Source organism: Myotis myotis, unplaced genomic scaffold (assembly GCF_014108235.1).
Source record: "Myotis myotis isolate mMyoMyo1 unplaced genomic scaffold, mMyoMyo1.p scaffold_m19_p_4, whole genome shotgun sequence".
In the NCBI taxonomy this organism is placed as follows: domain Eukaryota; kingdom Metazoa; phylum Chordata; class Mammalia; order Chiroptera; family Vespertilionidae; genus Myotis; species Myotis myotis.
The window spans coordinates 30640012-30762555 of record NW_023416346.1 but is presented as its reverse complement, the minus strand read 5'-3'; the positions used below and the strand labels follow the sequence as shown (position 1 = coordinate 30762555).

General features: G+C 39.7%; 1 protein-coding gene and 1 long non-coding RNA gene across 2 annotated transcripts; one reads left to right on the top strand and one right to left on the bottom strand.

Annotated features, from left to right (window-relative positions):
• Positions 1-68740: 68740 nt before the first annotated feature.
• On the bottom strand, positions 68741-83106 carry RAP2C (RAP2C, member of RAS oncogene family). The gene is made up of 4 exons (XM_036304856.1): positions 82916-83106; positions 81977-82786; positions 79249-79561; positions 68741-71254 (listed from the first exon to the last, which is right to left on the bottom strand). The coding sequence occupies exons 2-3, from the start codon at positions 82247-82249 to the stop codon at positions 79283-79285; spliced, it is 552 nt and encodes a 183-aa protein (XP_036160749.1). The 5' UTR covers positions 82250-82786; positions 82916-83106; the 3' UTR covers positions 68741-71254; positions 79249-79282.
• A 106-nt stretch (positions 83107-83212) lies between these two features.
• On the top strand, positions 83213-117926 carry LOC118653907. The gene is made up of 4 exons (XR_004966918.1): positions 83213-83574; positions 83774-83867; positions 117239-117336; positions 117834-117926. It is a non-coding gene; the product is annotated as an uncharacterized LOC118653907 (long non-coding RNA).
• The last annotated feature ends 4618 nt before the right edge of the window (positions 117927-122544 follow it).

Genomic DNA, 122544 nt, shown 5'->3' with positions numbered 1-122544 from the left:
CTCTCCTTCTGCTTATTACTTCAATGTCTCTTTTTCTTTAGCCTCCCTTTCCTCACTTGCTCTCCATTCCTGTCTTTTCTTTCCTAGAATAAGTTTTATTCCATTTATAGAGAATGCTCACTATGAAGCCCAGCAGAAGTGTGAACAGGTTGGAAGCCACTCTATTCTGACAGGTTGTGAATTTCAAAGAAGCTATTAAAGAATAATGCCTTTTAAAACATTTACTTAATAAGAGGCCATGAAACCCAATGTATTAATGTTACTGTGGAGAATCTATGTTGACTAAACAGACATTCTTTTAAAAAATATATTCAGGAAACTACTCCAAACTAAACGGAATAGGGAGGCACATGTGGAGTTTAGGAATCCATAAGAAAGTAGTATTTCATTGTATAAATATACACCAAAATGTTGAAATCTGAATGATGGGATTATACTTGAATTTTTATTTCTTTTTATTTACCAGAATTATCTAATCTTTTTTATTATTGTTGTCTAAAGTTTTACATTGACCACCCCCCCCCCAGCCATTCCCACCCCAGGCAAGCCCCTACCCCCTCAATGCCTGTGTCCATTGGATATGCTAATATGCATGCATACAAGTTCATTGGTTGCTCTCTAACCACCCACCACCACCATTTGTCTCTGGATCTCTTCTTGTTCATCAAATTATGTTGATCATTATATCCTACATATGAGTGAGATCATGTGATATTTATCTTTCTCTGACTGGCTTACTTCTCTTAGCATAATGCTCTCCATGTCCATCCATGCTGTTGCAAATGGTAAAAGTTCCTTCTTTTTATAGTGGCATAGTATTCCATTGTGTAGATGTACCACTGTGTTTTAATCCATTCATCTGCTGATGGGCACTTAGGCTGTTTCCAAATCTTAGCTATTGTAAATTGTGCTGCTATGAATATAGGGGTGCATATATCCTTTCTGACTGGTGTTTCTGGTTTCTTGGGATATATTCCTAGAAGTGGGATTACTGGGTCAAATGGGATTTCCATTTTTAGTTTTTTGAGGAAACTCCATACTGTTCTCCACAGTGGCTGCACCAGTCTGCATTCCCACCAGCAGTGCAGGAGGGTTCCTTTTTCTCCACATTCTCACCAGCACTTGTCATTTGTTGATTTGTTGATGATAGCCATTCTGACAGGTGTGAGATGGTACCTCATTGTTGTTTTGGTTTGCATCTCTCAGATGATTAGTGACTTTAACATGTTTTCATATGTCTCTGGGCCTTCTGTATATCCTCTTTTGAAATATTTAGATCTTTTGACCATTTTTTGATTGGATCATTTATCTTCCTTTTTTAAAAACTGTATGAGTTCTCTGTAAATTTTGGAGATTAAACCCTTATCGGAAATATCACTGGCAAATATGTTATCCCATACAGTGGGCTTTCTTGTTGGTTTGTTGATGGTTTCTTTTGCTGTGTGGAAGATTTTTATTTTGATGTAGTCCCATTTTTGAATTTTCTCCTTAGTATCCATTGCCCTAGGAGCTGTGTTTGTAAAGATATTGCTAAGACATATGTCTGCTATTTTGCTGCCTATGGAGTCTTGTAGGATTTTTATGGTTTCCTGTCTTACACTTAAGTCTTTTAGCCATTTTGAGTTTGTTTTGTGTATGGTGTAAGTTGGTGGCCTAGTTTCATTTTTTTGCATGTATCTCACCAAATTTCCCAGCACCATTTATTGAAGAGAGTGTCTTGACTCCATTGTATGCTCTTGCCTCCTTTGTCAAATATTAATTGAGCATAATGGCTTGGGTTGATTTCTGGGTTCTCTGTTCTGTTCCATTGGTCTATATGTCTGTTCTTGTGCCAGTACCATGCAGTTTTGAGAACCGTGGCTTGGTAATATAGCTTGATATCTGGTATTGTGATCCCTCCAACTTTGTTCTTCTTTCTCGGGATTGCTGTGGCTATTTGGGGTCTTTTTTTTTTTAATTCCAGATGAATTTTTAGAGAGTTTGTTCTAAATCTTTGAAATATGCTGCTGGTATTTTAATGGGGATTGCATTGAATCTATAGATTGCTTTAGGTAGTATGGACATTTTAATGATGTTGATTCTGCCAATCCATGAACATGGTATGTTCTTCCATTTGTTTATGTCTTCCTCTATCTCTTTTTTCAATGTCCTGTGGTTTTCTCAATACAGGTTTTTTACCTCCTTAGTTAAGTTTATTCCTAGGTATCTTAATTTTTTTGGTACAATGGTACATGGGATTGTTTTGGTTTTTCACTTCTCTTTCTGTGAGTTCATTATTAGTGTATAAAAAGGCCATAGATTTTTGGGTGTTAATTTTGTATCCTGCTACATTGCCAAATTCCTTTATTAGGTCCAGTAGTTTTTTGATGGAGTCTTTGGGGTTTTCTATGTATAAAATCATGTCATCTGCAAATAAGGACAGTTTTACTTCTTTTCCAATTTGGATGCCTTTTATTTGTTCATCTTGTCTGATCGTTATGGCTAACACTTCCAGTACTATATCGAACAGGAGTAGTGAAAGTGGGCATCCCTGTCTTGTTCCCGTTCTTAGGGGAAATGAGTTTAGTTTTTTCCCATTGAGTATGATGTTGGCTGTAGGTTTGTCATATAAGGCTTTGATAATGTTGAGGTATGATCCTTCTATTCCCACTTTCCTGATAGTTTTTATCAAGAAAGGGTGTTGGATTTTGTCAAATGCTTTTTCTGCATCGATTGATATGATTATATGATTTTTGTCTCTCAGTTTGTTTATGTGATGTATCACATTTATTGATTTGCGGATATTGTACCATCCTTGCATCCCCAGAATAAATCCCACTTGGTCATGGTGTATGATCTTTCTAATGTAATGCTGAATCTGATTTGCTAGAATTTTGTTGATAATTTTAGCATCTATGTTCATCCAGTATATTCGCCTGTAGTTCTCTTTTTTGTGTGGTGTCTTTATCTGGTTTTGGAATTAGGGTAATACTGGCTTCATAGAAAGAGCTTGGAAGTGTGCCTTCCTCTTGAATTTTTTGGAATAGTCTGAGGAGGATAGGTTTTAGTTCTTCTTTGAATGCTTGGTAGAACTCCCCTGTAAAGCCATCCGGGCCAGGGCTTTTGTTTGCTGGAAGATTTTTGATTGCTGCTTCAATTTCTTTGGTAGTTATCAGTCTATTCAGGTTTTTTTATTCTTTTTGATTGAGTTTTGGGAGTTTGCATTTTTCTAAGAATATGTCTATTTCATCTAGGTTGTCCATTTTGTTGGAATAGAGATGTTCATAGTATTTTTTCATAATCATTTGTATTTCTGTGGGATTGGTTGTTACTTAGCCTCTTTCATTTCTGATTTTGGGTCCTCTCTCTTTGCTTCTTGGTGAGCCTGGCTAGAGGTTCATCAATCTTTTTATACTTTCAAAGAACCAGCTCTTGGTTTTGTTGATCTTTTGTATTGTTGTTGTTTTTTTGTTTTTTTGTTTGTTTTTGTCTCTATGTCATTTATCTCCTCTCTGATCTTTATTATTTCCTTCCTTCTGCTTACACTGGGCTTTTCTTGTTGTTCTCTTTCTAACTCTTTGACTTGTAGGGTTTGATAATTTATTGCCATCTTTTCTTGTTTTTTGAGATAGACCTGCAGAGCTGTGAACTTCCCTCTCAAGACTGCTTTTGCTGTGTCCCATAGATTTTGGATTGTTGTGTTTTCATTGTCATTTGTTGCCATGATGCTTTTTATTTCTTCTTTGATCTCTTTGGTAGAATTTTCTAATCTTTCAATAATGAATTTATGTTCTATCATATATTGAAGCTACATTTGAAAGTTTCAAAAAATAAGAACGATGATGAACTTCTAAGGGCTTCTAATTGATTCACAAAATGAAAGGTTTTGTGAGCTTATCACTCTGTCACAAAGTGTCCCCTTCCCCAGCCAAGTGTGTTTGCTTGTGGACTAACACTAAGGGACCAGCTCTGCCATGCAGCAAGAATCCTATAAGGGACTCCTCTCTTAGTCTTCGTACCCTTGCAGAAGTCACTTGGCACCTGTTCTTTCATTCCTCTTTTCTTTTTTTAAAAAAAATATATTTTATTGATTTTTTTTACAGAGAGGAAGGGAGGGGGATAGAGAGTTAGAAACATCAATGAGAGAGAAACATCAATCAGTTGCCTCCTGCACACTCCCTACTGGGTATGTGCCTGCAACTAAGGTACATGCCCTTGACTGGAATCGAACCTGGGACCCTTGAGTCCACAGGCTGATGCTCTATCCATTGAGCCAAACCAGTCAGGGCTCATTCCTCTTTTCTTACCCAGACTTCTACCTGACTTTCTGAACCTTATTCACTTAGTCTTTTCACTTGGGTTCCGGCTGTTTGGTACTGACTTAGACTATAACGCAGCCAGCTGGGCTCCACTAAGCTCTGCTCTCCCCTTGGTGGATCTCTACCTAAGTTGTATACACAGTAGGGGCTTCATGAAGATTTGCTTAACCTGTGGCTTACTATAACTTAATTCCCAGGCCTGTTTGCAACTTTCCACCCCTTTCCCTCTAGTTTACCCTGGCATATAGCAATCAACGTTCTGAATGATAACTCACACAATTGGGCCTGGAGGTTGCCTGGGCCCTCTCTACAACCCAATGTCTAGAAGTCACACAGTCTTCTCTGGCCTAGTCTGGGTTGATCCCAGGTTTTCAGACCTCTGTCATCATCCTCCACAGGGATATTTCAATATCCCAGATCTATTGTTAGGGTCTACAACATAACTCAAAATAGTTTTCTGGTATTTTCTAACTGTACCCAATGATAAGGACAGCCAAACCCAGAAAAAATTATTTCACATATTTTTAGAATACTGCACATCTAAAATTCTAATGTACAAGAAAGAAAACGAAATCATGGTTTAACTTGAAAAAATGTAGATTTGTGGACACTTGAGAAGAGAATAGTAGCAAGAATTGTTACTTATTAGCAACCTTTAGTGGGATATTGGGTCCCAAGAGATATTAACCTTTGTGTCTTAAAGTTGTGCCAACTCTCAATTCAAGCTTTTCTAATATCTTTCTCCCTTAATAGCTTAGATGGAATTATTTGTGCATAAAGATTTGGTTAGGCTGACTCACTGCCATTTAGAAATCAAAATCAAATATATTTCTCCCTTCTGAATGTTGAATTTGACATTTGTTTGTCCCAGTTTAGGAGGGTCTAATGCACAGTCCTCCGAATGCAGAAACAAACAAACAACATGTTCTTGGTGGTATCACAGACACACTTGGGGAGCCTTTGTAAGCTAGTAGGAGTAGAGACAACCTCTCCTTTGTCGAACTTTGGGGGAACCTGAGTCAGCGCATTTCTCATCTCTGGTAATACTATTTCAAACAGTTAGTGATGGCTTACTGTGACCACACAGTTTTACATGGATGCAGGGCTCATCTAGGGTAAGTTTACATCCCATCTGACTCAATATTTGACTTCCTAGAATGTTTTATTAGCTAACTGGCATTTTTTTCAGCTAACTTGGAGCAGAGATTAGCTGCCTGGCAGCTGAGAACAAGAAGAGAATTCATTCTTTCATTGCTTCAACAGATAGTTATTGAGCATCTACTATGTTTCAAGTAAAACGCTGACTATATTATAGACAGTCACTGACTTTGCTGAATGAAGAGAATCCATTGTGTCCTTTTGGCTCTATAATCACTCCCTGATATTGAGCCCATGCAATTCTCAGACGTACTGTATCTTATCTTTCTAATCCTACTCATTCCTCTGAACTGTTTCCATTGTCCAACTGTCCCATGAAAGCTCCCTAACAGCTCTTATAGGTCCTGTTTACCCCAAGTCAGTTCTTCCCTGAAACTGCTGACCTTGTTTTCTATATCACTACTCCCAGCACACACAAGAGCTAACTGCTTAAGATGTGAAATGATGCCAAGGTAACTCCAACACAGAGGTTCTTAAAAGACAAGACTTAAAGAACAAATATAGTAGTTAAGTGCATGGCCTCTTAACTCAGACTGCCTGATTGAAATTCTATTTCTATCACTCATGATTCTGTGACTTTGGGCAAATTGCTTCACATCTCTATCCAATTTATTGCACACTCAAATGGGGATATTGATAGCCCCTACTTCACCGAGGATTTCAATAAGTTAATACATGTAAAATATTTATAATAGTGCCTACAACATAATAAACTTTCTTTTGATATATTAGCTATTATCGTTACTATTTACCTTGGAAATGAATTGAATAGTAATTGTGGGCTAGTGGACAATGGGGTTGATATTTTGGGGTAGATGCCTGGAGCCCTCACAGATCATATGATGTGGCTATGAGCAGATTGAAATGTCTGGCTCTGCCATTTTGTGAGGAGTTCCCTATTTTGATTGCTTATGTAGAAAATAAAACTTATATAGCAACCATTTTTTTAAATGAAGGTTTTTTTCATTGTTTTGTTTTTGAGGGTTTTTTTTTTTTTTTCTCATTCAGAAAGCAAAATATGCTCATTTAAAAATCAGGGTAAAAAAGAAACAGAAAAGCAAGCAGAAAAAAATAAAGTGCTTGTAATCCCATCCATCAAGAGACAAGACACTATTAGAACCTTAGGATAAAGCTTTTTGGATAATTCATAATACATGTGATGCAACACTTTTTGGTGACCAAATTTTTAAAAAGCGTAGTATTGTATTATTTTTTTTTATTATTTATTTATTTTTATTTTTTTATTTTTTTATTGCTTAAAGTATTACAAAAAGTATTACAAAAAGTATTACATATGTCTCCTTTTTTTTCCCCCACCCATGACAATCCCCTGGTCTCCCCTACCCCCTAGTGTCTTATGTCCATTGGTTATGCTTATATGCATGCATACAAGTCCTTTGGTTGATCTCTTACCCACCCCGCTCCTGCCCTCCCACCCTCCCCGGCCTTCCTGCTATAGTTTGACAGCCTGTTCGAGGCAGCTCTGCCTCTGTATCTATTTTTGTTCATAAGTTTATAATGGTCTTTATTATCCAGAAATGAGTGACATCATGTGGTATTTTTCCTTCATTGACTGGCTTATTTCACTTAGCATAATGCTCTCCAGTTCCATCCATGCTGTTGCAAATGGTAAGAGTTCCTTCTTTTTTATAGCAGCATAGTATTCCATCGTGTAGATGTACCACAGTTGTCTAATCCATTCATCTACAGATGGGCACTTAGGCTGTTTCCAGATCTTAGCTATGGTGAATTGTGCTGCTATGAACATAGGGGTGCATATATCCTTTCTGATTGGTGTTTCTGGTTTCCTGGGATATATTCCTAGAAGTGGGATCACAGGGTCAAATGGGAGTTCCATTTGTAGTTTTTTGAGGAAACTCCACACTGTCTTCCATAGTGGCTGCACCAGTCTGCATTCCCACCAGCAGTGCACAAGTGTTCCTTTTTCTCCACATCCTCTCCAGCACTTGTCGTTTGTTGATTTGTTGATGATAGCCAGTCTGACAGGTGTGAGATGGTACTTCATTGTTATTTTGATTTGCATCTCTCGGATGATTAGTGACTTTGAGCATGTTTTCATATGTCTCTTGGCTTTCTGAATGTCCTCTTTTGAAAGGTGTCTATTTAGGTCCTTTGCCCATTTTTTGATTGGATTGTTTATCTTCCTTTTGTTAAGTTGTATGAGTTCCCTATAAATTTTGGAGATTAGGCCCTTATCAGATATGACATTGGCAAATATGTTTTCCCACACAGTGGGTTTTCTTGTTGTTTTGTTGATGGTTTCTTTTGCTGTGCAGAAGCTTTTTATTTTGATGTAGTCCCATTTGTTTATTTTCTCTTTAGTTTCCAATGCCCTAGGAGCTGTATCGGTAAAGGAATTGCTTCGGCATATGTCTGAGATTTTGTTGCCTTTGGATTCTTCTAGAATTTTTATGGTTTCCTGTTGTACATTTAAGTCCTTTATCCATTTTGAGTTTATTTTTGTGTATGGTGTAAGTTGGTGGTCTAGTTTCATTTTCTTGCATGTATCTGTCCAATTTTCCCAACACCATTTATTGAAGAGACTATCTTGACTCCATTGTATGTTCTTGCCTCCGTTGTCAAATATTAATTGAGCGTATTGGATGGGGCTGATTTCTGGGCTCTCTATTCTATTCCATTGATCTATATGTCTGTTCTTGTGCCCGTACCAGGCAGTTTTGAGAACAGTGGCTTTGTAATACATCTTGATATCTGGTATTGAGATCCCACCTACTTTGTTCTTTCTCAGGATCGCTGCAGCTATTCGGGGTCGTTTTTTATTCCAGATGAATTTTTGGAGAGTACGTTCTAGGTCTGTGAAATATGCCATTGGCATTTTAATGGGAAGTGCGTTGAATTTATAGATTGCTTTGGGCAGTATGGACATTTTAATGATGTTGATTCTACCAATCCAAGAACATGGTATGTTTAGTATTGTATTATTAATATAACCATTAGTTATTGTATAGGAGACCACCTTGTTAAATATGAAAATTATATTCTCCTTTTAGTTATTGCAAAAAAAAAACACTAAGGTAGACAACACACAAAGATGTATATCCATCTTTATACACAATCTTAATCATTTCCTTAAACAATGTTTTTCCAGAAATTGAATTCCCCATCTCATTTAGGTTGCATTGTTGGTTGTTTGTCCTATTTTTGTTTAAGACTTTCAATTAAATACTAAAATATTTTTGTGTAAAATTTTATTTAAATACTGAAATACAAATGCAAATTCTGGACAAGATTCATGACAGTGGTTGCCCTTGTTTGGTGAAGCTGTGAAAGGATTTTATGAACCCAAACTTCCTACTGGGTATCAGAAATTTAAAGGTAGTAGACTGTATGAGGAAATAGTTTGGGCTCTGGAGTCAATACATGTAGTTTTAATTCCTGGCAGTTGTATGACTGTGGGTTCATATTTAACCTTTCTTATGATGAACCTTGACTTCATCATAAGAAAAATTCCTTTTATGACTTGGCACATGTTTGTATCTTCTAGTTCATCTCACATTGTCTCACCACTCTCACAGCATTCTCTCCCCTCAATTTTAACTTCCAAAAGGAGACAGCCAATTGATGTTCCAATCTCACATCAATGTTTCTCTCTCCCCCTCCCTTCCTCTTTCTCTCTAAATATCAATAAAAAATATTTAAAAACATAAGTAATTAGTACTGGTCATTAGGATTCAGGTTAGACATTATCCCCCTCAAGAAAATCTGTCTGACCATTCCCTCCACAGGCACACTTCAATCTAGGTTAGGTGCTCCTCCTTTGTTTTTCTATTAAAAAAACTGTTCTTGTCACTGTCATTTGTATAAATCACACTTTAGTGTACATACCTGTTTCAGTTTTTAATTCTTCTACTAGACTAGGAGGTCTTTGAGATCAGATACTATTTCTTATTTTTCTCTGCATCCTCAGTAGCTACCACTGTGCATGGAAGCAGTGAGGGCTCATAAGAATTTGTTAAATGAGTGATGAATGAATGAAATAGAATAATTATGCCTATTTTAAAAACTTATCAACTAATTATATGAAATAATGCAAGTGGAAATTCCTAGAACAATGTTTGTTCAGAAAATATCTCGTAGCATAAAAGGTAAATGATAGTAAATTTGTGACAGATCTCTTGCAATCACTTAGAATATTCTGAGTATAAAATTCTGGAGAACCTTTGCCTTTGTTTAAGTTTGTTGAAAGTAAATTCCACCACTGTAGATGGAATCTCAGAGAACAAAGTACCTTTTGTTTAAGACAGCACAGACCAGCTATTAGTGGTGAGGTGCCATGCCTAAGTGTTTCCAGGGCCTGAGGTCATCTCACCCAGACAGACCACCCCTCTCTAGCCTCACACCTTGGACCCAGAAAGGAATGAGGAAGTGAGTAAAGAGGAAGAGGGAATATAGGAAAGAGGGCTGGAATAAGATTCTTTGGGGTTAACAGTTGGAGGTTTTGCATAACAGCCATGTTGTGAACAGACCAGCTATACAATAGAGAGTTCTAAAACCCCCAGGGAAGTGGCCCCTCTGTCACCTTCCATTTTTTCCTGAGCTTTGCAGCCTTCAGCAGATCTCCCTAGTGGTGCCTTTCTCTGGCACCTCATTGGCCAGTTCCCCACTACCTCCTGTGGGGCAAACAGTCTATTAAGGGTGAATCTTTCAGAGTAAAACTGATCTAACCAAACGTTTTTTCAGTTCTGAGAGTCTGGCACAAAACTGCTTAGTGGCACCTACTATCACAAAGGCCAGCACTGCTCTCTCTGCTGCTGGAATGGTAGGCTCCTGGTTCTTTTAGGAAATTGCTGAGGCATTCTGGCCACCTCCCAAGTGGTTCTTCCCTTCAGGCCATACCCTTTTGAACTCAAGGGATTGGACTCAGTTCATTCAATTTGAAGAATTTCTCAGTCTCTCAGTTGCAATTGACAACCTCGTGCCTTAAAGCACCAGTTAAAACTAACAGGTCAAACAATGATGCGAATACAGGGTAAATGGCATTTACTAGTAAAGGAAAGAGAGAAACTATTATAGAATTCAGAAGAATGTTGACCTTTAGCAAGTTTCACTCAGAACTTCTGTTGAGAGCTCTTGCTTCAGCTAGTCCTTCCCAGTGTCCAGGCAGCAGATGGAGCTCTGCACTGTGATGAAAAAAGGAGTGTCAAGGCCCCAACTAACGGAAACTCTTCATAGAGATTCCCACCAGTGGATTCTTGAACAAACACCCAACTACCAACCACCCAACTCCAAAGACAGTTTCCCAATCCCCACCCCAGTGCCTTAAATGTTGGGTTCAGGTTCTCTCCTCCTTTCAGCTGTGGGAATGGGAAGGGCCAAGGGAACGGTGTGGGTGGGAAAGCTTGAGTCCAGGCCTTTCCTTTGAGCTCTAATATCAGGAGGGAAGCCTGGCAGCCAGGTGATAGCAGAGGATACGGGGGCCCTAGAGGAGTGGGAGAGAGGGCACCTAAACCACCCTTGGCCACTGCTCAGCCTGGCCTTGGGCCTATAAAGCACAAGCACTTTCTTTTTCAATTCAATTTATTCTCTGAATCAACAAACCTTAGGCTACAAGGAGCAAAGCAAACTCAGTAGTTTAAACAAAGACATTCATCATAGCAGCTGGCAAATAAATCCCTGGCAATGACAAATAAATCCCTGGCAAAGAAATAGCCTACATTGGCTAGGGTGGGACATTATGATTCCAGGATGATTTTCCTAACATGGTTTAGAAGTTTCATCAATTGAGTTTTTTTGTACAGGCACGGGGGTGGTGATGAGTTGTTATGGTCAGCCTGTTGGTCAGCCTGTCATCAGAAGTTGATTGAGCACCTTTTGATGGGACCAGGTGCTTGCAACTAGAACATACATCAAAAAGTCCTGGAAAACCAGGAAGCTTTACAACAAACACATACAGCAATCCCACTTGAGTCATAAGTCTATTACCTAACCAATAACCAGCCAGGGTTTTGAAGCTCAAATGGGGCTTGAATCCCAGATCGCCCATTAACTTAAATAGCAATGCTACCTTGGATAAGTCAACCTCTCTGTACCTCAGTTTACATGCCTGTAAAATAAAGATAGCAATAACATTCCTGGTCTTATTCACTTGGATATTGCTGTGTAGACAAGAGTATTAGGACATATTTACCATATAAATTTGGAGCCAATTTTTTAAAAATATATTTTATTGATTTTTTTACAGAGAGGAAGGGAGAGGGATAGAGAGTTAGAAACATCGATGAGAGAAAAACATCGATCAGCTGCCTCCTGCACACCCCCCCACTGGGGATGTGCCCGCAACCCAGGTACATGACCTTGACCAGAATCGAACCTGGGACTCTTCAGTCCACAGGCCAATGCTCTACCACTGAGCCAAACCGGTTAGAGCTGGAGCCAAATTTTATGGGGTATTCATGTAGAAAATATTTTTATGCTACTGTTCTGTTTTAGATATATTAATTCATTCAACCTTTGTAACGATTCTATGTAGTGGGCATTAACATTATCCTCATTTTACAAATGACAAAACCCAAGGCACAGAGAGGTTATATAAATAACCTAGATAGTGACAATCATATTTTTGTGTGTGAACATTACATGAGATAGTGTATGCAAAATATATCTGGAACATAGGCTATTGATATTATTAGTCAGTAGTATTGTTGTTACCATTGTTATGAACTGTGTTAGCATTACTAAGAGTAGTTACCACAGAGCAATTTTCTTAAGCTTTTTGTTTTTAATTTTTTAAAATTAATTTTATAATTACAGTTGACATATAATATTATATTAGTTTCAGGTATGCAATATAATTATTAGACATTTATATACCTTATGAATTAATCACCCGACAAGGCTACTATGTATCTGACATCATACATAATTATTATAATATTATTGATTATATTCCCTATGCTGTACTTTATATCCCAGGTAAGTGGGGGGGGGGGGTGGATGAAAAAGGTGAAAGGGATTAAGAAACTAACCACAGATTAATTTAAAATGTAGTTAAATCACAAAGGGTTTGGCTATTTCCATCAGCTTCCTTAAGGAAGCCCAACATTATTTTAGGTAACTCTAGACAGCTTTTATGAACCCTCCCAAGATTAATGACTCCAGGAGAAGAACAAATCCCCTGGGACTATTGACTAAGCAAAGGCAAACCACTCAGAAAGGCAGGATAAATTAACCTTGGGAAACCCAAGAGGAAGTGGAGACCTGGGGAAACAAAGTTCTATTGCCTGGAGGTGGGTGGCAAAATTAAGCTTATCTAAAGAAACTCCAGGTTGAGGGTGAAAGGTCATTCTATATTGATTTGCAAACCAGAGAAATAAAGAGGTCTATAAGCAAGGAAGGGAGGAATTAACATGGTTTGAGCACTTATTTTGCATCAGAAACTTTACCTCTGGAATTTCATTTATATTCACAATGACTTCGTGAGGTAGGTGCTGTGATTATCCTTATCCTATATAATAAAAGCCTAGGTGGCATCTCATGACGTCGTCACAAGATGGCCACCACAAGATGATCACCACAAGATGGCTGGCAGAGGAGGGCAGTTGTGGGTGATCAGGTCGGCAGGGGAGGGCAGTTGGGGGGGACCAGGCCTGTAGAGGAGGGCAGTTGGGGTGATCAGGCTGGCAGGGGGGGGCAGTTCGGGACAAGATCATGCCAGCAGGGGAGGCAGATGGGGGCGAGATCAGGCCAGGAGGGAGGGCAGTTGGGGGTGACCAGGCCGGGGGGGGGGTAGTTGAGGGCAACCAGGCCTGCAGGGGAGGGCAGTTGGGGGCCATCAGGCTGGCGGGGGAGGGGGGCAGTTGGCACGAGATCAGGCCAGCAGGGTAGGACATTTGTGGGAAACTAGGCCGGCAGGGGAGGGCAGTTGGCGGTGACCAGGCCTGCAGGGGAGGGCAGTTGGGGGCCAGCAGGCCACCAGGGGGGGCAGTTGGGGGTGATCAGGCTGGCAGGAGAGGGCAGTTGAGGACCATTGGGCCAGCAGGGGATGGCAGTTGGGGGTGATCAGGTTGGCAGGGTAGGGCTGTTGGGGGCGATTGGGCCAGCAGAAAGCAGTTAGGTATCAATCAGGCCTGCAGGATAGCAGTTAGGGGGCGATCCACCTGCAGGCAGAAGTGGTTAGGGGCTATCCAGCAAGTAGACAGGTGAGCAGTTAGGAGTCAGCAGTCCCAGATTGTGAGAGGGATATCTGAACTTCATGCACCAGGCCTCTAGTTTTAGTGATAAGGGCACTGGCTCAGAGAGGTGAAGTGACTCACCTGAGGTTTCACAACTTAAAATTGTTAGAGCTTGGAATAGAACTCAGGTCTGCCCAATCTAGACATGTTTCTTTTTTGATAATCTATAAGTCCAATACAAAACTCATATTGCCCATCTTAAACTTACTATTTTTATTCTGTTCTCTGTCTTGGTGAAAGGGAGCCACCATCCAGTCACCTAAGCCAGAAATTCGAAGGTCATCTAGATTCCTCTCACTCATCTTCCATATGTAGACCAGGATCAAATGCATGTAGAAATTCTACTTTTTATTATCATCTGTTGCATAAAGCCTGTCTGTCTCCACCATTCACTTTCAGGTTGGAATATTGATGTTTGAGCATTTTTTCCTATGTCCTTCTTAGGACATAGGTTGAGTATCTAAAATTGGAGCCTCTGAACTTGAGGCTATTATTCAGTTTCTACCTGGCATCTCCAACACTTAGAACACATTTTATTAAATATTGGCTAAGCAAATGAATGCATAAATTAATTAGTAAGCACATGCTAATATCCACAATTTTAGCTTCTTAAATTCTCAAGTGATTCTCTATCACTTTCAGAATATAAACCACATGGCTAGCTGTGCTTCATCTTAAAAAAAAATCTTTATTGTTGAAAGTATTACATATGTCCCCTTTCCCTCATTGACCCCTTCTAGCCCATCCCCGCTCCCCACCCCAGGCCTTTACCACCCTATTGTCTGTGTATATGGGTTATGCATATATGCATACAAGTTCTTTAGTTGATCTCTTCACACCCACCCATCCACCCATCCCTTTCTTCCCTCTGAGATTCGACAGTCTGTTCCATGCTTCTATGTCTCTGGATCTATTTTGTTCATTAGATTCCACATATGAGTGAGATCATGTGATACTTGTCTTTCTCTGGGCTTATTTCACTTAGCATCATACTCTTTAGGTCCTTCCATCCTGTCTCAAAGGGTAAGAGATCCTTCTTTTTTACTATTGCATAGTATTCCATGGTGTAAATGTACCACAGCTTTCTTATCCACTCATCTACTGATGGGCACTTGGGCTGTTTCCAGATCTTAGCTATTATAAATTGCACTGCTATGAACATAGGGGTGTATATATTCTTTCTGATCGGTGTTTTGGGTCTCTTAGGATATATTCCTAAAAGTGGGATCACTGGGTCAAATGGCAGTTCCATATTTAATTTTTTGAGGAAACTCCACTGTTTTCCATAATGACTGCACCAGTCTGCATTCCCACCAGCAGTGCACTAGGGGTCCCTTTTCTTCATCTCATCACCACTTGTCATTTATTGATTTGTTGATGGTAGAAATTCTGACAGATGTGAAGTGATACCTCATACTGTCATTTTAATTTGTATCTCTCTGATGATCAGTGACTTTGAGCATTTTTTCATATGTCTCTTGGCCTTCTGTCTGTCCACTTTGGAGAACTGTCTATTTAGGTCCTTTGCCCATTTTTTAATTGAATTGTTTGTCTTCCCTTTGTTAAGTTGTATGAGTTCCTTATATATTTCGGATATTAACCTTTTATCAGATGTATCATTGCCAAATATGTTCCCCCATATAGTGAGCTTCCTTTTCATTTTGTTGATGCTTTCTTTTGCTGTATAGAAGCTTTTTATTTTGATGTGGTCCCATTTGTTTATTTTCTCCTTAGTTTCCCTTGGCCTAGGAGATGTATCCACAAACATATTGCTATGAGAAATGTCTGAGATTTTGCTGCCTATGTTTACTTTAAGAATTTTTCTGGTTTCACAACTTACATTTAAGTCTTTTATCCATTTTAAGTTTATTCTTGTGTATGGTATAAGTTGGCGGTCGTTTCATTTTTTTTGCATGTATCTGTCCAATTTTCCCATATCTGTGCTTCATCTTAATTTCTAGCTACTCTCCATCTTCTTTTCAACACTCCACTATTCACTCAGATTGACCTTTTTTTTCCTTGAAAGGACATGTTCTCTTTTTCATATTGGCCTTTAATTTTTCCTTTGTGTAGACCACCATAAATCCCTCAACACTCTCTAGTTCTCACTCTTTATCTCCTTAGTTCTTACTCAGGAACTTAAATTGTTTATTATTTGGAAAATTTTTCCTGACACTTCAAGTCCAAGTTTGTATTTATTTATTTATTTGTTTGTTTGTTTGTTTGTTTGTTTAAATTTATTGGGATAACATTGGTCAACATGATCAGATAAAGTTCAGGTGTGGATTTCTATGTTACAAGATCTGTATATTGCACAGTGTGCCCACCATCCATAAGGTCCAAGTTTTTAGAGTTGACAAAACTAAGTCTCAGATATGCTAAATGACTTGCCCAAGGCCACACAGCTTGTAAGTGGTACAGTCAAATTTATCCTACATTATCAGACTCTAAATATACATTATATCATTTATATTTCCCCTCACAACAACTCAGGGAGCTAAGAAAGTAAGTGACTGGCTCAAGGTTACAACACTAAAATGGCTCAGTATTTGTAGCCCCAAGTCCAGGAACATTCCACTACACAAAAATATTCCATCTCATAGGAATTGGGACAGCTTTTCCTTATGAAGGGGAGAGGTAGCTTTTCATCACTGACAAAATTACAAAAGATCCCTTATCATCCGAGGGCAAATACCACACTACCAATTAAAAATAATCACTAGGCATTCTTTGCTTTGTTATTTATCTTGAATAGTTCTCTGTCCTGGTACTGCCTGCCCTCTGCCTCGTTCAGAAAATGCTGCCTGGTGGCCTTTATGATGGGCTTGCTCTTAAAAAAATGAGGTAAGCTGACTCACTATATTCTCCCTGTGTAAGACACCAGGTACCTGTTGTGATTAACAATACAGTCACTTAGCAATCAGGTAAAGGTAAGATTTGAGATATTTCGAACCTCTTATTTTGACTTTAGGCTCCATAAACCATCAAAGTGAATTACGTTTGGGGAAAATTCACAAACAAAGCTGTTCTTCACCTCCACTATGCTTCTCCAAATACAGCACTGCCACAGGCAGGGGGGAATAGCAGACATAACTGTGTCAAATATATTGATGGGATTATTGGTTTTGAAAACTCTCCGTATACTCGAGATAAGCAAACAGTCCAGTCTTTAGAAAAAAGGGTCATCCTTCAAGGACATTCATTACTGTTACTGTATGTGTGCATATTAGGAAGAACCATAGTCAAGCTAGAAACCTGACCTCTACTATTTCTAAGAGCTGAGAAAGCCTTAGATTTGATCTTTCCTTTTTTTTAGTCAAGAAAATTCCAATCTCCATAATAGACAAAACTGAATTTACATTTAAATCTACAATTATTTTTAAAATATATTTTATTGATTTTTTTAGGGAGAGAAATATTGATGAGAGAGAAACATCAAGAATCATCACACCTCCTGCATGACCCGTACTGGGGATCAAGCCACGGCCTGGGGATGCACCCTAACAGGAAAATGAACTGGTGACCTCTCAGTGCATGGGACTATGCCCAAGCAACTGAGCCACACCAGCCAGGGCTAAAATCTGCAATTATTATTTAAAGCATTACCTTATTCCATTTCTCCTTCTGCTTACCCACTCCCATCATCATTCTAGAGAGCCCACCTTGATTATCTAAGTATATGAAGTCCATGATTAGTGCCATACTAGATATGATGTTGATATTTAACAAAAATCAAGTTTCTTCAATATGAGAGCTTGAAAAATAAAATGAGGTTTTTTACTAAATACAATTTTTCATTGGATTACAGTCTAGTAGGCACATTTCAGCAATTTTGAAGTTCCATATCTACCCTGCATTTCCCAAATACTTTTGGAAATTCAGAAAAGAAAAGGTTGAAAAATATTCTCAGAGTTCATCTGTAAAATTAGCACACCGTGCCTCTGTACATAGATACTCAAAGAAACTTCAAAAAACCAGGATGTGTCTGTGGCCAACCACTCTTCCAAGTAATCTAATTTAAGGCATTGACAAGTTAAAATAGGTCAATAACAAAGGGAGATTTTCAATCATGCAATGAGGGGAAAATGAATTACTGAAGCCATAGTTGGTAGCAAAAAGCCAGCACTGCCCAGTCGAGAGTGTGCCCTTGCTCTAGAACTTTACCTACTTATATGGTAGAGTATAATGTGCCCAGAACAGGGCCTGGAACATATTATGATCTCGATAATAATTTGTTAACAAAATAATGAAATGAATGAATGACTAAAAGGTCTGAATGATAGGGCCTTTATGGAGATGGATGATTATTAGGCCATCAAATATTAGAATCAGATGTTTAATTCCTTTAAATCTGACTTTTCTGACACTTGGTATTTGATGTAACTGATGAGAGGACCTTAGTGTCCCCATTCCCACTGTAAGTAGTGACACTGACATCCTGATTTTAAATAACAGTCTCAGACTTCAGTTCTTGTGGAGTGCTGACAAATCAGGCTTCTGATTCTGTAGGCCCGAGCCAGATCTTGGACACCATCAAATTCACCAAGAAATTGCTTGTGGGGGTAGAATAAAGCATTCTGGATGCCAATTAGCCTTACCCAAGAGACATCATTCTATCTGATCATGTGTTCTTTTCATATTTCTACTATAGTAAATTCTGTAAAATCAACACCAATGCCCGAGACACCATTTCTCCCTATGCAGCCAATTGTGTTTTTTAAATCTTATCTTGAAGAATAATTCTCTCTGAGACTGATCCATGCCCCTTGAGATATCAATCAATTTTGGTATAAAAAGCCCCTCCACGTGACTTTCCTTAGTTGCTAATGATTCTCTCCATTATGGTTCCAAGCATTTCTTCATCCTGGTTAAGAGATGAGTACTAATAAAAGAGTAAATGTTTAGGTTGTTTTTTAAGCTTTTGAATCAGTGAAAAGATTCATACCATGTTCTCCCTAACCTCCTTAAGAACCACTTTCTCACATAGCTCCTCAGAACACACCAGTCACCAAAGGCTGTATGCCAAATTATTTGCCTTCTGAGAGCAACAGAAAATAAATAATGTGCATGAGCAACATTATAGGACTAAAAGGCTATTGACAGATGAGTCTTCTGGATAAAACTGTGTATTGAATAGTGGGGTGAGTACTGGTTTGCTTTGCATTTATAGGATTACACAGCCACTTAAGTTCCCTGAGTACCTATCTCTTTATTTGCAAAATGGGAAAAGATTAATTTTTTCCTACCTTTACTCACAGGGTAGAATGAAGGATCAAACGAACTAATGGATATGAGATTACTTTGTAAATGTTAAAGTGTTATTCATTTGTTACTCACTAATACTGCTGACATCATCATCATCAGTCTATTGTTGAGAAGAGAAGATACTTCCCTTACCGGCTTGGCTCAGTGGATAGAGCGTCGGCCTGCAGACCGAAAGGTCTCAGGTTCAATTCCGGTCAAGGTCATGTACCTTGGTTGCGGGCACATCCCCAGTAGGGGGTGTGCAGGAGGCAGCTGATTGATGTTTCTCTCTCATTGATGTTTCTAACTCTCTATCCCTCTCCCCTCTTCTCTGTAAAAAATCAATAAAAACATCTTTTTAAAAAAAAAAGAAGAAGAGAAGATACTGCTGTATAATTGGCTGCTAACTTAAGGTTCCTTTCCTCTCAGGAGAAAGCTTCTCATGGGACTACAGTTAATGCTATTGCCACTCTCAGTAACACCATGATTGCTACTTACAGAAGTAGCCTTCTATAGAGCAAAAGGAATCAGATGCTGTGACACCCGAATTGCTGGGTAAACTCTCCCATTATCTTCCCAAGGAACACAATGTGCTGCAGCTGGAAAGAAACAATCTGACTTGAAGCCAAATCATGCTGGATTCAAGTTGCTGGAATCAGCTCCTCAGAAGGAAAATTTTGTGAAGCTATGGTACTATGCTCACCCCCTCCCACATTTAATTGGATCTGAATTTGAACTCCACATTCAGAAAGCCCTTCTGTCACTTGTTGTCAAAGATTCCTTTTTGAGTTGCTTGAAATGTCTATTAAAAGTGTAGCCTAAAGCAGTGTCTTTTGAATACCCAGCTCACTAACTCAGGTACTGGAGCACTATGAATATACACCACCAGCCTGCAAATGGATAAACTACTCAAAAGACATTTTCCACTCCTTAAATATAGTTCCAAGAAAAAAAAATAGGAAATGCTTCATACCTCTAATGGAAGCTATTTGCTACAAAAACAAATCATTCAGGTTTGTGGAACTGAACTGCCTTTTGCAAATAAAAATGAAAGGAAGAGACAGCAAAACAGCATCTGAAGCCATGAAGTCATCACCCGCAAAGCACATTATTCAAATCAAAATGAAACACTCATTTGAAAAAGAGGTTACCCGCACACCCAACAGCAGTTGTTAGTTTATGTATAAAAGAAAACAACCAGCATTTTGTATGAATTTAAAAGAAAATGTGCTATTTGTTCTTTGTTAGTAGCTAATGTAAATATCAGAGCAAATTGCATTCTTCTTCCAATAAAATTATAGATTTCAAAATGCTCATACATAAAACCCGACATCAAAATGTACATATCATACTATAGTGAAAGATGAGTCCCAAATGATACGTTTAATACATTTGTTCTTTCTTGAAGAGATGAGGTATAATTGTATGCAATCATCTTGCAGCTAGGAATGATATTAAGAACCCTGAACTACAAGCACTAAATCAAACTAAGTAGTCTCTTATCTTATTTTTCTCTTTCATACTTGTCATTAGTTCCCAAGGTCTCATTACGACTGCATACTTCTACCCTGACCCCAAAGCCCATAGATTTTCTTCAAAAAAGGAGGATAGCTTTCCCCTTCTCCTTCCCCTCAGAACCACAGTTTTCTCCCCATAAATGTCCATGGGGTGAGACTCATAGGCAAATTATTTCAATGAGCAATACTACCTCTTTGGGCAGGACTACTAAGTTATTGCTTCTTTGTCTTTTTACAACTATTTAGCATATCTTTAAAACTTGCTTTTGTCATCCCCTGAGAAAAGAGAACCTGTTCTAGAAGAAAAGTTAATGGGAAAACATGAGCTACATTGTAATATTGAATACAGATTTCTTTTTCCAAAGCTAAAAACCACAGACCTCCGTCATTCAGTCCTAACGAAGACATAACATTGCTGGCAAATGGGCTGTCCACAAATGACCATTATTGAATGAATAATAAAGGAATAATAGCAATGTAATTTCCACTTACATCAACCACAAAAATCTTCTGGGAATCATCCAAAAATTGCACTTTTAAATGTAGCATTCTCGGAGAGGCTGTTGGGCTGCAAGCAGGCTCAGAGTGCTGTGGGTGCTGTGACAGGAAGGGGCTTTCTCAAGGAATCTCACTCTCAGCTGGGTTCAGTGTGCTCGGGTTCCCCAACCCCACCCACACCCCTACTCAGGCACCCCATCGTCAGCAGGGTACACTTCTGTTTGCTTGAAGTGATGCACACCCAAGGGCATTTGTGCTGCTGAGTGCTGGTGATTAATAGCATCTGGGTAATCTCCTATTTGGTCAACAACAAATCCAACTGGACTCTCTCTAGTCCTCTTAAACTCAGTTCCCTTTTTTCAAAGAAAAATTAAAAAAAAATGAAAGAGAGAAAGCATTTGCAACCCCTGGGGGTTTCCTTTATTTCACAAGAGCACAATTTCAAAACCCTAGGTAAAGCTTCAATAAAGGGAGAATAGTCATTCTCAAAAGTAAAAGGACCAGAGTTAGTCTCATTGTACTAGAAATTTCATGGCTGAACTAGGAAGCTTTATATATAATAGTTGTACTTGTTTTCGAATTTACATAATTTAGAATGAAAACATTATAAAAAGGAATATATAGAAAAGCCTCATTTCCACTTCTGCCCCCCATTGAACCTCATCAGTAATCAATTTTATCACTTTTTTGTCATTGTTATTTAGCCTTCAGTGTTTCTTTATGCTGGTACTGTACAAGCAAATGTGAATATATTTCTCAGATGTAAGTAGCATGCTATTACACTGTTTTTTGCCTTTTCTTACTTCACATGTCATTGTGATCTCTCTTGAGCTATGCATGGAGAGCTTATTTCTTTTTACAACTGCATAATTTTGCACTGTGTTAGTGATACATAGTTTACTCAAATAGTCCCCTATTGGTGGCCATGGGTTGTTTCCAAACTTTTGCTATTATAAACAAGGTTGAAATAAATATCCTTGGCTATATGTCATTTTATATTTGTACAAGTATAGCTGCAGGATAGATTTCCAGAAGCAAAATCTGATCAAGGGTATATATTGGCAATTTTGATAGCTCTTTCTAAATTTCACTCCATAATGGCTATTGTGGGTTGAATTTTGTCCCCAAAAACTCATGTGTTGAAGTGCTAACCCCTAGATACTCAGAATGTGACTGTATTTAGAGATATGGTCTATAAAGAGGTAATTTAGTTGAAATTAAGTTATTAGGGTAGGCTCTAATTCAACCTAACTGGTTTCCTTATAAGTACAGGAGATTAGAACACAGACATGCATAGAGGGAAGACCACTTGAAGATACAGGGAAGAGAAGATGGCCACTGACAAGTCAAGAAGAGAGGCCTCACCAGAAACCAATCCCGTTGGCTTCTTGATCTGAGACTTCTAGTCTCTATAATTGTGAGAAAATAAATTTCTGTTGTTTAAGCTACCCAATCTGTGGTACTTTATTATGGCTAACCTATCAAACTAATAACAAGGGTTGTATCAATATGCAGTTCCATCAACAATGTATCAGAGTGCCTATTTTCTCTAGGTTCATCAACAGAGTGTGTTATCAAATTTTTGGATTTTTGCCAATTGATAAGTGAGGAAAATAATCTCAGGGTACCTTTAGCCAATGTGGCTCAGTTGTCTCCTACACTAAAATTTGGGGTTGATACATGGTCGGGGCACATACCCAGGTTGAACATCTTTTCATATGTGTATAGGCCATCTGTAAATCCTCTTTGGATAAGTGTCTAATTAGGTCCTTTGCCCATTTTTAGACTATATTGTTTGTTTTAGTGTTGAGTTGTATAAGTTATTTTTATAACTTTTGGATATTAACCCCTTATCATATGCATCATTGATGAATATGTTCTTCCATTCAGTAGGTTATCTTTTCATTTTCTTGATGATTTCCTTTGCTGTGCAGAAACTTTTTAATTTTAAGTAGTCCCATTTGTTTATTTTTTATTTTGTTTCCCTTGCCCCAGAAAATATATTAGAAAAAATATTACTAAGAGAAATGTCCAAGATTTTATTGCTTATATTTTCTTCTAGGATTTTTATGGTATCAAGTCTTATATTTAAGTCTTTAATTAGTTTGAGTTTATTCTTGTTTATGGTGTAAGAATTTAGTCTAACTTTTTGCAAGCATCTGTCCAATTTTACTAACACCATTTATTGAATAGATTGTCATTACCCCATTGTATAATCCTGCCCCATTTGTCAAAATTAATTGGCCAATAGAAATGGGTTTATTTCTGGGCTTTTTATACAGTTCAATTGATCTATATATCGGTTTTTATGCTATTTTGATTACTATGGCCTTGTAGTATAGTTTGATATCAGGTAGCATGATACCTCCAATTTTGTTCTTCTTTCTTAAGATTGCTGTGGTTATTAGGGTGGTTTTTATTTTGTGGTTTCATATAAATTTTTGGATTATTTGTTTTAGATCTGTAAAATACACCATTGGTATTTTCATAGGAATAGCATTTAATCTATAGATTGCTTTGGGCAGTATGGACTTTTAACAATTTTAATTCTTCCTATCCATGAGCATGGTATATACTTACATTTATTTGCATCTTCTTCAATTTCTTTCTTCAGTACTTTATAATTTTCAAGTACAGATATTTTGCATCCTTGGTTCAATTTATTCATAGGTACTTTTTTTGATGCAATTGTAAATAATATTTTTTCTTAATTTCCCTTTCTGAAAGTCACTATTGGTGTATAAAAATACATCTGATTGCACAGCTGGTGTGGCTCAGGGGTTGAGCATTGACCCATGCACCAAGAGGTTGCCGGTTTGATTCCCAGTCAGGGCACATGTCTGGATTGGGGCTCAATCCCCATGCAGAAGGCAGCTGATTGAGGATTCCCCTCTCATTGATTTTTTATTTCTCTCTCCCTTCCTTTCTCTGTAAACTCAATAAAAAATATTTCCAAAAATATAGTTGATTTGTGGATATTTGCTTTGTACCATGCTACTTTACTGAATTTATTTATCTTGATAACTAACTGAAATTTCTTAAATGTTTGTTGTATTTCTTCATTTGATTCTTGGTTTACAGGTATAAAACAATTATATTGTTTGTGAATAAAAATGGTTTTATCTCTTTATTTCCAACTTTTATAATGCTAAATTCTTTCTTTTGCTTAATTGGCTTAGCTAATAACTTAAATGAAATGTTAGCGTAAGAGCCATAGCAACCTCCAAAGAGCTGTCCCAGTTCTGAAAGAATATTGTGGGAAGAATATTATGAGTGTGGGAAGAATCTACACAGTCCACCCCAAAGAGGTGGAGAGCACAGTGCCAATCAGGCCTGTCCTCTTCCTGAAGCCATCCACCACCTACGCCCCAAGTGGTGGCTATCCTCATGCCTGCCTATAATCAAAACTGGCAACAAGAGCTAAAACAGTACAGTGATGGGCAAGAATGGCTGCACTGTCCTGGAGGCTCTGTCCATGGACTACATAGCCAGCTATGACCTGTGCCAGAGACATGTAGGACAGTACAAGAAAAAGGGCTGAAGGGCTGCCCAGGACTCTGGCTAAGTACTTTCTTCTTTAAAATATATTTTATTGATTTTTTACAGAGAGGAAGGGGGAGAGAGTTAGAAACATCAATCAGCTGCCTCCTGCACACCCCCTACTGGGGATGTGCCCACAACCAAGGTACATGCCCTTGACCAGAATTGAACCTGGGACCCCTAAGTCCACAGGCTGATGCTCTATCCACTGAGCCAAACTGGTCAGGGCTCTGGCTTAGTACTTTATGCCCAAAAGAAGATCCCTGACCCTTACAACCTGAAGCTCTGGTTTAAGGCAATGCGGAACTCAGACAGGAGGTGAGACATCCTCTGTGATTTTTTCCATATCCTTTATCATCAGCTACATTTCTAAATAATGACCTTGGAGAATGAGATATCTCCAAAACACTAAAAGGAGTTGGACCCATTAAAGAAAATCATATCTAGGCTGGCATACCCAGAGCCATCAATATGAGATTTAAGGTGAAAAACTCCCTACCATCTGAAGAGTTTCAAGAACAAAGGGAACAAGACAGAACAAAGGTATTTTAATGGGACCATCTTTTAATAAGAAACCAATTTTTTAAATGATTTACTTGGTTTGCTATGCCTCAACTCAAGGAAGATGGACCTTCCAAGGAAAACATAATAGAAATGCTGGGCCAGAAATGGAAACAAGAAACAGTGTCTTCTAGGAAACAACCAGAATAAAGTATTTGTGATGCTTCCAAAGAGGAAATTGTATCAAACTAAATGTTCAGAAAACTTACTTTACTTTCCCAAAACTGGACTGGTAAAGAGTTTTCAGTGGGTTATTCTGGGATCAATAGTTCAAGACTTAAAATCTGCAAGTAGATTTGAAAAGCATGTTTCAAATTAGTATTTCCCAAATTTTCTTGATCATGACACTCACCTGAAGATATTTGTAAAAATAAAAATTTTAAAATCATTGACCCATAAAATAAGTTAAATAATAGTAGCAATAGTGGGCATCCTTTACTTTCTCCTGACTTTAGCAGGAATGCTTCCAGTGTTTTCCCATTAAGTACAACACTGGTTTTTGAAGGAGGAATTTTTAAACATACATTTAAACCTGATTAGGCAAGAAGCCTAACACACCACTTTTTGTCTATACTGAACCAACATATTCTATGACATTAGGTAAATAGGCTGGCAAAATTAGACCAATAAAATGCTGTTATCTGATGGACAAGAGTGCATACCTTTGCTAATATTTTAATAGTTCACAGCACAGCCTCCACAACAACTCCAAATGGAGGGGCAGCTGTGAGGATGGGTGGAAGAAACAGTAGCTCTGATGACCAAAAAATCTATTTTAAAACTTATCATCAATGTGATCTGAGGAAGGTCACTGTGCCTCAGTTTTCTAACCTATAAAGGAAAGTGACAATTCTAATTCATAGAGTTGTGTGAGAAATAAAATATTTGGACATGTGGCCATGTGGCATTTGGTTAGAGTGTCATCCTGATACACCAAGGATGCAGGTTTAATCTCCAGTCAGGGCATATACAAGAAGCAACCAATGAATACATAAATAAGTGAAACAACAAATCAATGTTTCTCTCTCTCTTTCTCTCTCACAAATCAATCAATATTTTTTTACCTGTACATGTTCTTTCTTTTTCTTAAAATTTCTTTATTGATTAAGTTATTACATGTGTGTCCTTATCCCCACATTACCCCCACGTTACCCCCCATCTTCCCCCCACTCATGCCCTCACCCCCCTGGTGTCTGTGTCCATTGGTTAGGCCTATATGCATGCACATAAGTCCTTTGGTTGATTTCTCCTCCTTACCCCCACCCTCTCCTACCTTCCCCCTGAGATTTGACGGTCTGATCAATGTTTCTGCCTCTGGATCTGTTTTTGTTCATCAGTTTATGTTGTTCATTATATTCCATAAATGAGTGAGATCATGTGATATTTATCTTCCTCTTGCTGGCTTATTTCACTTAGCATAATGCTCTCCAGTCCCATCCATGCTGTTGCAAATGGTAAGAAGTCCTTCTTTTTTACCGAATCATAGTATTCCATTGTGTAGATGTACCACAGTTTTTAATCCACTTATCTACTGATGGGCACTAAAGCTGTTTCCAAATCTTAGCTATAGTAAATTGTGCTACTGTGAACATGGGGGTGCATATATCCTTTTTGATTGGTGTTTCTAGTTCCTTGGGATATATTCCTAGAAGTGGGATGACTGGGTCAAATGGGAGTTCCATTTTTAGTTTTTTGAGGAAACTCCATGCTGTTCTCCACAGTGGCTGCACCAGTCTGCATTCCTACCAGCAGTGCAGGAGCGTTCCTTTTTCTCCACATCCTCTCCAGTATTTGTCATTTGTTGATTTATTGATGATAGCCATTCTGACAGGTGTGCAATGGTACCGCATTGGCATTTTGATTTGCATCTCTCGGATGATTAGTTACTTTGAGCTTGTTTTCATATGTCTTTTGGCCTTTCATCTGTCTTCTTTCGAAAAGTATCTATTTAGGTCCATTGCCCCCCCTTTTTTTTATTGTGTTGTTTATCTTACTTTTGTTAAGTTGTATGAGTTCCCTGTAAAGGTTGGAGATTAAACCCTTATGAATGATAATATTGGCAAATATATTCTCCCATGCAGTGGGCTTTCTTGTTGTTTTGTTGATGGTTTCTTTTGCAATGCAAAAACTTTTTATTTTGATGTAGTCCCATTTGTTTATTTTTCTCTTTAGCATGCTATTGAACAATGACTGGGTTACCAAAGAGATCAAAGAAGAAATTAAAAACATCCTGGAAACTCATGACAATAAAAACACAACAATCTAAAATCTATGGGACACAATGAAAGCAGTTCTGAGAGGGAAGTTTATAGCTCTACAGGCCTACCTCAAGAAACAAGAAAAAATGGTAATACGTCATCTAACTCTACAACTCAAAGAATTAGAAAGAGAGCAACAAGAAAAGAGCCCAGAGTGATCAGAAGGAAGGATATAATAAAGATCAGAGCAGAAATGAATGATATAGAGACCAAAAAAACAATACAAAAGATCAACAAAACCAAGAGCTGGTTCTTTGAAAGGATAAACAAGATTGACAAACCTCTAGCCAGGCTCACCAAGAAGCAAAGAGAGAGGACCCAAATAAACAAAATCAGAAATGAAAGAGGAGAAATAACAACAGACCCCACAGAGATACAAAGGATTGTTAAAAAATACTATGAACAACTCTACTTCAACAAACTAGACAACCTGGAGGAAATGGACATATTCCTAGAAAAATACAACCTTCCAAAACTTAATCAGGAAGAACCTAAAAATCTCAATAGGCCAATAACTATGGAAGAAATTGAAGCAGTCATCAAAAAGCTCCCAGCAAACAAAAGCCCAGGGCCAGACGGCTTCACAGGGGAGTTTTACCAAACATTCAAAGAAGAACTAAAACTTATCCTCCTCAGACTATTCCAAAAAATTCAAGAGGAAGGAACACTTCTAAGCTCTTCTATGAAGCCAGCATCACCCTCATACCAAAACCAGAAAAAGACAACACAATGAAAGAGAATTACAGGCCAATATCCCTCATGAACATAGATACCAAAATCCTCAACAAAATCTTAGCAAATCGGATCCAGCAGTACATCAGAAAGATCATACACCATGATCAATTAATATATTTAAATTGACATGTGAAATCATATATTTCAGTGCCTGGTACACAGTAGACACTCAATAAGTATTTATTCAGTAGATGAATATTAAGGAGAGAAATATTAATAAATTACTTTTTGCTGAAGTTTAAAATGGTAAATGAAGAATGAGTTCTCTCTTTTCCTCTCTTTTTCCACCTAGGCTTTATTCCTTCAGCTATTACTGGCAAAATGTTACTAATAGACTATGATCCAAAACAGGAAACTGTCCTAAAGGAAAATTTCACTTTCTACTTTAAAGCAAAAAAATCCAAATTTGAGGTCACCCTTGGAAAAATTAGCCTGGCCAGTATAGTCCCTCCACACATTGGGAGTTGGAGAGGGAGAGCTTGCCAGCTGGATTCCAGGATTTGTGAGCTAGGATAGAAATAGAAGAGTATATACTACATAGTTTTACCATTATCATTTAAAAATAAATAGAATAAACCTGAACCAAAAAATAAAAAGCACCACGCAATTGTTTTTTTCCCAAGAATCAAAAAGTATCTATCTATGGCATGACTTGAAGGATAGAATTTAAGAATTCTAACCAAAATTATGGCTCTGTTTCTTGGCATTTTATCATTAGTGCTTTATTTCTTTAGAGTTAAAAACTGTTGTTGTTTTTTTTTCAGGGGTCCTTTGTTTTTTTTACCCAGCTTTATTGAGATACTAGAGGCCCGGTGCACAAAATTTGTGCATGGGGGGCGTCCCTCAGCCCGGCCTGCACCCTCTCCAATCTGGGACTCCTCGGGGGATGTCTGACTGCCGGCAGTCAGACATCCTTCTCACAATTCGGGACTGCTGGCTCCTAACCGCTCACCTGCCTGCCTGCCTGATCACCCTTAACCCCTCTGCCTGCCTGCCTGATCATCCCTAACTGCCTCCGCCTGCCAGCCTGATCGCCCCTACCTTGTCCCCCTGCTGGCCTGATCACCCCTACCTTGCCCCCCTGCCAGCCTGATCACTCCTACCTTGCCCCCTTGCTAGCCTGGTCGACCCTAACTTGCTCCCCTGCTGGCCTGATCGCCCCTAACTTACTCTCCTGATGGCCTGATTGCCCCTAACCACCTCTGCCTTGGCCTTCGACCTAAGCTGCAGTCTGGCCTCCCTCTATGGGAGGTGACCTGGCAGATCAGGGGAAGGCACCACCCCCATTAACCCACTGCTGCTGCCACTGCCAGCCTGAGCCTAGGCCCTTTGCACCTGCACCTCGGCCCTTTGCAGCCGCCCACAACTGCCTGAGCCTTGGCCCTAGCAGCCACTGTGGCTGTGTCCGGAAGGTCGTCCAGAAGACATCTGTCCTAATTAGCATATTACCCTTTTATTAGTATAGATAATTTATATATATCTTTATTAAATTTAAAGTATACAACATGATAATTTGACACACTTATATATTATTAAATACTTACCTCAGTAGGATTAGTTAACAACTCCATTACCTCACATAGTTTCCTTTTTTGTGTGATAAGAACATTAAAATCTACTCTTAGCAATTTTCAAGCATATAATACAGTGTTAACTATAAACACCATGCTGTACACTAGCTCCTCAGAACTTATTAATCTTATAACTGGAAGTTTGCACAATTTGAGCAACATTTCTTCATTTGCCCTCAACCCCCCAGCCTCTCACTACACCATTCTACTCTGGTTTTGTGATTTTGGCTTTTTAAATATTCTATATATAAGTGATATCATACATTATTTGTCTTTCTCTGTCTGACTTATTTCACTTAGCCTAATGCCCTCAAGGTCCATCCATGTTGTCAAATAGAAGTATTTCTTTTTTTCTCATGGCTTAATAATAGTCCCTTGTGTATATGCCATTCATCTATAAACTGACATTTAGGTTGTTTCCATATCTTGAATATTGTGAATAATGCTACAATGAACATGTGAGTACAGTATCTCTTTGAGATCTTAATTTCATTTCCTTTGGATATATACCCCAAAGTGAAATAGTTAGATCATATGTTAGTTCTATTTTTCTTTCTTTCTTTTTTTTTGCTGGGGGGGGGGGGTCCTTACACAACAGAAATTTATTTTCTCACAAGTTCTGGAGAAGTCTCAGATCAAGGTGTTAACAGGGTTGATTTCTACTAAGGCCTCTCTCCTTGGCTTGCAGATGAATGTCTCATCTCTCTGTCTTCTCATGGTCTTTCCTCTGTCTATGCCTGTCCTAATCTTTCCTTCTTTTTTATTCCTGTGAGTTTGATAATTTTTTAAATTTTTATTGTTGACATTATTACAGATTTCCCCTCACTTTGCCCCCCACTTTGCCCCTCTTCACTCAGACCCCACCCTCCACTCCTTCTGGCCCTAATCACACTGTTGTTTGTGATCATACTGTTTTCCAAAGTGCTGTACTGATTTCTATTTCTACCAATAGTTCACTAGGGTTCCATTTTCTCCACATCCTCCCCAATACTTGTTATCTCTTATCTTTTATAATACCCATTCTAACATGTGTGAGGTAATATCTCATCCTGGTTTTGATTTGCATTTCCCTAATGATTAGCAATATTGAGCATCTTTTCAAAACCTTGTTGGTCTTTTGTATATCTTCTTTGGAAAATGTCTACTCAGTTCCTCTGTACTGTTTTTAATCAGATTGTATCTGTGGTTTTTTGCTATTGAATTGTATGAGTTCCTTATATATTTTGGATATTAACTCCTTATTAGATATATGATTTGTAAATATTTTCTTTGATTCCATAGGTTGCCTTTTCATTTTGTTAATTGTATATTTTGTTGTGCAGATGCTTTTTAGTTTGATGTAGTACCACTTACTTATTTTTACTTTTGTTGTTTGTGCTTTTGGTGTTATGTCCAAAAAAAATTAATTGTAAAGACTAATGTCAAGAATAATTTTTCCACCAAAACCGGTTTGGCTCAGTGGATAGAGCGTCGGCCTGCGGACTGAAGGGTCCCAGGTTCGATTCCGGTCAAGGGCATGTACTTGGGTTGCGGGCACATCCCCGGTGGGAGATGTGCAGGAGGCAGCTGATCGATGTTTCTCTCTCATCGATGTTTCTAACTCTCTATCTCTCTCCCTTCCTCTCTGTAAAAAATCAATAAAATATATTAAAAAAAAAAAAAAGAATAATTTTTCCTATGTTTTCTTCTAGGAGTCTTATTGTTTCAGGTCTTATGTTTAATTATTTCATCCATTTTGAGTTAATTCTGTGAGTGGAGTAAGATAAGAGTTAATTACATTCTTCTATTTTTGATTATCCAATTTTCCAAACACCATTTATTTAAGTTTTTTTCTTTATTGGTTAAGGTATTACATATAGGTCCTTAGTTCCCCCATTGACCCCCTCACCCCCCTCTCATGCCCTCACCTCTCTGTTGTCTGTGTCCATTGGTTAGGCTTATATGCATGCTACAAGTCCTTTGGTTGATCTCTCCCCCTTATCCCCACCTTCCCCTACCTTCCCTCTGAGGTTTGATTGTCTGATCAATGCCTCTCTGTCTCTGGATCTGTTTTTGTTCACCAGTTCATGTTGTTTATTTTATTCCATAAATGAGTGAGATCATGTGATATTTATCTTTCTCTGACTGGCTTATTTCACTAAGCATAATGCTCTCCAGTTCCATTCATGCCCTAACAACATTTATTGAAGAGACTAGAGGCCCAGTGCATGAAATTTGTGCACTGGGGAGGGGGCGGCCCCTCAGTATGGCCTGTGCCCTCTCACAGTCCAGGAGCCCTTAGGGAACAGGCCTAAGCCATCAGTCAGACATCCTTAGCACTGCCGCAGAGGCAGGAGAGGCTCCCACCTCCGCCACTGAACTTACCAGCCGTGAGACTGCTTTCTGGCTGAGCAGCACTCCCCTTTGGTAGCACACTGACCAACAGGGGACAGCTCCTGCATTGAATGGGATCAGGCTGAAACTGGCTCTCCAACATCCCCCAAGCGGTTCCAGATTGTGAGATGGTACAGGCCAGGCCGAAGGACCCTACCAGTACATGTTTGGGGCCAGGGAGGGACATAGGAGGTTGGCCAGCTGGGGAGGGATGTGGGAGGGCTCCAGGGTGTGTCCAGCCTATCTGGCTCAGTCCCAATCAGCCAAACCCCAGCAGCAAGCTAACCTACTGGTCGACTGTCTGCCTCATGGTGGTCAGTGCAAATCATAGTGAGCAGTTGAGAGGCCTTAGCATATCATTAGCATATTATGTTTTGATTGGCTGAATGGATGACAGGACACTTAGCATATTAGGCTTTTATTATATAGGATTACTAACCTTTCTCCACTGAGTATTTTGAGTCCCCTGTCTAACACTAGTTGGCCATATAAGCAAAGGGTTATCTCTGAGCTCTTGATTCTGTTCTATTGTTATATTTGTCCATTTTGATGCCAGTACCACACTGTTTTTATTACTATAGCTTTGTAACATAGTTTTAAATAAAGAAGTGTAACACCTCTTACTTTGTACTCTTTCTCAGGATTATTTGCTTAATTGTGGCTCATATTTGTGTTTCACTGGGTGCTCAGTGTGATTTTTGCAAGCTATGTCATTTGCCCAGAGGTTATTGAGAAGGTGAGAAAGTAGTGATGATGCCAAAGTCACTGTCTGGTTTCTTTATGCCCCCTTCACAGGCAGTATCTCATTTCACACCTAACTGATTTATGAGAAAAACAGAAAGAGGAATGACAAGGTAGGTGTGTGACAGGGGAGGACATGAATTTTCTCCCAGGTGGAAATTCTTATTCTCACACCAACAACATATCACTCAGTTTCCTGCAAGATTTTAGTTAGGTAAGAGATATTAAGATATTCTTGGGTGACTATTATATGCCAGCTTTCTTCATATGCTATTCATCCATTACGCATTCAAAAATATATATTGAGCCCCATTAATATGAGGTATTTTTATAGACATTGGAGATGCAGCAGTGAAGAAAACAGGCAAAATACATGATGTTCTAGAGATTACACTCAAGTGCAAACCAAATAGAATCCTACTTTTTTCCCCTTCAGTTTCAGCTCTAGCTCTAACCCCTGCATCTTTGCTTTTATTTAACATACTGGGGTTCCAAGTGAGAATTTATTTGAAAAATGGATCCTGCTGCCTAGGAAAAAATGAAATTTGAGAAAGACTATTCTAAATAAATCAGATCATTATATCTCAAGTAGATTCTGAATTTAAACATGATTCTTTGAGTCTTAAAAAAAAAAACTTTTGTTGGAAACTAAATAAATGCTTTATTCAGAGAACATCATTCTAAATATGAATATGTTCTGAGTAATGGCTTTTGGCTTAGACCGCAAGAAAGAGATTTAAACTCTTTTATTGTCAAAACTATAACAAAACCCCAAATAAATTAAAATATTATATTTTTAAATTATAAGGTGGGTGAATTACAGCACCATTTCTCTCTTATTTAAATTTCATTGCAACTGCATAAAGTAGCTGCTGTGTTCATCCCATTTTGCAGATTAAGAAACTAATGCTCAGAGAGATTGAGTTACTTGCTGCTAGGGAACAGAAGTATCCAGGCTTACATGAAGATGTGTCTTTATTTCATTCACACAGGCTTTATGTGAAAGAGGTGAGATTTGAATACAAGTCTGTTTAACTATAAAGCCCAAACAGTTTTTTACTTGAGCAGATACTCTTTCGGGACTGAACATGGCTGTGTTTCTGCTTCTTACACTGACAGTAATGAAAGACAGTGTTCAAGATACTTCATTAATGCTTTGGCTAGGAAGAGGAAGAGCAGTGTGGTTCCCACAGCATGTGTCTCCACTGGGCTTCCCAGTAGGTCATTTGACCCAAGGCCCTTGTGATTGACCATACCAAGGAGACCCTGTATTTGAAAGAAGGCAGTCTTGCCTCCTAGCAGATTCCAGGGATTGAATTTCAATCAGCTATGAAGGAAAGGACACAACTTATTTATTCCACTCCTGGAAGGTTTTCTATGATCCTTGCAAAGGTAATCCAGGTTTGTGGAGGTAGAATGAAACTCTTTTAAGAGAAGGGGTATGGGGTGTGCACATTGTGCTTCTGAGAAAAGCCAACCAAGCAGTATGTATCCAGCAGACTGTGTGCCAAGATTTCAGCTTCAAAGCATGAAGCATAGTACATTCTTCCTTATTTGCCCCTCAACCCTGGCTTTCTCAAATACCAATCCCAGAGTGGTGTGCAGCTGAAATATTCAGCAAGTCACGGATGCCCTCAATTGGCAGAATATAGCCAGATCTTTGAGAGCAGAAACAGTGAAATCCACCAGATGGTGATGTTTCCAAACAAGGTGATGTGGAGCATGACTTGGAGCTGCCTGGGAGGTCTGAAGTGTTTACTGATGCAAAACTAAAAGAACGCTTCACATGTTGCTCCAAAGTCAAAGGGCATGAAGATAATGGGTCTATGAAGAGGGAAAACACAATTTGGGGCAGATTGCTTGGGCTCAGGAATCAATCATTCATTCTCTAAACAAGGAACTATTTAGCCTCCTGGAGATACAGCCTGTCCTCCTGGAGGGCCCTCAGTACTTTGTGTCTTAGAGAAAGAGATACAATGACTAAAAATTAGGGCTGATGTCAGACATTTCAGCAAGAAAGCAAGTTCCAATGTCTGTCCTAAAATCAACCTAGATGAGGCCCCATGTCCCACATGATCTATATCAGTGGTTGGCAAACTTTCAGAAAGGGCAGGCCACAGCTTTATTTAGACCCTCTAATTTAAGGCTGTACATGCCAGGAATACATTTGAGCAATTGAGGTCTCCTTATTCAACCATTCATATATGTACAGCAAATATGATTTCTTAAGTGTTCAAGGCCATCTTAAAATTCAGCTGTAAAGGCAATTTGGCCACTTTTGTGTGATTCCCTGACTTTTCCTTGAAAAATATCTTCCTGAATGCTTTAATCTATGTTGATAAAATGTAGCCCTCAGCAGTCACCTTCTCCCTGGCCTGTGCCATTTCACTTCACATTTCCCAAGGGATAAGATTTGTTTCCAAAAGGCAAATGACTAGTATTCTCTTTCCCTGGCCCTCAAGGACCTTCTCTCTTAACTGTGGAGCACATATAGTCCTTCCCTGTAGGCAGCCTCAATTCCTGCTAAGAATGTTGTCCTGCAGGCTGAGCACCATACACACCTATTATAGATTATCAAATTATCCTGGATCCACTCATTCTCCTCCTCTTTGCCCTCCTTCTCTTAGCCCTCTTCCCTAGGCTAATTTACTCATTCTCCATACCACTGCTTAAATATCAATGCTGCAGCTGAGATGTCTTTCCTGATTACCTGGATAGAGTAGATTTCCCTCTTAAACATGCTCATAAGCACCCTTGTAGCACTAATCACAACTCTAACTTTAAAAAGTATTTAAATGTTGTTTAATGTCTATCCTCTCTACAAGACTGTAAGGTCTACAAGGACAGGGGAATTGTCTATTTTGTTCACCATTATATCCGTAGTAAGCAATAAAGTTAATCAGTCCTAACCGGTTTGATTCGGTGGGTAAAGCATCGGCCTGCGGATTGAAAGGTCACAGGTTCAATTCCAGTCAAGGGCATGTACCTTGGTTGCGGGCACATCCCCAGTAGGAGGTGTGCAGGAGGCAGCTGATCGATGTTCCTCTCTCATTGATGTTTCTAACTCTCTATCCCTCTCCCTTCCGCTCTTTGAAAAATCAATAAAATATATTTTTTGAAAAAAATAAAATAAAGTTAATCATATAATATTCACTAATAACAAGCACTTATATGTGCCAGACATTTTTCTATGTGCTTACGTGTGTGCTATGTGTATAGTAATTTATTTAATTTTCACACCAATCCTATAAGGTGTGCACTGTTATTATCACAATTTGAGAGATATAGAAATTGAAGTATGTAGAGCTTAAGTAACTTGCCTAGGGTCACATAGCTAAAGAATGATAGAGCTGAGATTTAAACTCAAGTAATTATAAGGATTCAGAGTCCATGTTTGTGACTATTCCATCCTAGTGACTCTGATACTAAAGCATGAATGGAAATGAAAGAAATTTAATGATGCACAGCTAACATATTCCCCAGTTATGATCAAAAGTGATGTTCTGCCCTAACCGGTTTGGCTCAATGGATAGAGCGCCAGCCTGCAGACTGAAAGGTCCCAGGTTCGATTCCGGTCAAGGGCATGTACCTTGGTTGCGGGCACATCACCAGTGGGAGGTGTGCAGGAAGCACCTGATCGATGCATCTCTCTCATCGATGTTTCTAACTCTCTATCCCTCTCTCTTCCTCTCTGTAAAAAAATCAATCAAATATATTTTTTAAAAAAAGTGTTGTTCTTCTTAGACTTCAGAAATGGCTTTTTTGTGTTTAAAATTAGAAGCCATAGGGAAGTAAGCACACATTTATCAGCACTCTCAGTTTAGAGGGGTCAGGCCAAGTACAATTGTCCTCTACCAGGCTAGCAAGAAAATACCTTAGGCTCAAATCAACTTATATCACACATGGAAAATTCATTCCTAAAAGTCAAAAAGAGATTTAAGACCTTATCTTTAAGATGAGACAGAGAAGGCTGACGAATACTATTATTGGGATTAGTTTCAGTTATGAGCAATGTAATTGTTTTTAATTCAAAAGTTTCCATTCACCTGAATTTTTTAATTTAGAAGAGTAAACATAAAACCTCTATTCAATAAGTTCAAAAATAATAAAAAAAAATACTTCAAGTGACTCCAAACAGAAACTCTGTACCATTAAGCAATAACGTTCCATCTCCCATCACCTCAGCTCCCAGTAACCTCAAATCTACTTTCCAACTCTGTGAATTTGCCCATACTAGATAATTCATATAAATGATATCACATAATATATGACCTTTTGAGTCTGGTTTCTTTCACTTAGCATAGTGTTTTCAAGGTTCAGATGAGGGGAAGGAAGTTAAATGCCACATGAGAGTGGGGGATGCCAGAGTAAGGCAAAGGAGATGCAAGACCCTAGGGAACATGGAAGCAAAGAGATGGAGACAGAAATTTTACAAAATGAATGAAACAGGAAAAGAAGAATCAGGAAGGAATTCTATCTTAGAGTTGTGGGAGGGTGTAGGTCTGTGGAGAGGGAGGCTAAAGATAAAATGCTAGTCCCAGACTTACCAAAGAGGTATAAGAGTAATCACTTGATTTCTGAAATGCTCACAAGTTCCATAACAATTCAGGAACCATTTTTTTCCCACTGGGAATATACTTCTGCAATTATTTTCAAACAGAAGGTTTATTTCTAAAATAAAGCCTCACTTACCCATGGAATTCTGAAGATTTTCCATATTTATGAAGAAATCATTTAGACTGTATAAATCTCCTTTAGAATCTTAGAAGGTCAATTTTGTAGCTTTAATTTTAAGTTCTTTATTCTTGGAAAGTTTATTTCCAAAAACAACAATATGCCCCTATATATCCATTATAATGGCTAAAATCCAAAAAAACTGATACACAAATGCTGACAAGAATGTGGAGCAACAGGAGTTTTCAAACTGGTGGGAATTCAAATGGTACAGCCACTTTGGATGACAGTTTTCAATTTCTTACATTAAAGCAAGAGGCTAATAATAGGGGAAATTATGTGTGGGGGAATCTGTTCTATAAGCAAAGTATATTCATAAAAAAGAAAGGCATGAATATAAGCATAACCAATGGATACAAGACACTGGGGTGTAGGGGAGGCCAGGGGAAGGTCAAGGGGAGAAAAAAAAAGGAAACATATGTAATACTCTTTGTAATACTTAAAACAATAAAACAAAATTTAAAAAAAAAGAAAATAATGGTTAAACACTTTTGCCTGCCATTAGAAAAAAAAAGCCATGCAAACTGCCTAAAATTTTATTTCCCCTTACATATTTTGTGGTTGTTTCTATTTATTATCCTTACCAGGATGGCACCCTGACTAAAAATCTGGATTTAATTTAGATAAAAAACACCCAAAACAAAGACATACATTTTGATTGCCAGTTCAAACTTTGGGAATTATGAACCAAGGTAACTTAAATCTACAAAGATTATCTAAAATTCTTGGAATGGTACCAAGATGTTCACTACTCAATTCTATGACGTAACCAGAAGTTACAGTCTGAATGGAATATTTACAGTAATCCCTCCTTTAAGGGTTTATTATTTTGACTGGAAGTTTATCTCTGGAGCAATGATATTCTTCCATATTTACTAACTGTATTTGTTCAGTCTTAGTCTTGAATGTCCTATCTAGCCATTCTTCCCCACTTATTTCTGGGTAGTTTAAAACAACAGAAATTGCCTTAGCTGGTTTGGTCAGCCTGCAGACCAAAGGGTCCCAGGTTTGATTCCAGTCAAGGGCATGTACCTTGGCTGCAGGCTCCTCCCTGGCCTAGGGCTCTGGTCAGGGCTCCTGCAGGAGGCAACCAATTGATATGTTTATCTCTCATATCAATGGTTCTCTCTGTTTTTCCCTCTCTCTTCCACTCTTCCACTCTCCCTAAAAATCAATGGAAAAATATCCTTGGGTGAGGATTAACCAACAACAAAACCCACAGAAATTTATTCTCTTTAGTTCTGAAGACCAGACGTGTAAAATCAAAGCATCAGCAGAGCCATAATCCCTCTAAGACTCTAGGTAGGATCCTTCCTTGATTCTTCCTACCTTCTGGTGGCAGCCACCAATCCCTGGTGTTCCTTGGATTAAAGCTACATCACTTAATCTCTGCCTCTGTTATCAGATGGCATTGTCCCTATGTATCTCTCTGGTCTCTTCTCTTTTTATAAGGACACCAGTCATATTGTATTAAGGGTCCACCCTTCCTCACTATGACCTCATCTTAACTTGATTACATTTGCAACAATCCTATTTCTAAATGAGGTCATATTCTGAAATATGGGGGTTAGGATTGTAACATCTTTTGGGGAGAACATAATTCAATCCATACACTAACAGCAAAATGAGGTCAAGTTGTGGGCAAGTTTTGGCCTCTGGCCTATAGCAGACCTTTTCAGAAACAATACCTCCTACTTGCAATAGCCTTGGGAGTCTAGGTGGACCAAAACTCCAACAGTCCCTACCATGTTCAGCATGCTTCCTCAGACACCAGTCTGAACATTCATTCAGGGATTCTACCTAGGTCAGAAGCTCTGCAGAAGCTTTTCTTTTCACTCTCACTGGGAAGGATTGCATAGTTTCTTGAAGCCATGAAGCCTGCCAGTTCATATCACATAGGGAAAACCACCCCAAAACAGGCCTCTAGCCCCCCAAATTGTTCATAGTCTTAATTTTGAATGTCCCACCCTAGTCATTCTTCCTCACTTATTCCTGATTCTTTCAGCTTCTGATCTCATGATTCTTCCTTCTGATCACATAATCCTCATGATTGTGGTTTTGCTTGTTCTTTGGACCTGATGCTCAACACCATTTCTCTGGCTTTGACCAATATCTTTCTCCCTGGGCCTCTATTTGAACTTACCAAAGATCATATTGTAATCATGCATTGTAGAAAATATTCTACAATATCTATCTATATACTAACTAGCACAGTCATTCACAGATAGCACCCTCATTGGATAATACCATCTTCATGAATCAGAGCCAGACATCAAGCTATAACCTCTAAGGTTCTAGGCCATTCCTTGTTTTGCCAGGAAAAAATTGACCTTCTTTGATACAGACAGAACCATTCTTTATCCTACTGGGAACATCTTTCTGCATTTATTTTCAAAACTGAAAGTATAATTTCTAAATAAACTTATATTTTCCCATATAATTCTGAAGGTTTTACATGGTTATGAAAAAATGTCTTGGGGTGTAGAAATCTTCAGAATCTTAACAGTGTCAGTCTTCTGCCCTCACAGCTTCTCATGAAATTCATGCACTGGGGGGTGTCTCTCAGCCCAGCCTGCACTCTCTCTAAGTAAAGGTGCCCAATAGCCTTCTAATTACTGCATTTCATAATTTTTTTCAGCTCTCACTCTGCTTGGCTTTATATTAACTTTTGACACTATTGACCACACTCCATATCTCAAAAATCTGTTCTCTCTTATCAATCTGCCTCTGTTAATCTGCTCTCTCTTATCAATCTGCCTCTGTTATCAGACTTAAGAGATATCATCTCTGCCATTTTCTACAATTTCAATAATCACTTCTTCACAGGCCCCTTTGCTCTCTCTTCTTCCTCTGAACATTCTTTAATCATTGGTAATTTCCCAGTCTTTCTCTTTGGCTTTCTGTTCTCATGCTGCACCTTCTGTGGGTGATCCCATTTACTATCATGGTTTCAGTTATATGTTAATGATTTCCAAATCTGTATCCCCAGCCTCGGCTTCTTTTATGAGCTTCAGACCTGTGTATCAGGTTATTGAATGAACATCTCTACTAAGATAATCTATAGGAACCTCAAATTTAACATGTCCAAACAAATCTCATTTACTGCCCATATTGCTTATCTCAATGAAAGTACCATCATTTTAGATGTTTCCACCCATCGCACCACTCACATCTGATCTACAAGCTCTGCTTCACTTAATTGACCCTTTCTCTTTGTATTTCCTACCTTTACCCTATTTTGAGCCTTCATTATACTTTGCCTAAACTATTTTAAAACCCTATTGAGTGGTTTGTCTCTCCAAACGATTCTCCACCTGGCATTCAGAGTGAAAATGTCACAGCATGAAACTCTTCAGCTACTGCCCATTGCTTACAGGATAAAGTTCAGTTTCCTAAGTGAAGCATTCAAGAAGAGGACTTTTGCACTTTGAACCTCATCTTTTGACTTGCTACACCTCCTCCCCAAAGCTCCAGTCCTATCAAAATACTTATAGGATCCCAATGTGCATTATTGTTTTATGCCTTTACATAACTTATCTCTCTGCCTGGAAAGCTCTCCCTTCTTCACCCCAGATTGCTTAGAAAAGGCTCAGGGCCAGACCTCCTGTCTGAAGATCAGATAAGAAAGGTGGACCTATGTGAGAGCTTATCCCTGTGAGAAGTCCTAGAACACATTCTGTTGAACAATTGCTCCCTTTGCATCTGGGCCCTGGAGCACTATAGCACAGGGATCTTGGAACACTGCCAGAAGCTTCAGGGTAAAGACAACTTCTGTGGTGGGCTCTTCCGGATGTGTTCCGGATGAGGCTTAGAAGCTGCCAAGTTCTCAGACTGAATCTCCTTTTGGTAGTCTGACAACTTCCCCTTGCCCTAGGTGCCAACATTGTGAGGGATTCTGCTGGGGGGTGTCTGTGGGGGGGGGGGCGAGGGGTCAGTTTTCCACAGTTCCACAGACAGCTAGAGTTACACTTGCCTTGGGATCTGATCTGGCTCAGTGGATAGAGCATCAGCCTGAGGACTGAAGGGTCCGGGACAAGGGCACATGCCTGGGTTGCAGGCTCAATCCCCAGTAGGGAGTGTGCAGGAGGCAGCCATAGATGATTCTCTCTCATCATTGATGTTTGTGTCTCTCCCTCTCCCTTCCTCTCTGAAATCAATAAAAATATATTTTTAAAAAATCATGCCCTAACTGGTTTGGCTCAGTGGATAGAGCATCAGCCTGCGGACTGAAGGGTCCCAGGTTCGATTCCGGTCAAGGACATATACCTTGGTTGTGGGCACATCCCCAGTAGGGGGTGTGCAGGAGGCAGCTGATTGAGGTTTCTCTCTCTTTGATGTTTCTAATTCTCTATCCCTCTTCCTTCTACTCTGTAAAAAAATTAATAAAATATATTTTTTTAAAAAATCAGATTGGTGACAGAATTGTTTACATCCCCATTGGCTCCCAGACTGTCTTGTGGCTTGCCTACAGTATTCAACATGCAAAGGGCTTCTTCTTCTAAATAACTTAAAGATTGGGCTCTCTCAACACACCCAATATTTATTCCAACAGCCCATATTTATTGACAGAGAACTATACACCAGACACTTTACTAAGTACTGAGGACAGAGAAATGTACAAAAAACAGACATACACAAACTCACACAAAAATCACAGCCTATTTAGAAGCTTACAATCCTGTGTGGAAGAAAGATATTAAATATAAAGGTGTATATATACATATATATATATTTCAGTTAATAACAGTTGTGAAGGAAAAAGTGCAATGAAGGAAAAGTATAGGGTTGTATGAAGGAACTGGGCCTTTATTAGCCTTACTAGAGGTCCAGTGCATGAAATTCATGCACTGGGGGGTGTCCCTCAGCCCAGCCTGAACCCTCTCCAATCTGGGACCCTTCAGGGGATGTCCAACTGCCAGTTTTGGCCCAATCCCCCCTCACAATCCGGGACTGCTGGCTCCCAACCACTCGTCTGCCTGCCTGCCTGATTGCCCCGAACCGCTTCTGCCTGCCAACCTGATCATTCCCTAACCACCACCCTGCCATCCTGATTGATACCTAACTGCTCCCCTGCCAGCCCGATCGCCCCCAACTGCCCTCCCCTTCTGGCCTGGTCCCCCCAAATTCCCTCCCCTGCCAGCCTGGTCAACCCCTACTGCCCTCCCTTGCAGACCTGGTTGCCCCCAACTGCCCTCCTCTGCTGGCCTGGTCCCCCAAAAATGCCCTCCCCTGCCAGCCTGGTCACCCCCTACTGCCCTCCCTTGCAGGCCTGGTTCCCCCCCCCAACTGCCCTCCCCTGCAGACCTGGTTGCCCCCAACTACCCTCCCCTGCAGGCCTGGTCACCCCCAACTGCCCTTCCCTGCCAGCCTGGTCACCTCCAACTGCCTCCCCTGCAGGCTTGGTCCCACCCAATTGTCCTCCCCTGCTGGCCCGGTCACCCCTAACTGCCCTCCCCTGCTGGCCTGGTTCCCCTCAACTGCCCTCCCTCCCCTGCAGGCCTGGTCACCCACAACTGCCCTCCCCTGCTGGCCTGATCGCTCACAACTTCCCTCCCCTGCTGACCATCTTTTGTGGACATCTTGTAACCATATGGGGGTAGTCATCTTTTGACCACATGGGTTGGTCATCTTGGAAGTCACAGCAGGTAAGCAAGAAAAATAAATAAAATGCATCCAAATTGAAAAGAGAAAAATAAAATTGTCACTATTTGCAGATAACATGATACTACATTTTACATATAGGAAAACCTTAAAGACTCTACAGAAAATGTTAGAACTAATAAATAAATTTAGTAAAGTTGCAGGATACAAAATCAATATACAGAAACTGTGGCATTTCTATACACTAATAAGAAACTATCAAAAAGGGAAATTAAGAAAACAATTCTATTTATAATTACATCAAAAATACCTAATAATAAATTTAAACAAGGGGGTGAAAGACCTGTACACTAAAAACTATATGGTATTGATAAAGAAACTGATGAAAACAAATAAATGTAAAGATATTCCATGTTCATTAATTGGAAGAAGTAATATTGTTAAAATGTCTATACTACCTAGAGCAGTTTACATATTCAATGCAATCCCTATCAAAATTCCAAAGGCATTTTTCACAGATATAGAACAAATAATTCTAAAATTTTTATGGAACCACAAAAAATCCTGGATAGCCAAAGCAATCATGTGAAAGAAGAACAAAGCTGGAGGTATCACATGCCCTGATTTCAAACTATACTATAAAGCTATAGTAATTAAAACAGTATGGTATTGGCACAAAAAAAAAAAACAGACATAGAGATCAATGGAACAAAAAGAGATGCCAGAAATAAAGCCAGACATAGATGGACAATTACTTTACAACAAAGTCAAGAGCATACAGTGGGGAATCAATAAATGATATTGGCAAGACTGGACAGCCTGATGCAAAAGAATGAAACTAGACTATCATAAAACATACTTTAAAATTAACTTCATATGAATTAAAGACTTTAATGTAAGAACTAAAACCATAAAATTCCTAGGAGATAACTTAAGCAGTACACTCCTTGACATTGCTCTTAAAGACTATTTTTGTGGATATGACTTCAAAGGCAAAGGAAACAAAAGCAAAAATAAACAAATAGAACTACACCAAACTGAAAACCAAAGGAAACCATCAACAAATGAAAAGCTATCCCAATGAATGGGAGGAGATATTTGCAAATGTTACTTCCAATAAGAGGTTAATATCTAATATATATAAAGAACTCATACAATACAACATAAAAAAAAGATTAAAAATGGGTAGAAGTTATAAATAGACATTTTCCCAAAAAAGACATACAGCTGGCCAACAGGCACATGAAAGAATGTTTAATATAAATAATTAAAAATGCAAATCAAAACTACAATGAGATATCACCTTACCCCTCTTAGAATAGTTATTATAAAAAAGACAAGAAACAACAAGTGTTGGTGAAGATATGGAGAAAAGGGAACCCTCATACCAGTACACTATTGGTGGTAATGTAGTCTTGTGGAGCCACTAGGAAAACAGTATGGAAATTCCTCCATCCTATATAATAAAGAGGTAATATGCAAATTAACCCTCACACCATCACACTGTCACAAGATGGCTGCACCTACAGAAGAGGTGGGGTTCCCATAACACAAGATGGCTGCACCCACAGTGGAGGTGCGTTTCCCATAACAAGCCATAACGAGCAATCAGCAGGGACCTGAGGCTGCATGGTGTCGTGCCGGGGCGGGGGACCTGAGGCTGCACCCCCCACCCAGCTGGACTTGATGGGGGACCTCAGGACGCAACCCCCATTCAGTGGGGTTTGACATGGAACCTCAGGCCATGCCCCCCCCATCTGGCAGGGCTTAATGGAGGACCTCAAAGAATGCCCTCTGCCCTGGCCCAGGCCAGGGAACCTCAGGCCATGTCTCCCACCCCAGACCAGGCTGGAGGACCTCAGGTAGCACCCCATGCCTGGCGGGGCTTGACGGGGGACCTTTTTTTTTTTTTTTTTTTAAATATATTTTATTGATTTTTTACAGAGAGGAAGGGAGAGAGATAGAGAGTTAGAAACATCGATGAGAGAGAAACATCGATCAGCTGCCTCCTGCACATCCCCCGCTGGGGATATGCCCGCAACCCAGGTACATGCCCTTGACCGGAATCGAACCTGGGACCTTTCAGTCTGCAGGCCGACGCTCTATCCACTGAGCCAAACCGGTTTCGGCAACGGGGGACCTTAAAGCATGCCCCCCACCACAGCCCAGGCCGGGTGACCTCAAGCTGTGCCCCCTACCTAGCGGGGCTTGAAGGGGGACTTCAGGCCATGCCCCCACCCTAGTGGTGGGCCAGGGGACCTGAGGCTGTGCCCCCACCCTGGGCTGGGGAACCTGAGGCCACGCCCCCTGCCTGGCATGCACTGGGGGACCTGAGCCTGCGCCCCCTGCTCAGTGTGTACCTGGGGACCTGAGGCTGCACCCCCCACCTGGAGGGACTTGACAGGGAACCTAAGGCTGTGCCCCCGCTCCCAGCACCAAGCCAGGGACCTAAGGCTGTGACCCCGCCTGGAAGGACTTGACCAGGGTGGGGCCAGCCGGGTCTGGATCTCACACAATGGGGGTGGGGCCAGCCAAGTCTTGGTCTCGTGTGATTTTGAGGCACATGCGGGTGGGCGAGGACTTGACTCTTCGTCCCATGGCACACCCCAACTCTGACAGGAGGAAGACTTTCATATACATTTTACTAATTTTCTTTCATCTCTTACATTTCTATTATAGAGAAAGGGCAAATAGCAACATTAAAATATTTCCTCTAATTAATTCCCTATTAATGTGCATGAATTTTGTGCACTGGGCCACTAGTAAGTTTAATAAGAGAACTAGCATATGAGACCCAGTTATCTACTTGTGAATATTTATTCAAAAAAATATAAGAACATTAATTTGAGCTCTGGCCAGTGTTGCTAAGTGGTTAGAGAGTCAGCCAGAACACTGAAGGATCATGGGTTTGATCCCAGTCAAGGGCATGTACCTGGGTTGCAGGTTCATTCTCTGGCCCCAGTCAGGTCATGTGTAGAAGACAACCGATCAATGTTTCCTCTCACATCATTGTTTCTCTCTCTCTCTCTTTCCTCTTTCTCTCTCTCTCTTCCCACTGCCTTCCATCCACTCTATCTAAAAGCAATGGAAAAATATCCTCAGGAGAGGATTAAAAAACCCCACATTAATTTGAAAAGATATATGCACCCCAATGTTCATTGCAGTATCATTTATAATAGCCAAGATATGGAAACAAAGTAAGTGTTTACCAACGGGTCACACACACACACACACACACACACACACACACACACAATCAAATACTATTCAACAATGACAAAGAATGAAATTTTGCTATTTGTGACAACATGGATGGACCTAGAGTGTATTATGGTGGTTGAAATAAGTCAGACCAAGAAAGACAAATACCATATTATTGTACTTACATGTGAAATATAATTTTTAAAAAAAACATGAAAAACAAAAACAAAAACCAACCCATAGATACAGAGAACTAATTGGTTACCAAAGGGTAAGGGGTGTGGAGAAAGGCATAATTGGTGAAGGGAATCAATTGTATGGTGAAGGACTGTAAACCAGAATTACAGGGTTATCATTATATAGTGCATGCAAATATCAAATTATTTTTAATTGAATTTATTGGGGTCATACCGGTTAACAAAATAATACAGGTTTCAAATGCACATCATTTGTAAAATGTATTATGTGTTCACCACCTCAAGTCAAGTCTCCATCCATCATCATTTACACCTTCCTCCACCTCCCCCACCTCCCCTCCCACCCACACCACACTGTTGTTAATGTCCATGAGTTTTCTCTATCTCTTTTTGTCTATCCCTCCACTTTTCCCCCAACTCCTCACCTCTGGACAGCTTTCTACTTGCTCTCTATCTATAAGTCAGTCAATAATCCTTTTAAATGTAAATGGTTTAAATGCTTCAATCAAAAGACAGAGGATAGCTAAATGAATAAAAATAAAGACCTGCAGATATGCTGTCTACAAGAGACCCAACTCAGAATGAAAGGTACACACAAACTAAAAGTAAAGGGATGGAAAAATATATTTTACACAAATGAAAATGAAAAGAAGCTAGGCTAGCAACACTTATATCAGATGATATAGACTTCAAAACACAGGCTATAAAAAGAAACAAAGAAGAACACTATATAATAATAAAGGGAACAACCCAACAAGAGAATATGACCCTTGTAAACATTTATGCATCCAACATAGGAACACTTATATATAAAGCAAATCTTGATGGACATAAAGGGAGAGATTAACAGCAATACAATCATAGTAGAAGACTAATGCTCCATTGACATCAATGAATAGATCTTCCAGACAGAAAATCAATAAGAAAACTGAAGCCTTAAATGACACAGATGGATGTTATGGATTTAAGTGATATTTTCAGAACATTTCACCCACAAGCAGCAGAATATATTCTTTTCAAGCACACATGGAACATTTGTCAAGATAGACCACATGTATGAACACAAAATAAATCTCAATAAATTTAAGAAGATTGAAATCATATCAAACATCTTCTTCAACAAAAGTAGTATGAAGCTAGAAACTAAGTAAAAACAAACAAACTGAAAAATGCAAACATATGGAGGCTAAATACAATATTACTATACACTGAGTGAACTAACAATGAGATCAAGAGAAAATATTAAAAGGTATCTTGAGACAAATGAAAAAAAAAGCACAACAAAAATGTATGGGACACAGTGAAATCAGTCCTAAGAGGGAAATTCATAGCATTATAGGACTACCTAAAGAAATAAAAAATATTCTCAAATAAAGTCTAACCGTACACATAAAAGAACTAGAAAATCAACAACAAAGCAAAGTCCAAAGTGAGTATTAGGAAGGAAATAAAAATCAGCATGGAAATTAAAAAAAATAGTCTCAAAAAACTATACAATAAATCAATGAAACCAAGAGCTAGTTCTTTGAAAAATAAACAAGATTGATAAACGATTAACCAGATTCATCAAAGAAAAAGGGAGAGGACACTAATAAACAAAATCAGAAATGAATGGGGAGAAGTAAAAACTGACAGCACAGAAATACAAAGTATTATAAGAAAAATATTATGCCCGCAGCATTGCCCCAGCACCGCTCATCCTGCAGGCAAGCTTCTGACTGAGTTCCCTGTCCTCCAAAAATATGGAGTTGGCCCCAGACCCGTGTATCTCACAGGCAAGCTTCTGACTGCACTACCTGCCCGCCAAGCCTGTGGCATGGACCCTGGCCCCAGTGTGTCCTGCCAGCAAGCCTGGAACTGTGCTTCCTGCCAGTCAAGACAACGAAGTTGGCCCACACCCCATGTATTCTACAGACAGGCCTCTGTCTGCATTCCCTGCCTGCCAAGCCCATGGCATGGGCCCGGGACTACGCGCATCCCGCTGGCAAGCCTGGGACTGTGCTCCCTGTCAGTCAAGACAGTAGTATTGGCCTGGCCCTGTGCTTCATGCAGGCAAGCCTCTGACTGTGTTTCCTGCCTGCCAAAAACAGTGTCAGCCCCAGCCCTTCACAACCCACTGGAGGGCCTCATACTGGTGATAGCAAAAATGGGGAGACAAAAAAATAACCCCAAAGGAAAGAAAAGGAGATCACCAGAAAAGAAACTAAATGAAACATAGGCATGCAATATGTCAGAAAAAGAATTCAGAGTAATGGTCATACAGGTCATAAACTAGATGGATGAGAAAATCAACAACTTATGTAGGAATCAGGAGGAAGTAAAAAATGACATAGCTAAAATAAAACACACTATAGAAGGTTTCAACAGTAGATGAGAATACGCAGAGGACTGAATTAGTGAGTTGGAAGATAGGGCTGCAAAATACACCCAATCTGAACAGCTCTTGGAGAAAAAAATTAGAAAGCAGGAGAGCCTAAGGCAGCTTTGGGACAACATGAAACAAAGTAACATATGTATAATAGGGGTGCCAGAAAGACAAGAAGAGGAGCAAGGAATAGAAAACTTATTTGAAGAAATAATGACAGAAAAATTCCCTGATTTGGGGGGGAAAAAAGCACAGAGAGCACCACACAAGATGAATCCAAAAAGACCCACACCAAGACATGTTGTAATTATAATGGCAAATGCTAATGACAAAGACAGAATCTTAAGGCTTGCAAGAGAGAGATAGAAAGTTACCTACAAAGGAACTCCCATTAGACTATCAAATGATTTTTAAACAGAAACACATCAGGTCAGAAGGGAATGGAATGAAGTATACAAAGCATTGCAAAGCAAGGGACTGAATCCAAGACTACTCTATCCAGCAAAAATGTCATCCAAAATTGAAGAGGAAATCAGGAGCATCACAGACAATAAAAGGCTAAGGGAGTTTATCACTACCAAACCAGAATGTAAGAAATGTTAAAGGGACAGTAGTAAAAAGAAGAAATAAAAAGGAAACAAGGAACACAGGCACAAAGAATAAAAATGGCTACAAAAAAGTACCTATCAATAATGAGCATAAATGTAAATGCATTAAATACTCCAATCAAAAGACATCAAGTGGCTGAATGGATAAGAAAACATGACTCATACATACGCTATCTACAAGAAACTCATCTCAGAACAAGAGACTCATGCAGACTGAAAGTGAAGGAGTGGAAAAATATCTTTCAGGCAAATGGAAATGAAACAAAATCTGGGGTAGCAATATGTACTAGTATATCTGACAAAATAGACCTCAAAGTGAAGGCCATAACAAGAGATAAGGAGGGCCACTTCATAATACTAAAGGAATTGATACAACAAGAGGATATAACTCTGGTAAATATATATGCACCCAATGCAGGAGCATCCAAATACATAAAAAAAAACCTTATGGAAGATATTAAGGGAGATATAGACAGCAATACAATCACAATAGGGGGCTTTCATACCCCATTGACAAAATTGGATAAATCCTCTAGACCAGCTGTGGGCAAACTACAGCCCACCGGCCGGATTCGGCCCGTTCGGCTGTTCTATCTGGCCCAGGGAGCCGAAAGAGCAGAGGGTTCTCTTGCTCTCCCCTCCGCTCCTTCGCCAGCAGCAGTGTTAACATGGCAACATCGGGAGACATGGCCGCAGCTCCTTCTTCTGAGTCCAGTTTAAGAACCCATTGTGACCCTCGAGTCAAAAAGTTTGCCCACCCCTGCTCTAGACAATAAATAAATAAATAAATAAATAAATAAATAAATAAATAAATAAATCAGCAAAGAAAGAGCAATCCTAAATAACTCACTAGATCAGATGGACTTAATTGACATCTTCAGAACATTTCACCAAGCTATGGAATATATATTCTTCTCAAGTGCACATGGGATATTCTCAAAGAGAGACCACATATTGGGACACAAACAAAATCTCTCCAAATCCAAGAAGACTGAAATCATATCAAGCATCTTCACAGATCACAATGGCATAATATTAGAAATGATCTACAATAAAAACAATAAATATATTCAAACACTGGGAGGCCAAATAGCTTGCTATTAAAGAATGATAAGGTTACCAAAGATATAAAAGAATAAATAAAAAGCATTCTGGTAACAAATGTCAATGAAAACACAACAATCCAAAATCTATGGGACTCATTAAAAGCAGTCCTGAGAGAGAAGTTCATAGCACTACAGGCCTACCTCAAAAGAGAGAGAGAGAGAAAGAGAGAGAGAGAGAAACTGGTAATAAATTATTTAAGATAACAACTTAATAAATTAGAAAGAGAGCAGCAAGAAAAACCCAGAGTAAGCAGAAGGAAGGAAATAATACAGATCAGAGCAGAAAAAAATTGACATAGAGACCAAATAAACAATACAACAGATCAACAAAACCAAGAGATGGTTCTTGGAAAGGATAAACAAGATTGATGAACCTCTAGCCACGCTCACCAAGAAACAAAGGGAGAGGATACAAATAAACAAAATCAGAAATTAAAGAGGTGAAATAACAACAGACCCCACAGAAATACAAATAATTATAAAAAAAATACTATTAACAACTCTATGCCAACAAACTGGTCAACCTAGAAGAAATGGACATATTCCTAGAAAAATATGACCTTCCAAAACTCCATCAGGAAGAATAAAAAATTTCGAATAGGCCAATAACTGGAGGAAATTGAAGCAGTCATCAAAAAACTTCAAGCAAGAAACACCAAGAAGAAAAAATATATGCCCCCCTATGTTCATAGCAGCACAATTTACAATAGTTAAGATTTAGAAACAGCCTAAAGTGCCCATTAGCAGATGCGTGGATTAGCAAAACTGTGGTACATCTACACAATGGAATACTATGATGCTCAAAAAAAAGAAGGAATTCTTACCATTTACAACAGCATGGATGGAACTGGAGAGCATTATGCTAAGCGAAATAAGCCAGTCAGAGAAAGATAAATATGACATGATCTCACTCATTTGTGGAATATAATGAAAAACATAAAATTATGAACAAAAATAGAACTAGAGACATAGAGCATTGAACAGACTGTCCAACCTATAAGGGAAGGCAGGGTTGAGGGGGTAAGAGATCAACCAAAGGACTTATATGAATGCATATGAGCATAACCAATGGACACAGACAGTAGGGGGGTGAGGGCATGTGCTAGGGGATGGGAGCAGCCGAGGTGAGGTCAATGGGAGAAAAATAAGACCCATGTAATACCTTCAACAATAAAGAATTCATCTTGTGCAAGGGTGTGGTGGTCAATTTGCATATTGCCTCTTTATTATCTAGGATAAGCTAGGGTCCAAAGATGGGCTTCATGAACACTCTGACTTACATACATGTATATGCTTTTATCTGAATAGATCACCCATTGTATTTACATTTCCAAAAGTATTCAGGACCTTAATAGAGTTTAAGAACTATTTCATAAAATGATAATGGAAAATATTAAAAATAAACAACACTAATTATTCCCGTTGTAAACTTGTGTTAATGGGAGTGCAGCTGGTTCTTTAATGTCAGTGATCCTTGTTACTCTTTACTCCCATTAAAAGTTCAGGGGCTGGAGAAATTTGAGGGTAAAAATATTCACAAAGTTATATTTGGTATTGATTCTTTACTTATAGATATTGTCAAGGCATATTGGATGTTCATCTAAGCTGGGTGGAGCAGAAAGAGCATGGAATCAGGAGGCCCAAGTTTTAGTTCCATTTCTGCCTAAAACTTGTAGTGTGTCTTTGAGTAAATCACCTATCCATCTCTAAGCCTCAGTTTCTTCATCTGTAAATAGAGGTAATAATATCTCATAGAATTTTTAAGGGTCAAAATCATAACTAACATTTGTTAAAACATTTTGCATATATCTAAACTACAAACCACATGTTGAAAATGAGAAATGGTGGAACTTTCAAAAGTTTAGCATTTCTCTTTTGAAACATTGAGATGAAGGGTCACCCGGGCAAAGGCCTGGAAGTACTATGAAGTGAGAAGAGAATTCATAATTAGCAATTGATTCAGTGTGTTATGCTGTAAACATATTCCTGGATATATTTTGAAAATCTTCAGCTATAAATCTCTAGGCACTGAGCTGAGCCAAACAGGGAGATATTTTCCTTGGGTAGAATAATGACATCCAGGATATATCTTTTTACCCTCTCACTCCACAGAAATGTGGGGACATGGAACAGCCTAAAGGCAGAAAGAGGCTGAGAGAAGGCAAGCAATAATTCCTGCCAATTTTCCATCTTTTCCTCTTGCCAAAAAGAAGTCATGTCTTCACCTGGCTCTCTCCCTCTTTGTCAACTTCCTTCCTACCAGGGAGCTATTCAGTTTCTTAAGGAACTCTTGAAGACCCATTTTTTCCCCAGACCCCAGTGAAATAACTTTTTCTGGTATCATTCTAGGCACCGTGACAAGCAGTGTGTGAAATCAATACCTCCTCAATACATTGATAATTCAGCCCAATCCTCCTGCACTAAAGATCATCCTTGGTGACAGAAAAGAACTATGTCTTGAAAGTTCTAGTCAAAGCTTCTCTTTCCAGAATCATGAGTCACCAGGGTGGTTGGCTTAGCTAATGAATAAATATTGAAGTACCACTGGCTTCTTGTTGAATCCTTATGGTTAATGATTCTTCAAAAGTAGATAATTCTAAGTAGTGCCATATATCAATATCATTGAGATCATGAAGTAGTGCAGTGGTGCTCAATGCAGTGTGTACTCTGGAACCTACTGATGGAGGTTATTGGAATCAACTGGACCCAACCCCAGAGAGTATGATTCATTTGGTCAGAGGATAAGGGATGGGTGGGGTGGGCAGGGCATTAGTATATTCTAAAAACTCCCCAGGTAAAACAGCCTAGAAATTCCTTAAATGATTAAATATAGAGTTATCACATGACCACATAATTACACTCTTAGGCATATACCTAAGAGAAGTGAAAACATATATCTACACAAACAGCTGTACTTGAATGGTTTATAGCACCATTATTCATAATAGCCAAAAGGTGAAACAAAATCAAATTTTCTATCAATGGATGAACAGATAAACAAATGTGGTATATTCATACAGTAGAATATTATTAAACCATTAAAAGGAATGGAAAACTTACACATAGTACAATTTGGATGAACCTTGAATACATTATGTTAAGTGAAGGAAGCCAGTCAGGAAAGTCCAAATATTATGATTCCATCAATATTAAAGTCCAAAAAAAGGAAATCTATAAAGACAGAAGGCTAATTAGTACTTGTTTAAGGAAGAGGGTGGAGGATGGGGAGAGCAGGGTGACAGCAAATGGGTATAGGATTTCTTTTCAAGATGATGAAAGTGTTCAAAAACTGACTCTGTGGTGATGAATTGCATGGGATAAGTTATATCTTCGTAAAGCTGTGTGTGTGTGTGTGAGAGAGAGAGAGAATGAGAGAGAGAGAGAGAGAGAGAGAGAGAGAGAGAGAGAGAGAGAGTGAGAGAGAGAGAGAGAGAGAGGGAGAGAGAGAGAGAGAGAGAGAGAGAGAGAGAGAGAGAGAGAGAGAGAGGAAAAAGTACTCCCCAGGTGATGTTAATGTGTAATTGAGGTTGAGAACCACTAATGTAGTTGAAGGAGCATGCACATGAAGTTAGACAGAGTGGAACAAAATGACTATATCTTTAGGTGACCTAGCTGTGGCTTTCTGAGCCTCATTTTCCTCATCTGAAAAATGAAGATAATAATTTCTGTCTTGTAGGCTTGGAAGGAGGATTTAGTGTGGAAAACAAATGAAAGTATGTGTAGAGTCTGACACTTAGTAAGCTGACACTCTATTAGAGGAAGCTATTGTCATTATTGTTTTTCTTTTCTGCCTGAAGGCTCCGAAGGCCAGCATTAGAAATATCAGTTCTCATTACACAAGCTGAAAGAAAGCGATCTGAAGAATGGAGGGGACCAAGCCAAATATATTATCTGAATGTAGACTCAATAAATGTCCTCTGTGCTGGTAATATTTGGGGGTGGGGGCATCACAAAGCCCACATTCCTCCCATGATTGAGACTGCAGAGTCATTGTTCACTAAGGAGATGTGTACTCCTTTTTTGTCTTTAACGCTTATGGAAGGCACACAGTGGGATCTATTGATATTCCCTTGCCTTTCATAATATATTTGTCATCAAATTCTGTTGAATCTACCACCGTAATATGTATCTCAAGTCCACTTGCTTATATCTATTTTCACTGCCACTAGCCTAGACCAGGCTTCTAACACTTCTCACCTAATGATTGCAGCATCCTCCTTAACCACCTTCATACTTTTCCCCTCCAATTCCTCCATATGGAAGCCACATTGATCATTGCAACATGCCATTCTGATGGAACCTTCTTTGTTTAAATACTTTTCAATGTCTTAAAACCTTTCAATAGTTTTGTATAGCTCTTAAAATACAACCTCTAACTCTTAAGCCTTATCTCTTGCTACTCCCTGCCTCCTAAACATCTTTTACAATTATCCATTTCTCTACAGCTCCACTCACTGCCATCATATTTAATCTGGACTCTTGCACAGCCTGCTAACAGGTCTCCTTGGCTCCAGCTATGCTACCTTTCAAGTAACCTTTCACATAGCAGCCAGTGTGATTCCATTTCTTATATCCCTTCTTTGCCTAACAGTTTTTCTACAGATAAAGCTCAAGCTTCTTAACAGAGCTCAAGATCTTCCATGATTTTATCCTGCCAATTTTCCCGTCATGTTTCCTCACTGCAGATGCCTGAAGTCCTACAGTTTTCCATATACATCACTTTTTCCTATTCCTGGACCTTTGTGAACATTCTTGCATTATCCTGGAATTTCCTGCCTCTGTTTCTGTATGTCTGAATCCCATAGAGCCTTCAAGACCCAGTTTAAATGATCCCTCTTTCATAACCTCTTCCAAAATTCCCCCAAAGACCATTGCTTTCTGTTTTATTTTTGAGAATCCTCATTATACATTGTCTCTGTCTATTCCCACCAATTTCTTATTTAATTTATCATTATGTCTAGGGTGGATCTCTCTATCTCAGAGGTAAGATTGTTGATGTTTAACCATGCGATCCTAACTAAGGCTCAAACAAGAAAGTAGAGGACCTGGAGAATCCCTGAAGGTGCTTTGATAGGGATGGTTCTGCAAGTGTTAGGCATAGTGAGTTTAGTAGTGATAGAAGCTCATTGGCTTTCTTAGTTGGATTAGCGTTATCCCTGCTAGGTAGGCCTCTGTATAAATTAGAATAGAGGGGTTAAGTAAAAAGTAGAGGAATTGTTATAGAGTTAAAAAATGGGATCAAGATCCTTGGCAGGAGCCTAGCTCTAACTAGAAGTGTGTTAAAAAGGTGTGTTGGTGTATACTTCTGTATGTGCATGTATGTATGTAAATGTGTGCATGAGTGCTTATTTTCTACAGGTATGAGTGATTACATAGATGTGTGAGTTCAAGTATGTGAATGTGTAGACCTGCATGAATCAATATGTATGCACCTGAGTATGATTACAAATTCATTAAATGTGGTTATATATGTGTGTATAGTTGGGGAAGACTAGGGAGGGTCTTAACTTGAGTCCAAGCTGTGTCAATTGCTGGCATTCACACATGCCTGGGCATGGCTGGGAAACTGGTGGGACAGGCCTGTCAGAAATGTATTTGAAGGAGCCTCTTGGGAAATAATTTAGTCTAAGGAAAGAGTCATGTATACAAAGTTGGATGAGTAAGAAAATGTTGGACATGAGAGGGGAAGGACAATTCTGATTAGAGCTAGGTGGCTGGCACTTGAATTTGTCTCCAGGCCTACTCTCATGGATTCAAAGTCAGAGATTTATGGGAAGGCAAGAAGGTGGAATCAAAAATTAAAATTACTATTTTTACAAAAGCATTTTGTAATTAGGGCACAAATATGACATTAGGACTTCAGTACTTTATGTATTTAGTCAACAAACTTTACCAAACCAGATCTGTGCTAGGTATTGGGGATTTAGTTGTGAACAAAGCAGACAGAACTTAAATTAGACAATGACAACTGCTCTAGGCAACCCTATAGCTTTGTGAGGAGCCATTGCCCTCTCTAAGTAGGTGAATTTAAAATAGACATCCACCCCCTTCCCTGAGACAGATTCAAAAACTCAGGCATAATGTATGGCAGGGGAACACAGGTTGGATTTCAGACCCCTCTTAATTCTCTCTGCTAGGCGCCTCTCTTGTGGTCTGCAACCTGCACAACTGTTCATGGTGGCCTTGCTACAAGGCTCCAAGGTGTCAAAAGTTGCTCTGGGCACAAGATAGTGGTACCCAGCACTAACTTTGGTGGTATCTAGGAAAAGCCACTACTAGGAGAAACTATTACCCCATAGAATAAACAGCAGTCCCCAGTGTGAGTTGTAGAAGCCAATGGAGGCAGCTGGTACACAGTGGATGTGGTACAGTAATTTCCAAATGCAGCATTATACAACCTAAGTGTTAGCTTTGCCTGGAAAATATAGTGATGCTTAAATCACATAAGAGCATATAAGTTGAAAGAGAAAAAATAGGAAAAAGAAAACACAACAGCATGTGGACACTGACAGTACTTACTCATGGGCACATATGAAGAGGAGGCAGGAGCTAGAAAAATATGTGAGCATGTGGGGTTTTGACTGCATATGCATACCAGGGGCTCTTCTCTACATCTCATATAAAGGATAGAGCTCAAGATGTGTAGCCATAGTTTTTCTGCCTAAGAGGCAAGGTGGTTTTCCCTTAAGTAAAAGAAAATCCATTTCTTCAGCTAGGCAGAAAGAGATCTCTTCAATGTTGGTTAGAGCATTGAATTTAGGGTCACAGGACTCAAAGTACTATTGAGAAGCAACATACGAATATCTTTATATGTAGAGTTTTAGGGCTATTCTTGGATTTATGTAAGTTCTTTGTATAATAAGAATATTAACCCCTAAAATAATTACTGTAAATGGTCACAGTTAATCCTAATATGTTCCTTTTAAAAAAAACTTTTTTCTGATTATAAAAAATATATATAGTAGTCTAAAGAATACTTAAAATACAAAAATTCATAAAGAAGGAAATAAAAATTATTTAACATAAATTAATATGTATAGTAAAAAGTATATATTTCCATTAACATTTTGATGTATTTCCATGTGTATATACACATACATGTATATTAGGATTATGCTGGTATATACAATTTAGTGGTCTGATTTTAATCACTTAATCTTATATGAAGAACATTTACCCATGTCAATACATATTCTGTTTAAATATACTATTAATAAATGACTGCATAGTATTTAAATGTATGGATATAGCATGAGTTTTTGGCTGTTATAATTAACATTACAATAAACATCCTCAACTATACATTTTTGTGCCATTTTGCTTATTTACAATTACATATTATTGAAGGTGGAATTATTAAATCAAGCATGTACTAATAAACATTAAAAAACAGTCTTAGATATATACTTCTAAACTGCCCTTTATTTAATGTTGAGCTAATTTACACTCAATGTACAGCACTACCATTATTGTGTGAGTACTCTTTTCACCAAATGTTTGCTAACAGTGAAAATTACCTTTTTATAAAATCTTTGTTAATTTCATTCATAATAAAATATATGTTTTAGTTTCTAGGTATTTAGACAGATTCTGCAAATAGGAAACAATGAAAAGTTCTGGATAAAGTAAAAAATGTCTACCTTCTTTAAAACATCAAAAACCTAATAAGATAGTATAAGGAATCATCAAACCCAAATCTAATTTAAGGCAGTAACCCAAAGAAGCAAGCTGAACACTGAAGCTAATTTTTCTCTAAGCACATTTGCCAAACAAGTCCAACTTAAGCTTTCATTTTTGTGTATGTGGAATTTCTCTACAAGGATAGAATATAAGGCTCGGGCCCTACCAAGATGGAGAGTTTAACTAGGAGTTCCTGTTCCCATATATTTAGTATCCTCAGTGTAAGGGTCAACTATAAATAAACACCCATTCTCAGGAAAATGTATGAAAATTTGCTTTATCACCTATCACAACTGGTTGAGGAGAAAAGGGGGGACCATCTCCGAAAAGTTGTAACCACAATCCAGCTCTTGCATAGATTTATGCCCCAAATTCACATTGACCGCATAAAAAAAAAACAAACAAAACAAATTCCGGATGTAAATTTAGCCCAATGTGGTCCTAGGAAAAAAGTGCCCCTGCCTCCTGAATCAGGAAGAAGTGAACACACATCCTCCCTGGGGAAACACATCTTTATCCAAGGCCATGAGCAGCTAAGAGCCAAAAGTAACTACACACACCATGAGTAACAAGATACCATGAATAAGGAACAACAGATAAGAGGGACAGATCCATTAAAACCTCAGATATTGGGATTATCAGATACAAATGATAAATTATTATGCTTAAAGAAATAAAAGTCAAACTCTAGCCCTAGCTAATGTGGCTAAATGGTTAGAGTGTCAACCTGCACACCAAAGGGTTGTGGGTCAATTCCTGATCAAGGACATGTAGCTGGGTTGCAGGTTTGATCCCCAGCCCTGCTGGGGTGCGTGCAGAAGGCAACGGATCAATGTGTCTCTTTCACATTGATATTTCTCTCTCTCTCTCTCTCTCTCTCTCTCTCTCTCTCTCTCTCTCTCTCTCTCCATTGCTCCCTCTCTTCCACTCTTTCTAGAAGTCAATGGAAAAAAGAACCAAATAAAATATTTAGAAATTAAAAAGAATAATTTAAATTTAAAAATCAATATATGAGTTTAACAATAGGTTAAAATCATATTATCTTTGTAAGAGAAATAAATTTATAGCTGACTTTTTAATAGCAACAAGAAAACCCAAAGACCCAGGGATGATATCACCAATGTGGTAAGAGAAAATAACTGCCAACCTAGAATTATATACCCAACAAAAAAACTTTGAATAAAGAGAAGGAAATACAGTCTTCAAAATTTCAGAGACTTTGCCACCAACAGACTTCTGATAAAGGAAATGCCAAAGTATGTGTATTCTAGGCCAAAGATCATATTCAATTTGAGATGGAAGGCTTGAATTCCAAGAAGTTGATGAGCAAAGAAAATGATAAATATCTGGGATAAAGAATCATTAATCTAATCTAATAAAAGAGAAACATGCAAATTGACCACACCTCCACTACACCCCAAGCTACACCCACCAGCCAATCAGAGCGGCTATATGGAAATTAACCCAACCAAGATGGCAGCTGGCTGCCATGGAGCTGGAGCAAGCAGGAGGCTTGGTTGCCTGACGATGGAGGAAGCCAAGCTTCCCACCTGCCCTGGCCGGCTATGGCCTCCCCTCAAGGCAACAAAGTTTCAATTACAGAAGATAAATAAATCCCAGATACCTGCTTCCAGCCAGCCTCCATTGGGAGCTTGGGTGGCTGGGGGCCGTGGCCAGCCTGAAAACAACCATCAGCCCCTCACCCAGGCTGGCCACACCCTCTTGGGGTGAGGGTCCCCACCGGGGGCTTGGCCAGCCTGCAAACAGCTATCAGCCCCTCACCCAGACTGCCAGGCACCCCAGTAGGACCCCCCACCCTGAACAGGGTGTGGCCAGCCTGAAAATGGGCCTCAGCCCCTCACCTCGGCTTGCCAGGCACCCCAGTGGGGACCCCCACACTGAAGGGGCTGTGGCCAGCCTGCAAACAGCCATCAGCCCCTCACCCAGGCTGGCCGGGCACCCCAGTGGGACCCCCACCCTGATTCCAGACACCCTTCAGGGAAAACCAGCCAGCCCCCACCCATGCACCAGGCCTCTATCTATACTAATAAAAGGGTAATATGCTAATTAGACTGGGAGACCTTCCAGGAGACCTTCCAGACGTTCTTCTGGACAAAGCCATGGTGGTGGGGCCAAGGTAGAGTCAGTTAGAGGCTAAGAGGGGAGGGCAGTTGTGGGTGATCAGGCCAGAATGGTATGGCAGTTGTGGGTGATCAGGCTCATGGGGGGCGGGGCTGTTGGGGGTAAGCAGACCAGCAGGGGGGTCAGTTGGGGGTGAGCAGGCCAGCAGGGGGGCAGTTGGTGGTGAGCAGGCCAGTGGGGAGGGAAGGTGGGGGCGAGCAGGCCAGCAGGGGGGGCAGTTGGGGGCAAGCACACTGGCATGGGGGGGCGTTGGGGGTGATCAGGCTGGCGGGGGGGGGGGAATTTGGGGGCAAGCAGGCTGGTGGCGGGGGGCAGTTGGGGGCGAGCAGGCCAGCAGGCAAAGTGGTTAGGGGCAATCAGGCAGGTGGGTGGTTAGAAGCCAGCAGTCCCAGATTTGTGAGAGGGATGTCTGACTGCTGGTTTAGGCCCAATCCCTGTAAACCAGCAGTAGGACATTCTTTGAGGGATCCCAGATTGGCGAGGGTGCAGGCTGGGCTGAGGGACACCCCATCCTCATGCACAAATTTCGTGCACTGGGCCACTAGTCTATAATAATAAAAGTGTAATATGCAAATCAACTCAACGACCAAACAGTAGAACGACTATCCGGACGACCTTCCGGACGACCTTCCGGATGACCATGCTATGACACCCAATGGTACCAGGCCAGCCAAGGCAGGTGCGATGTGATTGATTGGGGGCCCGGCCATCGCCCCATGATTCCCCTGCAGAGGGAGGCCCATGCCACTGGCCAGCGGGGCGATCGATCAGTCAAGGGGCTCCACGATTGCCCTAAAGAGGGAGGCCCAGGCCACCGGCTGGCAGGGTGATCAATCAGGGGCTCCACAATCACCCTGAAGAGGGAGGCCCAGGCCACTGACCAATGAGCTGCAGCAGGTGGGCAGGGCCTCCCTCTAGAGGGGGGGATCCATCGCAGAGCCCCAGCTGGGTGGGCAGGACTTACCTCTTTGGGGTGATTGATCTCAGGACTCCCGGACTGTGAGAGGGCACAGGTCAGGCTGAGGGACCCTCCCCCGAGTGTACGCATTTTGTGCACTGGGCCTCTAGTAGTAAATAAATAAACATACCAGAATCCAAATTTATTGCCAAAGATTATGGGTATATTTTTTTTCTAACACATCCATGGAAACCTTAATAAGAAGCTGAAGCCTGTAAGTATCTGCTTACATCAAAGAAAGATATTTAGGTGCTGATGTACATATCCACATAAAATATGGGAAAAGACCTATTCATTAAGAGTAAGAAGCATCCTGATTTGGAAGAGAAGGGCAGGAATTTACACATACAGTGGGGCCTTGACTTACGAGTGTCCCGACTAACGAGTTTTTTGAGATACCAGCTGTCTCTCGGCCGATTTTTTGCATTGAGTTGACAGAGTAATTTGAGTTAAGAGCTCCTTAACGAGCTCGGTCTCGGAACGAATTAAACTCGTAAGTCAAGGCCCCACTGTATAGTTTGCAAGGGTTTAAAGCAGTGGTTCTCAACTTTGGCTGCACATTAGAATCACCTGGGAATCTTCTTAAAATCCTGATTTCTGGGCCTCATCCGCCAGAAATTCTGTTTCTTTGTTATGGGGTGGGGCCACAACATTAGTAATAAAGAAACAATTTCTGGAGGATGAGGCCCAGAAATCAGGATTTTAAAGATTCCCAGGTGATTCTAATGTGCAGCCAAGGTTGAGAACCACTGGTTTAAAGGCTTTTGGAAGCCTGATATTAGCTTTGTTTTACTTTGGCTAAAACCCCAATTGAGGCTGATGGAAGAAAACAAGTCCTTACCCTCTACTAGTATATCCAATCCCCACCTTCAGGCACAGAGCAAGAGGCAGAGAGAACCAGAAATTTGACTCGGCTGACTTGGGTGTGGATTTGCATTGGGTGTGGATTTGGTATTGATGTATGTTGGAGGCTGACATCACCCTGCTTAAATAGAAACAGTGATTGGAGCTGCTTTTACTGTCACTCCATGAATGGGCACAGACAGAGGCTTGTCCTTAGAGATATCATGGAAATTTCCCACTGTACCTTCCCAACTGTATGTCCTTACACATGAGCAATTCACATACTAAAATCACACCACCTACCATATTCCCAACTACTCCGACCACTTCCTTCTGCTGTATGACAGTTCTAGTAATAGTATCATTATCTACCCAGTTTAGTTCAGTTCAACAAATCTTTATTGAACATCTGCTTTGTGATAAGTACTGAGGTAACTATTAAATGAGAAATAATCTTTTCCCTTTAGAGCTTAGCTTCTAGAAAAAGGAGAGAAATAAGCAATTTTAATGCATGAGTGCGAAATAGGCAAAGAAAAATAGGAAAAGACTTTCAGATTGAAGAAAGATAATGAGTAAAATCATGAGAGTGTATGCAAAAAACTACAAAGCCATATGATATTAAAGCAAAGGTGTGACAGGCAAAACAGGAATCTGGGATAGACAAGTAGGCAAGGGTCAGATCATGCTAAGAAGTTGAGATTAAATCTGATAATGATAAGGAGCCACTGGGGAGCTTTATGCTGGGGGAGAATTGGGAATATATTTATATTTGTATGTGACCACTGTCTACTTTATGAAGGAAGGATTAGAGTGGTTGAGGAGTAGAGGCACGGGAGCCTATGAGGACACCAGATTATCTAGGACTTTCCATTTACCCAAACTAGAAACTACATAGGTTCTAATCCTCTTCATTATAACCAATCATCACATGTAGTCTTGTCAATTCAACTATCAAAATTAATTTCATCACTCAGCATTCATTGAACCCCTCTATGCATCTAATGATGTGCTTGGTGCAAAAGAATCCATTTCTCTAAGATTAGTTGATTGCCTTGTTCGGGAGACAGTCATGTAAATAGATTAGTTTGAAATAACATGATAAGTATTCACTGGATGCTATACAAGTTAGAGGGAGAGGGAGAGGAGGAAAAGGGAGGGAGGGAGGGAGGGAAGGAGGGAGGGAGGGAGGGAGGGAAGGAGGGAAGGAGGGAGGGAGGGAAGGAGATCAGGGATCCACAGAAACTGTATGTCTTGAAGGATGAGTACGAATTCCCTATGGGGAGGAGATTGGGGAGAAGATATTTTGATGGAAATAGTTCCTGCAAAGGCATGGAAATCTGAATGAATACAGCTTGTTGGGAACCAGCCACGGAAACCTGCGACAAGTTTGGGGTCATTGGGACTAGAGCTTAGGTTCTGAAAGGAGACATAGGAAACAATGAGGTTAGAGAGATAGGCTAAGTTAGAATCTGAAAGTGCTTGTTTTATGCCATAGATCCTGGAGAGTCAAGAGAAAATTTTGAGCACAATAATTTGATATATCATATTTGTGACTTGAGTCCATATTTTGAGGCCAATTTAGCACCATGACTTGTTTCTCCCTAATTTTGCCCTATTAAGGCTCTTTCTCATTTATATAATTGTTGTGGTCTAATAGGTCTCCTAGCCTCAGGCAAATCCCCTCCAATTTATCCTCCACTTTGGTATTTTTCTAAATCATCTGTCTATTTCTGCCATTCTTCTGCTGCAGCCTGCTAGCAGCTCCCCATCCCTGCCAGGAAAAATCCTCTAATGTTCAGTATGGCATGCAAAACCCTCACATTGCAGCCTGTGCTGCTCTCCAGCCTCATGCCCCATCTCTTCTTTCTACTGTGTCCAGCCTACCTGGTTTGCTATGCTTGCTAATTCAAGGTCTTCCAAGCCTTCCAAGCACATTCAGGGTCCATACCTCTTCTTAGTCTCCTTCCCCAAAGTCTATCTAAAATGCCCTGAGTGCAAATTCCTTCTTAGCTGTCAAGAATCAACTCACAAGGTAACTTCCTTTGACCTTCTCTTGAACTCTATAGAGAACAAATCTCTTTCCTTCCATGGGCTCCCTGGCATCTGGTACATGCTGATATTAGAGCATACATCACATTGCTTCATAATTATTGCTTGCAAGGTTGTCTCCCAGACAAGAATGTAAGCTCCCCCAGAAGATAAGGCCATATCACATTCCTCTTATAAACTTAATTCATAGTACAGTGCCTGGCACACACTTAGGAGTTCAGTTAAATGAAGGCACTGATCGTCTTGTCCCTTTTTTTGTTTAGACTAGTTATCTTCCTCACCAACCAACTATTTACTGATAAAGGGAAGTCACTCTTTTCTGGGCCAGATTTCCATTCTGAGGTCATTGCAACTATTCTTTTTAGCCAACTGGAGAGTGAAAGGCTTATAGCTCAGACTTCTCTTGGGTTAGAGAGCAAGGGCTTTAATCTCAAGGGCATAGTGAGCAGGACTCACGCACTTGCTGTGGACTCAGCTTGCAACCAAGCAGTGTAATAAAAGCCTTGTGTTTACCTTTTAAATATTCACTCCTCCCATTCTGTATATTTTGGGGCCTGAGCAAAAGACCAAAAACACTTGTAGAGGTATCTTGAGGGGTGGCATATTGTCTCCACCTCATCTGGGGATTTTTCTAAGGCTAGGCATAGAAATGTCCAAAAGAGGAACTCTAGGAAACCACAAAAACTGTGTCCACTGGTATTAGGGCTTCCTGGGGCTATCTCTTAAACAGAGGAACAATGACCCCCAAACTGGAATTCATTGAAGGGTCAGAACCCTCAGGTATCTTGATATTTCTCAATTGTAGATTTAACACCTGTCCACTTTCAAGCTCCAAGAAAAGTTCAACATAGCTTAAGTCTTTCCTGCATCACACCCATCCCATGCCTCACCCCTGCCTATACTTTAGGGTAGCTGGAAGGAGCTTCAAACTACTAATTTCAGGGCATTTCCTGGAGCTTACAACATGAGTATAAGTATATAGACTGTAGAGCCTCAGGAGCCAATTCCTGGAGGACTTTCTGGGGCATCAGGAAGTCTACAGTTATATGGCAGACTGCACAGATCACAGATATTGAAGCACATACATAGGGCTGATATTTTGGAAATAACCTCACATTGGCTTAAGGCCAACCTAAAAACGTCTCCAACTATTGGTGTCAAAGGACTTGGATATTAAGTCTTGAGGCTGGTGGAACCTAAGTAAGAAATCTTACCTCTATTAGTTTTACTACTCATAAAACTATCTTAAGCTTCATACAGAAAAAAAGGAGGGGAAGGATAGAAGTTTGGTTACATTGGGGTACAAGTTAGTTGGTACATACACTAAGGGAATGGAGACAAGGATTAAAGGAAAGATGGAAAGGATGACTACAGGGATACAGATGGGAAATCACCTGAGGTTTTGCAGGGAAAATAGGAATTATTGCCTCATTAAAGGGGAAATATTTGAGAGGCTTTTGGGAGCCAATATGAACATTCCTCTGACTTTCCTAAGAATGAGGCTGGGATAGGTCTGGGCCAGCTTTGGAATCTACTGGAAAGGAAATTCAGACATGGACAGTAAATACTCTTTCTTGATTGCATTCTTCTTCCAAGAGTCTTGGAGGATTTAATCTCAGACTCAAGGCCCTTCAATCCATACTTACATTATGTCCTCATGGACCAACTCTCTATAGTATACATTTCCCTTGGAAGTGAGTCTAGAAACAAGTACTTCTATTATAAACAAACAGAAAGCCAAGAAAACAAGCCCCCCTGCAACCCACCCCCTCAAAAAACCCCAACAAACTTAATGCTGCAGAGGATGAAGCAAGATGGGTGAGAAGAGGTCTTTCCCATGTTACCTAACTACTAGAAATGAAAAAGAACAGTAGAAAATGTTTGATTTAGAACTCTCTGGAGAGTGAATACCCATCTGCCACACTGATTCTGTGACTATAATTTTAAAAAATATTTTTGAACACCTATAATGCACTAAAGGTAAGCACTGTGTATGAATAGAGGACTTAGGCAAAGCCTTGCATTCAAGGAGCTCACCATATATGGAGGGAAACTCATGAATTATAATAGCAGGACCACTGGGTTTGGGAATACGGAAGTCTGGGCCTGTATAGAGAGTAATGCTTATAAGCACAGAAGTAGGTCGCTGCTGACAAAGGATGTCTCTGGGATCAGCTGCACTTCCAGATCTCCATTCCAATATGATACGTTAAGGTAGCAAAAGGGTGCAGCTGAGCTCTGCAATAGATTCAGGATACAGCTGCTAAATCTAGCTACAGTTTTTTTGGCACTAACTGGGCTGGATTCTGCCTAGTGGCCAAAGGCTGCCAAATCCTGATTTAAGACAATTGCCTTTCCAAAGAAAAATAGTTATAATGAAAATAGCTTATGTCTTATACAAACTCTTAGCAATATAACAAATATATTACTTTTAAATAGGACCCAGAGTATTCTGTTACATATGGACTATCATAGTGATTTAAAAGTTATTCCTTCTTGTTTCCATGAGTTTTAGAATTTTAATAGCACTTATTTGACTCTACCCAATTTTGAATTGTTTTACAGCTTGTCTGAAAGAACTTTTGACAACATTCTAATTGTTTGACCTTGCCTTTATGATCTGAAGTCATAACTTTCCTGAGCCTTGGTTTCATCAACAACAAAATGGGGACAATAAAGTCCAAACTGTCAGATAGCAGCAAGGTTTAAATGATAGATATATTTGGAAGCAGGAGCCTTTCTGGAAAATGGTCCCTTTTCTCAGCAAAAAGTCTTACAACCTTGGATCTTGAACTCAAGCTGCTATATCCTGGAGGAGTGTGAAGACAAGATGAATCTTCTCCCTGGATAAGAAAAACATGAAGAGGGTAGAGAAGGGAAAGAAATAAAGGTCACCTGGCTGTGACAGAGTACCCTACTGATATCCAACAATGATTTGGCTCATCATGGTAGTATCCCCTAGCTCTTACCCTACTCCATCCTCTCACCCCCTCTCTCTGTTATTCACTTGGCTAAAAATGTTAACTTTACTCAGGGACCATCGAGAAAGAGGGGAGCACATGACATTGTAAGAGCCTGATAAGAGGGGCACAACGGGCATACAAGTCTGACTCCATCTTAAAGCTAACCCTCCCTATTAATTGAACCTGGACCCAGTTGTCCTATTTCCCTCAAGATTAAGGACTGAACAACAAAAAGGGGGTAATTATAACAGAGTGAAATGCTCTTCAAGTCTGAGTTGTTCCAATGGCCTTCAGGCTTCTGCTCAGTCTTGCATATAAATATGCTAATCATTAGAGGAATTCTGCTTGCTTCAGTTTTACAAAACCAGCCCCTTAATCAGAGGTGCCTCTCCTGAGAAGATAAGTACAAAAATGATGATTATTTATCAAAGATTTACAGAAACCCTGTGTCAAATCTTTCTTGGACTCTGATGGCAGCCAGATGTCTATTGTCAATCACCTCTTGCCCCTCCCATTTCCCCTTCCCTGGACATAAAAGAAGTGTGAACACTGTACCTTCTTAAGATTGATTTGAGGCACCACAAGTTCTCCTGTCTTCTCAGTTGGCACCTTCTCAATCAATAAATCTCTCCTTACTCCCCATCCCCCCCAAAATGTTAACCTTACTAAATGAAGGTATACTACTCCTTCAGTGGAAAAGGGAGAGGGCCCTGAAATCATGAGTGCCTTCATTGTAGAAAAGGGTTTTTGGACTTCAAGGACAGCATCTAGTAAAGTATACATGGGGTAATGGACATAGACAGTAGGAGGCTGAGGGCATGTGTTGGGGGGTGGGAGTGTCCTGGGAGTGGTCAGTGGGGAAAAAAAGGAAACATATGTAATACTTTAAACAATAAAGATTTTAAATTAAAAAAAGTACACATGGGGTGTTGGTGCCCAACTAAGGACCAGTAATCAATGGTAATATAATAAGATATTTTCTATATATTATGACAGATATATAAGCATGAACATTTTTACAAAAAAAGTAATCCATTTCATACACATTTGGATAGACAGAACTGTCCAACTTTTTAAAAAAGATTAGGAGTTTAAAAAACCTACAGGTTAAAAAAATCTATTCAATTCAGCAATTTATTGAGTTATGGCAGTACATTATTAAACTTCTCACTAGATAAAACAAAATAAGTTAATTATGTTGAATTTTCTTAATTCATTAAGTATTTCAAAATTTGATAATATTGTTTAATACCATCTGAAATTACCTATACTTGGACAATTCCCAGCCAACAGATTTATGGGGCCACTTTCTCTATATGTATTTTTGTTTTACCCATTTTTTATAATTTCTAATTTATTTGTGATTCAATTGATTAAATACACATTTCAAGATATATAACAATTTCCCCCACATATGCCAGAATGGAGACTAAGGACACAAGTGAACATTTAACTTGTTTAAACATGTACTGTAATACCCATTATCATTTTCATAAAAAGTAATGACTTTCAGTTATGAGAAAGAGATTTATAAGCTAGCAAATCTAGAACAAGTAGCAATACAACAAATAATTCAAGAAATCAACCTCAGTAATACATATGTCTATTTTATTAAAAAAGTTACAAACAGGTGGACTGCAGGGTCGTCTTACAAAATGACAAGAATGAAATCTATTGGAAAAATTTTACTTTTACAAATCTTTATAGGTCATTGTTCAATGTTTGTACTTGTTATTTGATATTTTTAGCTTTCATTGATAAAGTTACAGTACATTAGATCCATGATAATAGGCTACATGATTTTATTTGCAGAGCCCTACTGCAGTGATTTGAACAACTCCTAAACAGATGCCATAGTAAAGACAAGACATATATTGCATTTAATATTAATTTATTTTCCTAATAAGCAACTTGACATGCAATCTATTAAGGAAGCTAAAATAACTTTTGGTCCCTTTTCTTAAAATGTGCTGGAGAAACCACCTTTAAATCACTTTCCCCTGATTCCTGTGATCCTAAGTGAATTCAAGTTAAATTTGCTGCTGAGGTTAGTGACAGAGAGAGATAGGGAAGAAGGGAGAAAGGGAGGGAGTCAGAGGGAGAAAGAAGGGAAATGAATGAGAAAAACTACCCATAGGAAAGAAACTGTATAAAAAATCCATCTGCAGAAATTTAAATCATCATGAATTATTTGATTCCTTTAGATTTCACACAGCTAATAAAGATGAACCACAATCACTTAATCAACTTTGAGTGTTTGGTTTTAAGTTTGGTATTAAAGTGCAAACTTAAATTAGGTATCCATTTCAAGCAGTTAATAAATAAGAAACAATGTTTTGCCTCCACCCTTATAATCTCAGGATAGATAAAATTCAAAACTTAAGATCAAGGGTTCACTTTGAGGGAATTTGATCAGGAATCAAATGCAACACGATTTAAAAAAAGGAAATCAAAGTTTAATCAATTTCTATGCAATAATTAATGGTCATGCTGACCAATAAATCACATGAATGTAGATATCACTTTATTTGAACATCACACACAATATAAATTTAAAATTGCCACACCCTTCCATAAACCATCACTGCATATATTAGACCTTTCCTTGACAAAGTTATTGAGCTATTATTATAGATGAAAAGTATAGTTTTGGTTTTTTAAATTTTGTTTTATTTAGAAGCATGTTCAAATGACTAAAGCTGGGCTCCTAATATCGAGAACTTTGGTGCAGTAGGTGAGCTGCAGTTATTAACTTCTGCAAATTAAATGCACACAACTACATCAAATAAAAACCCAAAACCAAAATACTGTCAAACTTACAAAATGTTAAAATCATTGCTAGAAAAAGCATTTGTCATGATGTTAAAAGTGAACCAAAAGATTATTCTTTATAAATTTCCTTTCTGTTTCTATATCTGTGTTATTGATAAAATGTTCAAGTATTCAGACAAAATGTGCTGATTAGGTAAACAACATGGAAGGCAATGGCTATTAGAAGCACATTTGGAAAAAAAAAAAAAAGCCCAGAGACTTGGCGCTATCCTCCCGTTACACAGATTTTCGTCTCTACTACGAACATGCTTCTTTAAAATAACTAAAAAGCAATTGTGATAGTGCAAGAAAACTTTAACAATATTGCTTTAAACTATTATTTGGAAAGACAAATATTAAGAACTAGAAAGTGTATATGATTTTACTTGAATTCAATTTTACATGTGCAGAAGTCTATTAGATGTCAATTATAAGCCTGATAGGCAAAGCTGAGCTATCTCTGTTTAGATATACAATTAATTTACCATGGATACAATATCCCTTTTCAAAGGCATTGCTATGTAGGTCATAACTAAATTTAGAACTTAACAGAAAGGAAAATGTTACTGCTGCAATTTGATGCTGTAAATGAGATTAACACATGTGAAAACCTAATGGAATCAAATATTTAACTCTTCAGCTAAATGCTCTACAGTCAATTTCAAATATCAATTGTGACTTTCAGAACATGTTAACTACAAAAATACATTACAAACTGCACTTGAAGAAAAGGGATATTCCATCCATTCAGGTGAAAATGTGATATTTAGTTTCTTTTTACAACACTGCCACACGTAAACAAAGTCTCAAAGTATTAACCAACCATTTAAAGGAGAAAGATTTTACAAATAGGATGAAGCACTGGTACGAGGTAATATACAGAAGTAACCATTTGTTTAAGGCTCAATTTTTTTTCTCCATTATAACTTTCTTTTAAAAGGCATTGAGTAGGTAATACTGAGTTTGAGTATTTAATAAATACAAGTTGAGAAACTGATTAAAGAAATGAATTAAAATATTAAAAATTAATTCTTGCATAATAGCCATCAATAAGAACTTAGAAAGCTACAAAAGGACTGATTGGTAAAGAATAGATTTTAAACATATGGTAAACGTGCTAAGCATTTCTATTTAAGGTCAATGGATCTTGAAGGCCAAAGACCTTATGCACTTAATTAGATGTATGGCAACATGCTGTAATAGAGACAGGTTTACCAAGGCTCAGTTCTGCAACCCAGGTTGTAAAGTTCTCCAAAGCAGCATCTGTGCAAATTTCCTCTGAGTTTTATCTGCAATTAAGATAAAAATGTCATAAAAATATAGTAACATAGATTACCGTTTAAAATGAGAATACTGACAACATCTATAAACACATGGAAGTGGGATCAGAATAACTATCTTAAGGTCAAATTGTACTGTGTTCACCATCAGTTTAAGTAAAAAAGTAATTTTCCATGGTCCATAAAAGTCACTAAAAAGTAGAAACACTCTAATGATGCATTGGATATAATAAACTGCACATATGTAACTACCCTAGTTTATTTTTTAAATAGTATTATATGTCATGCTTGTATTATACATCATACAATATAAAAAAATGCTCTTACTGGTTTAAAAAATGATCTTACAGTATAAAAGTAGCACATGTTATTTCTACTTTGAATTTGATTTGTTTATTTTTTAATGGAAAACGGTATTAGAATTAAATGTATACTACTTATATGCTAATATAAGTATGCGAACAAAACTTTCCCAAAATTTAGGGGTTTTGTTTTTTGAGAATTTAAAATATGAAAATGTAATATCATCAGGGTCTAGCTATTGAACACCTACTAGGTGCTCTGACTTGAGATATGCTGGTGACTGGAGTTTATACGTTCCACTCTGATCTGCCCTTTTTAGGACATTCTCCCAACCATAGGAACGTCTATGATTGGGATGTCTCAGTCTCTGCTCTTACAATGGTTAGACTTCTGCCCTTCTAATTACTCTTGGAGAGAGGGGGTGTCCATTATTCAAACATAATGTCCTATAACTGTGCTGGGTCACTAAATAGCTTCAGAGAGTGGAATTACATTTATATCTGATGTAAAAAAAATAAAAAATGTTAAATAAAGCCAAAAAACAAATGGTAGAATAGCAACAATGAAAGACTGTCAAGTGAAACCAATTTAAGATAATCTAAGGACTCTACCAATGTTTATATATGCATAATTTCAATGTGATTTGACAGCTACACTTTTATTTGTATTCAAAGAGCCTGAGAGAATTCTTTATTGGAAGCTATATCGTAAAATAATTACTTTTAAACAATGTCTCTCTGCTCATTATTGTTGCAATTCTGTCACCCAAATACATTAGGAAAAATAGGCAAAAGTTTATCTCTTTAGAAATTATTATAAAAACATTTTTTCCAATTAAATTTAAAACATTTTGTATTAAAGGAAATTGTTAATTGGGACACTGGTTATTTAAGTTTGGGCAAGTTCAGTTTCCTCATTATTAAAATAAGGGTAAAAATTCTTTCACCAGATATTTGGTAAATATCATAAAATATGTGAAAGCACTTTATCTGTGAAATATAAGGTAGTTTTTCATTTCTCAACTATGTTACAAATTTCTACAAGGTCAGGATTAAATCTTTGATACCCAGACTAAAGACCATTTCATTTTTCTACCCTCATTTGAATTTTCATACCTATTTGAACACAATATGTCATACATGCAATTCTCTGGGAAGTTGTTTCTATAATCCACTGTAAATTTTCCTCAATTAATGTGAATTAGTAAATTTGCTATAAATTTTAATCCACATTTTTCAAATTAAACAATTATAAAGATTTTTGATTTTCAAATTTGATTATGTCTCTAAAACAGTGAAAACTTGTATTATGTGATGATTTAATTCAGGCATTCTCTGAAATTAGATTGAGGAAATAGTGATTATTTATTTCTAGCCAAAATAAACCCTAAGAATACAAACCAGCTTATTAACCATGATCTACATTAATAAAAGGCGATATATGCATTATTTACCACCCTCTATAAACCTGGTTAACATTTCCTCCATCAATATTCCACAGGATGACAATACTCCAGTGAACTTAAAGAGACATAGATAAATTCTGGGTCATACTTGACAATTTTAATAGGAAGCATTCCTTTAAATAAACAAAGTATTAATACCAGCTACTTTCGAGAGAGTAATAAATTTTAATTCTCTGGAGTAATAAATCTTGAAGCAAAAATGTATATTAAGCAAAAACTTATATTAAGCAAAAAGGACAGTCTCAGATTAGAATTTCATAAGATGTAAAATATAAATGTTATTGCTTCTCACTGTGACAGCAAAATTTTCACTGTACTAACAACTCTCATTCATTTAAAAAACATTCTAGAAGCTTTATAGGCAGCTGGTCAAACTCATATTTTTTAATTCCCAGGATATTGCAGCCACACTGCAAAAGTATAACTTGCTTCTTGTAAGATAGAACACAAGTGATCCTTGTCCTCACTCTCAAGTTTCCAGCAAGACACCCAACAAATCTTAACTCTGGAAGCCTCTGTTTAAACTCTTTTGTAACTGTTTTCACTTTTTCAAATTAGATTTTGTTATGGAAGAGCCAAAGAAAAATCCCAAATAACAGGCCAAACTTTTTGCTCAGGAAATTATGAAATAGGGTCTCCTAAGTGGGATAAATTGGTACATGAGAGTACCAAACACAGAACTGAAAGAACAAAGACCATTATTTATGTCAGCATGAAGAAAAAGGGAGATTCTTGATTCAAGACTAGCACATCATTTCACGTGGCAGCAGAATGCTTGGGATTTTAACAAGGGCTCCTGAAAGGCTTAACAGTTTATGAGTGACTTTGTAGGTTAGCTGCACTTACGATTTCTAAATATAATGGTATTTGTTGGCATTATTTTTAGCAAATATAAATATGCAATCATGATTGATTTTAAGTTTTTTTTTCATTTTAGACATATGATATTCTGGAAATTTATCAAAAAAAAAATTAAAAACTAGATTTCCCTTCACATTTTTTACTCTGCATTTTCATATCCAAGTAAATATTGGTTATATTGGCAAAACGCTCGGCTGGAATTCCGTTGATAGAAACTATGTTTTTGTTAAATATCTTGTTTGTTTCTCTATCCTAATTCGCATAATAATATTAAAGCTTATTGGGGGCGGAGTGGGAGGACTGGGGTAGTTAAAAGTGCTCACCTGTCACCCATTAAACACAGAGAGCAAAAGCTGAACTATAGAAGAATCCTTGAATGAATGTGGAACATTGCTTTACAGAGAACACGCACCCCAATAATTTATGGTGAACCCAGGGTAGGAGAGAAGAGATAAGCAAGTTTTCTTATGTCCTGACCTAAAATAAAATCTCGTTAAGTTTAAATTAATATGACGAATTCGATTCTGAGATCTTAGATAGTATAACCATGTCCACTGATAATAAGCAGTTAGCAGTGTGAGCCCAATGATTTGATCCTAGCTGCTAACTTTGAATTAGACCAGGTAGGGAGGGCACTGCTCCCCTCAACTCTAAATTGCTTTTACTGTATCCAATATTCCTAAGACTGTGGTTAATCAAAAGAATTTGGGGGTATGTTTTTGATAGGATAAGTTTTTCTTAATGATACTATCTTCTGGATTTTAGAATTCTACTGAGAAATAATCCCACTAGGGGAATCTTTCCTGTAGTATGGCTAGAATACTTCCTCGGTGGCAATTCTCCAACTCCATGATGCAATTTTTGTTAATTCTACTGATGGTTCATTCTAAGCCACAGAGGTAATGAAGTAAAACTAAATGGCTCCCATGCATTTTATTCTGCAATAAAAGCCTAATCTGGAGGTTAAAGGAAGCAATTAAAGAGGGGACAGATATAAAAAAAAGAATCATTCTAATCACCAGACACTTCCACACCCAGAGCAGGTCTAACCAGGCACCTATTCACTCTGAAGAGTCACAAACCATGAACCTTGTAGGGGCTAGTAAAGGTCTGAGAGAATGAGCAGGGCAGAAAGGACAAGGCAACTCTGTTCTCCCTTTCTACCCTAGGGCCATTGCAGGTCTTTATGGTACACACTACCACTAAAGCATGCTTTCTCCTCCACTCAGAACCACCATGCCACAGGCTCATTTTGAACTGGATGACAAATGAGCATTTAAAATAAGCTACTTTCCCCACTCAAAGTGATGTGCAAAATAGGACTGGGGGTGGGGAGAAGTATCTATCTAAACTGTAACTTCTGCAACAGAATTCCACCCCAGTGTTTTACTGGTATGATTAATATTTAACTTGGATATGAAAATGCCAGCACATTAAAGTATACAATGTGATTTAATTTTCATGTTTTCTCCTCACAATTGCTAACTCCCCAGAATATCATGTCTAATTAAAAGATGGGAAAATAATAGAAACAATTGATTCCACACATTTTTAAAAATTAAAATACTAATCAATTCCACTGTGTTTAGAAATAGTAAGGCCAGCTAGACTAAAATGACATTAATAAATTGTTCAGCCTTTCAGGAGCCTTTGTTAACATCCCAGGCATTCTGCTGCCATGTGAAATGATGTGCTAGTCTTGAATTAAGAATCTCCCTTTTTCTTCGGGATGACATATATAATGAACTGAGGCTGACATAAATAATGATCTTTGTTCTTTCAGCTTGATTCCTGGCGTTTGGTACTCTTATGTACCATTTATCTCTTTGGGAGAACCCTTTCCATAATACATGAAGAAAATAAGATCAAATTTTGCAGATCTTCAAACCATAGCGAAGAGCACATTTTTTATTCCTGTTTATTTTTTTAATAACTTTTGTCAGTATTGGACTGGGATATAGGAATCCTTGAAAACTAATCTTTTAAAAATGTCTATTTGCCAAAAGGGTATTTACCAAATTATCACATTTAAGGGATAACTTTACTGCACTTCCCATCTTCCTTTCAGGAAATCAACACAATATTTTAGGATATTATTTTACTCCTTTTTGGCATTCCCTCTGTTTGGAATCACCTCTATCCATTGCCCACCCACTCATATCCTACCTATTCTTTTAAAAAATATTTATTGTTGAGAGTATTACAGATGTCCCCCCCATTTTCCCTTCATTGCCCCCCTATTCTTTAAGGCCTGACTCAAATGCTACTGCTCCCCAATTCATCTAAATCAGTGGTTCTTAGCCAGTGGGAATTTTGCCCCCTAGGAGACATATGTCCATGTCTGGAGATATTTCTGCTTATTACAACTTGGGGGCGGGGGGATGCTGCTAAACATCCTACACTCACTGCAACAAAAATCCCAGAATGTTGAGAAACCAGCTTGAACTGAATGTGATCTCTCCTTTTCCTGACCACCCTCCAGCACTGTGATTTAATTCTTTTATATCATTATGAGATTAACAAAACAGCCATCATTCTCAACAACAGTATATATACACCAAAATAGCCATCTATCAATTATTCACACCAACACAGAGGAGCTAGTAAAAGCTTCTCTGATGTAGTTAGTAAAAGTGAAACAGGCTGCAACACTGACCTGGGTTTCTATTACAATGCTGCTGCACAGTAAAAGAAGTCCTTCAGTGCACTTGATGGCAAGGCTCCTCGGGTCAGTAAGGAAACCAGCCTTGAAAGCAGTACATAAAGAATCTGGCTCTGAATCCAAACCTACACTAAGATTACTGCCAGTGGGGTGTTGAAAGGTGAGGAAATAATCTTGGGAGCCATGCAAATAAACAGGTGTTGGGCAAGAGAGTGATGACCCAAATTGAAAGGTGGTAAGAAATAAATATGAGGAATTATTAGAAGCAATTCTTGGAGCATTAATTTTTCTCTTTCAGCCATCACAGTACTTCTGACTTACACAAGTCTTACTATTTCTAACTTGGACAAGGTACGCTTCATAATATTAAGGACAGCATTTCTCAAATCACATTTACTTGTCAAAATTTGATATTCAATCTAGATTTGGGACTGACAGACTTCAGAATTTCATGACTCAAGCTACAGGATTCAGAATTTTTTTAGATAAATAGTGAGCAAGAGGTACAACCACAAATTTTCTCGACCTCAGATTACAGATTTCAATACACATCAGTTCAATCTTATTTGATGGAATATAAAAAATTACATATAATGTGCTTTGTTCTAAAAGACCTTGATCAGGGATTCCGTTTAATATTTTCAGAAACTCAGCTGATTAGATATTTTATTTCGTGGTCACTCTTTCAATAGTGTATTCTGCTTGCAAAGATGAAAACCAAACAAAAAACTACACAGGCAACTTGAGCCATTATTATAAAAAATGAGCACTCATTGGTATTAATATCTTCTGATTTTTAGTGTGTTAACAAAATATGTAAACAGACTTGGCTTGAAATATAAAAAAAATATTTAATCATTTCTGTAGGTAACCAAATGGATTAAAAGTAATTTGGTCACAAAAGTTACAAAATAAAATAAACTCAGGAAACCTACTTGGGTCCACCCCCTGCAAAAGGGAGTCTGTTTATCTCTCAATAAACTTTGCTTTCGCTTAAAAACTAATAATAAAATAAAATAAATTCAGAAATAATCCACAATAAGACTTAAAAATCGCTTTAGAAATTGCCCATTTGCTGATTTGACTGAGACCAATTTTATTCTGTTTACTTTCTATAGCTGTCTATAACAATGGTAGAAAGAAAATTGGGAACATTTTTGAGAACTGGTTGATTTTTTTTAAATGATAAAATTAAAACATGTACGCTTTTGTCATTTGTCCAGTTAAAAGTGTCAGGAAGAGAAATAGAGCATAATGGTGAAGATATAATCACTATACAGAACTTGTTCAAACTTGAAGTTGGCTTACAGTTTAAGACGAGAGATTATAGAAACAAGAACATGAGTCTTGATCACCTATATACGCTTCAAAAGACTATAGTGTAAGTGCAACACTATCAGTAAAACATGTTGGACTATAGTCTGAATGGTGATTTTATAAGGTTTCAGATGTGGCTAGGTATAAGAAAATAAATGAGTTTCCATCAAATTCTGGTATGCTGAAAAGCTGATGAGTGAAAGCACTTTGAATAAAACACTGTTGCCATCTTTCCTTTTTAAAGATGATACTACCTGACAGGAACTCGTCCGAAAAGACGAGTTAGGGGCCGTTAGTCTTTTGTCCAGGAAGTACATATGAAGCCAGACCTTTGATTAGAAATCATCACTGCGATCTGAAATGCCTGTTGCCATTTGTAGCATTGCCTTCTAGACTTGAGGTCAGTCTTGGCTCAAAATAATCAATTCCATTCCTAATGTTGTCGGGCTAGTCTGGCATTTGCTATGATTTCTCAGTCATCCAGACTATTGGTTGTTTTATCTCATTATCTAAATGTTACTAAGTGAAGTTATTTGCCCAATTTTCATGTCTAGATTTAAAAATCATGATATGAATAAATAATCTAATTTTAAATGCTCAATAAGTATTATATATATATCAACTTTTCCAAAAACTCATTCAGTTGAAAAAATTTTAATAAGTCATTATTTAACTCAATGAAAAGTTTCAAGGTTTTGTTATTATTTTATTAAGTTTTTTATTTATTAAAATGAACAAAAACATTTCCTGGGCTTAGAACTGTTTCTTCTAACACATCACAGATGATTTTGCCAGATTCTCATTTGAACCATATATTCATGATGAAGTCTAGGTACACTGTGGCACTATAATTTGTTATTATCAGAAGTGACTTAAGTCCCTCAAGTGCCAGGTACAGAAGATGAACTTGATTAAATAATCATTCTGTTAAATCAAGCATTTGGGTGATTAGTAAATTGATGACTTCAATTATAGCAGGTCTCTAGTCAAGGATAGAAAAGTGTAGAGAATAAAACTAATCATCTTTTGAAATTATTAACGGATGCTCTCTTGTGCGTTCTGGATGCTAAATCACCAAAACACTGAAAAGGTGTACTATCCTTTAACTCACCCCACCCCATAGGAATGTTATCAATCAAGCAGAAAGAGAGCAGTAACTCACTTAAAAAAATACATCTTCTGATGGAAATGCAAGCAATTTCTTACCTTTGTTTCCCTTATCTGTATTTTTCAGGCATTTGGCATTGAATGTGGACTATTTTGTGCAAAGGGAAATGTTACTTTAAAAATAAAGACATTTAAGGTAGCACAATGTGTTTTAATATTAACCAGCTTTGTTATATATGATCAAAAACAAAACACTCTCTGGTTCATAAGATTCCATCAACGACTAACCTGCTCGGTATGGCCATGATTGAGGTTATCTTTTTTACTGGACAACACAAGTTGTACAACACTGATCTTGCTTCTCGGGCAGGGATGAATAGTTCATTTGCCTGACGATCTCAGCAAAAAGGTCATCCACCATTGATTTACTTTTTGCCGATGTCTCCATGAAAGGACAGCCCCATTCTTGAGCCAGAGCTCTGCCTTCTGAAGACATAACCTCTCTTTCTGGTTCCAGATCCACTTTATTTCCTACTAGGATTAGTGGGACTTTTTCATATCTCTTCACTCTGACAATCTGATCTCTCATTGGCTTGATATCCTATTCAAACAATCACAAAAAGAAAAAAAAATTATGCTGTTTGCATAACCATAACAGAAGTATTACAATCTCATAAGAGCTCACACCTCGGTGAGTAAAGCTGAATCCAAAATAAAACCACACACCCAAATAGAGAAAATGCCATTTTCTCCATTAAAGTTGGCACTAGATTATTTCCACAGACTCTACCTGCTGGATTTCTGTCAAGAATATAAAATGTAGGTTGCACACTAACTTTAGGATTCATTTAATCACTTCTTTCCCACAGTCTATACTGATTTAAAGAGTAAGTTCCCAAATATGATGAATCCATTCATATATAAAGGTGTTTGCCCATCTCCTTAAACCTGCGAACCTGTCATCACTCCTCCTAACACTTGATATCCTAGCACAGGATTGTAGCATCTATGCATTCCTAGCCATTTAGTAAGAGCACTTGAGAGAAAAGTGTTTAAGGTGGAAACAAAAACACTGTGTCAGGCCTAGAACAAAGTTAAAAATAGATTCCTGCACTTATATGTTTCATTTTAAATTTAATGGTATATTTTTATCTCAGTAAAATTAAATACCTCAAAATATGTTAAATATAGTGGAAACTATTGTAACAATGAGCAGCTCCTGGGATGGACAGGCAGGTGAAAATCTGGGTGGGAAAAAGTCATACTTTTCTTTACCTACATTCGGGTTTACAACTTGAATTTTACCCCAAGTGTATTGTTTTTTGTAAGTAGTTACAACTAATCACGAAAGATAAGAGCCTTAGCAATTCTCCAGTAGCATCAACTTGGGGGGAGGAGGTATTGATTAAAGACAGTATCATAGATTTTATACTAACATTATACTTTTTTGATTTTTCATAACTTAAAAGTTTTAACTTAAATATAAATATGTGATTAATTTAGTTACAGTAAACAGAATATTCACAGGTAGGATGAAGAAAAAAGAGGGGGCTGTGAAAATTAACAAAAAACATAGTTATGTGATATTTGCAACAATTTTATATGATCATGTATCAATTCAATGGTTAAGTTTCTTTTTCCCTGCCTCTTCATGGAAACCCAAGTTCAGCTGAGAATCCAAACTTATGGCATTTAAGTTTAAAAGAGTTTAAGGCTCTGTTGAAATAATTGCAGAATTTTCACTCCGTATTTATGGCTATAACAGAAGTAGATATAATTGAAATCCTATGAAAAACCCTTCAAAAAACTTCCAACCTCAAGAGAGTCAGCTAATAGAATAACAAATTTCCCAAGATCCTTCAGAAAGAAAATGCCTGCCAAATAGCACCTTTACTACTTTTTGGGGGAAAACGCTGTTATGATATTCTTGCTTTGGAATTTAAGCCTACATAAGATGGACTTGAGTTTGGTCAATATAACTTTTATTCATTCGTCTGGAATTATTACCTTTAAAAGAAAAAAATCCTGCAGTGCTATATCTGGTTACTGAAAAAGTTCACTATAGTACTTTAAAATACTAAGAAAAGTGGAATTAGCACATTGCCTTGACTTAATGTACTTAATGTCTCTTAAGTAAGCAGCATTAACTGAATACCTTTAAATGTAGAAAAATATCCATTTCCTAAATCAATGGAGGTCAATATAATGGGTCAATATGAGGTATTTTCAAGGAATAAATAGCAACATTTATTGCATCTCTTAAAATAATGTTAAACCTTCAGCCTGTCTCTTAATGGAGGACAGGACAGATTTTCCGAGGAAACTGGACCATCTCCAGTTTGGCCACTCAGCCAGGATTATAAATCTGCATTTGTTCAGTGTTCCCAGATCCCCGTACTTTTGATAGTGTTATCAGAAACAATTTGGATAACTGGAGAAAAGGAGGGGCATTCTACATTTTTAATTAGTAACTTTTCCTCACATGCCCCAAGTAAAATGCCTAGAAGGCAGTTCTCAAGTTCGTCTTGCAGCACTAAGATTTATGAATCTGGTTGAGAAACTTGGGTGAGCACAGAGAAGGGGTGGGGGAAAGCAACCACAAAGCAATTATATATGCAACAGATATTAGGCTCCAAATAATTTTCCTTCCATAATGTTGTATTTACCCGAGATTATTTGTCAATGTTTTGATGAGTATATTAATCAATACTTGTTGAATTGAACAAGCAACTTCAGAAAGTTATATTCCAAACTAAATATACGCGGCATAACCTATTTCTTTTTCACTTTTCTTTGGCTTAAAAAAAAGTTTAAAATATTTTTTGACAGTTGTTATTTTACTACTCTCTATAGAAACAACCCAATACTTTTTCATGCCAGGGGTAACCTCAAAAATGCGCCATGTCTAACTTTCAAAAGCAAAACATAGTCATTAACGCACGGCTCAAGCAAACCAGAAGTAAAAGTAGGATTACCACACCCCCTTTTAACAAATTACAAGACTTGGTTTGGTTACCTGAAAAGACTGTTGATTGACGAGACTATAAACCAGGATGAAACCTTGACCGTTTTTGATGTAGAGATCTCTCATGGAGGCAAACTGCTCAGTTCCTGCGGTGTCCAGAATTTCCAGCACGGACGGGGAAGAGTCCACTTCGATCTCTTTGCGGTAGAAATCTTCAATGGTGGGGTCATATTTCTCAATGAAAGTCCCAGTGACAAACTGCACAGTCAGGGCAGATTTGCCAACCCCTCCACTCCCTAACACCACCACCTTGTATTCCCTCATGAGTCTCCCCTTCACCCACTCCTGCACGAGGGAGGAAAAATAACGCCCCGCTAGCTGCGGTGCGGCTGGGGAGGCGGAAGGTGGGCGGAAATCTGCGAACTGGGGAGGAGAGTGCAGAGAAGCGGAGGGCCCAACGGGGAAAGAAGAGGAAGTTAAAGGCGGGGGGAGGGGAGAGAGCGAAGTGTCGGGGTGGGTGGGGATGAGATGGTAAATGCCCCTCCTATAGGAACTAAAGCCCAGGCAGGGGGCGTGGGGAGGAGGGCGCTCCAGGAGAAGCCCGGCGAGGTTGGGGAGAAGAAACGCGCCCCTCGAGGCGAGGGCTGGAAGCCACAGATCTGGGGCCCTGGCGGGCAGGCGAGTGACGGAGGAGCCCGCAGCCAGGGGCTGCCCCCACCTCTCCCCCGCCCTTCACACAAAGGGGCCCAGGGACCCCGCTTCCTGCTCTCGCTGCTAAGCTGGCCCAGGCCTGTGGGCTCCGCTCCCTCCACTGCCGCCGGGCGGGTCTCAGGGCCGCGGCTCCCGCGGGCGTTGTCCAGCCTGGGATGGGAGAAAGGGGCCCACGTTACCCGCCTGACCCCTCTCTCCCCCCGCCCCAAACCAACAGCCTCCCCCAACACCCCCCACCCCCGACCGGCTGTCTCCGCCAACGCAGCCTTCGCCGCTTACCCTACTGTCTGCACCCGCCCGGCCGCCCGGGAGGCTCAGTCAAGCCAAGGCCATGGCTACGGGCCGGCTCCTCAGTCTCACCGCCGCCCCAGCGCTGCTATTCGCAGAGGGGAGAGGGGCGGGTGCCGTCCTGGAGGCGGCGGCCCGCAGAGACTCCAGGCAAACCCACCTCTTTTTTTTCCTCACCCACCCCCCACCCCCCACCCCCAGCACACACCCGGAAGGGTTTCCCTGACACACTAGCTTGAGGTGCCCCAGTTCCCCGAGACTGGACCGGATCACTTCCGGTGGGGAAAGTCCCACCTCTTCGGAGCGAGGCCCTTGCGCTCGGGCCGCGCCCTGCTGAGCTAGACGGCTGGGGACTGTTTCTGGTCGGGGCTGTGGCCTTGGCAAAGGGCCTCTCGGAGGACCTCCAGCGCCCTTCCTTTCCGCGCCAGCCCGCAGCTGCTGCTGATTCTGCTGCTGCTGACAGTCCCACCCCAAAGCCATTGAAGCCCCTCCTTGTCTCAGCTGCCCTCAGCTCCGCCTGAGTACTTGATGAGCTCGTTGGCTTGTGCAGGACGGCCAATAATTATCTAACGACCGGAGAACGCCAAACATCCCTGGACTAGAAGTCGCGAGGAACATAAAACGGCCAAGAAAGTTTATTCTCTTTGCTGGTATTTTTTTCAAATGATAGTTTTTTCTAAGAAATGCATGCAAATTACCCCCAGACTTCACTATTGCTCTGATTTCCTATGTTTTGTGTTTTACTTAGCTGTGCCTGACAAATAATTAAATACACAGTACTTTTATCCTCTGACAAATTTGCCTTGACTCTACCAGCTAATGCCAAAAGTCACTCTTTCTTGTCACCAGGTTCAGAAAACAAAAGGATTGCAAATAGACTTCACAGGTGCTCCAACTCAGCTTTGCCTCCCTTTGATTCCAACAAAGCTACCCAGCAGGAAAGGTAAACAATATTCAGGGAAGATTTGATTGGAAATTGTTTATTCCAGCAGATTAACCTCTTTTATTCTTTCATTATCTGCATGCACAGCAATTTATAAGCTGGCTTTTCCTCAAAGTTTTTAACGGCCATCCTTCATAGTCATTGAAATTCCAAAGGGAAGGACTCTGGTGTTAAACACTAACTTTCTATTTTTAGATAAAATTGGTACTTCTTACATATCTTTCCCTCTGCCAACTTTCTATTTGTAAACTTTGTGTCAGATCCACAGGCCCAGAAAGCTAGGTTATATTTTAGGAATGTCACTCCCTCTTTGATTCAGGCACGCACCCAGAAACCTGTGAGACTCAATTGCCAGACCAGTTAAATTGACTTCAAACTCCTTGCCTGCAAGCTCTAACGGCCAAAATGTATAAAAATATTACCAAACTCAAATTGTTAGATAATAGAAAACAGGCAAATCACAGTAGTGTAAAGAAGTCCTACTGTGTCTCTCCCTGAGTATTCCCCAAAGTCACTTACAGTATCCAAAGGACAGTTTAGTTCAAGTTCTCTTCGGCCTAGGGCTGGTGCAATCAGTCCAGTGAAGTCCTCAGCTCTGGCTCCAGATGGTCCGGTTCTCGCCTGATATCTGAGACACTGCCCTCTGCTGGAAGAGGTTTGGTCTATGAGTTACGGGTTTCCCCATAGGTCACTGCTCCTTCCACATGTGCTGTTGCCTGATTTGGAGCTCTGCTGCCCATCTCCTTGTCTAGCTGTCTCCAGACTGTCTGGTGGAATCCACAGTGCTGCACCAGCCCTGCTTGTAACCGAGTCTAGAAATTCCTCTTCTGATCTAGCAATCAGCGTTGAGCGGTCTGGCAACTTTCTGCACTGTCACTAAACTGCCAGAACACGCTGCTCTTCTTTTTGAGGTCATCCCACCTGTTGGCAACTCTAATAGCTCTGAATGTGTTGGTCAAAGTGTTTTGGAGAGAGTTCTTTGTTTCTCCACGCAGTAAAACATACTCCTCCCCTCAGGACAGAGTCCCACTGGGTTGCTCTCAGCAACTACAGGGTTGATAAATGTCATGCTCAGTCTGAAGATCCTTCTAAACCAGTGGTTCTCAACCTTGGCTGCACATTAGAATCACCTGGGAATCTTTTTAAAATCCTGATTTCTGGGCCTCATCCTCCGGAAATTCTGTTTTTTTTTTTGTTTGTTTGTTTGTTTGTTTTTTTTTTTTTGTTATGGCTTGAGGCCACAACATTAGTGACAAAGACACAGAATTTCCGGAGGATGAGGCCCAGAAATCAGGATTTTAAAAAGATTCCCAGGTGATTCTAATGTGCAGCCAAGGTTGAGAACCACTGCTCTAAACTTTCTTACGAGGGGGATTCATTACAGCAGCATCTAGGAAAGCAAACAACTGGAAGTCATTTAAATGTCCTCCAATAGATGATCAAAAGTGATGTGTGTGTGTGTGTGTGTGTGTACATTCACAAATTGGGATACCATGCAGCTATTAAACAAGAGAAGTGCCAATATGAAAAAATGGCCAAGATATATATTGTAAGGCTGAAAAACAAGATACTGATAACTCTCTCTCTTTCTCTCTCTCTCTCTCTCCCCCCCCTCTCTCCTTCCCTCCCCCCCTTCTCCCTCCCTCCCTCCCTCCCTCCCTCCCTCTCTTTCCCTTTCTTCCTTTCCTCTCTCTAAGCATGTCCTGGGCTGATAATTTTTTTAAAAAACCCAAATATCTCCAAATGACACAAAAATAATAAATCAGTTAATCTTTCCAAGGGTATTTATTGTTAAAAAGCTTCTTGTATTTCCTTTCAGGGAGTAAACATTATTTATATGCTAGTATATCTATCAAACCAATTTCTATATGTAGTTTTTAAATTACTACAAAAGTAATCTCACTATATACAGCATTCTGTACCATGCTTTTTAAACACTTACTGTATCTTGGTGATTTTTCCATTTCAGAACATATAGATTTACCTCATGTATTGTTAATGGCAGAACCATGATTTAGTTAACCAGTTCCCTATTAAGGATACTGGTTGCTCCTAGTTCTTTTTACTGAATATCTTCCACACACCTATATCTTTCCAGCTAATACTTCAGGTGAATTTCCGTTACTGCTATAACTGAAAAAACTGATACAGTGGGGCCTTGACTTACGAGTTTCATTTGTTCTGAGACCGAGCTCGTTAAGGAACTCATTAAGGAGCTCATTAACTCAAATTACTCTATCAACTCAATGCAAAAAATCAGCTGAGAGACAGCTGGTATCTCAAAAAACTCGTTAGTTGGGACACTCGTAAGTCAAAGCCCCACTGTACTTGCATTCCAAATTCTTCTGGTAAATACTGCCAAATTGTCCTTCAGCAAGGTCAAACTAATTTACATCTCTAAAAACAGAGTATGACGGTTTCTTTATAACCTCACCCTAGGCATTATTAATTTTAGTATTTTAGAGCTATTGTTACTTGCTTTAGGACATTTTCAAGACGAACAAATGCAGGGTAGTGTTATAGAAGAATTTGGGCTTCAGAGGCAGATAATCCTAACATTGCCCTTTGCCAGCTAGATCTCCATTCTCTGATTTGTAAAGTTGAGTATAATAGCTGTATCTAGCTTATAGGGCCTCTGTGAAGAATAAGCGCTTAGCCTTCCAAACACTATCTGCTTAATAAATGTAAACTGCTCAAATAATAACTTTCCACTCACAAGGCTCAAAAATAGGGGGAGGGTAACCTCTCCAGAGAGTATGCCCTTGAGATTCAGAACTTTTGCTTTAATTCTGTATCAACCTCCACTCCAAAGTAACTATTGCTTGGACAATCATTTTCAAGAACTCAGACAATTTTTACCCTAGCGTGAAAAAAATCTTAGGGTACAAAACTATATTCAGAACACAGACGTTTCAGGCACATAATTCTTGTTTTAGGCAATTAGCTTGGTGCAAGTTTAAATTTGCTTCAGGCACCAGTTGTTCACTTCTTTTATCCCTCCTTTCCAGTTTAGACGTCCTTCAGTTGTGAGCCCTGGAGCCATTAAATGTTCTGGATAATTTTCCCTCCCTTTCACCTTCCAAGTGAGCCCTCTGACCTTTCACAGTCCTGGGGGAGGGATGAGGGGGAGCCCTGTTCTTTCCATGTCCCAGGGCTTTCCTTCTCTTTTGCTTGAAGTTGCCTTCAAGTTAGCAGAAAACTAGCAGGACATCTCCTCTTCTTATTTCAGTGTTTTAGGAGGCCCCTTGTTAGCGATTGTCCTGAATTCTTTCCAGCTCCTTCCAGCCTCTAAGATCCCAATCGTCCCTTTCAAATCCCTCCTCCAGCTATGCCAGCTGTTGGCTCTGCATGTAGGTCTCCCCAGGTACACAGAACCAATTTTTATATCTTTTTTATCTTTTTGTCATTATAAAAATTGTTCTTTGCAAAAAAAAAAAAAAGTAAGGTGTGATCCTACTAACCAAAGAAAATCACCATTATATTTTAGTGCCTTTCACAAAATTTTACTGAGAGTGAAAATATGTTTTTTAAATGAGAATGGGATCATATAGTTTTGCAAGCTGCAGCTTTCACTTACAGAGACGTCATGCCTGCACAAAGTATTAAAAATACTTAAAGCCTGAGTATGCCTTGTTCCCCATAGCTTTAGCTTTCCTACAACTCCAATTAGCATTCATTCACATTCAACCTTGCTTACCTGGAATCTTCATTCAACCAAAGAGATTTCATGGCAAGGTCTGCTAACCACAGAGGCCACTGCTACCCAAGCCTGGTCAAGAAAACATTCCTATAGAGCAGTGATGGCAAACCTATGACACGCGTGTCAGAGGTGACACGCAAACTCATTTTTTTGGTTGATTTTTCTTTATTAAATGGCATTTAAATATATAAAATAAATATCAAAAATATAAGTCTTTGTTTTACTATGGTTGCAAATATCAAAAAATTTCTACATGTGACACGGCACCAGAGTTAAGTTAGGGTTTTTCAAAATGCTGACACATGGAGCTCAAAAGGTTCACCATCACTGCTATAGAGACACAAGACTCTTATTTTCCAGATGTGTCAGCTGAAAGAGTTAGTTCTTTGGAACTCAGTGAGCTACTAAATAGAGTGTATCTAAAACAGGTCTGAACTCCTTAATCATTTTCTCTCTCCATTTCATCTGTAATTTCAGAGATAGTAGATAGGAAAGCATTTTATAATCTATTAAGTACCACTAAATTTAAGGGATTAGTATTAATAACTATATTTTGTTGTTTATTTCTGCATGTTTATTGCCAATTTTAATCTGTTGTATAACCATACTCTTAATTTATGTGCATCTGAATCACCTGGAAATGTTGTTAAAATACAGATGGCTAGGCCCTGCCCCCCAGAATTCCTGATTCTGGGGCAGGGCCAATAATTTACATTTCTAAGTTCCCAGATAACACTGCTGTTGGTCCAGGGACCCCACTGTAAGCACCACTGTTATAAAAAGTGGTAGGGCTTTATATTTGGATCTTCCCTGCTTAATATTCATTAATTTATCAACTCGCTCAATCATTCATTCAATACCCATTGACTGACTTTCTACTCTAGGCCAAGCACTTTGCTAGATAGTGGTAATGTAAAGATGGATGAGACACAGTGCCCGAAGAAGTTCATGGCCTTTTGAGGAACACAGACAATTAAATCAATATTTACATTACAGTGTGGCAAGTTTCATGATAGAAATATGGCAAGGGTGCTCTGGGAGACTCAGAAAGGGCACCAGAGAAGGTTTTTTGGAAGAGGTGACTGAGCTGTAGGCGAGGAGGCCAGGGGGGTTAGTAGAGGCACAGGGGTGGGCAAACTTTTTGACTCGAGGGCCACAATGGGTTCTTAAACTGGACCGGAGGGCCGGAACAAAAGCATGGATGGAGTGTTTGTGTGAACTAATATAAATTCAAAGTAAACATCATTACATAAAAGGGTACGGTCTTTTTTTTTCAATAGTTTTATTCATTTCAAACCCGCGGGCCATAGTTTGCCCACAGCTGCAGGTAAAGAAAAGCCTGGAGTAGTAAACTGAGGGGCTTCACCTTTTCCCTGAAGGCTGTGGGAAGTCAGAGAAGGTGGTTTTACAAAGGTGGAACACTACTCTACTGAGAAAAAGTAGATTTGGCATCCAAACCCAGGTTCGAATATTGGCTGTGCTGCTTGCATAACCTGGGCAAGTTACTTAACCTTCTCTGAGCCTCCTGTTCCTCATGTGTAAAGGGAAAAATAATATCTACCTTATTTAGATGTTTTGAAGATTAAGTAAGAGAAAGTACCTAAATGCCTGGAATATGGTAGGTATATAACAAATGGTGATTATTATCAGTTTTGAACTTTAGAAAGCTAAAGACATGGATTATTTCAGATTGAAATTATCAGGCTAGTTCAAATATCAAGGCCGTATTTGATATGGCAAGTTGAATGATTTAATGGTATAATGATAATTATTTATTGGTACAGACTATATGCCAGGAATTTGCAAAGTGATTTATACTCATCATATCACTGTATTCTTGCAATAACCTTAGACTTAAGTGCTATTATTATTCCCAAGTTTGCAACGATGGGATTAAGACTCCAAGAAGTTAAATGACATATACAACGTCACACAGTTTGTCAGTGGCAGAGCTTGAATTCCAACTCAGGTCAGTCTAACCCTAGAGTCTACATTGTATTACCTCCTTGTTCCTCAGAAAGCAATTTTTTTTCTTTGGACTGTAGAACAGTGAGTGGGTGTTAAGGCAATGTTAAAGAATGTGAGCTTTATTCTCCTGTTTCTCTAACCTTGAGCAAAGCTGGTTGTTCCTACTGATTTCATACTCCCTCTGAAAACATGCCTCCATCACCTGCCAGGAGCTATCGACCTTGGGTCTGTGGAACCTGCTACTGATGCTGAGGTTGTCACAATTACCTTCTAAAATATCCTGGAGCATTTACCACAGAGAATCTCCTTCTCTTGATACACGGACCATATTAAACTCCAAGGGAGGAGGAGGCAGAGGGTAAGCCTAATTATTTTTTAATACCATTTTGCAAATAGCAGCTATTACTTATTGGGCACTTGCTATGCATCTGGAATCGTATATACACTTTAATTCTCACAGCGACCCCATAGCAAGTACTATTGTCACCATCCCTAGTGTAGATATCAGGAAACTGAGACTCTGGGAGGTTAAACAATATGTCTAAGATTACACAGCTAGCAGAGGCAGATTAAAAGTAGAGAACTGGTACATTCAATTTTATAAACCTTACATTTTAATTTTTTGCTTTGCTTCTGTAGCTATAACATTTCCAAACTCAAATCTCTTAGATGCTTCTACTGCCTATGTGATTTAGTTACCACAAAATAGTTCAAACCCTGTTTTAAATTACAGTGGGGCCTTGACTTACGAGTTTAATTCGTTCCATGATGGAGCTCATAACTCAAATTACTCCTATGTCAAATCAAAAAGTGAACGAGTGAGACACGTGATGCTGGGCTGATGTTGTGGTGTTCACTGTGACGTTCACTGCGCCAATTAGTGGTGGGATATCTGAAGCTGGCTCATAACCCGAATTTTAGCTCGCAACTCAAAGCAAAAAATCGGCCAAGAGACAGCTCGTATCTCGAAAAACTCATTAGTCAGGACACTTGTAAGTCAAGGCCCCACTGTATAAAAGGACACTGTGCAAATAATGCCTGTTTCCTCAAAATCATTGCATACTGTAAGGAGTCATTCTTTGGCTACTGTAAAAAAGACAAGAAATAAATGTTGCTGAGGTTGTGGAGAAAAGGGAACCTTTGTGCACTGTTGGTGGGAATGTGAGTTGTTATAGCCACTACGGGGAAAACAGTATGGAGATTCCTCAGGAAATTAAAAATAGAACTACCACCTAATTCAGCAATCTAACTTCTGGGTATATACCCAAAGGAAATGGAATCACTATTCTAAAAAGATATCTGCACTCCCATCTTTACTGCAGCATTAGTCACAAAACCCAAGGTGTGGAAACAGATGAATGGATGAAGAAGATATATATATATATATATATATATATATATATATATATATATAATTGATCCATGGAAAGTAAAATTCTAACCTACTGGGGCCTCCATATGCTCTATAAAGAAATCACATTAAAATTGAATTCTTAGTACTTTAAAAGGACTACGGTCTGAATGCCTTTAAAAAGGCTGAGATGGTGTGAAAATTAATGTAAAGATCGATATTGTTGTTTGCTATAATAAATTGTTGTCTGTTTCAAACTCATGGCAATGTATAAATCCTTTTGTTTTTAATTTGGAGCAGCTAGCTGAATATGCAGAGTTCTGGCACTAGGTGTCAGCAAAATATTAAATTAGAATCATCTACCTCTGCTCTTCCTTTATTTTCAAAGTTTTTATAGCAATAAAAATAAAATATATTTTCTGGATTTTAAGGTAAAGAAGACAACACACTTCCTTGTTGCTGTGACAATGTCAGTGGGAGAGAGACTATTGTTGCTGCTCAAAGTGGACTCCTTAAGGAGATCACCATGGCTCAAGAAATTGTCTTGGTTTGACCTTCAGCTTTGAATGGTCTAGAATTCAATTTTGTGTTACCCAGAAAGCTAAGGGATTAGCAGTTTGCAGGTGCGCGTGGAGGAGTGAGTCCACTGTAGTGAACCAGTTCCTAAAATTCTACATGCAAAATTATTTTACACAGAGAAATCTAATTTTGAAGCTGATCACAGCACTTGTGTTAATCAACTCAGTGAATGGTCTTCCCATGTGGACAAGATTAACAAAATTACTTTAAAGGATCACTTTGAGAGCCTAAGGAGTTGACCGGTCCTAACTTACTATTTTCTATATTTAGCGTATCATTGCTTTTTCTTTTAATCTCCAGAACTTTACCCCCTTCTTGTGATTTCTATCACAGTAAATGGTACCACCATTCACCGTTTACAGAAAACAGAACTTTGGATGTTATCCTCACCTCTTCCTTCATCCTAGCTTCCCATAACCAAACAACTACCAAGTCCTGCCAAATTTACCTCCTTAATATTTCTTACATCTGTCTCATCCTATGCCTGCTTCTGTTGCAGTCTTAAAAATCTCAATAAATGGCAATTCCAGCTTTCACGTGGCTCAGGCCAAACCCTTGCAGTTATCCATGAGTCTTCTGTTTCTCTCATGCCCTATCTGATCCATGTGGAGAAACAGAAGGTCTACCTTCATAATTCAGTTGACCCTTGGATTTGAACTGTATGGGTCTACTTATATGCAGGGGTTTTTCTCTTTTTTCAATAAATACCTGTGCTGCTCTCAATCTTTGGTGTGGAGCCCGTGGATGCTAAAGGCTAGCTGTATGCATTGATCTATGCCAATTTACATAGGGGACTTGAACATATGCGGATTTGGGAATCTGAGGAGTGGTCCTGAAACCAATCCCCAATAGATACTGAGGGACAACAAAAATTTGGGGGGAGGCAAAACTTATGCTTGCTTTTCAACTGTCCGGGTGTTGGCTCCCCCTAACTTCCATGTTGCTAAAGGGTCAACTGTGTATCCAAAATTTGATCACTTCTTAGCACCTCCACTGCAATGAATCTGGTTCAAGCAACCATTTTCACTTTCTTGGACTATAGCTATAATATCCCAACTGCACTTGCTTACTGCTACAATACTCCTTATTTAGTGTCTTTTCAACACAGTAGCCAGGGTAATCCTTTTATAGCCACAGAACCCTCCAGTGATTTGCTCAAAGTAAAGTCAAAGTCCTTACAGTTGTAGAAGAACTATGGTTAAATACTAGAGAAGCTTTTTAAAAGTGTAAATATCAAATAGGGAACCCCTGTGTATTAAATGCTACTTTAAAAAACCTGTGCATACATTTAAATTATAACCAATAGCTTGTCAGAGTTAACTCCAAATATATGAGAAATAGTATTCTCTTGCCTTGTGGTTTTAGGTCTGGACCTTGCTGTGTAAATAGACATACAATGATATGATACAAAATATCTTTAATTGGAAGTAATCTCTGTTACTGACAACTGTGGTCCTTCTGTCCCAAAGTTGAGCAGAGCTCCATCTTGTCTGGGTCTGTAGTTGTCCCATCTACTTATATAAACAAAACAAGAGCTTGATGGAAGATCAAGTTTTATACACATTTTTTTTTAAAATGGTGGGGCTGGGACTCTGGCTGCTGAGAGGGAGATATACGTTGGGAAGCCAGAGTCTAGTCCAGGAACCTTTAAAAAAAGTTCTATATACATTTTAAAAATTATTAAAGGCTAAAACACTTCCATTTCAACTTGTAAAAAAATTTGTCTAGAAGGCCCTACATGATCTGGCTCCTCCAAGATGAGACCAGCCTTCGCCCTTACTGTGCCATCTGTCTGGAAAGTTCTTTCCTCACATGCACATTGCTTCCTTCCTTTCCTTAGGTCTTGTCCTCCTGTAGTGACACTACTCAATATAAAATTGCATCCCCCGTCCTAACTGGTTTGGCTCAGTGAATAGAGCGTCAGCCTGCGGAATGAAAGGTCCCGGGTTCGATTCCGGCCAAGGGCATGTACGTTGGTTGCAGGCACATCCCCAGTGGGAGGTGTGTAAGAGGCAGCTGATTGGTGTTTCTAACTCTCTATCCCTCTCTCTTCCTCTCTGTAAAAAATCAATTAAAAAATAAATATAATTGCATCCCCTTAATACAGTGCCTTCGATCCCTCTTGTTTCATTTTTTTTTTGTTCTCAATAGCACTTGTCCAGTTCTAATATACTATATGCTTTCAATGGGAATTTTATTTAATATATTTCCTTATGAGGACAGAGGTTATTGTCAGTTTTGTTCACTGCATATCCCAGTGCCTAGAACAGTGCCAGCAATATACTGTTAAAAAGTGATGAATTGATTAAACTGCTTACGCTAGTCTATACATATGATATTTCTTTCCCATGTGTCTCTTGTTATGTTATTACTTCTGCCCAGAAGGCTTTTCACTTCCTATTTTTTCCTATGGATTTCTTGTCAGCATTATTTTTAGAAAAGATTTATTGAGATGTAATTCACATCACCCATTTAAAGTGTACAATTCAATGTTATTTACTACTAGAAGCCCAGTGCATGAATTTGTGCGCAGGTGGAGTCTGGCTGGCCTGGCCCCTATAGGAGCAGATTGGGGCCAGGCCTGTCAGGAGGAGGAGATGGCGGTAGGTTGGCCAGCTGGCCCACCCCAATCCGGGCCTGATAAGGGCAAGACCAGCTGTGGGGAGGGACTGTGGGTGATTGGCCAGTTGGCCCCTCCCCCAAATGGGGTGGGGGGGCCAATTGGGGGTCAGCGGCCATGGGAGGGACTGTGGGAAGTTGGCCGGTTAGCTCCACCCCTGATCAGTGTGTGTGGGGGGCCAATTGAGGTGGAGCTGGCTGGGGGTAGGGGCCGTGGGCAATCGGGGTGGTGGGGGCTGATTGGGGGTGGGGCTGGCCATGGGGAGGGGCTGTGGGCGGTGGCTGGCTGGCCCTGCCCCCAAATGGGGGGCCGATTGGGGGCCAGCGGCCTGGGGGAGGGGCCATGGGTGGTTGGCCTACTGGCCCTGCCCCTGATCGGAGTGGAGGGGCTGATCTGGGGTGGGTTTGGGTGGAGGAGGGGCTGCAGGAGGTTGGCCGGCTGGCCCTGCCCCCTATTGGGTAGGGTGGGCTATCAGGGACAGGGACAGTGGGGGGAGGGGCTACGGGCTGATTGGGGTCCATCGGGGGTGGGGCCGGCCACGGGGAGGGGCTGCAGGAGGTTGGCCAGCTGACCCCGCCCCCTATTGGGGTGGGGGAGGCGAACAGGGGCAGGGCTGGTTGTGGGGAGGGGCCGTGGGAGGTTGGCCAGTCAGCCCCATCCCCTGATCAGGCCGGTTCGCTGTCTGCAGTGGGCATCATAGCGACTGGTCATTCCGGCATTCTGGTCTCTGGCTTTTTATATATATATAGACTAGAGGCCTGTTGCATAAAGAGATTCGTGCAATAGGCTTTCCCTTCCCCTGGCTGCTGGCACCGGTTTTCCTCCGGCACCCGGGACCCAGGCCTTCGCTCCAGCCGGAGCCGCCTTCAATCTTCGCTCTGCTGCTTCTGCTTCGTGCCTACTTATGCAAATTAACCGCCATCTTTGTTGGGTTAATTTGCATACTCTCCTGATTGGCTGGTTAGCATAGCAAAGGTACGGTCAATTTACATGTTTATTATTTTTTTATATATATTCACAGAGTTGTACAGCTATCACCATAGTTGAATTTAGAACATTTTTATCACCTCAAAAAGAAACCCTTTAGCTGCTGCCCTACTATCCCCCTATTTTCCGCATCCCTAGGCAATCACTAATCTGCTTTATGTCTCTATAGATTTGCCTATTCTGGGCATTTCATATAAATAGACTCATATAATAAGTGGTCTTTTGTGACTGGCTTTTTTCACTTAACATAATCTTTTCAAGGCTCATCCATGTGGTAACATTTAAATCAGTACTTCTTTCCTTTTCATGGCCAAATAATATTCTTGTGTTGACATACTACATTTTGTTTATACATTCATAAATTAATGGACATTTGGATTATTTCCACATTTCCACCTTTTTGGTATTATAAATAATGCTGCTATAAACATTTGTGTTCATGTTTTTGTGTGGACATATATTTTCATTTTCATTTCTCTTGAGTATATATAGGAGTAGAATTGTTGTGTCATATGATCACTCTAGATGTAACTATTTAAAAAACTACTAGACTCTTTTCCAAGTGTCTGTGCCATTTTACATTCTCATGAGCAGTGCATAAGTGTTCTAGTTTCTCCTCATCCCCTCCAACATTTGTCACTGTCTGACATTTTTAAAAAATATATATTTTATTGATTTTTTACAGAGAGGAAGGGAGAGGGATAGAGAGTTAGAAACATCGATGAGAGAGAAGCATCGATCAGCTGCCTCCTGCACACCCCCTACTGGGGATGTGCCTGCAACCAAGGTACATGCCCTTGACCGGAATCAAACCCGGGACTCTTCAGTCCCCAGGCCGACGCTCTATCCAGTGAGCCAAACCGGCTAGGGCACTGTCTGACATTTTTATTCCAGCCATCCTAGTAGGCATGATATGGTATCTTGTCACTTTGATTTGTATTTCTCTGGTGGCTAATGATGTTGAGCATCTTTTCATGTGCTTATCGGTCATTTGTAAATCTTCTTTGTAGAAATGTTTATTGAGATACTTTTTTTCATTTTCAAATTGCATTATTGGTCTTTTTATTATTGAGTTGTTAGTAGTTCCTTATATATTCCAGATACAAGTTTCTTCACAGACATATGATTTGCAAATATGATATCTTATTCTATAAGTTATCTTTCTACTTTCTTTATTTTTCCTTTTTATTGACTTTATTGGGTGACATGGGTTAACAAAATTATACAGGTTTCAGTTGCAGAATTTCACAATACATCATCTACACACTGTGTTGTGTGTTCACCACCCCAAGTGAAGCCTCCTTCCATCACCATTCATCCTCCCTATACCCTCCCCCACCTTCCCTTGCCCCTCCTCCCTCTGGAAATCACCACACTGTTTTCCACGTCCATGAGTTATTTTTCTTTTTTTCTCTTTTTTGCTCAATCCCTCTACTCCCACAGCACAGCCCCCTAACCTATACAACGTTCAGCTTTATTTCTATTTATGAGACTGTCTCTATTTTCTTATTCACCAAGATTTGGAAACAACCCAAGTGTCCATAAGTAAATGAATTGATAAAAAAGCCATGGTACATTTACACAATGGAATACTACTCAGCCATAAAAAGAATTTACCCTTTGTGACAGGATGGATGGACCTGGAGAGAGTTATGCCAAGTGAAATGAGCCAATCAGAGAAAGACAAGTATCATATGATTTCACTGAAATGTGGAATATAATGAACAAAATTATCTACTCTTTTGATAGTTTCTTTTGAAGTGCAAAAGTTTTTTATTTTGATTAAATTCAATTTATCTGTATTTTCTTTGGTTGCTTGTACTTCTGGTATCATACCAGAATGCTCTGTCAAATCCAAGGTCATGAAGATTTAACCTATGTTTTCCTCTAAGAGTTTTATAGTTTTATCTCTTCCAATTAGGGCTTTGACCCATTTTGAGTAAATTTTTATATAGTGTGTGTCAAAAGTCTAATTTCATTCTTCTGCCTGTGGCGAACGAGTTATTCCAGTACAATTTGTTGAAAAGACTAACATGATCATAATGGCCGGTATACTGAAAAAGATATGATAAGATAACCCAATGGTTCTCAAAGTGATATCACCATAGCAGTGGCATTACTTGTTAGAAATGCAAAGTCTCAGATCCCAACGCAGACTTACTGAATCAGAAACTCAATGGGTGGGCGCAGCAATCTATGTGGTAATAAGCTCACCAGGGGATTCTGATGCAAGATCACGTTTGAGAACCATGGCAAGTCAAATCAACTGATGAAGCACATGTACTTAATGAGTATCTATTTTATGGCTCATCTCCATTTCTCCCTTACACTGATAAGGCCATGAAGTCCTAATGATTCAACTTCTTGAACATTTCCTGCATCCATTTGCCTTCACCTCTTCTGATTTTCACTATCTTAGTTAAGGTTCTCATCACCTCACACTGCAAGAGCCTCATTATTCTTCTCTCCACCTCTAGCACTGTCTCTTCCAGGTCAACCCAAGATTCCTGGAATATTGTTCTGAAAAACTACTTTGTACACGTCAGTCAGTGTCCTACTGAAAAATAAGTGATAATGGCTTCATGCTTCCATGAAACATACATTCTTCAATTGGGCATTTGAAGATCTCCTTAATTTGGTTCAAAACTGACTTTAAAACTTTTTTCATTTATAAATCCTCTACAGCAGCAGTTCTCAACCTGTGGGTCACGACCCCTTTGGGCGTCGAACGACCCTTTCACAGGGGGCGCCTAAGACAATTGGAAAACATATATAATTACATATTGTTTTCGTGATTAATCACTATGCTTTAATTATGTTCAATTTATAGCAATGAAATTGGGAGTCACCACAACATGAGGAACTGTATTAAAGGGTCGCGGCATTAGGAAGGTTGAGAACCACTGCTCTACAGGAACACCCCATATATCTAAATTATTCCTTACATATACCATGAGTAGTTTTGCTTCTGTACTCTTCACTTTTCCAACTCCTCCTATCCTGTACTCACCACCTCTCCCACTTAACTCCTCTTTATCCCCTGGGGTTTAGCTTAGATGACTTTTCATTCAAAATGCCTTCCTGGGTGCTTCAGAAAAGGTTAGGTGTCCCACCTCTGTGATCCCATACAACACTGTACTTCCACACTGTATTTTAATTGTGTGTTTGTCTGTCTCCTCCACTGATGTGTAAAGTCCCCCTTGGCAGGAACCTTGTTCATTAACTCAAATATTTATTGAACATTGCTCTGTGCCAGGCCTGTATCCCCAGCACCTGGGAGGCACTAAAATAAATTAATGGGTTAAAATGAGGTTCATCCCTTTTTCATCCTTGCCCCTCCAGCCTTGCTCTATAAACCATGAGGTAGGATGGGAATGAATTTTTGAACATTTAAGATGACATCCAAGGGCAAGTAAGTGGTGTAAAAGATGCAAGAGCCATGGATCTAATAACAAAAGGAAGGAAACTTGTACTCATCTCGTACAGTGTGCCAGGTACCTTATTGGAAAGAAGCCCTTTATTTCCCCCCTCTCTATTATGTTACTTTGCAAACTAAAATTAAAAATATGCAAATAAAGAGAATTTAGCTTGAAAAAGTATATCTTTTTTGGCACATATTTGTGTGTCAGAAAATATAAGCATTTCATATTAAGATTGGGAAAAGATCTTTTTGGTGTGAACTTGGTCCCACTATTCATAATTTATAGGTAGATTATAAGTCACCTGTTACCCTACTCTTCTCTCTATCTAACCCTAATTAATTAACTAAAAATTAATTACATCAATTGGGAATGCATATGACATAGGAAAAGGTATCAACAAGTTAAAGTGGGGATTCCAAAAGTTTTCAAATAGCCTGGAAAGTTCAGCATACTTCAGAGTGATCAGGAAAGACTGTACTATGAACAGGATTTTAGATTCATCTAAGGTTAAGGTAAAATTTTCCAAACGGGACTGTGGATACTTAGGGCTTGCAAATCCACATAAAAAAGAAACCTTGTCTGTGCACAGTAAGTAAATCTGATCTATACATATAATTTTAATTTCTTATTGTTGACACTATTACAGCTGTCCCCCATTTCCCATCCCTTTGCTACCCTATAACTAGCCCTCACTCCCACCCAGGCCTTCGCCACATTATTGTCTGTTTCCATGGGCTATGCATACATGAATATATGTTTTTTGGTTAATCTCTTTCATGCTATTTTGGTGAATAAAATGGAAATTCATGTACTTTTACAAATAAATTTTATTTTTTCTTATTACTAGAGCAATACATGTTAATTGTAGAAAACTATGTACTTCAAAAGAAAGAACACAAAGTTCACTTAAAATTCTACTACCCAGAGGTAACCACAGTTAGATATATTTTAAATAAACTTTTATTTAAAATACATTTAAATTACAGAAAAACTGTGAAGATTGTACAGTTTCCTTACAACACATATCCACTTCCCTATTGTTAACATCTTACATCAATATGGTACACTTGTTATAATTAATGAATCAATATTGACTCATTATTATTAATAGAGTGCAAATTTTATTCAAATTTTCTTAGTTTTTGCCTAATGTTCTTTTTCTTTTAAAAAAATTTTTATCGATTTTTTTTAGAAAGAGAGGAAGGGAGAGGGATAGAGAGATAAAAACATCAATGAGAGAGACCTCAATTGGCTGCCTCCTGCACACCCCCCCACTGGGGATTGAGCCCACAACTCGAGCATGTGCCCTGACTAGGAATCAAACCAGGGAGCTCTTGGTTTATGGGTCAATGCTCAGTCACAGAGCTACAGTAGCCCAGTTGCCTAATGTCCTTTTTCTGTTCCAAGGTCCCATCCATTATATTTAGTTACCACATTACATTTATTTTTAAAAAATACATTAAGTTGATTGGGGTGACATTGCTCAACATGAACATATAGGTTTCAGGTGTGGGTTTCTATGTTACAAGATCTGTATACTGCACTGTGTGCCCACCATCCAAAGTCAAATCTTCTGTCACCTTATATTAGGACAACCTTCTCTCTTCACCCGTTCCCTCTGGCAATTACCACACTGCTATTTGTGTTCACGAGTTTCAGTTTTATATCCCACATATGAGTGAAATCATATACTTCTTAGCTTTTTCTGACTGACATTTCAGTTAGCATAATGTTCTCAAGATCCATCCATGTTGTTGAAAATGGCACTATTTCATCCTTTATGGCAGAAAGGACCTTATGGTCCTTTTAGCTGTGGCAGTTCATGACTTTCTTTGTTTTTGATGACATTAAGAGTTTTAAGGAGTGCTAGTCAGGTATTTGTAGAATGTCCCTTAGTGGGATTTACCTGATGCTTTTATTTTGGGGGGAGGAAAACCATAGAAGAAAAGTGACATTTTTATCATACCATATCAAGGGTACTACATTTAAAATATATCTACCAAATCTAGATCTAAACATATAATTGGACTGGACTTTGTGAGATATTTTCATGCACTCTTTGAAGTTTTCTTGGAGTCAGTGAGATATGATCAGGTAAAAGAAAAATATGAGGTTGGATTAGGTAGGGAATTAAGAAAAGGAGGGGGAGAATCCAATTCAAAGTCACAACCTGGGGTGGTATCAGAATTGAAGTTAAATATATGATTAAAATTAATTTTTATTGTATCTAAAAAAATAAACTTTTCATGAATTGGAAAATGACCCCAAACAATTAGCTAATTTGGGCTTTGGAGTAACATTTCATTAAATATTAAAATTTTATTCTTCTAGTTGGACGTTTGCCTAACATAATCACAATATAATCATATCATTGAAACTAACATTGTGGTTGAACACAATCTTATATTTTGGGTGTTACTGCCAATTGGATGATATTTACTTACTATTCCATATGGGCTGAAGTAAACTAACTGCATTGTTTGTTTACATTTAGATCTGCTTATATTGATCCAAACAAATATGTCATTAATGTCTGCTAAGATTATTATTTAAATGAAATGAAATTAAGTGTGTATTTTTAAAAATTCTTTATTGTTGAAAGTATTACATATGTCTCCTTTTCCCCCCAATGACCTCTCCCAGCCCACTCCCACCCCTCCTCCCCAGCACAGGCCCTGATCCCCCTATTGTCTGTGTCCATTGGTTATGCTTACTAGTATATGCATGTATACAGGTCCTTTGGTTGATCTGTTAAGTGTGTATTTTTTATACTTTTTAAATTTATTTCAGAGTCGAAGTGAGAGGGAGAGATAGAAACATCAATGATGAGGAAGATTCATTGATTGGCTGCTTCCTGCACGCCCCCTACTGGGGATCAAGCCTGCAACCCAGGCATGTGCCTGGATCAGGAATTGAACTGTGACTTCCTGGTTCATAGGTCGATGCTCAACCACTGAGCCACACATTCTGGACAAAGTGTGTATTTTTATGAATAATTTTGTTTATATTGTTAAGTATTTGAGACCGACTGGGGAGGTTATAATAGAGTGTCAACTGTCTTTTGCTTATACATCAAGAAAAGTACATATGTAGTAACATGCTAAGAAATGACTGGCACAGGGGCTTGGATTGTGACCATTATACCAAAGTGTGATTTGCAGCAGTAAATCAGAAATCAGAGGGATTGCTGAAATAAGACTATCAACCCATATAGGATGTCCAAATTCAGGATATCTTAGTTTATTCATTCAAATGTGACTGCAGCTGACTTAGAAGTATGAAGCTCTCAGTTTGAAAACTTGCTCCTAAACTAGTATATCAACTTCCTATGTAACCTAGGCTCATCACTTTCCCTCCATGAGTTTCAATCTCCTAAGGCTCTTTCTAGCTCTAATAAACACTCTATGAATTGGTGGACACAAAAGGGTTCTGTAATAAAACTGAAAAGTCTGGTGACCGTAACCTCACAGTGTGATCCAATCAAAAATTCCTAACTGAGCAGGTGGTGACTGGTCATGCTGCTGGTGTATAGTAAAAGGTTTCTTTTTATATTAAGCAAGCCCTGTCCATTGTTCTTGTCTTAGCCAAATGTCATTTAAGAGGCAAATCAAAAAGATAAGACAAGAACATTGTCCACTGTGCATCTCTGTTAACTTATATTTGAAATGACAGGGTAATCCTCTTTTTCAGACCTCTTGGAAGTCCTAACTACCCTCTAAGGAGCACATAATCTTATTAACTAGCCTGTAATCCAATCCCCACCTGGCCATCCCCCATCTTCATTTAATCTTCCTTAACTTTCCTCCTTAATTTCAGATGCATAAAAGCAATTGCAAAACTGTCTTTCTTTTTTTTATTGCTTAAAGTATTACAAAGGGTATTACATATGTGTCCATTTTATCCCCCCGCCCTAGACAGTCCCCTAGCCTCCCCTATCCCCCAGTGTCTTATGTCCATTGGTTATGCTTATATGCATGCATACAAGTCCTTTAGTTGATCTCTTACCCCCTTACCTCCTGCCCCCCAACCCTCCCCGGCCTTCCCGCTGCAGTTTGACAATCTGTTTGAGGCAGCTCTGCCTCTGTATCTATTATTGTTCAAAAGTTTATAATGGTCTCTATTATCCATGAATGAGTGAGATCATGTGGTATTTTTTCTTCATTGACTGGCTTATTTCACTTAGCATAATGCTCTCCAGTTCCATCCATGACGTTGCAAATGGTAAGAGTTCCTTCCTTTTTAGAGCAGCATAGTATTCCATCATGTAGATGTACCACAGTTTTCTAATCCATTCCTCTACTGATGGGCACTTAGGCTGTTTCCAGATCTTAGCTATGGTGAATTGTGCTGCTATGAACATAGGGGTGCATATATCCTTTCTGATTGGTGTTTCTGGTTTCTTGGGATATATTCCTAGAAGTGGGATCACAGGGTCAAATGGGAGTGCCATTTTCAGTTTTTTGAGGAAACTCCATACCAGCTGCACCAGTCTGCATTCCCACCAGCAGTGCACAAGTGTTCCTTTTTCTCCACATCCTCTCCAGCACTTGTCGTTTGTTGATTTGTTGATGATAGCCAGTCTGACAGGTGTGAGATGGTACCTCATTGTTGTTTTGATTTGCATCTCTCGGATGATTAGTGACTTTGAGCATGTTTTCATATGTCTCTTGGCTCTCTGAATGTCCTCTTTTGAAAGGTGTCTATTTAGATCCTTTGCCCATTTTTTGATTGGATTGTTTATCTTCCTTTTGTTAAGTTGTATGAGTTCCCTATAAATTTTGGAGATTAGGCCCTTATCAGATATGATATTGGCAAATATGTTTTCCCACACAGTGGGTTTTCTTGTTGTTTTGTTTATGGTTTCTTTTGCTGTGCAGAAGCTTTTTATTTTGATGTAGTCCCATTTGTTTATTTTCTCTTTAGTTTCCAATGCCCTAGGAGCTGTATCAGTAAAGAAATTGCTTCGGCATATGTCTGAGATTTTGTTGCCTTTGGATTTTTCTAGTATTTGTATGGTTTCCCGTCGTATATTTAAGTCCTTTATCTATTTTGAGTTTATTTTTGTGTATGGTGTAAGTTGGTGGTCTAGTTTCATTTTCTTGCATGTATCTGTCCAATTTTCCCAACACCATTTATTGAAGAAACTATCTTGACTCCATTGTATGTTCTTGCCTCCTTTGTCAAATATTAATTGACCGTATTGGATGGGGCTGATTTCTGGGCTCTCCATTCTATTCCATTGATCTATAAGTCTGTTCTTGTGCCAGTACCAGGAAGTTTTGAGAACAGTGGCTTTGTAATATAGCTTGATATCTGGTATTGAGATCCCACCTACTTTGTTCTTTCTCAGGATCGCTGCAGCTATTCGGGGTCATTTTTGATTCCAGATGAATTTTTGGAGAGTTCGTTCTAGGTCTGTGAAATATGCCATTGGTATTTTAATGGGAAGTGCGTTGAATTTATAGATTGCTTTGGGTAGTATGGACATTTTAATGATGTTGATTCTACCAATCCATGAACATGGTATGTTCCTCCATCTGTTTAGGTCTTCCTCTATATCTTTTTTCAACGTCCTGTAGTTTTCTGAGTAGAGGTCTTTTACCTCTTTAGTTAAGTTTATTCCTAGGTAGCTTAATTTTTTTGGTGCAATGGTAAACGGGATTGTTTTTATATTCTTTCTTTCTGAAAGTTCACTATTGTTTGTATAGAAATGCCTCAGATTTCTTGGGGTTAATTTTGTATCCTGCTACATTGCCAAATTCATGTATTAAGTCTAGTAGCTTTTTGATGGAGTCTCTAGGGTTTTGTATGTATAATATCATGTCGTCTGCAAATAAGGACAGTTTTACTTCCTCTTTTCCAATTTGGATGCCTTTTATTTCTTCTTCTTGCGGAATTGCAATGGCTAACACTTCCAGTACTATGTTGAACAGGAGTGGTGAGAGAGGGCATCCCTGTCTTGTTCCTGTTCTTAGGGGAAATGGTGTTAGTTTTTGTCCATTGAGTATGATGTTGGCTGTGGGCCTGTCATATATGGCTTTTATTATGTTGAGGTATGATCCTTCTACTCCCACCTTGCTGAGAGTTTTTATCAAAAATGGGTGTTGAATTTTGTCAAATGCTTTTTCTGCATCAATTGATATGACCATGTGGTTTTTTTCTTTCAATTTGTTTATGTGATGTATCACGTTTATTGATTTGCGGATACTGTACCATCCTTGCATCCCTGGGATAAATCCTACTTGGTCATGGTGTATGATCTTTCTGATGTACTGCTGGATCCGATTTGCTAAGATTTTGTCGAGGATTTTGGCATCTATGTTCATGAGGGATATTGGCCTGTAATTCTCTTTCATTGTGTTGTCTTTACCTGGTTTTGGTATTAGGGTGATGCTGGCTTCATAGAATGAGCTTGGAAGTGTTCCTTCCTCTTGAATTTTTTGTAGTAGTCTGAGGAGGATAGGTTATAGTTCTTCCTTGAATGTTTGGTAAAACTCCCCTGTGAAGCTGTCTGGTCCTGGGCTTTTGTTTGATGGAAGCTTTTTGATGACTCCTTCAATTTCTTCCATAGTTATTGGTCTATTGAGATTTTTAGATTCTTCCTGATTGAGTTTTGGAATGTTGTATTTTTCTAGGAATTTGTCCATTTCCTCCAGGTTGTCTAGTTTGTTGGAGTAGAGCTGTCCATAGTATTTTTTAACAATCATTTGTATTTCTGTGGGGTCTGTTGTTATTTCGTCTCTATCGTTTCTGATTTTGTTTATTTGGGTCCTCTCTCTTTGCTTCTTGGTGAGTCTGGCTAGAGGTTTGTCAATCTTGTTTATCCTTTCAAAGAACCAGCTCTTGATTTCATTGATTTTCTGTATTGTTTTTTTGGTCTCTATGTCATTTATTTCTGCTCTAATCTTTATTATCTCCTTCCTTCTGCTCACTCTGGGGTTTTCTTGTTGCTCTCTTTCTAATTCTTTGAGTTGTAGAGTTAGATGATGTACTACCATTTTTTCTTGTTTTTTGAGATAGGCCTGTAGAGCTATAAACTTCCCTCTCAGGACTGCTTTCATTGTGTCCCATAGGTTTTGCATTGTTGTGTTTTCATTGTCATTAGTTTCCAGGATGTTTTTAATTTCTTCTTTGATCTCATTGGTAACCCAATCAATATTTAATAGCATGCTATTCAGCTTCCAGGTGTTTAAGTATTTTGGGGTTTTTTTTATTGTAGTTTATTTTTAATATTATGCCATCATGGTCTGCGAAGACGCTTTTTATGATTTCAATCTTCTTGAATTTGGGGATACTTTGCTTGTGACCCAATATATGGTCTATTTTTGAATATGTGTCATGAGTACTTGAGTAGAATGTATATTCCGTGGCACTGGGGTGAAGTGTTCTGAAGATGTCTATTAAGTCCATCTGATCTAGTGAGTCATTTAGGATTGCTGTATCTTTGCTGATTGTTTGTCTAGAGGACTTATCCAGTGGTGTCAGTGGTGTATTTAAGTCCCCTACTATGATTGTATTGTTGTCGATCTCTCCTTTGATATCTTCCAGGAGTTTTTTTTTATGAATTTGGGTGCTCCTGCATTGGGTGCATATATGTTTACCAGGGTTATATCTTCTTGTTGTATTGATCCCTTTAGTATTATGAAGTGGCCTTCCTTATCTCTTGTTATGGCCTTCACTTTGAGGTCTATTTTGTCCGATATAAGTATTGCTACCCCAGCTTTCTTTTCCTTTCCATTTGCCTGAAAGATATTTTTCCATCCTTTCACTTTCAGTCTGTGTGAGTCCCTTCTAATGAGGTGGGTTTCTTGTAGACAGCAGATGTATGGGTCATGTTTTTTTATCCATTCAGCCACTCGATGTCTTTTGTTTGGAGCATTTAGTCCATTTATGTTTAAAGTTATTATTGAAAGGTACTTGTTTGTAGCCATTTCTTTTTTTCTGTGGCTGTTTTCTTTCTGAGCTTTTTATTATTTTTATACCAGTCCCTTTAGCATTCCTTGCATTGCTGGCTTGGTGGTGATAAACTCCCTTAGCCTTTTTTTGTCTGTGAAGCTTCTTATTTCCCCTTCAAGTTTGAATGATAGCCTTGCTGGATAGAGTATTCTTGGATTCAGTCCTTTGCTTTGCATCACTTTGTAAATTTCTGTCCATTCTTTTCTGGCCTGATGTGTTTCTGTTGAGAAATCATTTGACAATGTAATGGGAGATCCCTTGTATGTAACTTTCCGTCTTTCTCTTGCAGCCTGTAAGATTCTCTCTTTGTCCTGAACATTTGCCATGGTAATTATGATGTGTCTTGGTGTGGGTCTTTTCGGGTTCACCTTGTTTGGGACTCTCTGGGCTTGTGTGACTTTTTTCTTCCCCACCTCTGGGACGTTTTCTGATATTATTTCTTCTAATAGGTTTTCTAATCCTTGTTCATCTTTCTGTTGTTCTGGTACCCCTATTATTCGTATGTTGTTTCATTTCATGTTGTCCCAAAGCTCCCTTAGGCTCTCCTCCCGTCTTTTAATTTTCTTCTCCAATTGCAGTACATTTTGGGTGTGTTTTGCTTCCTTGTCTTCTAATTCACTAATTCGGTCCTCCACTTCTCCTAGTCTACTGTTCATACTTTCAATGGTGTTTTTCATTGCAGCTATATCACTCTTCATTTCTTCTTGGGTCTTACTTAAGTTGTTGATTTTTTCATCTGTTTCTTCTAGCTTCTTCCATATGTTTTCAATTTTTTCATCTGTTTCTTCTTGCTTCTTGCAGAGGTTGTCGATTTTTTCCTCCATCTGGTGTATGCACTCTAGGACCCTTATTCTGAATTCTTTTTCTGTCATGTTGCATGCCTCTGTATTACTTAGCTGCTTTTCTGGAGAGCCCTCCTTCTCTTTCCTTTGGGGGTTTCTTTGTCTACCCATGTTTGATCTCACTGACATATCTAGACGTTGAGTCATTCAGTGGTTGCTCCCTTGGTGGCAGTGACTCCTTGGTCTGTGGTTGCTCTTCGGGCGGTTGTGGTAGCAGCTGCTCTTCAGTTGGCAGCAGCTTCTCTGGTGGGTGCTGTTCATAGCTGTGGTGGCTCTTCTGGCTGGTGGGGCGAGGTTTCACGTACAGCTGCTGTTCCTCAGCAGAGGGTGTGGTGCTCAGGAGGTTGCTGTAGCTTGGATCTGCTGCGTTGATTTAAAGGCACAAAATACAACACAACTAGGCACCACGTACCAGGCAGTATACACTAATATATTCACGATATTAATAACCCCAAATAAAGGTGACCACCTGAATTAAGAGAATTAGGGGATAAGGAGGAAGGAAGGGAAAAAGATAAAAGAGAAAAAAGAAAAGAAAAGTAGGGACCAAAAAAAGGAGTGCAAAAATGAAATTGGGAAAAAGGAGGGGGGAAAATAAAAGTGAGAAAAGAAAAGAAAAAAAAAAGAAAAAGAAAAAAGAAAAAAAGAAAACAAACAGAGAGAATGAAGTGGAAGAGGGGAAGAGACTTTTTATATGAGGAGAATACTCCTATAGAACAGCCATTAATCCCAACAAATTCCAGCAACAGCTCCCTGGAGATGAATGCAAACTAGAAACAACCAATAATATAACGATGAAAATAGAATGGAGAACACTAATCCCAAAATAAAATAAAGAGAAAATAAAATGGCACTTTAAAAAATGGTAAAATGGTAGCAGTAATAATACTGGTTAAAAATAAGAAGGTAGTAATTAAAAGGGTAAAATCAGGTGATGGAAAAAGAAGAAAAAAAAGAAAAGAAAAAAAAGAAGAAGAAAAAAAAATTGGTTTCTTAGTTAAAAGGTGAAAAAAAGAAAAAAAAAAATTGCAGTAGTGAAGGTCCTTTGGTTCTTCTATTCTTCAGTGTGGCTCACCTTAGACCTGCCAGGTATTCAGGAGATTGTTGGGTTTCCCTGTGATACACTGTTCCTCTGTGTTGTAAACCACAGTCCTTATTTTAAAGCAAGCCGCATTTGTTTCCCAGACTGCCTTATTTTGTGTTTAGCAAAGAGTCAGTTCGTGGGTCAGCCTCTGGGTGGCAGTGTTCTGGGGTTGGCCTCTGAGGCTTTAGGGCCTCTCTGTCCAGTGGAAGTTCACTGCCCAGAGCTGGCTGCATAATAGTTAGTTACTGGCGCTATGTTGTTGCTGGGATTGAAAATCCCTCTATAGGCCAGACCCTGTTAACTTCCAGGGACTGATCAGGTTATTTTAATCCTTGATCTCCTACAGGGTGGAATCTGGGTGTGGCTGTGCTCCTTGCCTGGGGGCTGGGGGGAGGAGTCTCACTCTCCGGAGAGAATGGCTGCCCCAGACCTGGGCTCAGGGGTGTCTCAGCACTCAATTCACTGCCACCTCTCCCAGCCCCCCTTCTCTCCTCAGTCTCTCCCCAGATTCCACTCCTCCGCACACTCTCCCTCTCTTCAGCACAGCTGAGTGTCTGTATCCGAAATGTCCCATGAACAGGATTCAGTGAAAACAAACAAAGAAACGCCGGCCGCGGAAACGGGGAAGGCTTGGTTTCTGTAAGCTTCTTCTCTCACCGGGACTGCATGGTCTGGTCAGCTCTTCAGGCTGCCCCCTTTAGGCTCAGTCCTCCGTGATCACAGAACCCAGCTCTCAATTCCCCTGGCAGCGCCAGGAATCCCGCGGTTCTCCTTTCCCCCGTTAGGGGCTGTGCCTGTCCCAAGGGACGCGGCTGTCTGCCACGCGGTCTCCCTCCGACTCTCTGGGCTCAGAGGTCTGGCAAACTTTCCTGCCCAAAACCCTGGTTCCTTTACCTTTCCAGGGGAGTTCTGCTCTTCCCGGCAGCAAACCATCTCACCAGCTGAGCAATTTCGCCAATTCGGTGTGGGTGCTACTAGTTTCAGCTGCTCACTCCATTTGCTCCGGGACACGACCTGGGACACGTCTGCCTATATCGCCGCCATCTTCCCTTCCGCAAAACTGTCTTTCTACAGATCATTAGATATCTTGCTTCCTGACAATTGTTGTCAGTTTGACTCACATTAATTCTTATAAAAATTCTCTACAAGTTTGGATGTTTCTTACATTGATAAATCTATTATTCTACTCAGTATGAGGCACTATGCTGGGTACTTTGTGGGAGCCAAAGTTGTATAAGACACTGCTCATGCCCTTAAAAATCAAAGTAAGAAGATGAATGGTTCCATGAACATTTAGCAAACATTTATCACCAGGACTCAAGAAGGTCACAAATACTAAGGTAGAAATAGAGCACATAAGTATGGTGACACAATCCCAACAATGAAACAAGGCTATGACATTTGTCTTAGCTTCAACTCCATTTATGCTCTTCTAAATATATACCTATACACTGCTAATATAAAGTGATAACATGGATTTAAAAACAAAAAAACCAGAACTTAGGCACATGTGTAGTCTTTGAGTAATATCCTTAGAAGATTATTCAAAGACTAGAGGCCTGGTGCACAAAAACTTGTGCACTCGGCGGGGGGCAGAGGGGGGGGTGCCTCAGTCCGGTCTGTGCCCTCTCACAGTCTGGGACTCCTTGGGGGATGACTGACCACCTGCTGGCTTAGGCCCGCTCCCTGGGGGGATTGGGCCTAAGCTGGCAATCAGACATCCCTCTGGCAGCCTGGGATCCCTCCAGGGATGTCTACTTGCCAGTGAGGAACAGGCCTAAGCTGCAGTCTGACATCCTTAATTCTGCTGAGGAGGCGGGAGAGGCTCCCACCACCACCGCTGTACTGGCAGCCGTCAGCCTGGCTTGTGGCTGAGCAGAGCTCCCCCTGTGGGAGCGCACTGACCACCAGGGGGCAGCTCCTGCATTGAGCGTTTGCCCCCTGGTGGTCACTGTGTGTCATAGTGCCCAGTCATTCCCAGTCGTTCTGCTGTTAGGGTCAGTTTGCATATTACTCTTTTATTATATAGGATAGAGGCCTGGGGCATGGGTGGGGGCTGGCTGGTTTGCCCTGAAGGGTGTCCCGGATCAGGGTGGGGTTCCCGCTTGGGTGCCTGGCCAGCCTGGGTGAGGGGCTGATGGCTGTTTGCAGCTGGTCACACCCCCTTCAGGGTGGGGGTCCCCACTGGGGTGTCTGGCCAGCCTGGGTGAGGGGCTGATGGCTGTTTGCCGGCTGGTAACACTCCCTTCAGGCTGGGAGTCCCCACTGGGGTGCCTGGCCAGCCTGGGTGAGGGGCTGATGGCTGCAGGCTGGTCAAGCCCCCCGCAGTGGGAACCCTCACCCCATGGAGGTTTGCCAGCCTGGGTGAGGGGCTGATGGCTGTTTTCAGGCTGGCCACACCCCCTTTAGGGTGGAGGGTCCCCACTGGGTTGCCTGGCCAGTCTGGGTGAGGGGCTGAGGGCCATTTTGAGGCTGGCCAAGCCCCTCCGGCGACAGAAGCTCCCAGCCTCTCCTTTTTTTCTTTTTCTTTTTATTCTGGGATTTATTTTCCTTCTATAATTGAAACTTTGTTGCCTTCAGTGGAGCTCAGAGCCCGCTATCAAGCATCCTGCTCTCTCCAGCTCTGTGACCACGGCTGGCTGAAAGCAGGTATCTGGGGTTTATTTATCTTCTATAATTGAAACTTTGTTGCCTTCAGTGGAGCTCAGTGCCGGCCGTGGGAAGCTTGGCTTCCTCCATCACTGGAGCAACCAAGCTTCCTGCTCGGTCCAGCTCTGTGGCTGCCGGCCACCATCTTGGTTGGGTTAATTTGCATATAGTCGCTCTGATTGGCTGGTGGGCGTGGCTTAAGGCATAGCGAAGGTATGGTCAATTTGCATGTTTGTCTTTTATTTGATTAGATACTTGATAACTGCCTTCATAGCCTGTGGCACATGTTCATATTTACTCAGTTGGAATAGATCCTGGTCACTGGGGAATAAATGAAGTGAAATTAAGCTGTTTGGGAATAGCCAAATGTCATTTAAGAGGCAAATCAAATGGATAAGGATACTCTTATCCTCAGTAAGTGATAGAGCTGGGCTATAAATTTTGAATTAAGAAATTAAGTATGACAATTAAGAAATGAGATTGGGTTTCTTTAGAGCCTTGTAATTGGCTCTGAAGGTAATTAATTCTGATTTCCAGAGATGTTTTGAGCATCACAAGAATAAATAGATGTTCTCCAAAGGGAAGTACTTTGGAAGGCAACAGTACCTACTTACTATTATTAGGATTTCAAGGTTTGTTTAGTTAGAAATACCAGCTATGTTATTAACAGTTAAAAACTAACTGTTACAATTAACTGATCCTTGTTACATTTTTGGGAGAAATATCTTTCACGTCTAAAGGAAAAAATTTAAAGTAACACTTACTGAATCTCCTCTCCACTCAGCCATCCAGTAATGCTAGATGCTGAACTAGATCACTCCTACAGCAATTCCATATGAAGTAGGCATCATTTCCCCCATTTTATAGATGCAAAACTGAGGTTCAGGAAGGTTAAGAGGCACATCAATAGAAATCAGGATCTTCCTTCAAGTTTGCCAACAATCATAAAGGAAACCTCCATAGTGTATTTTAGAAGCTTTTGCATGGTAGTTGGCAATGTATGTAGCATTAGTACAATTTACTTTCTCCTTGTTGATGTTGCAATGCTATTTTAACCAACCAGAGTACACCATTGCTTTCATATTTCCTGCCAGACACTGATGTAATGAAAATAAAATTTTATTGATTTGATACTTGTTTCTCAACAATAACCTTATCAAATTTATCAGTTATCTACGAAAGGGTTTCCCATCTTTTGTTGTTTGGCTGGTTTGTTTTATTGAGCTCGTCTTTTTACCCATAGTGTATATTCAACTTGGCTCCTGATAAAAGTTCTTTGAAGTAGTCTCTAAGTTTCTAAATTTCTTTTTACATCCAAGAAAATAGTACTCTCCAAACCTAGGCAATGTAGCTAATTATGCTGAATTTGAATTCTTATCTTTCACGTGGGGATCAAAATGCTTGCCTTACCTTCTCTCTCAGGATTGAGGGACAATTCAAATGCAGTCATGTATTTGAATGGGTGTTGAAGAAGTAGTATAATACATGATATTAAATGCATAATATTGTTTTTTTCACATCATTGTGTGATTGACTAACTACTAAGGCAATGTGGATTTGGATGTAACTTGATATAGGTTCTGGGATGGCTCCAGAGACAGATTTCTTTCTTTGTCGTAGCTCCAGAAAACAGACAGGAGTCATACATTACTAAAGGCCAGGCCCTGAAAGATCTCCTTTGGACAGTTAAGCATGGCATGGTCAAAAACATGCAATTATTCTTTGCAACATATGCTACTCGTGGTCAAAACATGCAATTATTCTTTGCAACATATTCAAATGTCAAATCATTATGTTGTACAACTGGAACTAAGATAATGTTATATGTTAAGTAGTGCCCTGGCGTACAGATTTGTGCACATTGAAAGGAAATTAATTAGAAGGTGGCCAGCAGGGCAGGACTGGGCGAGATAGGCCAGACACGCCCTGGAGCCAACTTCCCATGGTCCCTCCCCGGCCAGTCACACCTGGGGCGGCACAGTGGCTCAAAGGGCATCTGCAGAGTGAGCGGGGTCCCTCCAGCACGTGGTGTCCCTCAGCCTGACCTGCAGGGATCAGGCCAAAACCAGCTCTCCAACATCCCCCCAGGGGTCCCAGATTGTGAGAGGGTGGTTCTCGGGTAACACACCCCAGAATCGGGCTCCCTCCTCTCTGGTTCCAGGGTGCATCACCTGAGAACCTCCGTTGCCAAGTCATTGCAGTTCGGCAGCTCCTGCATTGAGCATCTGCCCCCTAGTGGTCATTGCATGTCATAGCTACCAGTCAGATGGTCAGATGGTTAGCCTTTTATATATATAGACTAGAGGCCCGGTGCACAAAAATTTGTGCACTCAGGGGGAAGAGGGGGTCCCTCAGCCTGGCCTGTGCCCTCTCGCAGTCTGGGACCCCTCGGGAGATAACGACCTGCTGGTTTAGGCCTGCTCCCGGGTGGCAGAGGGCAGGCCCAATCCCTAGGTGCAGCCCCTGGTCGGGCTCAGAGCAGGGCTGATTGGGGAGTTGGGGCGCCGCCCCTGTCATGCACAGAGCAGGGCGGATCAGGAGGTTGCGATGCCACCCTCAGTCACGCTCAGGGTAGGGCCGATAGGGGGGTTGGGGCACCGCCCCCTGTCACACTCAAGGCAGGGTCGATGGGCAGGTTGCGGCGCCACCCCCTGTCTCTCACAGAGCAGGGCCAATCAGGGGGTTGGGGAGCTCCCCTCTGTCACGCACAGAGCAGGGCCCATCAGGGGGTTGGGGAGCTCCCCCATGTCACTCACAGAGTAGGGCTGATAGGGGAGTTGGGGCACCACCCCCTGTCACACACAGAGCAGGGCGGATCAGGGGGTTGGGGCACCGCACCCTGTCACAGGGCAGGGCCGATGGGGAGGTTATGGCTCTACCCCGTCACACACAGAGCAGGGCCCGTGGGTGGCGGTTGGGGCGTCACCCTCTATCACCCACAGGGCAGGGCCGATCAGGGGTTTGGGGCGCTGCCACTCTCACACTCAGGGCAGGGCCGATGGGGAGGTTATGGCTCTACCCTGTCACACACAGAGCAGGGTCCATGGGCGGTGTGGGGGGTTGGGACGCCACACCCTGTCACACACAGAGCAGGGCCGATCAGGGGGTTGGGGCACCGCAGCCTGTCACACACAGAGCTGCAGGGCAATCAGGGGCCTGGGGAGCTCCCCCCTATCAGGCACAGAGCAGGGCTAATCAGGGGGTTGGGGCGCCTTCTCCTGTCACGAACAGAGCAGGGCTGATAGGGAGGTTGTGGCCCCGCCCCCTGTCACACACAGAGCCACAGGGTGATCAGGGGGTTTGGGCGCTGCCCCCTGTCATGCTGATCCCGGTGCTGGGAGGCCTCGCAGCTCCGCTGATCCCGGTGCTGGGAGGCATATTACCCTTTTACTATATAGGATAGAGGCCTGGTGCACATGTGGGGCCCGGCTGGTTTGCCCTGAAGGGTGTCCTGGATCAGGGTGGGGGTCCCCACTGGGGTGCCTGGCCAGCCTGGGTGAGGGGATGATGGCTTTTTGCAGCTGGTCACACACCCTTCAGGGTGGGGGTCCCCACTGGGGTGCCTGGCCAGTCTGGGTGAGGGGCTGAGGGCTGTTTTCAGGCTGGTGGGTGACTGAAGCTCCCAACTGCTCCTTTTCTTCTTTTTTTTTTTATTCTGGGCCAGCTTTAGCTTTGAGGCTTGGCTCCAGCTCTTAGGCCTCCTCTGCTGAAAGCAGGTTTCTGGCCTTTGTTTACCTTCTGTATTTGAAACAATGTTGTGATCCTGCTGGCTGAAGCCTGGCAACTAAAGCAGGTTTCTGGGGATTTGTTTAGCTTCTATATTTGTAACATAGTTGCTTAGAGTTGCAGCTCAGAGGCCGGCCGCGGCAGGCGGGGAACATTGGAGTCCTCCGTCACTAAAGCAAGCAAGCCTCATGTTCGCTTTAAGCTGCCTGGCTGCCGGCCGCCATCTTGGCTGGCAGTTAATTTGCATATTGCCCTGATTAGCCAATGGGAAGGGTAGCGGTCATACATTAATTACCATGTTTCTCTCTCTTTTTTTTTTTTATTGCTTAAAGTATTACAAAGGGTATTACATATGTGTCCATTTTATCCCCCCGCCGTAGACAGTCCCCTAGCCTCCCCTATCCCCCAATGTCTTATGTCCACTGGTTATGCTTCTATGCATGCATACAAGTCCTTTAGTTGATCTCTTACCCCCCTACCTCCTGCCCCGCAACCCTCCCCGGCCTTCCTGCTGCAGTTTGACAATCTGTTTGAGGCAGCTCTGCCTCTGTATCTATTATTGTTCAAAAGTTTATAATGGTCTCTATTATCCATGAATGAGTGAGATCATGTGGTATTTTTCCTTCATTGACTGGCTTATTTCACTTAGCATAATGCTCTCCAGTTCCATCCATGACGTTGCAAATGGTAAGAGTTCCTTCCTTTTTAGAGCAGCATAGTATTCCATTGTGTAGATGTACCACAGTTTTCTAATCCATTCATCTACTGATGGGCACTTAGGCTGTTTCCAGATCCCATGTTTCTCTTTTATTAGATAGGATTATATCTCAATTTTTTAAATGTTTTAAAAATACAAAGTACAATTTTGAGCTGAGAAGCTTTAAAAACAATCTAGATTGTAGCTGTTTCACCAAAAAGATACAGAGTACTGTACAAGATGTTTTTGCTAGAATGCTTGTATTCCCCAAAATTCATATGAAGTCCTAATCCCCCCAGTGTGACTATACTTAGACAGGGGACCTTTAAGGGATCAATTAAGATTAAGTGAGGTCCTGAAGATGGGACTTTGATAAGATTAGTATCCTTATTGGAAGAGACAAGAGAGAGCTTGCTCATTTTCTTTCTCTGCATGAGCAAAGAGGAAAGGCCATCAGAGCACATGGTGGGCCACCCAAGGGGAGAGCTCTCACTAGACATCAACCCTGCTTCTGACACCTTGATCTTTGGATTTCCAGTCTCTAGAACTGTGATAAAATAAATCTGTTGTTTAAAAAACAAAAATACTTGTTTTATGCTATATTGCAAGCTAATAAAAGTTGAAATTAGCAAAAAAAAAAAAAAAAGAACAAAAGCACATCATTCAATTAGGTTGTTTACATTAATGAACCAAATGTGGACAATTATCCAAAAGGGTGACCCTGCAGAGAGAAACTGATTGGTCTAAACAGGAAAGGAGCAAAAGATAGTGTGAGAAGCAGGGCGTCTCCCAGGATTTTCAGCCCTGATTCTTGCCCACTGTTTGAAGGTGGTCAAGTCTCTGGTATATTCTTTTTTAAAAAATATATTTTTATCAATTTCAGAGAGGAATGGAGAGGGAGAGAGAGAGATAGAAACATCAATGATGAGAGAGAACCATTGATTGGCTGCCACCTGCACATGCCCCACCGGGGATCGAGCCCGAAACCCAGGCATGTGCCCTGAGCAGAAATGAACCTTGACTTCCTGGTTCACAGGTCAATGCTCAACCACTGAGTTGCGCCATATGGGCTCTGGTATATTTTGATCATCAGTTTATTTAACTAAGACAAGAGAAGGGAGAGAGTGAATGATGTTTTACATTTTTCATTGGGTTGCTGTGAAGAGCTATATACACATAAGGAATTCATTAACTCAGCAAATGTTTATTGAGTGCCTATTGTGTACAATGAACAAAGGAAACATTTATCTGTCCTCAAGAAACTGGCAGTCTATTAGAGAAAGAATAAAATGTATAATAATAAGAAATGTGAGGCAGACGATCTAAGTGCCAGAGTAGAGATAAATATTATTCTTACATTCCTGCAAATAAATCAACTAGAACTAGGTGTTTACTGGGATTGATCAATAAAATAATCAAAAATGAGAAAATGATCCTTTTGAGACACACTGCTTTAGCATTACATTTACTTTATTCCTTACACTTAATTATTTAAATTAATTTTCATTTGGAAAACATTTATTAATCAACTACTATGTGCTGTTTCCTGCAATAAAGGCTACAGATATATTGGGTGTTAAAAATGCATGATCCTGTTTTCAGTGAAACTTACAATTTTAGAGGGAAGAAACAAACATGTAAAGACATGAGAAAATGTTGCAGATGTGATGATGAATACTTTTGTTAGTTTCTATGTAGGAAGCAGCACAAAGGAAGCAGAAGTTACCTCTTGTGGGGGTGGAGGGGAAGCTGGGAAATTTCATGGAGGAGGTGCCTTTTGATTCTTGAAGGAGAAGGACTCCCTCAAGCTGACAAGAGGCAAGGAGACAAGGACACTTCTGGCAGAAGGAAGTACATGAACATAAAGGCAGAGGTGCAAAGAACAATTGTAAGTGGTTCTGAGTGATACTACTGAAATGGGCTGTGGGAAGGGAAGAGGCACAGAAAAAAAGATGAAACAACTTTTGTCTTCACAACTTTGCTCAGATTCAGGCCTATAACCACTCTTCAATCTATATTGCCATTGTTTTAGAAATAGCTTCAAGTCCTACCTACACAAAGTTAGAAAAATCTATGTTTGCAAAATTTTGTTTCTAAATGTTTTTTACAGATATTTTCCATGTAAACATGGTGTTGAATGGCACAACTGGATTTGGGGTGGTACATCACCATCTATTGCATATTTATCTGAGTTGGTTTAAAAGCTTTCTGCAAGAACTCCTTTTCTTATTGAAAAACAAGAGTCACAAAAATTCAATTAGTTCGGGTTTCTAGACCCCCTCCCCCAAGTAGTTGTTAGTTTCCTAGCTGTTAGTATTATCCTGGAATATTTCTCAACTAAAGTCTGCACCTTACATGTTTCCATTCCTTTTTACCCCCATTCAGTGGCTGCACTTGCAACATTGTTTACCAGGCTGGTGAAGATGGGTTCTTCCCCCTTTGCTGTGGAACCTATCAACTATTATGTTACAGTTCACAGGAAGGAAAGGTTGGTGTTCCTCAGAAGCAGACATGCTAGTTGTGATATATTTCTCTCTCAAAATTGGAGAGTCCTTATCTGCTGTTAACTACAGGCTATCCTACATGAACATCATTCCTGCCTTTTCTACAGGAGCTAGTCTAGTGCAATAGCCATTTGCCATGGGGGAATTCCATTACCTTTCCTTACCACAAGGATATATTCTGTCTGGTGTTTACACTGAAGATGGGGGAAATTTAATTAAATTCTTTCAAGTGCTAGATTTACTTACACTATCAATTTACTGCGAAACCCACCATTCTCATTTTGGACAAAGAGAATAGGACCATATGTCTCAAACTTATCAACTGTCGGCACTTTCAGTAATAGTTTTCTGCTTAGAATCAAAGAAAGATTTGGGTTTTTGAGTTCCTAAAGCCCTCTAGTTAGAAAGTTATGGACTTTGTGATTTGGAATGGAATTTACTATACACTTTTGTATGTTGGAATATGTTTTGCAATAAATCCAGTATCTTATTTGCAAAATGTCTTAGGGCAAAGTTTGGCAGCTTCTCCAAAGGGGAGTTCTCTCCTCTCATCATTTCCTGGTGAAAACTATGCAAGAATTAGATTAAATAACACCACCATCAATAAATCATCCACATGTTTCATCAAGTGAAAGAATACTGGCCTGTGGGGAAAGCTAGAGAAAACAAGTACAACTACACACAATCATTGGCATGGAAATGTGTAAATAAAAAGAAAAACTTGGTAAAATACTTCTGATGCCAGAGATAAATATTTAATAATTCTGTCCAAAAATAATAATATTATGGGAAAGCTTCTCCTCTTGAGTTTCAGTTTAGGTGACTAATTTACACACGGAACAGAAATACATATGCGTTTTCACATTTCTCTAAATTGTATACAAAATATCTAGTATTTGGATAAGAGCTAAAAAAAAAAAATCCCATCCAAAATCTACTGGGACATGGGACCTGTGCTCAAGTAACTTATAGTACAATTGGAAAAAAATGAGACTTCGACGCATGGCATCATTAAAGTCAAAGTTTGTAATGAGGATTGAAATGCACATAATTTAGTACAAATCTGCATAGTACAGACATGCATCAGGAGTTGTAGGAAGTTAGGAAGAGGAATAAAGGGTTAATGGGGAGCTGGACTTTTGGGGAAAGTTTTATGAAGGATGTATACAATATATGATGTCTGAAATGCTAGGCACAATTTGGATTCAAGAAGGGAGAGGGAATAAGATATTCTGATTTTTAAAAAAGGAAACAAGAGCAAAGACCTGAGAGAGTGAATATGGTGGACGGAAGGCAAAGAAGAGGTCAAGCCGACTAGGAAAGAGTATGCGAAAATGTTGGCATAGTAGGGTAAACTCAGACTTGGCAATGCAGGCTTAAGAATTTGGTTTGGTTTCCACAGGCAAATAAGAGACATCAGGATCCATTTAGCAATGTAGTGACTTGATGAAAGTAATGTTGTGGGAAAATTAAACCAGGATTCGCAGGATTTCATATGGCCATCCAGATGGCAAATGCATCACTGAAAAGGTAAATTGAACAGTGAGATGAATGTGATAGCTGTGGCTGGCATAACTTCATGATGAAGACTAGGATCAACCAGGATAAATTCACATGGGGAGGACATATAGTTTCAACTAGCAATATGGGAGATTTGAAATGAAACATTCTAATCATTATGATAAACATTCTAATCATCATGCACCCAAAAGAAACTAAGGAGAACAGGAGAGATGGAAGAGTGAGGACCCATTATTATCTGTCTCCTGCTTCTTTGTCCAACCTAATTGATGCATGCGGCAGTCATATTGAGCTGCTTGTGATTTCCTGAAATAAATGTTTTCTCACCTTTTCAGGCTTTTGTTCAGAATACTCTTTCTCCCATTTTTCCTGCATGCAATTATTGTAGATAGAATGGCTCCTAAAGTTATCCAGGTCTTAATTCCTGGATCCTATGAATATGCTACATTATATAACAAGAGCATCTTTGCAGGTGTAATTAAAGTTAAGGACTTCAAGATAGGGAAGATAATCCTGGATTATCCCGTTGGACTGATCTAATCACAGGAGCCCTTAAAATCAGAGGACTTTCTCCAGCTGGAGTCAGAGAGGTGTGGCAGACGGGGAAATAAGAGATGTTTGAAGTGTGAGAGAAATTCAACTTGTTACAGGATTCCATGGCAGGAGGAGTAGGGAAACTGAAACAGGAAAGTTAAAACAAGGCCAAACAGTGTGGGCAATTTGCAGCCAGCTTGTAACTAACAAACCATTATCTTTCCCAGCCAAGGACATGAGAGCAAATGGTTTACAACCTCCCTAATGAGAGAATGCAGAAAGGAAGGGGAAAAGGGGAAAGGAAAAAAAGGGCAGTTTTACTCCCTAAACAGAAAAGCCAGTAGTCTCAAGGCTTGGCAAGATAAAGTTGCCAGGTGCTTCTCATAAATTCTGAGAAGGCCACAACAAAGTAAAAAAAAGACCTTGAGAATTAATCTGTACTAAAATAGCGGAAGAATTTTGAGACCTATAGACAGGAGGGTATATAATACCTCAGACCCGCACCCAACCTGCCCTTCAGATTAGTGAGAGCCCGTCGGTGCTTTATAAGCTACATGTATAGGTTTCCTTGCTTTGCTTTTTCAATAAAGGTACATGCTTTAATTGTTTTGGTAAATTGGCTTTTCACAACACAGTCAAGTTCTCTCGAAAAAATTCATTTATATGAGAAGACAAGGGTAGAGGTTGGGAACAGCCCTCTCGCATTGACTCAAGGGGCTGTCCGGTAACACCTCTCTGGTGTTGGTGAGAGGTGCCTATAACAAACCAACTGTTGCTAGAAGGAAGCCATATGGATATCAGTGGAAGGAATGATGGCCTCTGGGAGCAAAGACTGGCCTCTGGCAGGCAACTAAATTTGGCAATGAACCTGAATGAGCTTGGAAGTGAGTTTATTTCCAGAGCCCCAGAAGGGAATACAGCTGCTGATAACTTGGTTTGACCTTATGAGACTCAAAGCATAGGAACCAGCCAAGCCACCCTATAGCCAGATTTCTCCCCTATAGAACTAGGAAATAATACATGAATGTTGTTTGATGGTAATCAATTTGTGGCAATTTGTTATGGCAGCCATAGGAAACTAATACAGCACATTTTTCACCTCAAACATCATATTTCCAGGAAGGTTTCCCTATGCTCTTCTTCTGGCCTCCCATAGCAACCGTTGCATCCCTGTATAATGGCAAGAATGACATTATATTGATGCCATTGGCTGTACAACTATCTCCCTCCCTAATTAGTGAGTGCCTTGAAGGAAGGGACCATGTCTTATTAATTTCTGTACCGATAGCACTTAGCACAGTGCCTTGTAGCAGATGCTGAGTAAATATTGAGGTAGAAAAAGAAGGAAAATAGGAAGAGGAAAAGCTGGCTGAGAGAGAAATAAAGGGTGAAATAAAATGGAATGGCAGCCAATAACTGCTGAGTCTGTAGGGCTTATGAATAGTTTGGTGGTGATGGTGGTTAGAGATAAAGGTTAAATAAATAAATGCTAAAAGGAAAGTTAAGGGTTAGAAAGGAATACTAACAATAAAGAAGTTTAGAAGACTCTGAAAATGCTTAGAAATTTCAGGTAATAAGTCTATCCACAAGTTACTAAGCTCCATTTTTATGCAGCACAACTTCCAATATACATTTTAGTTCTTCACCTCTAAATAGAAATGGATATCCAGAGGTCACTAGTCATTTGAAAGAAAACTTCCACTTGAAAGAGGCCAACACAAAGATAAAAGACAGATTGAAACAAACAAAACAGACAGTGTAGAGAACAAAAGAAAATGTCTACAAAACAATAATATTCTTAAAGAAATAAGATATTGCCTCACTAAAACAAGATCATGATTATATAAAAGAAAGAATAATCAAAGAACAAAAAGCTCCTGAAAAATTAAAATATAATACCAAAATTTCAGTAACCAGGCTTGAAAATAAAGTTGAGGAACTCACACATCCTATATAATAAAACCCTAATATGCAAATCGACCAAATGGCTGAATCACTGACCCCCCAGCGGGCAGACACTCAATGCAGGAGCAGCCCCCTGGTAGTCAGTGCACTCCCACAGAGGGAGTGCCACTCAGCCAGAAGCCAGGCTCACAGCTGGCAAGCCCAGAGGCGGTGACGGGAGCCTCTCCTGCCTCCACTGCAGGCAGATGGTAAGGGGCAAGGGGTGCTGGAATGTGAGAGCCCCAGACTGCAAGAGAGATTTCCAGGGGGATTGAGCCTAAGCCAGTAGGCGGACAACACCTGTGGGGGTCCCAGACTGAGAGAGGGTGCAGGCCGAGCTGAGGGACCCCCTCCCCTGCTCGAGTGCACGAATGTTGTGCCCGGGCCTCTAGTAAGAAGAGCAAAAAGAGAGCTTCCATTCATCAAAATTGCTTGAATGCTTACTATGTGTCAGGTACTGTTCTAGGCTCTTGGAATATATTATGTCAACAACAAACTGACAAAGATTCCCTGTGCTTATGTAGCTTATACTTTGGTGGACAATATGATAATGAAGAAAATTAGAACAATCCAAGTCATACATCATCAAACCA

Coding starts and splice junctions, on each gene's coding strand:
- RAP2C (XM_036304856.1), bottom strand. CDS start 82,249: ATGAGGGAATACAAGGTGGTGGTGTTAGGGAGTGGAGGGGTTGGCAAA. Junction 79,562..81,976: donor TCAATCAACAGTCTTTTCAG/GTAACCAAACCA, acceptor TTGTTTGAATAG/GATATCAAGCCAATGAGAGA.